Source organism: Gallinula chloropus (assembly GCF_964237585.1).
Source record: "Gallinula chloropus genome assembly, chromosome: 12".
Classification (NCBI taxonomy): Eukaryota; Metazoa; Chordata; class Aves; order Gruiformes; family Rallidae; genus Gallinula; species Gallinula chloropus.
The window spans coordinates 12,141,288-12,259,702 of NC_140097.1; the positions used below are offsets into that span (position 1 = coordinate 12,141,288).

At 55.8% G+C, this 118,415-nt stretch overlaps 4 protein-coding genes across 4 annotated transcripts; all 4 read left to right on the forward strand.

The window, feature by feature from the left end:
• Nucleotides 1–1,476: 1,476 nt before the first annotated feature.
• On the forward strand, nucleotides 1,477–49,886 carry NCKIPSD (NCK interacting protein with SH3 domain; the record flags this gene model as incomplete). The annotated part of the gene is made up of 13 exons (XM_084269679.1): nucleotides 1,477–1,763; nucleotides 21,384–21,496; nucleotides 22,248–22,449; nucleotides 26,493–26,580; nucleotides 28,642–29,270; nucleotides 36,802–36,972; nucleotides 38,154–38,240; nucleotides 39,631–39,769; nucleotides 43,860–43,940; nucleotides 45,176–45,304; nucleotides 47,326–47,418; nucleotides 48,953–49,125; nucleotides 49,683–49,886. The coding sequence occupies exons 1-13, from the start codon at nucleotides 1,521–1,523 to the stop codon at nucleotides 49,884–49,886; spliced, it is 2,352 nt and encodes a 783-aa protein (XP_084125805.1). The 5' UTR covers nucleotides 1,477–1,520.
• A 5,542-nt stretch (nucleotides 49,887–55,428) lies between these two features.
• Nucleotides 55,429–85,813, forward strand: CELSR3 (cadherin EGF LAG seven-pass G-type receptor 3; the record flags this gene model as incomplete). The annotated part of the gene is made up of 36 exons (XM_084269609.1): nucleotides 55,429–58,552; nucleotides 65,244–65,876; nucleotides 67,497–67,719; nucleotides 68,156–68,271; nucleotides 68,922–69,010; nucleotides 69,412–69,569; nucleotides 69,756–69,919; nucleotides 70,375–70,500; nucleotides 70,663–70,832; nucleotides 71,067–71,252; nucleotides 71,390–71,500; nucleotides 71,768–71,936; nucleotides 72,186–72,327; nucleotides 72,500–72,620; nucleotides 72,920–73,103; nucleotides 73,196–73,297; nucleotides 73,917–73,931; nucleotides 75,498–75,592; nucleotides 76,326–76,535; nucleotides 77,010–77,193; nucleotides 77,699–77,848; nucleotides 78,048–78,225; nucleotides 78,493–78,660; nucleotides 78,989–79,115; nucleotides 79,291–79,497; nucleotides 79,595–79,769; nucleotides 80,337–80,449; nucleotides 80,758–80,837; nucleotides 81,454–81,580; nucleotides 81,993–82,106; nucleotides 82,264–82,400; nucleotides 82,495–82,601; nucleotides 83,258–83,431; nucleotides 83,562–83,762; nucleotides 83,942–85,010; nucleotides 85,696–85,813. The coding sequence occupies 36 exons, from the start codon at nucleotides 55,429–55,431 to the stop codon at nucleotides 85,721–85,723; spliced, it is 9,477 nt and encodes a 3,158-aa protein (XP_084125735.1). The 3' UTR covers nucleotides 85,724–85,813.
• Nucleotides 85,814–90,823: 5,010 nt separating this feature from the next.
• On the forward strand, nucleotides 90,824–96,093 carry SLC26A6 (solute carrier family 26 member 6; the record flags this gene model as incomplete). Its single annotated transcript, XM_084269554.1, has 19 exons — nucleotides 90,824–90,865; nucleotides 90,933–91,090; nucleotides 91,399–91,538; nucleotides 91,637–91,747; nucleotides 92,008–92,183; nucleotides 92,273–92,437; nucleotides 92,563–92,715; nucleotides 92,906–92,988; nucleotides 93,084–93,231; nucleotides 93,340–93,453; nucleotides 93,558–93,635; nucleotides 93,781–93,876; nucleotides 93,984–94,090; nucleotides 94,180–94,249; nucleotides 94,412–94,504; nucleotides 94,596–94,700; nucleotides 95,266–95,448; nucleotides 95,575–95,629; nucleotides 95,894–96,093. 19 exons carry the CDS (start codon nucleotides 90,824–90,826, stop codon nucleotides 96,091–96,093), a joined length of 2,277 nt encoding a protein of 758 aa, XP_084125680.1.
• A 1,036-nt stretch (nucleotides 96,094–97,129) lies between these two features.
• Nucleotides 97,130–106,680, forward strand: UQCRC1 (ubiquinol-cytochrome c reductase core protein 1). The gene is made up of 13 exons (XM_084269847.1): nucleotides 97,130–97,229; nucleotides 98,496–98,636; nucleotides 99,093–99,179; nucleotides 100,109–100,238; nucleotides 100,849–101,047; nucleotides 101,644–101,723; nucleotides 101,871–101,986; nucleotides 102,306–102,449; nucleotides 103,176–103,336; nucleotides 104,341–104,426; nucleotides 104,906–104,994; nucleotides 105,527–105,602; nucleotides 106,462–106,680. Exons 1-13 carry the CDS (start codon nucleotides 97,158–97,160, stop codon nucleotides 106,524–106,526), a joined length of 1,446 nt encoding a protein of 481 aa, XP_084125973.1. The 5' UTR covers nucleotides 97,130–97,157; the 3' UTR covers nucleotides 106,527–106,680.
• Nucleotides 106,681–118,415: the final 11,735 nt, after the last annotated feature.

Consider the following 118,415-nt stretch of genomic DNA (forward strand, 5'->3'; position numbering starts at 1 on the left):
TGGAACTTACCTGGAGCAGGGACGTGGCTGTGAGCAGCCCCTGCGGCAGGGCAAACACCGTGGCCGAAACTAGGGCAGCGCCACGGGGAGAGGGCCAGGGAGTGGGCAGAATTTCCCTCCCAGGGATCTGGGTAATACCAAGAGTAGTATCCCATGAGTGGGAAGGTTTGCTGTGCCTGGCTGCCCAACTCCTCGCCCACCATCACACTGTGACCTGCCAGGCATCCGGAAAGCACTGTGACAAAGCCCAAAGCCCTAAAGGCTCTGGAAGGATTCAGCCCCAGTTGGGGCTCACGGTTCCCATTCAAAGCATCCCATCCAGCCAAACGTGCCCGGTGTCAGCTCACGGTGGCAATTCCTGGTGTGCTGCCTGCACCACCGCTCGCTCCTGCTTCACCCTCCATCCCCACCACCGTAACCAGGCTCAGCCAGAACCACCTCACCGGTGGTGCTGGGGAAAATGGGGGTCCTGCGCCCAGAGCAGGCATGGAGTGGGCTGTGGCAGCCCAGCTGTTACTGTGTCACCACCGGCCGGATTTGGTCACTGGACCACTCCATCTCTGCATCCCTTCACCTTCGCATCCAGGTTAGGATGTCAAAACAGGTGAGGAACATCCCCGTGGTGGGCTTGGCTGCGGGAACATGTGTACCAGCATCCCACTGGGATGCTGTCACCACGTTTCCCCCCCCCCCCCCCACCATTTCTCGCCACCACCAGCCCTGTGCTCGGCCCTCCTTGCCAGGTAGAAAGTTCTTCTCATCCCTGGGGATGGAATGGGGAGGGGTGATGCGCTGCAGGGCTGCTGTCTACAGGAGCAGGAAGGGGCTCAGATCCATCCCCATCAAGGGCAGCCAGGGCCTGTGGGGTGCTGCTGGTGTTTGGATGTAGGAGCGAGGGTCTTGGGCTGTTGGGGGGTCGTGACACAAAGGGTTGTTCTCCAACAACATGAAGACGCACAAAGCCTAGGGCGGGGCAGGAGGTGATGGGGGGGGGGGGGGGGTCAGTATCCTCACCGAGACCTCCTGTCCCACCGGCCACTGCACCCGCGTCCCCACGGCCACACGCCAGGTCACAGTGACCGCTGCAGGGCACAGTTTGGGACCACCGGCAGCCTGCCCGGGCTGTAGCCCCGGGTGTGAGGGGGCGGGGGGGATGGGGGCACCGGAGGCAGAACTCGGTGCCCTGGGGTGGGGTGGGGGAGAGGGGGTGTCAATCCCTCCGCCCGGGCTCACCGGGGCCGCGCGGCAGGTGGCAGCAGCGGCTCGCGAGCCGCTGCTGCCACCTGCCGCGCGGCCCCGGTGAGCCCGGGCGGCGGCGGCGGCGCGTTACCGGGACGTCCGTGACCGCGGCGCCTCCGCTCCGCTAGGGGGCGGTACGGTGCGTTGTTTGGCGGGAGGGGGCGCGGCAGCGGCGGTGACGTAGCCGAGCCGAGCGGTGCCGGGCCGCGGCGCTCGGTGGAGTTACCGGTTGTCGCTTCTTCAGCCCTACAGCTGCCGCCGCCGCGACCGGTACCGCCGCCATGTACCGGGCTTTGTACAGCTTCCGTTCGTCCGAGCCCAACTCGCTGCCCTTCGCCGCCGGGGAGACGTTTTTGCTGCTGGAGCGCAGCAACCAGCACTGGTGGCTCGTTACCCGCGCCGGCTCCGGGGAGACGGGCTACGCGCCGGCCTCGTACCTCCAGCGGCTGCAGGTGGGGCGGGCGGAGCCGAGCCGGGCTGGGCTGGGGGGCACTGGGCGGGGGGGTGGCCCCGGCAGCGTGCGGGTTGGAACGGGGGGAGGCAGCGGCTGTGCCGGCCGTGGTGTGCGCCGCCGAGGGCACCGCTTCCCTCCCTCTTACGCCCTCGCAGGCGGGCGGCGGGGCTTTAGCAGCTGGGGTTTGTCCCGGGGCTGGTGGTGGAGGAGCAGCTGGGTAGGTTGGGGCGGTCTGGGGTGCTGGCGGCCCCTTTCTCCGGGGGCTTTTGGGAGCTGCCGGCCTCGGTGGGGAGGAGGGGGGGGGGTGGGGGGCTGGTGGATACGGATACCCCCGCCGTGGGACGCGGCGTTCCCGCTGGGAGTGGGGAGCGGGGCTTTGAAAGGGGGCGGTGGGGTCTTCTGTGGGCGTCGCGATCAGAGGTCGAGGCTGAGGGTCGGGGCAGCCTCACCCGAGGGGCTGGGGGCTCGGCGATGGGGCCCTGGGTGTTGTCTTGTAGGTGAGGGGCTGAAGGGCTGGCTTGGCTCCTCAGGGGTGCGAGGGAAAACCGGGGGGGCCAGCGCCTAGGCGGTGCCCTGGGGAGGTGGTGATGGGCATCCTCCTCCCAGGAGCGCACATGGTGTTTTGGTAGCCCTGGAACCTGCCTGCTGGCAGCCCCACTCGTCCATGAGAGCTGCTCTCTGACGACATCTCCCATCTCTGTGCTGTCTCAGCCCTGGGGGATCTGCTCATGCAGCACCCCAACACCATGAGGGCAGCAAGGGGGTGACCGTCCTCTGCCTCCCACCCATGTGCCATGGCACCTGTACTGTCCCAGGGGCCTGGAGAAGCCACAGCAGCTCCCTGCAGCAACAGTAATGACAGCAGAGCTGGTGATGCTGGCAACTGCAGGCCGTCCAAGCGGGCTGCTGCAGCCCTGGCTGGGGTCAGAGGAAGGAGGGCACCTTTTGGCCGCCACAGCTGCGAGCCCTGTGCCCATGCACGTGTCACCAGAGAGGGGTAGCTTATGGCTTCTGTAGCGTGGGGGGTGCATAGTGGAGGCTTCTGAAATTAAGATAGTTATTTCACAGATGGGTAGCTCATGGGGGTGGGAGGGCTTATACTTCTGGGCCTTAGGGGATAGCTGTGGGGGCCACGTGTTGAGAGCTCTTTGCATCAGTGAGCGGGTAACCGTGTGCAGATGCACATGCGTGTCACAAACAGGCCTTGTAATGTCTGGCTGAAAATGGTGACAAACCTCTGTATTTCAGTGTGCTGCTGATGCTCCTTCAGATGACATTGAATTTCTGATGAGCAGGAGCTCAGCCTGTAAGTGTGGGGGTGTGCTCTGCAGAACCCTCCGGCAAGAGGAGCGCTACCTGGGGACTGTATGTGTGCTAGGGCAGCACCGGGTCTCTCTGCCGGCTGCGTGGTTCAGGAGCCGGCCTTCCCGGGAGGCTGGAGCTCTTCTGCAACCTGGCAGGGTGGCCAGACTAGAGGGGACATCTTGTGTATCAATAAGCCCTTAAGCTATTTACAGGAGCTATTTAGTTACAAAGCAAAGACCTTAATAAAGTACCAGATTTTAAAACTCCACGGTGGCAGAGCTCCAGGCTGCTGCTCAGGAGTTTCCTCTCTGCAGTCCCCTGCTTCATTTGCTCGTGTGGCATGACGTCTTCTTGCTGCCATGGGTGTGGGAGCCTTCTCCCAGGCTGCCTTCTGGAGCAGCCTTCCTTCTTCTTTTCCCCTTGCTCGTACTGGTTTCACAATCTTCCAGCAAAAGCCTTTCTTTGCTGACTTTGAGGTTTTCAGGTTACATTTTGTTACAGCCTTAAGATAACTCGCAGCCTGCCCAGCTGGCTCCTGACCGGCCCTTGGTGATGCACTGATACTAAAGCAGCACTGCTGGTGACTTTGTGAGTGCTCTCCTCTACTTCACATGTAACCTTCCCCAATGCCCTTAGACCTGGTAGCCAGAGGCAGTAGATCCTTCCTGCACCCGCTCATCTTGTTATCTATTTTGGCCATCAAATTTCCGGCAGCAGGACTCGCCCGCCGGCGCGCGAGGCAGCGGGATGTGATCTGCTGCTCTGCAGCTGCAGTGACACTCTGTGTCCCTGACTTTCTGCTGCTGCATCCTGCCAGCTCCGAAGAGCTGGTCTGAAGTCAGAACCTGCTTTTACTCGTGGGAGAAGGCACCCGCTCGCTGAAGGGTCGCTGGAGACTGCTGAATGTCCAAGATGAGAGCACAAACGACTTCCCACCCAGTTTCAGCTTAATAAGGGCACTGAGACTAATTAGCAACAGTGACTTAGGAGATATTAACACTGCCCCAGTCACAACAGGGGAAAAAACTGCAGGTAATGGTTAATGTGAGCGGGTTTAGCAGGGAAAGAGAGCAGCCAACAGCAGTCACCGATGTAAGAGTGAGGCCAGGGCTCCCTCAGCCCTGCGGCCGGGCACCAGGTGAGCCACAGGTTGCACCGCAAAGCTGCTGGAAGCCCCTTGCAGGATGCTCCTGGGCTGCTGTTGCTGCTGTCACCCACGATTGGGGCATTCGCTTTCTTCTGAGCAGCTCTTGATTTTCATTTGGTTGTGCTCCACTTTCATAGATACAGGAATTCATCCCTTGGCTGCTTGAAAGGAAAAAAATTAATAATTCCCATGTATTATGTAAAGCTTGTTCTTGGCTGATGCCTTTCTGCTGCAACTATGGCAGAATTTTGTACTGAAATCCTCAGTGTTGCTATTAAAAGGCGGTTAGGTGGGGCGGGGGGGGGGGGGGAGAGGAAGGGGGTGTGGGGACCCAACCAATAAATCCTTCTTGGAAACACCTAATACCTCTAAGAAACAAATTAGGGCCAGGTCAGGGCACCGGAAGGTGCAGGTGATGTGAAGTTAATTTGAGCCAATTAGAAATGCTCACCTTCAGCTGATATTCCTGCTGACTTTACTCTTTTCTAGTTCCCTTTTAGCCCCGTTGTGGGTTATTAAGAGTCATTTCAAGCCGAGTGCTGTTCCGGGGATAGAAGCCGAAGCGTTCAAGCAGTGAGAGGGAAGGATCAGGCCACGTGCTGCTGAGCAGGGGCAGCTTGTGAAGCAGAGTGAGCAGCTTGCTGAAATCCTGACCTCATGCCCGACCGACCCCCAGCTCTGCACGCTGGTGGTGGGCATCCTGAGCGGCGATGCTGGCAGGCACAACGTGGTGAGCAAAGCCGTAACAGCAAAGCCGTAACAATCTCAGGAGCTGACAGGTGCTGCTGCTTCTGAGACAAGTGAAAAGATGTACCCAGCGCTGCGCCAGTGCAGGGGATAATTGCCTCCAGCTATTGACAGAGCAAGAGACAAATGCTAATATCCAGTGCCAGGTAAATAAGAGTGCTGCGGTGGAGCTGTCGGCACGAGCGCTGTGGCTTTCTGATGGAATGGAGAGGTGCCCCATGGCACAAGGTTGGTCTTTTGTCTCCAGCTGTGTGCTGATGCTGAAGTGATGTATGAGTGGCAGGAAAATGCAGAGGTTAAACTGAAGTGCAGGGTGTCCTCTGGAGTCAGGGAGTCTCTCCAGAAGCCAAGCCTTTCAAAGCTTGATCGGAAGCTGTAAAAGATCCCATTTAGAAAGCTTCCTTAGGAGCACAAGGGTCAGTTGGTGCCAGGAAGGGACAAATGTCCAGTCTAGCAAATAATGGGTCCTTCCTTTGGGTTACATAGCCCAGATGTTGCTATTTTTATTCTGGGATGTGTAATTTCTTACCAGGAGTCTGGAGCTATTCCAGGTTCAGCTGAAGGCTTTGAGCTGCACCCCAGCAGCCCAGGAAGTACAGAGTGAGCTGCAGTCTTTGAGGATGCCAAACTACGTGTGAAGCTTGGCCTGCCAGGAAGGTTTGTTTGCTCCGGTCCCACCAGTGCAGGGCAGGGACTGGTCCCAGTGCTCTGTTGCTGGCCTGGGACCCGTGTACAGGAGCAGCAGTAGTCTGCTGCGGCTCTCACCACTGGTCTTGCCTCTTCTCTTGGCTCTGCTGACCCAGTCTGTATTCCCCAACAATGGAAGTGTTAATAGTAGACTCTGAGGAGTGGAATGGCAGCTGTAAAATGCTGTATTGATAAATGTCAGGCGTGCAAAAATAAGTGCTAAGTTGCAAGGGAACCCACTTGGTGAAGGTGGGAATGGTTGAGCGTGCTGACTGCTGCACTAAAGAGGCAAGTCAGCTGCTCGGCTTCGTTAAGCTGTTAGGAAACAGCTTTGCTGGGACTATTAATAGCCTTTTCCAAATGACTTGAAATTTATTTGGAATAACTGAAAAATTGTTTGAAATGTGGGGTTAGATTCCCTGTTCAGCTGAGGCTTCTCTGCTCTGCCACACTCTCCTGTTGGAGCTCTGGAGGAGCAAGAAGGGGGCTGTGTGGGTGGGAAGGTGCTTATGCTGATGGCCAAGAAGCTTTGGACCCTCTGGTGAGAAAGCAGACCCAACAGAGAGTATAATGAGCATTTTGAGGATGCCTCGGTTTGCTATTTGCTGTATCTTCTTCTGCAAGAGTAAACAGGGATGTGATAAAAATAAGAGACTCCTTCAGGCAGCCTAGCAACAACTTAAAAATTCTCCTGCAGCATGAGCAGATGCACAGTGCCAGGGTACAGGTAGTCCTGGCTGGGCAGCCACGGGGATGGTGTTTCACCTCCCAAGCTGCGAAGGGAAGAGGGCTACCTACAGAGGAGTGAAATTTTGAGTTCTCTTTGCAGAAGACCTCTTCATCCCAATTTGTGCTGTAGCATCAGGTTCAGGATTGGAGGTGCATTGTACAGCGTGAGGTGGTGTAGGAGCTGCTTTCCTTGCAGACCAGGGCATGCCAGGCTCAAAGCACAAGTCCAGGTTGCTCTTGGAGCCTCATCCCTGTGCCCAGCATCATGGTCCAGCCTCTCCCAGTGCTGCCTCTGCTGATTGGCCCTGCACAGTTGGGTTCATGCATGGTTCTTTGTGTCTAATCTGGTTGCTTTTCTCGCCAGTGGGTCAGAGCAGCATGTGCTGTGTGGCTGCTGCCAGGGTAGAGCTGCTGGGGAAGCAGCCAGCTGTGGCAGCTCAGGTACTGTCAAACCTTCCATGGTAGCACGGGGACGATGATGGTTGTGGAGCACCAGGTTGGTTTTATGGTGTCAATCAGATGTTAAAATTCTCTGTGAGCAAATCCCTGGTTGCTGGAGATGGAGCTTTGGCCATTGTGCTTTGCTGTAAGAGTTTCTCCATTCAGTGCTCCTGACCAAGTTCCCCTCGTTGCTCCTGAACGGAAGGTGATGATGATGATGATGGCACAGGCTGTGTTACCGACCATCCCCTGTGCTGGAGCCTGCGTCCTGATTTGTCATCTGCAGCAGATCTGATGAAGCTTACAAGGGGTGTGAGAGCTTCGCTGCAATACTCACACAGAACCTGAATAAGTGCTTCAGCTAAAAATAAAGCTTTATTTTGGAGAACAAGCAGCTGGTAGCGCTCTGCAGCTGAGGCTGCGTTTCTTGACACATGCAAAAGGAGAGAAGGAAGCGCTTTTCTCTGGGCTGTTGCAGTAAGAGCTGCTATCCTGTCAGAGCTGCTAATGCTTTGAGGTGAAGCTTTATTCTTGAGACTGAATTGGAGAGCCAGGGAATTACAAACGTTTCTAATTACTGTAGCTAAAGACCTGATGTTTTAGCCGCTTGTTCCACAATCTTTTGCAGTTCAGAGTGATTAAGGTAAAAATGATCTTCAGCCGCCTCTGTTCCTGCTTGGTTCTTCCCACTTTCACTCTGATTAAAAATAATTAGGCTTTTTGATATCAGATAAAAGTTGCCTTTGTGATCAGGGCGCCCAAGTGTGAGCGATATCTGAGGGCTGGGCTTATCGCTCCTGCAGCTGCGTAAGGGCTGAGTGTGGGTGGGGTGGCACTGGTGGGTGTTTGGGTGGGTTGGTGTTGGGCTTGGAATGTTAAGCCCCTTTTGGGCCTGAACTGATATCACAAAGGCTGTCCTGGTTAGAAGTGAGAAAGCAGTAGGGAGATGTCTGGGAGCCCATGTCTGCTCCTGAATGATGTGGCTGTGGCTTGGAGGAAGGGCAAGGTGAGGGAGCAGGCTAGCAAGAAGAAATGTGGCCTTTTCTCCTACCTTTTGGAGAGGTACTTGCCCAGAGCCAGTGGACCGTCTGGTTTTCAGCTTCCCTTTGGGGTTGCAGGGTCTGCCAGGTCATTTGCACCCCTGCTCTCTAGCCCTGGTCTTGCTGAGCATCTCATGTAGTGCCCAGGTGATACCTGCTGTTATCTTGCAGCTTTACTGATCACATTTGTGATTTTGAGGGTGGGGGGGAGTGCTTGCTGCATGGTTTTTGAATGCTTTTCATCAGGAGAAGATGGCTAACCTTCCTTCCCTGGTTTACATCTGGAAGAGGATCAACTTCTCTTTGCAAAGGGAAGAGCTGCCAGATTTGAACTAGCAGCATCTGTTCAAAATAGCTGGCAAGGTGCTGCTGCTGGAGGACAGCAATCAGGCACCCTTCTTCTCGCCCCATTTGCAGGAAAAAGTCTTTGGTGATGACTGACTTGTGTATATTTATTGTGCAAGGAGCCTCTGATAATCTGGATTCTGTTCCAATCTGCCACCAACTCGCTATGGGACTCCACACATGGCTTTCTTTGCCAGTCCTTGCTCCCTGCCTGTAAACCAGGGTATGAGCAAGAGGCCACGCACAAGAGGGTTGTAGCTCAGCTGAAGTTCTTGTTAACATTGAAATTTACTTGATGCAAATTTAAGCTTATCAACTCTGCTGTCAACCCATGGGCAAGTAAGGTGTTGATGACTGCCCAGCGCTGTGAGTATGTCTCTGAAATAACAGTGCTGACATGGAGTCAGGCTGGTGGGTGGGTGTGCCATGCAACAGGTCTGCTGAGCGGTGTCCCACCTGTCTGTGCCATGTACAGAGGCTCCGAAGGGCAGGGAGAAGGAATTCGTGCCGATTGTCCTTGGAGAGAAACGTGATGGTGGGAAAACAATGTGGTGATGCTCTCCTTGCAGAGAAGAGTCACCCCTGGGCCTGGAGCACAAAGCAGGCTGTATCACAGACCCAAGAAGATCCCTCGTAAGGTCTGGGGCCTGTTAATGCCCATGGGGAAAGGCAGATCCCGTGGTGTAAAATGGGTATTTACATCTGATGGTGGCTGAAGCGTGGAAAACAGCTGAACCTGCCTGTCGAGGCTGCTGGTAGGAGAGCTCTAGGTCTGGAGTGCAGGCAGCCTTCTCTTTTTTCCTTTCTCTCCCAAGTATAGCTCAGATGTACATAAAAACAAACAGAATTTTTAAGAGCATCCCAGCTTTGCTCCCTCATGAAGGATTTAAGCGTTGTCATTCCCAGCCAGGATTACATATTCAGCATGTGAGCTGTCAGTCTGGGCACTGGAAAAAGGGTAAAATCCAGAAGGGGTTTCCAAGCAGGAGATGTGAGCAGCCTTAGCTGTAGCTTTACGTAGTCTGCAAGAAAATTAGACTTCACAGATGCCGATATCTTACATGGTCAGTGCTCTGACCAACATTTTACAAGCCACAGGTTCTAACAGAGCTCTGTGTGCAGAGATTTTAAAATTAAAATGCATTGCATTTGCAAGAGAGAACTTTAAATGGAGGCTTTCTTCTTGGCCGTGGCAGCAACAGTCGCTTCCATTTCTTTCACTGAAGAGGTGCATTTGTATGCGGCCTTGTGAAGGCTGAAAGTGTTTGCTGTTGGGCCAGGAGATCAGCCCTGGTTCGCAGGCTCTGGCAGACCTGCCCTGTTTTTTCCAAGTCTGATCCCTTTCTCACATGCTGTGCTGCCTGGTGCCTTGTCGAGGAGGATGGGGCAGGGCTGGTGCCACTCACCGCCTGCACAGGGTGGTCTCTGGTGACTGGCAGATGTGGTGGAGGCTGTTGTGGTGCCATTGGGAAGAGATGCTGGTCCAGCCGGGCTGGTGATAACTCTGCCACTCAGACATGCTGTCGTTGCCTTTGCTGAGGCTGTGCCCTGCAGTGGCTTTGCTAACAGGTCCTGACTTCTGGTGGGGAAGGAGCTGCTGTTTCCAGAGCTGGCTTGGTGAGTGGAGATGACAAATCTGTGTCGCAAGGCCCAGGAGAAATATTTGAGCTTGATGCTGGGGCCGTTCCTGAGTGCTCCTGTGTGGGTGTGAGCAGCAGGCTGGTCCCTGTGCTGCAGCAGAGAGATATGGAAGCCAGCACTATGGGAGGACCCTAGTTGGTGTCTTCTCTATGAGTTGGCATCTGGAGCTGCAAAACGCATGTAATTAGAGGAAAAATTCTCACTGGAAATGACTGTTTACATCCACTGGAAGTTGTTTCTTTGGACCCTGAACACCCTTGTTGCCTCTGGTCTTGAGCTGCAGCAGGGATTGTGGTGTGTCCTGGTCCTGCTTCTGGGGGAGCATCACTGGCCAGTGGCTTGCAGTTTGGACCTTTATGGGAGGGACTTGTCAAGTCTCATCATCTAGCATAAATCTTGATTTTAAAAAAAAGGCATTTTGAAGTTTGTCATGTGAGGTGTGGAATAGAGAAGACACGATCCATGACGGTATCTGCCTCTGCTTCACTTCCCCATTGCTTCCTTGCCATGGGGGTACCGAGCACTAGTCTAGGCAAAGCTCCATTGATGCTAATGGAGAAACAGAGCTGTCCCAGGGATGGGGCCCGCTGCAGGAGTAGAGGAGTGTGGCTCCATTTTCCCGGCCTGCAGTGCAGAGCTCACTTGGCAGGGCTGTTGGTGTCCCTTGCAAGCAAGCAAAGTGCCAGCACTTGTCCTCCTTCAGCATACGGCTTAAGCAAGAAGGGGAAGTAACAATTTGGCTGTGTGGGCTTTTTAGAACGAGGTGGGAAGTTCATGGGTTTGTTTTTCCTGGTTATTTGTTTGCCTGTTGGAGTTGTTTAGAAGAAGTTGTCACTCCCTTCCTCCTTGGCAGCTGCTTACTTCTTGATGACTGAGTTGTGAAGCTTGTGGCCTTCCTCCTGTCCATCTGGTACAGCTCAAGGGGCAGCAAGAATAGTGACCCCCTTCCTCGGGCTCAGCATTTCAGGCTGGCAAGATGTGCTTCTGCACAGATGTCTGTCCATGCCAACCTAAGCTCATGGAGTCCCACCTACACTGCTTCATTTCCCCTGTCCTGCTCAGCTCGGATAGGGCAGAGTGCCTGAGAGACGGTGGCTTTTGTGCCTGTGATCTGGAACTGCCAGCACGGGCTGATGGTTCGGTTTGTTCAGGGGCTCAAGAGACTGAATTTAAATAAAGAAATGGAGCTGTCGAGGCTGAGCATGGTGGGTAATTCCAGGCTGTGGGTCTCCTCTTGCTAAATGGCTGGTTTGAGGTTCGGATTAGATAACTCCTCAGTAATAGCTATGAATTATTTCCTGGGGGGTTTCCTAGTAGGAGTGGGGACAGCGCTTTGTAGCGTGGAAGCCTGAGGGTAGGCCCCAACTCCAAACCCTCGGTTCCATTGAATAAAAACAACGCCGTTGGGTTATCTCCTGCTGTTCCTCTTCCAGCTCCTCAGCCTGTCCTGCCGGTGATGGTTCAGCCTCCAAGTTGTGCCCCCCTTCTCTGGAGGGTGGAAGAAAGCCTTGATGGACCACGCAGGCGACTTTCACCTGCTTGTGTGTAGTAGATGGAACTGGTGGTGGACAGGTTTTCTGGGTGGAGGGCTCTCTTGTCAGTCGAGGTCAGTGTGGTGTCTGTGTGCTGTGATGGCTGTGCAAAGAACTGAGGCAGCTCCTGTAAAAAACAGATGGCTGCCTAAAGAGATCAAGCTGAAGCTCTGCACCAAGCAGACACATGCAAGCCTCCCTGGCCTCAGTCTGATGTGGTGACAACTCCTTTTTGGGTAAACTCGCTGAATTCTGTCATTTCCCAGGCTGCTTGAAGCTGCCCTTTTTCCTCCTGCTCCTAAGGAAAGGGTGTGTGTTTGCAGGGGATGGAGCAGGCACCACAGTTTGAATGTACTGAGCTATGCCCAGGTCATAAATCACACCCAAGTGACACAGCAGAAAACAGTCCCTTTCCCTCCGTGCCTGGGCTTAGCTGTCCCTGGGGAATATGTGGGGAGAAGCTCAAGTATCAGGGAAGCCTGCATTTTTCAGCAAAAAGAATAATTGTGTGGAAAGCCAGTACCTCCAGTAAGAGTGATGATCATAGAAATTCATCACCTACTTCATGCAGAAGCTCCAGGATTCCCTGAGCCTGGCTGAATCAAAGTGTTTGTAGCTGAAGACTTTTTTTTTCCATTTGACATTAAAAACTCATCCTCCCTTGGAGTGCTGGGTTCTAAGTAATGAAGTTGTTGACTGCCCTAGAATCACCTTTATTGACTTAAGCAGAAAAATGCATCTCCTTTAATTTGTTTTTTGAGTTGACTTCATGTCAGTCTTCCTTTAGTGTGATGACAAGAGATAGAGCAGCGGTGTTGTGCAGCTCTATCAAGGGGTCTGTACAGTATAATTCTTTGTCAGGGATGGGAAGAAACCTCTCCAGTGTTCGGTTCTGGTAAGCATCACCTTGTCTGTGGTCTTGGGCTCTCTTAGAAGCCTGCTGAGAGCTACAGGCTGGCATCTGAGACTTGTATGTGTGTGAGTGCACGACTGTATTCATGAGCTCTTGGATCTCAAAGTGATGTCAAGCTCTAGTCACTTTCAAAGGCTTTAAACCCTCTTAAATAGACTATTAATGGCTGAGGGAAAATAAAGAAAAGTCTTCCAGCAAAACCACAGCTGGCAATGTTTGGTCTTGTGTGACTTCAGGTGTGGATTTTCACCCAAATCACCCATGGCTGGGCTGGGGGGGGGCGGGGCAAAAAGTGACCGGCCTTGAGCTGGAGGAGTTTTGGGGTGGGAGTGGAAGGGGCAGAGGGACAGCATGCACAGGTGCTGCAAGTCACACAGCATGAGAGCTGCTGTAGTCCTTTGCTTTCCGTCAGGGAGCTACATCACCTCCTCTGCCCCATGGTGGATTTGTTCCTCCTCCAGGCCCCCTCCATGGAAGGGCCACCACTGGGTTGGGTAGAGCTGAGCTGAGTCGAGTCCTGGCCCTCTCCTTTCCCTCAGGATGTGTCCTGCTGGAGATGGGGTGGGAAGATTTCCTGAAACACGTTTCCCTCCCACCAGTGTTGCTGGGCAAGGTGGGTACTGAGGCCGGTGGATGTGGCACATGAAAAGGTGGATGTGAGAAATCAGTCTGAGTGAGGTGCATGAGGTGGCATGAAAGTTTTGTGCACGAGAAGTAAACAGTCCAACCAATGCCATTTTTTTTGTTCTCTCCCTCAGGAAGTAAGGAAAATGGATTATGGCTGTTCTGCTGCCTGTAGCACAAGGTCCTAAGAGAGTCGTCCCCTCCTGTTCCCGTTCCCTCATGTTTCGGGGGAGTCTGTGCTGCTCTAAGCCGCTCAAGGAGATGGGATTATAACTTGCAGCTGGAGCCCTAGGCTGTTTGTCCCCTGCAGATAGTGTGGGACACTAATGAACTGCTTTTCTTCTGTGGCCCACCTCTCGCTTACTTCTGGGTGAAATGTCAGCAAATCCAGTCAAACCCTTTAATCTTTTCTTTAAGTGAAAAAGCTTGCTAAACAAACCCCTGGATTTGTTCTTGGAGCTGAATCTGGAGATGACAGGGAGTTAGCCTCCTTCCTCAGTAAGCATAGCTAAGGTTGCAGTTCTTGAAGTGCTTTTTCAGGTCGATGGAAACTCAGTGTGAAGTTTTGCCGTCCCCAAAAGCTGTGTGCTGCCTGCTCCCTGCCAGGCAAAAAGCAGCTTGGGAGGCTGCAGGTTCTTCAGCTCTCACTTTCCTGGTGGTGTTTTGCTGGTGCTCTGTCTGTAGGATCATGTGCAATGGCTGGAGTTTAAGGCACTGCCACAGATCAGAATGGTGTCTTTGTTTTTGGGGCAGAGGGTAGCGGTAGCTTTACTGTTGTCCCAGAAAGGCTCCGTTGCGTTGACTTCCTGAATTCTGCCAGTGCCTGGGTGCTGACTGCATCTGCCTCACCAGGAATGGGCGTGCTGGCAGGAGCAGCTCTCAGCTCACAAGCACATTGGCACACTTGGGTCTGTGGGGAATTAGTGGGATCTGCCCCTTGACGGCGCAGTCGGCGTGGGGGATTGCAGCCCCTCTGCCCTCCCCTCCCCTGCTGCTCTGCACCCGCACCCTTGGCAGTCCTTTTCCGTATGAGTTAAGGCCATTCCTGGTCCCACCCTGCTGACTCTGTTTTTATTTTAGGGTGTGTGGGGGCAGCTGTATCCCTTCGTGGCAGACGAGGCAGCGTTCACTCTGCATGTGGAGTCCTGGACACAGGGAAATTCTTTTCTAGCCAGGCTTTGATGACCCTGCAGCAAGGAAGTTGCCTCTGAACCTTCTCTCAGAGAACTTTCTGAGACCTCTCTTGGTGATGCCAGGCAGGTTTTTGTCTTTGCAGGAAGGGGCACCCACCAGCACTCCCCTTTCCTCTTAAATCAATAAGAGATGCTTCACGATTTGTCCATCCTTTTGGGCAGCACAGTAATCATGCTGCAGCTTGTTGCCTTCTGTCCCTTGCCAGAAGGTTGGCCACAGGAGAGGGAGGATTTTAGAAGAAAAGCTGATAAATCAGAAATTCCCTTACAAGATGAATCACGAGTTACTACTTCTCTCTCAAACCCGTAATTGTCTGCTGTTAAATCTGTGCCAGTCTGTGGTGTGCAAGAGGAAAGTCCCTTTCAGTTGACACATTCGTATCTGCTCTTCTCTTGCATCTGTCTTTGTGCATCAGTTGAACTGCCAGCTTGTGTTTTCTCCTGCTCATCTCCTGGAGGCTTTACTTGCTGGATCCTCACATACAGGAGGTCTGCCCTGGTGCACAGGTGGGAGGGAGGGTAGAGCAGTTCTCCTGAATGTGGCAGAAATCTGAGTTTCTTGGTCCTGCCTCTTGTGTGACTCTCACCTTTCCAGTGCTTTGCTACAGCCTGTGCTATGGAAGTAGACTCCAGGGGCAAAACTGAGCCTTCCTCCTTGACTGCCAGAAGAGGAGCCAGAACTTGCATGGGTTCTGGGGGTCTTTTCTTCCTTGCCCCTTGGCCCTGTAGTGCCTGGCAGACCTGATTAACCATAAGGTGTTTCTAAGGCTGGCTCTTCATCCAGGGTTTTGGTGGTTGAATCAAAGCAAAGATGAGCTGAGGCTAATACCCTGTAGTCTCCCTCACACTTTGGGAAGTTAAAAATCAGTGCTTTACAAGGAGTTACTCATGCACCTGTGCTAATTATCTGCGAGTGATGTAGGAGCTGCCCTGAATCCCACTGAGCTGAGAGAAGCATCTGTAGCAGGGTTTGGGTTTTTGGGCTCCTGAGCTGAAGACTGCAGAGACTGGCATAACCCCTTCTGTTGGGCTTTTTTGCAACTTTAAATACTAATCTGTCAAATGAGCTAGAGTAACTGCCAGCACTTCACTGCAGCCACTTTCCTTCTGCCTTTGTATATCCTGGTCCATAATCCCAAGCTTTCAACAAAACAGATTCTATCTGCAGTCTTTTATCTGGAATAGGTGGCAGCTCTAATACATGTGTGTGTGCATAATTTTGTATATATGTAAGCAGAAACATACATTTGCCCCACACAGATGTGGTGTTGATCATGTCTGATACTGACTCAGCCTGACAGTTTTGGGATGCTAACCAGGTAAACCCTACAGAGAGGGACAGCTCTGTTGTCTGCTCACCTGGATGGGCTGAGAAGGCCCCAGAAGCACTGAGGGCAGTAAGAATTCAGGCAGCAGAGAATGGCGAGATAGGTAGGTTGTTGACTGGTTTATTTTAAACCCTTCTGTCTCTGCTTTTATCCACGTAGTGTGTTTTGGCTTAAGAGACGTGTTCTGGTTACTGGAGGGCGCAGGATTGCGAGGGGAAGGAATCGGTGGCTGATTCAGATCATCGTGGCTGGTAAAACGGGGTCTGAGAGTGGCTGGAGAGACCCAGGACAAAGCGTTTCCACCTCAGGAAGTACAAGCATGCCGTGGTGGGTTGCATGTGTTTCCTTGTTCCTTGGTGTGTCTCTGCCCTCTTCTCTCTGACTCCGAAGCTGCCTGCTGCTGGGAGAGCGATCGTTTGAAGTTTGGTTGCTGTGCATCCCTCGGCTGCCTTCGGGGTTTCATTTATTCCAAGCACCGCTCCTGCTTGGGCTCCCTAGTTAGTATCCCTCTCTTGCCAGGAACTCTGGCTTTTACTGTAGCATCATTTGCACAACTTAAGCCCTTTCCCCAGCTCTCCTTTCCCTTCCTTTCTCGTTGGTGCTGGCTGTCCGCTCGAGCGGCTGCTGCCAGCACACAGCAGAAAAACACCGATCTATTAGAAACCCGCTGTAGCATATCAGCAGGAATTCCAGACCTGTTTCTGGGCTGCCTCTTTGTCAGAATAGCTCAGCCATGTCTTTGTTCACTTGCTAGCGAGTCAGAGATGCTGCAGATTTGTTTGGAGCTTTTCTCATCTTATTTACTCAATAACCAGGACAGTTGCCCATTGTTTCCCTTGGGTTTTTATCGTGCGTTTCTAAGTGCCGTGAGGCACGGTATCGTGGTGCCAACAAGACTAAGTTAACGTGTAGCTCTTAACCGACAGCCCAGGGACTGAAAATTTCTAATTGGGGCTGCAAAAAGAGGAAAAGAGCTGAATTTCCTACAGCAGTGCAAAACCCCACCTCAAACCTCAGCCCGTTTGTTTGAGCTGTGTGGTTCGGAAGGGGGGAACCCACATCTGGTACGTCGCTCTGCCACAGACAAAGGCAGGTTGGTTTTTGTGATTTGCTGCAGCTATCATTGAAATCTGGAAGGAATACAGCGTGCAGACAATCTGGTGGTGACTGGGGATGAGTGGCGTGTGACCTCAGAGGTGGCGTTTGTCTGTGGTTTGAGAGTAACAAAGAACCAGCCTGTGCCTGCGTGCGCCAGCGGGATAAATATCCCAATTTCAGCCGTGGTCCGTGTCAGTGCAGCTGTGTGAAAACCGAGCTGGGGCTGGAGACAAAACAACTTTGTCTGTCTTTTGTTGTCGTGTTGTGAGAGCTGGAGCAGTGACGCGAGGGCGCAAATCGGCAGCCCTGCCTGGGCACCCCAGAAGCAGCTGCAGGAATGGGGGTACCGGTCTCTGCACGTGACAGAGAGCAAACACCTTCAATTGCTAAAAACTGGGCAGGCAGGAGAGGGGGGGGAAAGTCCTGTTTCCTTGCGCCAGCCACCACGGAGGCAAAGCAAAGCCTGCCTTACGTTAATGGGCCACTCATGAATGTGGGAGTCTGGCGCACGCAGGGTGGCTCAGCCTGTCTGCGCTGAGGCAGCTGTCAGCCTGCTTGTCTAGAAGATGCTTTTCTGAAAGGTATGATTATTCTAGACTGTTGAGCAAGTTCTTCTGTGCGAGCGCGTTTAAACAATGCTGGTGGGACGTGTGGAAGAACCCCAAACGAAGAGGGAGGGGGTGATGCTTTTGGTAGCCTTGGGAGAGCAGGAGAGGAGGTTGTGCTGCCTGCGCAGCCGGGATGCAGGTAGCATTTCTGAAATGTTTGGGTCTCCCCTCAGCCCTTATTTTGGGGAAGCAGAGGCATGTGACGCATGCTTGTGTGCCTGTGCCATCTTTGGGGAGGCTGCCCTCGGGGCAGTGAAGATGAGTGTGATGTGAGCCACGGCTGTGTGAGTGTCTGTGCGCTGCCATGCCTCGTGCTGCCATGCTGGGGTACCCCCAGAGACATCCTGGAAGGATGCTTTTGGAAATCTGGCCTTAGGAAAGGCATCCTCACCCACCTGCATGGGGAGAGGTACAGAGCAGCCCAGGGTGGTGCTGAGGTCTGGCTCTGTCCCCCCCTCGGATGGGGAGCCCCCTCCTGCAAATGGGGGGTAGGAGGAAGCTGACAGCAGGCTCTGGGGAAACCCTTTGTTTGCTCGTGTTATTAGCAAGGAGAGAGGAAGTAATGATTTATTGATGCTTCTGTGACTCTCCTATGCTGGGCTATAAAGGAAGGAGTTCTTTTTCCTGGCTGATACCCGTGGCTGTAATTGAGCTGTACATTGTTCCTGCAGGGTGCTGGCAGTGCCCCGGTTCTCTGGTACAGCGACCCATCAGCCAGCCAAGCCCTTGACCATCAGGGCTCTGCGCTTCCCCTGCCTCTCCATAGAGCCAGGCTGGTGGTGATGGGCTGTTTATAGAGCCCAACGTCTCTCTGATGCAGCATTTACCTGACCAAACCAGGAACATCGAGGGGGTGGCAGCCACTCCTTTCTGGAGTGAGGTGCCACATGAGAGTGGATCAATACCTCACTAAAATATCTCTGTTTTCATGGTATGTTGGGCAGAAGGAAGTGTCCTATTGATGCTTCTTGGCCACAGCCTGGTAGCTGTGCCACCCTGCAGCGAGCGGGGAGACCCCTGTGCTCACCCCGTCAGGGTGGACACCCACAGCGGGGACCTTCCACCACCACCCTGCACTGTCCCTGCTGCCTTCTCAGCTTTCCTGGAGATGCTGGTGTGGCTGTGCCACTGGTGAACTGGTATCAGTGAAGGATATAGTTAACAGCCAGCGTGCTGCAGCGGCTGCTCGGGGCACTGCCAGCCCCCACCCATGCAGTTACCAGCACGGCTCGGTAAATCCGGCTGAATTCCTGGGCTTTACTTGGTATGTCTCCTCTGAGAGCACACGTACAGCCGTGCCCTTTTCATGCGCTTCCCTGCTTCCGTGTGAGCCTCAGCTGAGCCCGTGATGAGCAGGGTTTCATCTCTGCATCCCGGAGCGTGGGAGGGGGCAGCAGCCGGATCCTGGCGCAGGGCCCTGCGGGGGCGAGAGCAGACTTGCCTGAGCTCAAAGGCTCAGCTCCCTTGCCTTGGTGCTGGTTGGTGACCTCTCTTTTTGCAGGCTGTAGAGCCATGCATTGCCAGGATTGCCTGCCAGCCTGTGGGAAGGTGGGGGTGCTGCCTGGCCGTACTGCTCTGGATCTCTGCCTGCTCCATCCCAGCTGCGAGCAGCCTGAGGAGCAGGGTGCTGAGCACCCACAGAGTGACCAGTCTCTCCTAAACTTCCTGGGGAGAATGGCCAGGCACACACGTTGTCCTGGCCTGCTGTGAGCAGGCAATCCCTGGAGTCCCAGGGGGAAGGAAGAAGGTTGTGGGTGACACTGTCGAACCTGACTTACCCCACACTGAATGTGCTTTTTGCCCGTCATCCCCAAACAAAGCGGTGCCATTCCGGTAACCTCAGGAGCATGTGGGTTCCTTCTAATCGTGTCATTTATCCCGCACACTGACTTCTATTTTATTTAAGTTTATGAGAATAGTGCAGGCAACCCCCAGTGCTGGGTGCCCTACCCACCCTGAATGCCCATCCACCCTGTGCCCCAACCAGCTCAGTGGAGTGAGGGAGGAGGAGATGATTTAGGACCAGCATCAACAATGTCATAAAGTGCAAGTGGCAAGTTAATGCCGTGCTTTTATTCCAGCCCTTTTCCTGGGGCCCTGTTAATAGAGGGTTGGGGAGTGGAAACAAAGGAAAGAGCAGAGCAGCTAAAAGCCGGTTGTCACAGCGCTGCTGCATCGGTGTGGAAAGAATCACCCTCTCCGTAACAAATGGCATCACACGGCAAGTAGCAGCACCAGCCTCTGGGTTCCTGTGGGTGATGTGCCCTCTGGAAGAGGTGCTGAGCCCTTCAGTTGTATTCAGAGCTCTGTACCATCACCTTCCCTGGGAAGATCAGACTGAGAAAGGGATGAGACCCATGGGGGTGGAAGCCTGGTGGGCTGGGGAGGGAGAGAGAAGGTGGCACGCAGGGGTGCATCTTGTGGTGGCTTTGCAGGGGGTGGTGGTGAATGTGGATGGCTACAAGCAGGGGACCCCAGGGAGTGCACCAGGGTGGGTGTTTGATGGCTGTAGCTGGAGCTGTGTTGAATTTTGGGGTGGGAGCTCCATGTGGGCATGGGGCTGTGCTGGGACAGGGATCCCCGGTGCTCAGAGCAGCGCTGGCATTCCCCTGGGGAACCTGCACTGGTCCCTCCTGGAGGAAGCACACGGCTTGCTGTGATTTTTCTCTTCTCAACAAACGAGGTCCATTCTCTGAAACAGCTTGCCTTTCCTTGCAGCGCTCCTGCAAACACGTTCAGAGGCACTTTGTTCTGTTCCCTTGCTTGGATCTGTAGTTAGAGGTGAATCGCTCCCTGCGCTGTATGTGGCTGCTTGGAGGCTTCTTCCCAAAGTTAGGTTCCGAGTGTTGGTTTTGTCCTTCATCTGATACTTCAACAAATGTGGTAGGTGTGTTTTAACATACCTGGGGTTATTTCTGAAGCTTCCCTGATTGTTTTCTTACCTCTCTCTCTTTCTTAGGAAAACAAACCCAAGAAACCCTTTCCTCAATTTTTTTTTTTTTTTTTCAAAGCTGAGTAGTGCAGAGGGGGCCTCTCACCCCCACCTTGATTGGAGGTTGTTTTCTTCCCCAGTCTGTGGTAGCTGTTAATTCACATTCGGTTTAGTAATTAATCAGGATATAAATAATACATAGCATGTTATCAGAAAACCACGTGCCAGTGCTATGGATGCAGGCGCTTTCGGCCCCGGCGGGGAGGGCTTGCCTTCTGCTGCTCCACAGCCCCCTAAGGCCAATTAAGGTGCATCCTTGACGAGATTCCAGCAGCTCTTTGGCTGGATAAATGGTTGCTCTGATGTGGGGGTGGGGGGTAAAGCAAGCGAAGATGAAGGGGGTTTTAATGTTCAAACAGCTGCCGTGAGCGCTGGAGTCCAAGCTCTCCTCTCCTCCTCCTCCCTGCGTGGGTGGGCTGAGGCTGCCAGTGATGATGCTGGACGGGTGGTGCAGGTACCAGCTGATGGAAGACCTGTGGGTCTGCTGGATCCACAGCCGAGGCTCAGCAGTGTGTCCTTTGTCTTTGGCCTTAGTACTGTGAAGGTCTTTTCTTCTGAGGACACACCAACCGTTGATATACAAAGCCCTGTAGAATGTCCCAAGGGTGGGAACCTGCTTTGCCTCCTCGTGTCTGTCGCTACAGCTCTCCCGAGCTCCTCTGTAAGCCCAGGGAGTGCTGTCAGTGGTATTCCTTGTTTCAAGGCTGGTGTTTATTTCAGCTGTGGTAGCGAGTGCTAAACTGGTTGGCAGGAGGAATCAATGTTGCTATGACAGTTTGGGTGGAGATTTGGAAAAGGCACTTCGAGTTGCAAAACAAGGAGAAAAGCCATCAAGACAAAAAATGAGCAAAAGCAAGCCAATGAGCTCTGAAGGCCACCAGGTTTTAACTCTTTCAGTACCAGGCATGGCTGTGTACTTGCTCTGTATCAGGGCAGCAAGAGCAGAAATAATTGAGCTTGGGATAAGCCAGGCTTTGCAGTGGGAGCTGGAAAGCTCCCTGCAGCAGAATGAACGTTTGAGGTCCGTAAGCTCTGTCTCTGACCTTCCTCTAAGGGACTTCGGGGCTTGGAGCAGTAACTTTCTTTTCTAGCTGTACACCTCGAATGGGCAGGCTCTGTTTGAAGCACAGCTTCAAGTGTGTTTCCCCTGGAGATAAGAGGGAAAAGCGAGATGGTGATGAGATGGGGTTGTGGCTCTGGGAGCTGTTTGGCAGTTTGGCTTGTGCAGTGCCTGCTCTGTGGTCTCTCTGCCCTAAGCTCTGGTGCAAAAGAACCACAGTAGAAGCAGTGTAGTAACATGTGGGATGTTGTGTTCCTCAGGTGCTGGAGCAAGATGTGGTTCTCCAATCTATTGACCGTGCCATTGAGGCTGTGCACAACGCAGCCATGAAGAATGGGGGGAAGTACAACCTGGAGCAGAGAGATGTCCTTCAGTAAGTACAGCAGGCATCTGGGGAGGTGGGTGGATGGAGGGTGGTCAGTGTGTGATGATACTTATGTCTTTTTTTATTCTTGGTTGGATGTCATTGATTTGAGTCCCTGTGCTGCAAAGTGCTGGTGCACTCGGAGCTTCCCAGCATTTGGGATGCTCCTCCTGTCAGCCATGTCCAGCAAAGCAGGGCTTTGGGCCTGCCCCTCCATCCCTCTGCATGTAAAGAGGAGGAAACTCTCAGTTGCATTGTAGGCTTAGAGGAGAAATCCAGAACCTTTCCAGCTGCATTTTCTCCTCTCTACCAGCCAGGAATTGTAGAGGTTGTTGACACGTGGCACAAGGTCCTTAATATGTTCTCAAATAATTGCTTGGGAGGAGGACTTTGTTTTTCTGTGACACCTCGTGCTCCATGCTGAGGCAGGCTGGTTTAATCTCTGTTGAGCAGCGATTCTAAAGTGCAGGCAATTTCTGCAGCTCTCAGTGCAATATATGATTCTCCCCCGAGGAAGAGGCATTTTTCTCCAGCGAACTGATGAATAAATCATGGGCTCTTGCAAAGCCTCTTCCTTCCTCCCCCAGAAGTGCTTCCTTAGTTGTTAATGAAACTGGAGTCGCTGTTCAGAGTAATGGAACCCGTTCTGGTAGGTGTAGCCCAGATGCAATAAATCATTTAAAAATATCATTTAAACGTTGCCGCACAGTCGCTCCCTTCCTCTAGCTCTGCTGTTCCTGATGGCATGGCTCTGTTTCAGGAAGCTGATCCATCACCGGAAGGAGACTGTGTCCCGCAAAGGTCACTCTCCCACCCCGCAGGGGATGGTGATGACGCAGTCCTCCAGCGATCACCATCTGGACGTGGCCCGGCAGCCCAACGGGGTGTGCCGGACGGGGTATGAGCGACACCACAGTCTTCCAAACACTGAGTTCGAGGAGGAGGATGAAGGTCTCTATCAGGTAACAACAGCTAGATGCTTTCTAGGCTCCTCTCTTGGTGGAGTGACATGGCTTATCCTGTTTAATAAAATGCCTGTGCAGTTACTAATCAGGTGTTTGTGCTGCTTACCTGGGATTACTGCAGTGTAAACTGGTGTTGTCTCTAGCTAAGAAGTCTGGAACAGTCCCTCTGCCATTTACATTTGTGATGCTTTTAGAGGGTCCCTGGGTTTATGGAGACATGGGAGATCCGCTCTAGATTGTGTGACTCTAGGCAACTCCAAGACTTGACAGGTCCCCTAGAGAATACTTGGAAAACCAGTTTTGACGTGAGCAGCAGAACTCCCTCCAAGTTCTCAGCACTGCTTCACGTTTCCCCTTGTTAAATCTGCACGAGATCCTCTGTCCTTCAACGCTTTATCTACTGCAGTCGCCTATTTTTGCCACTGTAAGTCAGAGCATACAACACCCAAGGATCCTGCTTTGTCTGGATGTTCCTTGTCACGAGGAATTAAAGGTAAATTGCAGGAAATACAATTTAGAGCAGACTTTATCTGGGCGGCACGCAGTTCTGAGGTTACTGCACGGCGCCAGTGAGGCTTCAGAGCAGCATCCTGGGATGGATGCAGCGGTGAGGGCCAGTTACACTGCAGAGGTAGAGCTGGGTGTGAGGGCTGAAGGCACCAAGCAAGGATGAGCAGGGAGGTGGGTTGTTTCCTCCTATGGATGAACATGTACACTGTAGTTTTTCTCCATCTCCCTGGGATAAGTGTTAGGTGGCAGCATTTATATTGTACTGATACGTTGTCACTCCTAGCAGATGAGGCTTGTTTTACACTTGAGGAGTTAGGAGGCTGCAGAGATGAAAGGTTGCTTTGCCCCATTTTTCAACTTGGTATTAGTTTTATTTTCTTGGGCAGCCAAACCAGCTGTGTGCTCAAGGCTGTGCATTATTGGGGGGGAGCACCTTACAGCCCCTTTCCCTGCCTGTCTGTATCTGGTCTGTGGTTTGGTTGCTTGCCAGAAAGGAGCAAGGCAGACTCCTTGGCTGACAAAGAACAGTTTCTATCTGGGTGGCACTGAGGATGCAGTCAAGGGGCTTCCAGCCTTGCCCTCTGCTGAAAGGGCTCCTTGAGATTCTAACCACTTAGTCCGTGGATTTCCTGTGTGCTTTGAAAATACAAAGTGGAGGAAGCAGCATTGATTTCTTCCACTGGTTGTACAGCTGCCTAGGAAGGCATCCTGGGGTGTGTTAGAAGGGGGGTGGTGAGTAGGTCAAGAGAAGTCCTTCTCCCCCTCTCTCTGCCCTGGTGAGACCACACCTGGAATATTGTGTCCAGTTCTGGGCCCCTCAGTTCCAGAAGGACACAGAACCCCTTGAAAGTAGTCCAGTGCAGGGCCACCAAGATGGTTAAGGGAGTGGAACGCCTTTCTTATGGGGAAAGGCTGAGGGAGCTGGGTCTCTTTAGCTTGGAGGAGACTGAGGGGTGACCTTATTAATGTTTATAAATATGTAAAGGGCAAGAGTCATGAGGACAGAGCCAGGCTCTTCTCAGTGATGGCCAGTGACAGGACAAGGTGCAATGGGTGTGAGCTGGAGCATGGGAAGTTCCATGTGAACATAAGGAGGAACTTTTTCCCTGTGAGGGTGATGGAGCCCTAGGACAGGCTGCCCAGAGAGGCTGTGGAGTCTCCTTCTCTGGAGACATTCAAACCCACCTGGATGCATCTCTTTGATTTAGTCTGGGTGATCCTGCTCTGGCAGGGAGGTTGGACTAGGCGATCTTTCGAGGTCCCTTCCAACTCCTAACGTTCTGTGATGAGGTCCCTCCTCTTCTCCCCTCTGGACAGGAGGGATCTGAACTGCAAGGACTCCTGCACAGTCACCTTCCCCACAGCAGCTGGACAGAGGATGTTTTCTGTCCTTTCCTCCCCTTCCCTTGGGCATTTTGACATTTTAATTCCACCTCTTGGCCCCACGCAGCAGCTGGGATGTGGGGTGGAGGGAGAGGATGGCCATCAGTTGTGCCTCGTGAGTCCTGACCGTGTGGCAGCTCACAGCTTGGGCATCAGCGCTGGGGAATCCACGTAGCGCTTCCCCTCTGAGCGAGGCTGGCAGGGCGCTGAGCTAACATTAGCTGTGCATCTATTAATTTAAACACCAGTCTGTAATAGCTGTGTTAAACTTGCACGGTAAATTTGGAAGGGCTAATGAAGCCGTGGAAATATTCCAGAGTGACCCAGCCCTCGCTGTCTCCAAAGAATGTCAGGCTGCTGCTCTGAGCCTGCCCGTCGGCTGAATCCCACGGGTTCTGTAGTCATGGCTGTGCCGTGCCAGGCAGCTCTGTGTGCCGCTAGCAGCACCGTGCCACGGAGAAGGCTTTGCTTTTAGCACAGCTGAGCTGCCTGGATTTGGGACCAGCCTTCCAACCATGCGATGCAGAGACCCCTCCTGATCTGTTTGGCCTCTCTCAGCTGTGCATTCTCTTTTTGGACCGACACGGATCATTTTTGAAGCTGTATGTGAGTATCGGATAGCGCTTCACCCAGAGAACAATGTGGGATGGATTGACAAGAGCAGAAGAGCTGTGCTGGGAGCCTGCAGCAGTGTCTCATACCGATCCTCCTGCCAGAGGCACTTGTTATGTGACATAGTGAGAGGCTGGATATTAGGCCTTGGATAGAAGAAGGGGACCAAGATATCCCCCTTTAAAAGTCTTGTTTAGCTGTGCACACTGCTCTGTCCTCACTTGTGGGCATCCTCAAGTGCCTTATTTTTGGGAGTATCTTTGCTCCTATTCCAGAGGAGGTTTCTCCCTTTCCTGAATCTGGGGCGATGTGGGGGTGTGGGGTGGGAAAGTCCATTTTTATTCTCCTTGTTCTGAGCTATTTAAAACAGAGACCTTGCAGGGGCCTCTCAGTTTTTCGGTGCGGGCCTGGCACTGCTCTGTCCCCTGCACAGTGTTACAGGGCTGCTTAGTGCTCACAGGCCATGGGAAAACTTCTCTTCCAGGGGTAAACAGGCCTGAAATATTGGCGCAGTGTGGTGGCCTGAATGTCACTATAGATTTCAGCTGGCTGCAGCCTGGACTCCCTGAGGTGGCCAGGCCATCACCGCCTTTCCCTTCCTGTGCCGCCCTGGGCAGTTTTGCTGCAGGTGGTGATTACAACATCCCATGGGAACAGAGGTGCCTTTCAGAGTCCTCGGAGGCTCCTGGCCCTGAGCTGCTGGGCTGTGAGGACTAGAGCATCAATGCAACATGCTCCCACCTAGCTTGGCCGCTATGTTTGGCAGCATTAACCCTGAGGTTGCACCTCACCCGCATAATTCTGGGTGAAAGCAGCATCAGTGATCACCATGTCTGGCTCTGACAGGAAAAGATGAGTGCAGGAGGCTGGGTCTGTAGCTCATATGCTGCTGGCTCGGTATTCTGAGTGGAGGAGACCTACAGGAGTGATCCCAGGTGTTGAGAGTTAACGCAACTCCCTGGCAAAAGCTCTTCCCAGCAGGTCTTGCTATAGGTAGTAGGATTGCACAGAGGGTCTAGCCCTATTTTTCTCCCTCCCCGCGTGAGCAGAAATAGCTCTGAAAGCATGGGAAAGGCATTTACGTGTCTCCAGTCCTTGGCTTTGTCTTTCTGCAAGGGTCTGTGGAGCTGAGGTACTGGATCTCTCCAGAAGAGTGTCTAAATATGCGCTCTGTTTGCAGCCTTTGTGGAGCGACTGGGAGTAATGTGGAGTCACGGCGAGTGTGTGGGATTGCGTTTGGAATAAAGGAGGAGTAAATGCTTGACAGGTCTACACGATGTGTGTGCTGTGTGCTGCTGAACACAGCAATTAAACAAGGGCTGCTTTGCCTGTCACGGGGAGGGGATGGAGCAGGCTTGAGTCCCGCTTTGTTCTTCTAGGAAGCTGCCTATTAATATCTGTCCTCCTGAGAAAACTTCCCAGAATGATGAGAGAGGCGTAAGGACAAATCGACACACGCTCGTGGGAAAGGTTTCATAACAGCCAATGTCTTTATTGTCAACCTCCTTTGATTGCTCTGAAATCTCTCCTTGCAGATCCCGCCGCAGCCCCGGCGCGCTGCTCCTGTCACCCCCCCACCTCCAGAGAAGCGCAAGAACGCGCAGGTTGCTGCTCCTGTTAAAAGTAAGAACAAACCTCTGGCTGGATCTCAGGCACAAAGCAGGCACTGGGCTGTGGAAGTCATGGTGCCTGGATGCTTTTACTTTGTGTATAGAAGGACATCTTCTCCTACCTATCTCCTACATTCTGCTAGGTTTTGATGGTAACGATCGTGACCTTGTGGCCAGGGCTCCTTCATGTCTCCTCTGATCCAGGAGGCAGCCTGGTGCCTGTGGATGGATGCTGGGGCAGCATCCTTCTGGTCCTCCAGTGCTGGTGTGCCTGGGAAAAATGGTGGTCACCTGGGAGTAAACTCTCTGCCTGCTTGTGTGGCTGATCTGGCCAGCACACAGCCTGCATGGTGTAAGGTCCTTGGGGGTGTTTTGCTCCCACAGACACCATGGCCATATCCCAGCAAGGCAGAGGGCATTCCCTGGCAGCGCAGTGAGACAGTTCACCAGGGGGAGCTCCCTGGTAGCACTTCTAGGACAGGTTTTTTGCTCCCAGACCATCAGGTGCTTTCTTTGTACAGTGCTCGGACGAGATTGTCACAAAATGAGTGGCTGGTATCTGTAGGGAGCTGAAATGACACCAGTATCTGCCACCTGCAGGCAGGGGAGGTGCTGGTCATGAGTACTTCAGAGCAGAACTGTGGGGCTGAGGCAGGAGTTCCTCCATCTTCAGCACGGCTGGGCTGGCAGAGGCAGTGGCCATCCTGCTGCATTGCTGTTGCCTTGCCCAGGTGTTCCTCTGTCCTGCGACAGCCTCACCATTAGTGACACACAGCCCATTTCAAGCCCAGTCGTGTTCCCTGGCGAGGAGCAGGGCAGAGCCATTGACTTGCAGATAGTTAATGAAACCCGAGGCTGGCACCAGCTTTCCTTGTGGTATTGAGCCATTTTTTACTGTGGTGGAGGGACTTGGCAAAGGTCAGGTTCCTTCTACTCCTTATCTTGATTTAGTGAAGCATGGTGAGAGCTAGGATTTTGTGAATACTGCTCTGAGGAGAGGGATGCTGAACCCTTGTGGGAGGGAAGAGCCCTGTTTTACTGACTAGCTTGTGCTTGCCTTGGGATGGAGTGGTGCATGGGCCAGTGGATAGGGCAGGAGGGTTTGGAGCTGCCTGCAGAAGTGCGTGGGACATGTCTGTCCCACTGGCCTTTCCTTTGGTTTAAGGGATACTGCCTTCCCTGGGAGTGCTCCTCTTCCAGCACCAGTGCCAGCTGCTCTCATGAAGCTCTAGGTGAAGGTAGCCCAGTTCTTGCCCAAGTAACTGTTTTCACAGCCAGGGAAGGACTTGGCTGTATTTCTGCCCCCCAGAAACAAAAGGGTAAGGGGTACAAAAACATACACTGGAGTGGGTTAAAGGAGAGAAAAACCTTAATGTCTCTTCATGTGTAGTGGGTTTCTTTTTCCTTGGGAGGTGGAGCAGCTGCCAGTGCTCGAGCTGGTCAGAACTAGAGGCAGGGGGAGAAGGAGAGTGGAGCAGATAATGTGGAGGTTTGTGAAAGCAGCGGCTGCTAGCAGGGCTCGTGGAGCTCGTGCTCAAAGGGTAGAGAGTGCCAAAAGGGAAAGACTAGAGGTGTTGCCAGCCAAATGTGTTCTTCCCTGCTGGTGCTTACTCTGGGGTGCAGTTGGTGAACATTTGTGCAAGAAGGAGGTGTGGGCTGGCGTGTGGAGCCTTTGGTGTCTTGCAGTCCTTGGGCATCATCGTTCAGAAGTGAGGGCTTGGATCCCGAGCGCAGAAAAAGGCCCTCGTTAAGCCAGGGGGGAAAAGACTTTTCTGTCCCTTAGTCCTGTTCCATCCTCCCTCCCTTCCCCTGCGTAAAACACTAAGCCCTTTGAAGGGTATTCATCTCAATAGAGCAGTTTTTCCCCTTTCTAAAGAGGTGATTGTACGGGAATGCTCCAGAGAGAACTGGTACAATTTTGCTTTGAGATAAGTGAGGCAGGAAGAGGAGTTAAACTGCTCCGGTCGCATGCACAATGAGCCCCTTAATGGGCTGCACTGTAGCAATTTGTTGGGTTTTTTTTCTTTTTGCCTTTGATGCTGTTGCTAAGGCATTTTTAATTGTTCCCTTTCAGACGCTATTGAAATTATCCCTGGGTCAGCTTCTAGTGCCTCCTCTATAAGCACGACATCCCTGGATACCTTGTACACGGCTTCTTCTGTGTCAGAGACCGCTCTCCCAACAGCCACCTCCAGTCCTGCCAACACCCCACCCCCTGTGCCAAGCCGGAGCGTCCACACCACCATAACACGTAATTTGGACGCCGGCTCTGTAGCCCACTCCCGCTACGGGACTTCGCCAAAGGATGGGGCCAGCAAATCTCCCCAGTCCAAGAGGGCTGCCCCGGCACCCCCGGCTGAAGGGGGGACCCAGAGGTCCCACACTGTGGATGGGGAGAAGACTTCTCAGGGGAAGAAAGCTGCTCCAGCTGCCCCTGCCAGCCTGGATGCCTTCAACTCCCTCTGCCTGGAGGACAAGAAGGTGGCTGCGGTGGAGCCAGCCCCAGCTGAACCCGGCGGGCTGGTGGCATCCGTGCCCAAGACAATAGGTGCCGAACTGATCGAGCTGGTGCGCAGGAACACCCACCTCAGCTACGAGCTGTCCCGCGTGGCCATCGGCGTGGTCATCGGCCACATCCAGACCTCGGTCCCAGCAACCAGCAGCATCATGGAGCAGATTCTCATCTCCGTGGTGGAGAGTAAGGTAGCGTGCCTGGGGCTGGGCTCGGGGCTGCTGCGAACCCCTCTTGGTGCTGGGCAGCTGATCTTGCAAGCTAATGACCTCTCGTAAGGCTTGGGATGAGAAGTGCAGTGAGATCCCGAAGGAAAGGGGGGAGGTGCTAGATGGGGTAAATACCAGGGGTTTAAACCAGGTCTTCAGTAGTGGTAGTGGGGAATGGGTGAGTTTATTCCCCGCAGGAGCCTACAAGGCCTAACCTTGAGTTTGGAGGTGAAACCAGCCAAGGGAGCCCTCGGCGCTGGGAAGCAGTGGTAGGCTGTGGTGGAGGGGTGGGTGTCTCGGATAAGGCTGTGGTTTGGGCAGAGGCTGATGAGACCGACAGCAGCGAATTGAACCATATGAGCGCATCAGGTAAGAGGTGACAACTTCCAGGTCCAAGGGACAGTGCTGGTGACAAAGCAGTGGTGGGAACGGAGGCACGGTGAGAAAGTTCTGACACGAGCTGTTGACCACTGTTTGTAAAGGTTTGCTGAGAACCATTGTGGCAGCATAGAGTTGGAGAAATGAGTAATGACTTTTTAAAGAGGCATTTTCTGCTCTGAATGGGACAAATAGAAGCCAAGGAAAATTCAGCCTTCTCAATAAGTGCTTCTTTATGGCAGCCCCTTAGAGAATAGAGCTTTGTATAGACTGGTTTTCTTCTACGGTGCTGCACGTCCTTTGTGTAGCAGAGTCAACACGCCTATGCAAACTCTACATCTGCATGGATGCTTCTCTCTTTTGATGATGGAGCACCCAAAACTTCTATATGTCTGGCCTGGTCTTTCATTAAAGTGATAAAAACTAGATTTCCATAGATGTGAACCTCTCTGCTATTCCATAACACACACCTCAGCCCTGTTTGTTGATATTTTGTTAAGAAACATAGAAGAATAATTTTTCAGCCTTTGGAGGAAGAACATTATCTTGAGCTTGCTTTAAATTAACCAAAGTGATCATATGTTCCTCGTTCCTCTGCTGCAGACATGCAAGGAAGGAAATAAAAGGCTGCTGCTTGCAGCATCATTGGAATGGTGAAGTGCACCTGGGCAGCCCTCTGCTTCTGTGGGAGGGATAATAAATTTCAGCTCCCGTTTGCTAAATACAGCCCCGAGGAGTGTATTTCACATAAACATCTAAGATGGGAGTTCCGTCGCTAATGGCAAGATTATAATGAACTGTTCAGAGGCATTGGAATATGGAAAACTAATGGCATTCAAATTTTAGATCAAATTGTAATCTGGTTAACTGTCTGCACTGAATAGAGGGTCCTGTATGCAATCATCCCGTCTCGGTTTGTGGCCATAACCCAGCAGTTAATTGCTTCCTGCTTCACTAGCGATACCGTGGCAGCGTGCGATCTAGATTCAGCACAAAAATTTAGCTGTTTCAAGCAAATGTTCTGGCTCTGACTCACACGCCAAGTTCAGCTCTCTGTGATTTGGACCTTGGACAAGATTTGAATATTATTTTTATCTTGAATTTCTGCTCTCGGAATACAGTGGGCTGGAAGCTGCGTCGCGCCAGGTTTCTGCAGAGGGGAGCTGCAGACCTCAATTTCATGGGCATTGCTGCAGAGCAGCCTGGTAAAAGTGGGGAGGAATCCTGATCCTGGTGCGGGGACAAGTGTGGATCTACTTGTACCTGATGTGGTGTCTGCCACTGAGGACATCCGTGGGGTTTAGAAGTGCCTGCAGCTGTACAGAGGCGCAGGAATGCCTCAGTACCTTGATCTTCAGTGGCATCTTGGAATGCCTCAGTACCTTGATCTTGAGTGGCATTCAGAAGGAGAGTCCAGGGGGGCTTGCACAGTGCTCAGGTGCAGTCTGCTATCAGTAGGTATTTTTCCACAATGCCCCACACAGAGGAGGTAGCTCTGCAGGATCTTGGGAGCCTGGTCCCAAGTGAGGTGGTTCACCTGCAGCTGGAAGAGGTGGTGGGGTGGCTGTAGGGCTGTCGCTTTACTCACGTAGTTTAATGATACAAGTTGTTATCGTTGACTTTGTGTTGCTCATCGTACCAAATCACGTCACGATCTCAGGGGTGTCTGTGTGTAATCGTTGCTGAGTTGCCTGTTCTAAGTCAAGGGCTTTTTTCCCTTTCAATTAGAACTTCTGAAATCCCTCCACACCCCAACCCATGCAAATACATGGCCACTTCATCTTGTGCATATTTTACGAGGTTTTTCTTCCACCACCTAAAGCAGAGCAAGGGATCAGCTCTGATTTAAAGCTTTGCTCTGCTCATAGTAGATATCATACCTGCTTCAACCTTTTTTAAATCACGTTCTTGAGTTACATCCTTTGTATTCCTATTTCAGCCTTAATTTGAAGTCAGATCACTGGTTTACTAAATCAATTCCAGAACCTATTATCTTGCTCCTATCCCCTGTGCCTTCTGAAGGTTGAGTCATGGTGGCACTTCCCTCTTGTTTACCCTGCTGCTCCTCCAGTGTGGAGTCTGCCCAGGCAAGTGTTTTCCAGAGAACAGAAGACCCTTCTGCTGGGACATCATCATGCTCCTGCTTTTAGAGAGGGTAACATAAAGCGGCACTGTGGGAACAGCAAAGGCAAGGAGGGGGCTGAGTGCTCACACCTTAGGAAAGATGCTGCAGGGGTACTACACTGCTTGGGGAAGACCCATATGCAGGAGCAAACGTGCTGAGTTGGCTTCCCCGTGTCAGAATTTGTCCTGGCCTTGCAAATGGCCTCTCCTTGTTCTTCAGACAGTGCCTGATGAGTAGGGTGGTGACTGAGCACAATGTGCAAAAGAAAATGAAACCTCTTGGGAACTTGTTTGAAACTTGGATGTAACTGAAGAAAATACAGATGATGGCTCATTTTCAAGCATCTAGAGAATCACTTGGATTAGTACACGTTGGTGATTTGTGAATGCCTTCAGCGCTGCTGAATTGTCTCCCATCTGAGAGGGGGAGGTAGCACTGTAGACATCCTGTCTGGGGAGGTCGATTTAAGGATTTATTAAACTGAGTGCGAGGCAAGCAAAATTGCCTAATACATGAGCTAAGCTGCTTGTTGAGAGGGAGCACTTAGAAATCATTTACCTGCTTTTTATTAAATTATCATTGTTGTGTTGCACTTGTGACTCAGACACATCTCTGGCTGCCTTAAATTTTGGCTTGAAAGCTGCTGGCAAAGGCGTGTGGTGCAGTTTGGTCTTCTCATCCCAGGCTGCTGGGTGGGCTCAAACTGTTTGTTCTCGATTGCATTGGGGATGGAGGGAGAAGCAAGGAAGTTGGTGTGTGGAAGGTGATATATTTCTGGAGGGGGTTTCCCTTCTGATGCTGGGCTGTGACCTGCCCCCAGCTGCCCATCACCAATGTCTGGTGGCTGCTTGTGGTCCCCAACAAGCCCTGACAAGCCTCGTGTCTAAGGTGGCCAGGGTCCCTTTGCTTCCCCCGAAGCCGTGCGGGCTGCCTCTCGCGTGCAGCTCCCGTTCAGTCACTGACTTGGTTTTCCTTGAAGAATTGCTTTTGACAAGGTACAAATGCTGCTCTGGGGCTCAGCTTTCCCAAGCGGGAGCTTTGTCCCTCTGCTTGCCTGGGATAATGGGAAGGTCAGCAGGGTGATGCTTTCAAGGCTGGGCTGTTAGCGTGCCTACGCAGGGCTCCTCCTTACTGATAATGCTGTAGCACAAGTGAATCAGGAGGGTGGGAGGAATGCATTAGTGCTTGGGCAAAGCCTTCGCTTGCTAATTGCTAGAGGAGCCTTTATGAAGGTTTGTGCCAGAGTCTTCACGTGCAGACGTCCCTGTTCAGCTGTGGATGGGCTGCCCTCATCCAGAGGGAGCCACTGCAGAGCCAACACGCATCCGGCTGCGGGTGGCTGGGACACATGGAAAGCGAAGGCTGCAGAGCCCTTACTGAAGCACAGCTAACGTGGTTGGAAGCCAAATGCTGCCCTCTGCCCCTGACACCCTGCAGGTCTGTGTGCAGCAGCAGTGCCTCCCTGCACAGCTGACCTGCCCTGCGATGGGACCATGTCCATGGGGTCCCCAGCCAGGAGCAGACCTGCTGCTGCCAAAAAGGTGCATGTGGAATGACTGCCGTGGGGATCTGGGCTCCACTCAAGTCAGGCATCCCTCTTGCATGGTGTTTCATTGGTTTAGTGGCTGCCACAGGGCCTGGCCATCTGCCCGTGTCGGGACCTGCGGTAGCTGCCTGGTTGTTATAGGTGGTGGTGTGGTAGGAACAGTTTCCTGCCCAAAGAATGGGGGGATTCCCTCTGAAATGTGTCTGAAAACCAGCTATATGGCCTGCCCAAGGCAGGTCTGGGATGATTGGGAAGGAAGCTGCTGGTAGATGTGTGTATCCATGGCACTGGTTGCTGGTGGGGTGGGGAGGAGGGAGGCACGAGACAAGGTGAGGAAGACCTTGGCAGGATGGCAGCTGGATATCTGGCAGACATGACCATCTCTGAGCAGCGTGGGTGCACTGAGGTTCCCAAAATGGTTCTGTGCTGCTCAGGAGGAACAAAATTCCTCCAGCAGTTTGTTCTGCTGGGCTGGTGGGAGGGAACTATTCCAGGCAGCAAGGTAATGCAAAGTGGCATTGTTAGAAACACTGAAACCTCCTCCTGCTCCTGGGCTCTCCAGCAGATTCCTGGAAGCGGCCGTATGACGAGTCTGCAGATTGTAGCAGCTGTCGAGATGTTTAATAAGTCGAGACCTGACCCCGGTGGTGGGGGCTGAGGATGGTGCTGAGAGTGCACTGAGACAGCACGTGGTGTAGTTACACCGACCGGATTGAAGAGCTTGTTAATGGATTGATCTCATCCAAGTCCATTAGGAGCTTGATGCTTGCTGGAGTCGTAAGGGCTGCGGATGAAGGATTGGAGGAAGCAGATTAGCGGTAAGAGGCTGAATAGTGATCATTAAAACGAGTACTCGTTAAAATGCTCATCCAAAAAGACACTGCAGCAGTGGACTGAGGTAGGACCAGCCCTGCCATGCTCTGGCAAGGAGATGAATAAGGTACATAAACAGAGGACCCTCTCCCAAGCAGCAGGGATGTGTGAGGTGACACTACAGCGTTATAGGTCCTCCAGAAGAGAGATGACAAGACCAAGTGAGTTGTTTAACTAACAATTTGTTCTGAGGTAAATCCCCGTTCTGTGGGAGATGCTGTTGTGTTTGTGCTCCGCCCCTGAAGCTGCCATCCTCCCTCTTACCTGGCTTTCTTCTAAGCCATCCACAGCTTCCTAAAATTGCAAGAGTGTACAGAGGCTCATGTTAAACCAGCGTGCTCCTTCCTCCATTAGTGCCTGACAATTACGTAATGAGCAGCAACAACAAGAATACTTTTTTAGTATAAAATTGAAGTGCTAAATTGAAGCTCTAATTAGTTCACACCCTAAATACCCTGAAGCAAATCACTAACCATCCTGTCTCTAATAAAGTAGATGAGATGTTACGGTTAAACCTGAAGTGGTTTCCCTGGAAGGGCTGGAAGGTGCTCAGGAAGGGTGCTGGTCCTGCTCTTGGTCTCATGTGCTGGCATCATGGCTTGTCACTGCCTGTGTGTCACCACTGATGCAAAACATGGGCTTGTGTCTCTGTACCAAATCCTTCTGCTTGCAATAAGTCTGCTTAAAGGCTTGCTGCCCCTGGCTGCACAGCCAGCTGCTGGGCCAGGACAGGGTGAAGTCTTCTCTGAATCTCCAGGACAATACACCACGTGTGAGCAGGGTGTCCTGGCTGGCAGCAGTAAAGGCCTGCTTGTGCTGAACGAGCGTGGCTTGTCGCTGTGTGCTATGAGACAGCTTAATCCAAAAATCGTGAAGGGTTTGGTCTCAGTGAGTGGGTTTTCCCTGTGGTGTAAATTTCTCTGCTCAGTTCTCTTCCACCTCGCTGATCTCCTGCTGCTTGTTGTCACTGCTGACAAACCCTTGTGTATATAATTTAAGTTCTTCTGCAAATTAGTCCCAACCTCTCTTAACAGAGCCTGGGCTCATCACCTGCAGTCAGCCCAGCTCCATGTCCCTCTTCTTGCCCTGCTTTCAGGAAGCCAGGTAGCTCACATGAGGTACTCAAGTCTTTGCCTAAATTGCAGGCTGCAGCAGCTGTTGGGGCAGGTTAGCTGCTCCTGCTTTCTTAGAGGAGAAGGAAAATGTGGGAAAGACAACTGAAGAAGGAAGCCTTCATGGGAAGGATCGTGCATGAGGTAGGAGTAGTGCCCATGCAGCTGATAGCAGTTTGAGAAAGGACTACGTGCAGTAGGATTTGCCAAGTTAGTCTGTGTTGTAGCTACACACTCCAGAGCTGCGGTGAGTGGTAGCTGGGCTTTGCTGTTGGGAAGAAAGCAGAACCAAAGCAGCCCAGGACAGGCTGGTGCCATCCTTGCAGCAGAAGATGGCAGACCTACTGTCTCACAGTTGGTGTGCAGCATACCGTGCAGGTGCTTGCTCCCCAGTCAAGGATTAAAGGAATATCTGTCCTTTCAGGCTGGAGAGAGGGGCAGCGACAGGAACTTTTCCTGCCCAGGGGCAGGTGTGGAGCACGGCAGTTTGGTGTCCAGGACGCATCTTTTATTGGGGGTGAGCCTCAAGCTGTGCTCAGCTGCTGCCCGGCAGTGCTCCTGGCCTGTGCCAGCCTGGTTTGACTTTCCCCATTCACAGGATGAATTTCAGAATTTACTGTGTGTCCTTTGAAGGGCTTCTGAACACCTGCCTGATGCCCACACCTGGAAGAAAATGAGTGGGGGGACAGCAGAGTACCTTTGGGCTTGCTGAGGTTTTTCACTCCCCGCGCTTTGGGAGCACATGGGACTGCTGTCATGGGAGATGCAGCTGGGCTCTGGGAGAGGAGGGTGTGGGTGCAGCTGGCACGGAGTATAGTGCTGGCCAAGCAGTTGTTTTTTTTCTTTAAGTGCTCTGAAAGGTGCAGAGGGCTCTGGTCATCTGAGCTGGCTTCTTGTGTCCCCCTTCTGCAGCGTTTGCTCTCCCCAAGGCAGGCAGGCAGCTGGTGGTGTCCTGCCAACCCTTTGCAGCAAACCACAGGGGGAAGTGGGATGTCTGTGGTGTGGTGTGTGCTAAGAGGTACAGTTATGGGATTTAGGAGGCACTTGCATACAAATTCTAACCACTTTGGGAACATTGGTTTGCCTGGATCAACCTTAGGCTACACAGTGCAGTGAGAAAAAGGGTGTAGCTTTGTTTTGAGTGAGGTTTCTTGGGTCCTTCAACATCCTCAGCAGACAGCTAATGCTCTTGCAGGATGGTGGCAGCTTGGACTTAAAGACTTTCTGACCACATACCAGATCTGGCACCTATTTCGATTCCTTCCCTGCATCAGCTGTGCAAGGAAAAGGAGGTGGGTAGAGGCCCCAAAAGTAGAGGAGCTGAAATAACACGAGTCTTCAACTTGCTGTCTTTTTGCTGCCAGCTCTTGACTGAATGAGGTCAGCTGCCAGTCCCAAGACAAAGATGAGAGGAAACAGGCACCCAAACAACAGCTAGCTGTCAGGGCCCCACTAACTGGAGGTTTTGCTGTCGTGCAGAACCTCAGCGCGGGGCTGCCCTCGGGACAGATCTGCCACGACGAGCAGCGGCTGGAGGTGATCTTTGCAGACCTGGCCAGGCACAAGGATGATGCTCAGCAGCGCAGCTGGGCGCTCTACGAGGATGAGAATGTCATCTGCTGCTACCTGGAGGAGCTGCTTCGCATCCTGGTGAGTGCATTACTGTATACACAGAGCAGACAGTCCCAGTGAAGTTTCTTTTTGTGGTTTGTTGGGTTTTTTCCCTGACCTCCTTTGCTCCTGTGCTGCCACCAGATCTGCTGTTTTGGAGGACATTGGTTTCTTGTGCATCCCTTACTGCTGATGTGAAGCCCTGCGCTCCAGTGTGGGCTCTGCAGAGCCATTCTCAGCAGTTACTGAACTGCTCTTCATGGCAGCTGTGACACTTACCTGTCACAGGAGAACATAAACACTCACCTCCAGACCTAAAAACTTGTTCTGCAGCAAGCTGAGGAGTTTTCTGGGGGTGTTGTTGCACTCTTTGGCCCATATAAAATGTTTTCCGCATAAAGCGGAACATCCTCTATGGTGGGGAAGAATGTTCGGGGTGAGGCATATTGCATGTGAAGAAAACTCTTTGGTTGTCTTGAAAGTGAGCTTCAAAGCTGTTTTTGAGAGCAACTCTGAGCTCACAGGAGAGGTAAGTTCCTGTAGCAAGCAGCAATGGGAATGCTGTCTCAGTGCTGGCAGTAGCACGTACTATCCCATACGTGTCCAGGGAGCAGGATGGTAAGGGAGCTGCTGCTCAGCACAGCTGAGGTTGTCCTGGGTTCAGCTGCAGCACTACACCAGCTATGAGAGAGAAAATTATCCTAGCCAAACCTGGGACAGGATTGGTGGTGTGGGGATTGCTCTGGCACTCAATTCATATTCCTCTCCAGCTCTGATGTAAGCAGAGCAGACACTTTTTTGTGTAATAAATGCCAGTGTCTCTGTCACCCAGCGTATGGCCTCTGAGTAAGGCAGAGGGGGATTCTGCACAACCATTTCCTCTTAGTTCATGGATAGGAGGAGATGGACAATACTTCCCAGGGTGGGAATGGCACCACAGCTGCCATGTGCAACTGTATAATACACTCGCCAAGATGTTGCTCAGGTCATGGGTTTTTGAGATGTTTTCAGCCCAAGACATGCTGTATGGCAGAGACATTTCTCAAGGATTCACTTGGTTGTGCAATCTGCAGGGTAGCAGTCCTCGAGCTGTCTGTGTGCCCTGCCTTCAGTTTCTTTGTGAGATGGTCAGGCTGGGGCTGTGGAGATGTGAAAGCAGCTGGCCTCCCTTGAGGTCCCTGCAGCAGGCACCTTGCTGACCTGTTCATTCCTTCTTCCAGACAGATGCAGACCCAGAAGTTTGCAAGAAAATGTGCAAGAAAAATGAGTTTGAATCCATCCTGTCCCTTGTGGCGTATTATCAGATGGTAAGGCAGCATCAAATCCTCCTTTTTGAGGCTTCCATGAAGGTGTATAAGAGCAGAGTTGCTGTGATGAATATATGTAAGGTGTTCCCACTGGATAGGGCAGTTCTGTGAACTAGACAGAGTTGCAGCTCATCCCTTCTGCATGCCAGCTGTGTGGAAGAGCAGAGGATGCTGTAGAGCCGAAGCTGTAGCTAGCACTGTGAGAGGTAAAGCTTGCTGCTTTTATTAGCTCCACTGAGGGACAGAATCGGCATCGCTAATGTCTAGAGGAAGGATTTCCAAGGATGCCTTGAGAAAGCTGACAGGCTGTGACTGCTCGTCTTTTAATTGATGCACTCCTGTGCATTAGTAAATAGCTTTGCTTAGGAAAGTAGGTTGTGAGTAGAAGCCCTGGGAGTGAGGAAGGAAATCAGTATTCAGAGGAGGAAATGGAAGTTTTGCCTTCAACGCCTGCACAGTGTTGCTTTGCCCTTCTCTCTCCTGGAATTTGCTGTTGGAAGACCCTGCATGGGTTGGAAACTTGACCCCATCTTGACTGTAGTCCTTAGCTACTGCACATCATACCTTGTGGCATTTAGCTTTCACCTAGCACCTGTGTGTCTGAACCCAGAGCTGAGCCTTGGGGTGCTGTAGCACATCTGAGAGCGGTGGGATGGCTGCCTTTCTCTGCCTGCCCTTCTCTGACCAGCGTTTCCAGGAAGCCTGGCCAGGTGGACAGCAGTTGGGTCTCCCGTCTTAGCTGGTCATGCCCTGTGGCAGGGCTTGGCTTACTCCTCCCTGAACCCTGAGTTTGTTGTCCAAGGCTGGAGTATGAAGGTTACCCTGGCACCAGAGCTTCTGTGTGGGAGCTGCGGGTTGAGCATCGTTGCTGGAATCCCTGCATGTCCCAGAACATTCTGGTTATACCCTCTGCTCCCAGCACAACCCTGACAGCTTTATGGTGGAGGAGCTGCTCCCATCCTGTTCATTAACCATCACCTGCTGAAGAGGGTTCACAAATTCCATGCTGTCAGGAAACATCCTTCAGAACAGTGTCTGCAGAAACCTCAGTGTGCTTGGAGAATCCTGACTACCCAGCACACTAAATACCAGTTTGCTGGGATGGGGGTGGGTTGTTGGTTGTGTCGTTAAGTGGGACATTTCAGGTCTGAGGTGGCCACTACCTGCCACCTGACCATGTGTGCTAACAGCCTGTAGCCAGCCCAGATGAGAATGTTGGTGTGAAAGGGCCCCTACACTGTTGTTAAAAACTAGCAGAGCTTCTGGGTTCACCGTCACCCTGGGAGGGTCTGTAGCTTCCCATCAGTGGGAACTTTTAGCCATTTGTGTTTCTGCCTAAGAGCAAGCCCTCATCTGGGAGGTGTTTTGATCTAATGAACTGGTTTTGCAGGAACACAGGGTGCCGTTACGGCTGCTGCTGCTGAAGTGCTTCGGAGCCATGTGCAACCTGGATGCTGCAGTCATCTCAACGCTTGTAAACTCGGTGCTGCCAATGGAGCTGGCCCGGGACATGCAGACTCACACACAAGGTGAGCCAGAGCTGCTGCACTCGGGTCCCCAGGGACCTGGGTCTTTCCATTAGATGATTTACAGTAGCACTGGTGGCCACTGACTGCTCTGCATGCCCAGTGGTTTCAGCCCAGGGCAGGGCAAAGCACTGTCGGTGTGTTGTGAGGCTGGGGTCATGATGCCTGTGGTGGCTACACTTCCTTTGTGCTGCTGCTGATTGTCAGTTCTGTGCAGTGACCTTAGAATGCTGTTGGTGCTACCTGGCTATGCATGAGGAGCTGCTTCTAGGCTGCAGTTTTACTGCCAAAGAAGTGAGTATACTTGTTTGTGGGACTATGATGGTGCTTCTGTGGCAATGTTAATCCTGATTTTGTGTTGCCAGAAATGAACTTGATTATGAATCCATCATTAATTCATAAAGATTGTCTCCAGGTGAACATCTTCTGCACCATGTTCTAACAAGATTCAGCCGCCTGCTCTGTTCCCCAAGCTGCCCTTGTGCAGGCAGTGAGCTGGTCACCCTTGTTACTCCTGATCTGGTGGCAGCATTGCTGTCCAAGGCGTGTTTCCAGGGGCTGCATCATCCCAGACAGCACAGCTAGCTCAGCCTTGATATGATGGAACATTGAGCTGTGGTGTAGGTGACTTCCACACACTTGCTAATCCCAGTGTAGCACTTCTAGCTGAAGCAGGCCTGTCTCCTAGCAAGTGCTGCTCTGCTTTGGGGACCTAAAAAGCCATGCAGTGGAAGTGGGTGCTAAATGGTTCTGCTCTGTCCTCCAAACTGCCAACCTGCAGCTCTGCAGCATCTCTTCTTTCCCTAGCTTTGTCTCAAGGTGAGGGGTGTTCTCCCTCCTTGCACAGTCAGAGGGTGAGAAGCTGCTCTTCCTTTGCTGACAGACCACCTTTGGTTATAGGAGCCTTCCAAATCAGTGTCCCAATCCCCTGCTGCCCTCCTTGTGCTAAGGTTATGGCAGGTGTTTGCACCAATGTCATCTGTGTGGCATCCAGTCCTCTTGGCCTTCCCAGTAGGGCTGCAGGAAGTAACCATCCTTGACCCAGACATGTCTGTCCTTCAGAGGTGCTTCAGGGCATCAGTAGTTCCCTCCTGCCATGCTGGTGCTTACTGCTCCATGTCCTGCCAGCAAATGGCAAGTGGTTCCTTGTGTGAAAACATGACCTTGAATCCTAGAGTGACTTGAGCTTATTTTGGTATGAAAAACTGGGGAATAGCAGCTGATCCGTGACATACTGTGGAATAGCTGATCTCCTCTGCGGATGGCGGGGCCGGAGCAATCGGTGCCAGCTCTGAGCAACTGGGGAGCGCTGAACCGGCTGCAGCAGCTCTGTGGGTTCCCTCCTGGCTTGTTACTGAAGAGCTGCCGAGGCAGAGGCTCTGTGCGTGGATGCTGGGTGCCTTTGATGAGGAGGCACTTTACCCTGGGGCTGATGCAGGCGCGTTGGCCGCTGGCCAGTTCTTTTCCCAGATGCTTGGGTCTTATTGCTTCTGGACAGCCCCTTCTCTCTGCTGCGGCTGGCCCGCACATCTATCAGCATGAGAGGAGCTTATAATAAGGCACAGCGAGGCAGAATTAGCCAGAACAATTCCAAAGCAGACAGCCAGGGATAATCCAGTCTGTAATCTCGACTTTCTCCCTTGCTGCAGCTCGGTGTGTGTGCAAGGCAGCTGTCGGGCTCCTCTCACTTCGGTCGTAGACAGTTGTGTCTGCTCCCACCGCCCAGATCTCATGCTGCTGTGGTTCGAGGTTGGGAGCAAGGTCTTTGAAGGCCTCTGAGAAATAACCTTTCATATGTGACAGCAGCTTTCTTTCCAGTACCTCAGAAGGCTTCAGAAATGCGGGCTGGTGAGCAAATGGCTGCATCTCTCTTGCCCTTCAGAGCCACTTGAGCAATGCTTAGCAGTCAGCAGAGCCCATTTGGTTCCGCAGAGTTGTATCAGTGCCATTTACTTCCTTGCAGCCACTGGTGCTACTCTGTGAGGGGAAAAAAGATGTGCTTTGACTGGCAATTACTCAGTTCTTGAGTATGGCAAGTCTTGGATGAGTCTTGCTGCAGCTGGGACACTCCAAAAACTTGCAGAGTGTGTGCTGAGCCAGTGCACGGGGTTAATCAGGATTTTCCCCAAGATCAGCTTTCCAACTGCTTTCAGCATCCCTTGATTTGGCATCCTGAGGGCAAATACAAGACTTGTCCATTCATCTCTGTTGACAGTAGACTCCACTACTAGGTGACATCAGTTTGTGGCAGATGGGCCAAGGACGTGTAAAACTACCCTTCCCCTCCCATCTCTAGTCTCTTCCTCCATCTTTGCTACAACCACATGTTTATCACTGGCTTTTGGTTCTCAGATCATTATTTTGTTGTTCCTGATGTGATGAGAACAAATGTTTTGTTCAGGAAAGCCTCAGTAGGAACATGGGAACAGCAGGTCCCTATGTTCCTACCTACTGCAGGATCCTGCCTCTGATATCCAACTCCTGAAGCCTCGGAGGACAAAGAATGAAGAAATCATGTGGTGAGCAGTTTGTCGGGTTCTTTTTCTGCTACAGTGATCTCTGGCACCACTGAGGCCTTAGAGCTGAGAGCTGCTTATATAAGTATGAATTATTCTGAAGTCATTGAATATCCTCCCTCTCTGTTTACCAGAAGCAAAGAGCGGTTTCCAGCTTCCCAGCGCTGCCACACGGGCTGGCGTGCTCTCCTAGTCAGTGCTGTAGTATCTCTGGTTAAGCCTCACATAAGCTATTTTTAGGCAAAGTATTTGCTGTTTGAGAAGTCAGAAATCTTGTGGAGCTCTGACAAAGTCTGCACACTGTTTGTTTGTAGAGGTTTCACTCCTGGAGTTGAATCTCCAGGAGCATGAGGCTTGGAAGGATTCGCTAGCATTTCCCTCATATCCCTGCTAACAGCAAACCCCAGAGCTGCAAAGTATTGCAAGTCCTTTGGCCAAGTCCAGGAGTATTGGGTGACAGCGAAGACATCAGCTTGTACCATCAAACCCAAACTGTGGGGTGCAGACACCCAGAGATGGACCAATCTGTGCACATAGAGAAGTGACATGTCCTAAAGGGCTTTGAGGGGGCTGCTGGAGCCAGCGCGTGCCGCACAGGGAAGTGGGAATGTTGCAAGGAGCATCATACACTGAAGGGACGTTTTCTCTCCTCTAACAAAAAGTCATTGGGGTCAGTTTGTTATAAATACACCCTCTGCTCCCTTGTAACCAGTGCTCTGTGGCTCCTTCTGGCAGATGTCCTGAACTTCACGTAGTCAGTGTGTGCAATCTCCTGCCTCACAAAAACAGCACTCCTTTTCCTGCCGTCTTCAGGCTCGCTGCACTGGATGGACCCTACATTTCATGATGACACAGATCCTGTTCCATTACTTTTTCTTTTTTTCCTCCTTCTCCTCCTGCAAATATCTGTTGAGTTGTATCCATTAATTAAAATTCAGGAAAGGCACCGGCTGCGATTCCGCGGAGTATTCACGGATAGCTGCTGCCAGCAGAAATTGTGTTGGGCTAGCAGGCTGCAGGACGTGCTCAGGCAGGAGACACACGTGGCCTGGGAGGGGGCAGATGCACAGCCCCAGTCCTGAGCAGTGATCTGGCCTCCCCAGAGACCTCATAGCTCCAGGCAGAGCTGAGGTAGCTGAAGTAGGGCTGCGCGGAGATGGTAACAGGCAGCACGACTGTCCGGGGGTGGTGATGGTTGGAACAGGCGGTATTTCAAGGTGGCCAGATGGATGCTTTTTCTGGGTTCAGTAATTGCATAACTATGGGATGTGTCCTGGGACTGTGCAGGGGAGGGTTTTAATTATTCAGATGGAGTTTGCCCAGATCCTCTTAAGTGGAGGGGGGGGGTGGGTGAAATATTGAGAATTCTTGTTGTGATTATTTTTAAATTGCTTTGGAAACGCAGAGCACAGGAGGCGTGTGGTGTGTTCAAACAGGGGGAAAAACACCCTAGCTCAGTACATACAGGAAGGAGGAGCAGTCTAATCGGTGTTAAATGTCTGTTAAATGTGTGACTTCCCAGCTGCAGCAATGTTTTGCATCCTCCAAGAAATAATGTAAGGACCTTTATCTTGCAGATCATCAGAAGATGTGCTACTCTGCACTGGTACTGGCAATGATGTTCTCCATGGGGGAGCCCCTGCCGTATCATCATTATGGTAAGATCAGCTCATACTTCTGATGTGGTAACAGGACATCTAGGGTGTGCTGGCAGGCATGAGGAGGGACCTTTCCTGGTGGCCAAGGTGGGGTCAGCCCGGCATGAACAGGACAAGAGCGGGGTCAGTAGAGCCTGGCTGCAGACATGCTGGGCTGAGATGCCAGATTTCCAGAGAGAGCAGCACAGACCTGGCTTAGAGCAGTGGAGGACTGATGCCGTGCTGCACAAGAGGTGGATTTGCCCATCACTGTGACTAAGAGTTGTTTTATCTCTGCCCTGCCCAAAAACACACACTTAACTTGCCTTGGAGACGTTTTGTCTGCTGCTGAGGCTCACAGCCCAGATCACTCCATGAACGCCCACTGACGCTGTCAGCTGCATGATGTGGCCTCTGCCTGGTGTCCCTTCTAACAGGACGGTGCAGCCCTGTGTATTTCAAGCTCAGTGGGGAAGCAGAGATGATTAAGGGTGTTGCAGTCAATAAGGAAGGGCAGACACTGTGCCAGATCTGCCTGTTTTATCCCCTGCCCTTTCATTCCAGCTAGAAAGCCCTGCCTGCCTGCTTCCTCCCCAGGCCATGTTGTGCTCCCCCTGTTTGGGGAATTCTGGGCACAGTTTTCCATAGAAACACAGCAGAGATTTTTATAAGCATCTCCTTAGCAGTGTCACCCCAACACCCTGGTAAATGTATAGGAGATTTAAGCTGGTGCAGTAGAGACTGTGAAATGAGCCTCCTCACCTCCTGCTCGTCTCTCCTCGCGTAACCCTGGTAATTATTTCCTGCAGGTGGGTTTATTTGCATGAGCTCCTGAGCTTTCCTAACAGCTAAATTGAAAAATGGGTTATTACTAATGATCTGGAAGAAGACTTTATTTTTTTTTTTCTAAATAGATGGATTAAACCAGTGGTCAGGAATACAAATCTCTTCCTGTCTGCAGCCTTCGTTGGCGGCGGTGATGCTGCAACAACAGCTAGAGGAAGATCTGGTGGTTTAGTTACTCAAAAAAATTGCCAGTGAGGGACCAACTTTCAGTGTTCCCCTGTGCTGTGGTAGTTCTCTGAGCCACTTGTCTCTCTCAAAGACACTTCAGTGGTCTGTCTAGTCTGCGTGCAGGGTTTTCAGTTCCCTGGGGGATGACACTGGCACTCTGCTAATGGATTTTTAAGTGTAAAAGCACGAAGAAGTGGTTTATTTTCCCTGTGCTGTCAATGCCCCTCTTTCTCCTTGCACAGAACATCTCAACTCTCAGTTTGTGCAGTTCCTGCTGGATGTGATTGAGGACGGGCTGCCCTCGGACACCACTGACCAGCTGCCTGATTTGTTTGTCAACGTCCTTCTGGCCTTCAATCTCCACATTCCAGGTTGGTTTGGTGGGGCTCTGCCTTGGCAGGATTTCAGTCTGGCCTGAGGGTGTGAAGCAGGGGAAGGAGAATCTCACTGGATCTCCCTGGTGCTGTGATAACCTCTGCAGCTCCCCTAGCCTCTGCCAATCCATGGTGTTTAAAAATGGTACAAAACCCTAGAGGAAAAAGCAGTGTGAGAGCCCATGTCCAGCCAACAAGCCCTCTGCCTCATTCCCTGTCCTCTCTCCCCTGTTTGAGCTCCACGCAGACAGACACATCTGGTCCCTAGAGAGAGCGTTTCCCCTCTTGCTGCCTGTGAGTTTTGAAATCTGGAGACTTGTTCCAGGCCCTGCTAAGAGAGGCCACTCTCTTAGCAGATCTCTCGTAGCAGATCTCCTCTTGCTCCAAATGTCTTTAGTTAATCGCCGCCTCTTGTTCTGCTTCGTGGCTTCTCCTTGGCTTTGTGGAGAGAGGGGGAAGGCAAAGCAGCAAGGACATGTCCAGTAATTTACCTGTTATTTTGAGTTGTGCTTCATTAAAATTTACGTGAAAGTTTCTAATTTCATGTGAAAGTTGATTGCACAGAGACTGATTAAGTACAGTCTCTGCTGCTTTCATTCATTACCCCCTCTCAGGCTTACCCGTACCCTTACTGGCTGCAGTAATTAGGCAATAATGTATGACAGGCAGTGTGTTTCTGGGGGATTATTGCTCACCTGGGGTGTAGCAGAGAGCAGTGACTTGTTCTCTGATGCTAAGAACATGTTAAATGATGATGTTGAGGTTGCTTATCAGTGGACTGAATTTTTTTATTCCTCTGTCTGCCAAATCCGTCTGTCGTGCAGTCCAGCCCTGCAGCCTGAGTTCAGAACATCTCCTGCAAGCATATTATCAGAGAATCATAGAATGGTCTGGGTTGGGAGGGACCCCAAGGATCACACAGTTCCAACCCCCCTGCCACAGGCAGGGCCACCAACCTCCAGACCTGGATCTACACAAGGTTGCCCAGGGCCCCATCCAACCTGGCCTTGAACACCCCCAGGGATGGGGCATCCACCACCTCTCTGGGCAGCCTGTTTCCAGCACCTCACCACTCTTTCTGTAAAAAACTTCCCCCTAATATTTAATCTAAACTTTCTCTCCTTTAGCTTCAATCCATTCCTCCTTGTCCTACCATTGTCTACTCTTTAAAAGAGTTGATTCCCTTCCTGTTTCTCTCTACCCTTCAGGGACTGGAAGGCTGCAATGAGATCCCCCCACAGCCTTCTCTTCTCCAGGCTGAACAAGCCCAGCTGCCTCAGCCTCTCTTCATAGGGGAGGTGCTCCAGCCCTCTGATCATCTTCGTGGCCTCCTCTGAACCCTCTCCAACAGTTCCACATCTTTCTTGTATTGGGGCCCCATCTCTGGACACAGGACTCCAGCTGGGGCAGAATAGAGAGGGACAATCGCCTCTCTGTCCCTGCTGGCCACCCCTCTTCTGATGGATGCTTTTCAGTGTGAAGGATCCTAAAGCACTTCAGAGCCTGTAAAATGCCACAGGGCTGCCTGTGCAGCAGAAACAGCCGCACTGTGCTGTTTGGGTGCTGCTGATGTCACTCTCACACCAGGCTCTGCTAGGGTGAGCGTATTTTACTACGACACGACCCCCAAGCAGGCTAAGGACCACTTCCTAGAAGTCTTCAGTCCCTGCCCTTGTGCAGCCCAGTGCTGAGAGCTGGGAGGAACTTTTCCCTTCTGGTGTGCTCCTGGGACCTGGTCATTCCTCCTTAGGAGAGCTTGCAAGGCATGAAGTTCTCAGCGGGGCACTGCTGATAGGAAGTAGGAAGATCCTAGAGAGCGTCCCTTGGCTGCAGAGGTGATGTTTGATAACACAAAACCTTTGCCAGGTTTTCACAGTATTTGGCTGGCAGGACCAGTTCCCCACAGCCCCCCCTCCCCCTCCCCCAGCACTGGTGTGAAATGGGAGCACTCTGCTGTTTGTTTTATTGCCGTGGTGTTGGGGAAACAAAGGGATGTGCTGAACAGGTTTCTTCCTTAGTTCCAGAACACAGTGTGATCATGACTACAATAAGCAAGCACTCCAATGTCAAGACTTTCACAGAAAAGCTGCTGCTGCTGCTGAACAGGGGAGGTGAGTGTTTGCAGCACTATTACACGCCTGGCAGGGGGTGCAGCTAATGGTGACTGGGGGAGATGAGCCCCCGGTTGCTCATTAAGGGGGGCGATGTGTTTGGGATGCAGGTAGCTGAGGAGCTGTCGGCTCAGGCAGGACGAGCTGCTGCCTGGTGAGTTGGTGCGGGTGACAGGCTGCCTTCCTGAGGATGGAACTGCACAAAGAATAAAGGGATGCTGGTGGCATCTAGGAAGGGAGGAGAGGCCTCTGGGCTGCCATTTCCCTGTACTTGTGGGTCAGAGCAGCCCCACACTGCAGCGTGGCCAGCTGCATCATAGGCGAGTCCTGTCTGGGAGGAAAGCTGGTCCTGGGCCACTTCTGTGAGTGCTGGCACAGACCTCAGCCGTGCTGACGGGCGTCTGCCCCAGGGGACAGATCCAGAGGGAGATCTTGCCTTCCCAAGTGCTGCTTAGAGTGGAACTGCCCACTTCAGAAGCCCAGGCAGAGGATTAGCTTTGTGTCTGCTCCAGGCGTAGAGCGAAAGCCGCTGTACGGGTAGAGCTTGTGCACAGCAGATTGCTAGAAAGCCAGAGATCTCCGCAGGAAGAGCCGTGCCAGGTATTTCTGCCTGTGCTGCATGCCACTATTGTGCTCTCTAATACCTTCTGGAGCACAGGGGCTTTGCTGCCTGAGATTCATTTTGTTGATTTTGCTGGTAAATAACTCATCCTGTGATGCTTGCAGCTCATCTTACTCTGACTTTCGTTCTCTTTGGGGTTGCAAATCACTGTCTCCACACTACATCAGCTTGAGGGCAGCAAGCATCTCAGTGCTCTTCTGTCTGGCCTCCTCCCAAAGCCTTTGTTTAGCCCTTTCCCTGCCAGATTCCCTGCAGGGATCACCTTACTGCGAGGGGCTGGGCGAAGAAAGGGCGGAGGGGGGGCACAACCTAATGAAGATGCTTCTGGTTTGCCCACTTGCATGACAGCTGCTGGGGGAGGGTGTGGGCTGCAGTGTCTCAGAGCCCCTCTTGGTGTCTGCGGGGGTGTTTTGGAATAGAACAGGATACCGTGGCTCATTTGAACTTGAAAGTGTTTCTTTTCTTGCTTCTCAGACAGTACTAACCTGGTATTGGTGGTCAAAGCTCACTTCTGATACAGGCTCTGGTGGGCTTTTCAGATGGGTCATCGCACAAGACTTAAACCAGGGAGTGGCAGCTGCTGAGCAAAAAGGGGAGGCACTGAGAGGCCATTTGCTAGTGAGCTCTCACCTGGGTTAGTAGGTGAAACATAAACAATGGTTAATGCTAATGCTAATGAGTTTGGTTGTGGCTTGGTACCCTGCAGAGCTGCCATCCTGATTACTCAGCTTTGTGCAAGACACCAGGTCTGCCAGCACAAAAGCAAACCCTGGGCCAGGAGCAGCTGGTCAGGGCCAGGGCAACCTGTCTCCAAAGCCTGTAGGGTCTATTGAAGGGGTGTGCACTGGAGAAGCGTGAGGAGGGGGGTAATGGGGAGCATGTGGCTTAGCACAGTCTCTCTGCCTCCCACAGATGATCCAGTTTGTATCTTCAAGCATCAGCCTCAGCCACCACACTCAGTGCTGAAGTTTCTGCAGGACATCTTTGCCAGCAAGGATACAGCCAGCATCTTCTACCACACGGACATGATGGTCCTGATAGACATCCTGGTGCGGCAGATTGCTGACCTCTCCCCAGGAGACAAGGTGCCCGTCTTAAACTGTAGGAATTGGGGAGGGGAGCCCTATCCCAGAGCATGGCCCTGCGTGGGGTCTGTTGGTGCAGGCAAGAGTGGAGTTGTGGGGTGAGCACATTTCTGGGTGCTCAAATCAACTTCAGGGCCTGAGGAGAAAGGGAGCGTTTATCCGGCCTGGTACACAGCAGTAGGAAAGCACGTTTGAAGAAAGCTCTGAGAGGCTTCTTGTGGTCTGCACCCTTCTGCCCAGGGACCTTGGGGAATAGGAACCCTCTGTGAGTAGTAGGAGCAAGAGGGATCTCTATTTTGGTATTGCAGAAGGCAGGGGATGTGCAGAGGCTTGCAACTGGGTGAAGAGCAGCCCTGGGTTGCTGTGGGAAAAGCCAAGTTTTCCATAGCTACTAATGAGCCTTACGGAAAAGCAGGTGCCTCTGGAGTCGCTCTCTGGCTGGTGGTGCAGCAGCAGCTGTGCCTGTGCTCATGCTGTAATGGAGGCTGGCACGCTTGTTTATCTCACTTTAAATCTTTCATTGTGCTCTGTGTTTTGTCTCCCCTCCCACTTGGCAGCTGAGGATGGAGTATCTCTCTCTGATGCACGCCATCATCCGCTCCACGCCCTATCTGCAGCACCAGCACCGCCTCTCTGACCTGCAGGGCATCCTGCAGCGCATCCTGGGGGAGGAGGAGGAGAGCCAGCAGTGCCAGATGGACAAACTGATCATCCTGGAGATTTATAAGGAGTTCCCAGAAATCTCTCCCGGCACCAGCTAACTGCCCCTCAGCTTGAACTGGAGTTTGAACCACTTGGATCGACGATGTCTCTTGTTGACACTTTCTCCCCATTCCCTTCCAGTACAGCTCATACCTTATATCCCTCCGTGCGAGGCCGAAGGTCGGGACACAGTGTTCACCGGCCCTTTAGAAATGCCAGCGGCAGAAAGGGCGCGGGGTGCCCCCGGGGCCTGGTGCTCTGGGGGAGTGGGACCTGGGGTGGGCACCGGCGTGTGGTTTTGCCTGCGAGCCTCGGGTGGGAGGTATTTAGGCTGCCGGTGTTAGCAGGAAGGGTGGAGAGCTTGCGAGGGACTTTGGCAGCAGGGTAGGGGGTTGTTTGGCTGCCCTGGCATCCCGAGGTCCTGAAGAGAAAGGCCTTTGCCTTAGAGTTTCACTTCTTTTCCATGTGCATCTCTCTCCCTGCAGTGACCAAGTGGAGTCTGCTGGTGCTTGGAAGAAGCTTTTGTAACATCTGTTTTGTTTTCTGCTGCTAGTGCCAATGTGCTGCAGCCCTGCCAAGGGGAGGTAGCTCACTCGCTGTCTAACACCTCCTCTAGCGAGCCTTCCGCTCCCTTCCGGCCCTCAGCTTTGCCGCTGGGTAGCAGCCCACCTAGGCTCGTAGAGGTCTTGCCCCAGCAGCTGCTTTTTTCAATCCGCTTTCTATAGTGATGTTTAAATGGGAATTTCTTGCACACTGTGGCAGCCTAGAAGTAACGTCCACGCTGGCGACGCTGCCCTTAGGAAGCCTCCGGCCCGGACACAGCGCAGAGACGTGTCCAGCCAAGTGAAAGCTGCTGCTTGCCGCCTCTCACAGCGATGCCGAGGGGCTGCGTGTGGGCAGGCGCGCTCTGTTCGTGAAGCGTGTGGATTTCTTGCCTTGAGCTTCATAGTAGCTCTGCCTCGCTGCCCTCCCGCTCCATGTGGCAGCGCTCCGAGGCGGCGTGATCCTGCTGTCCAGTAGCTGTTTGTGACTATGCACGAGTGTGGGGAACCCCTATTTATATTTCCTCTAGGTTTCTAGCCAGCGGGATTGCCCCGTTGCCCTGTTACAGGTAGTCACACACACTAACGTGGGTCTCTTAGGTATTTGTGTGCGCAGTCTAGTCACTCCTTGTGCCCAGCTCTTCCTTTGCAGTATCCAGTGTAGGAGCTATGGGAAAGTGGAACTGGAAACACTGGGAACGGTATTTTTTTATTATTATTATTTTTTTTCTTTAATCTTGAGGCGATGACATGAGTCTGCTCTGTGGGCCTAGACTTTGGGCACTGGGGCGGCAATGCTTGGGAATGGAGAGGATTGGCCTGGCAGCCAAGGGGGGCAAGGACCCCCTGAAGTCAGGCTGGGGATGCCCAAGCTTAATAACTACCCTCGTAGAGAAAAAACCTATTTTTTCCCCTGTAAAAATGTATGAATGTCCAAAGGGATCCTGTATTTTCTTAAACACTAAGTGTAACATGCAGAGGAATAAAAATGTCTTAAACTGGACTTGTGTGACCATGGTGCTGCCTGCCCCGTCCTGTTGTGTGGGGACCGAAGCCGTGGGGGTGGCGTGGGTGCTGCGAAGGCAAAGCAGCAGGTGCTGATCTTCAAGTGGGAGCAATGTGGTAGTTGTCCCACACTGGGCTTCTTGTGTTGTGTCTTCCTGCTGTGCTGTTGGCAGACAGGGAGCAGTGAAGGGCAGCGGCCCTTGTCAGGGGCACAGCCATCACCCCCGTGGGCCTGCCCAGCACCGCTGCTCCAGGCGAAGGGTTTGGCCAGGCTGGACTCGGCAGTTCGCTTCCTGCAAGGCATGCGCAGGCTCAGCTGGCTCCCAGCAGAGCTGCCGAGGCAGCAAGCCCCACGGCGAGGGTTTAACGGTCTGTAGCGAGTGCTAATGAATCGCGCTTTGGCTGCCGATGTCTGTTCCCAAACCCCAGCCCCGTGTGTGCTGCTTTGGGCGTTGCCATGGATGGCAGGGGGTGCAGGTGGTGGGAGGGCAGCAGGAGCTGGTCTGTACATCGAGGGGCAGCTGGCTGGGCAGTGGGCTACAGCCCCAGCCAGGTGTAGGGGTGTAAATGTCAGATGCAGGCTCTGCCCCCCTCCCGTGGGGGCTGCACGTGTAGAAGTGGGGCCAGGGCTGTGTCCCAGCTCCTGCCTCTCTGGCCAGTGTCTCTTGGGGCCGAGCCTGTGGCCTGCAGTGTGTCACCCCTCTGTATGGGGCAATGTTCCTCGGGCACTTGCCCTCAGTGATACAGCCCAGGCTTTGCTGTGTTGGGCTGTGGCAAGCAGGCAGGACGTGTGGCTCTGCTAGCCGGAGCACAGCTGGGGCTGTGTGACAATATGCTGCCTGCCCCAGGGAGAGGGCAGAGCCCTGGCTGTGCTGATCCTGAGCAAGCAGAGATCCTGTCTCATTTCAGCACCCCTGAGTGGTTGCTGTCCCTGGGGCAAAGCGAGCGTCACCCCATCTACACCAGCATCATCGGGTTGTCACTGCAGCCAGAGCTGGGGGGCAGCCTGCCATGAGAGGTCCATGGGGAGAGCTGCACCCGCTGCACAGGAAAGGCCTCTGCACATCTCGGGGAATCAAACCACAGCATGTAAACTCATTATCTGCCAGCCTGCTCCGCGGTTCCTGCTCTGCGTGGGTGACAGGCACAGATAACATGGTTGTTTTGCCATTAGCTGTAATAGGCTGCTGGCTGAGTGTATCTCCCTGTATTGGTGTGGGGTTTTTCTTGTGATGCAGCAGAGAGGGGTATTGGGGGGCTGGTGTGAGGGGAGCGATGTGCTGTCTGTGACCTGCACCTCTGCTTTATTGTCTGGAATGATTCAATTACAACTACTTTGTGGCCCTAATTATTTTCTCCTCCTCCTCTGAGCTGTCAGATGGGTAATTAGAAGAAATAAACTTGAAAGCCTTTATAATTTTTTTAAAGCATTGCCTCTCTCCTGATTGGGTTTCTTGATGACAAATCCCCAGTTCCAGGAAGCACGATGTATAATCCAGCTGGTGGTGGGGGCTCATGTGAAGCCAGCGTGTTCCTGTCCCCTGTGGGTGCTGCTTTGCCCTTTATTAGGTGAGGTTTCTTGGGTGAGCCATGCACAGGGCTGGGGCTGCTCTGCAGGTTTGCGTTAGCCTGAGGGTCCCATGAGGGCTCAGGCTGGGTACATGAGGGTCTGGAGAGGGATGATGTAAATCCTTGCAGGGCATGGCCCTACCCGTGCTGGACCTCGGTGCTGGAGGTAATTCGTGGTGGCTGAGGAGTTAGTCACAGCAGCTGTTCAAGAATCCTACAAAGATTCTAAATTAACATACTAGCTTCTCTGGAGGCTTAGAAACCCACACCCTCAGCCTTGTGTAAGCACCATGGGAAGTCCTCTTTTGCATGTGCTGAGCCACACTTAAGACCCATTTGATATTTCCCATGGTGGGCCTGAGATGTGTGCTCAACCCAGGCACTGGGGCAAGGAGGAGCCCTGCCCGCTCTGCTCATCCTGACTGTCCATCTGACCTCTAACTAAAGCATCTCTTTGGGAGCTAGGTAGGGGCTGCACAAGGGGTGCTGGCAGTGCCCAGCTTGGTTGTGGTGTTGGTACAGGGGTATCCCTGCTCCCTCCCTAGCCCCTCCAGCACAGCAGTACGGGGGGCTCTTGCAGCCCCCTTGATGCTGAGATGTGCATGGATGCACATTGTGTTATGTGCAGTCCCTCCCATCTAAATCCCCACACCCCCCCCCCCCACCCCCCGTCTTCCAAATTTACTGTATTTTCCTCTCTGGGGTGGCTCTTTCTTTCCTAGCACACACCCCAGACACTGTGCCTCAGGATCTCCTCTTCTTCAACAGGACAGGGCAATGGTGCTTCTCCCGCTGTGGCATGCTGAACACTAATGAGGGCGTTCCTAAGCTTATTACAAGCTTCAGTGGATTAGGCCGCGATATTAGCTGATTTAGATCAAACCAACAGCTAAATTGTAAGGCTGATGCGCTAATGAGCCATCCCAATGCAAGGGCCCCAAACTCAATTTTCCTTGGAAAACCAGAGTTTTTCTCATGGATGCTGGAAGTAAAACCTGTAGTTTTCTCCCTCGTCTTGAAGGTGCCTTGCTTGGTGGGTGGGGGGTTGCTGTGCTCTGCATTGGGGCACAGGATAGGGCCAGCTAAATGCCTCCCGCATGCTCTGGTGCCCATGGGTGGTGGAGCTGAGTGGCAGCACTGTGAAACTGCTACAAATGCCTGGGCATCGTTTGGGAGACCTACTGCTGCCCTGTGGCACAGGGAAGCCCTTTTTTATACGTGTGGTAAAAAAGACCATCGCTGAAGACACTGAACTTGGTGCTACTTGTTGATGAACACAGAGCAGAGGGAGACGTTAGGGCTGCAAAGCCTTGGCAGTGACTCTTGTCAAACCACCAGTGCTCTTCTGCCTCCCCTTTTTGACTAATGCTGGTGGCTAAGCCCACAGTCTCTTCTTGGTGCCTCAGTGAAGCAGCCAGGTGCTGGGGATGCCAGCAGTGGCACAAGGATGCTGCTTGCCACCCGGCTGGTGCCGCAGCAGGGGTGGCAGTGGGTGTAAGTGGAAGTGTGCTCGAGGATGGATGTCCAGAGGTCACGATCCCCTGCCTGAGGTGTGGACAAGTGACCTTGCTGCCCTAGGTGGGACGAAGGACTGGCTGGAATGCAGCCCATCATTGCATACCTGCTGCCAAGCACCACCCTGAGCCGTGGTGTGCCGGGGCAAGGCCAGGCGTTACCACTGGCAGCCATAGGCAGAGCTGACACCGCTGGCTCTGAGTGCCCGAAGGGCAGTTTGGTAAGGGGGGTCATGAGCCAGCTGGAGGAGGCAGCTTGCGCCCTGCCCATCCAACGTGCCTGGCAGCACCTGTGCCTCACCCCATGGCTGGGTGTGCTTCCCATGAGGGCCAGCGCGCTGCACGATGGCCGCACGTCTGACACGAGGGTGGGCAGGCCGGCACTAGGGCAGGTGTGTCCCGCATAGCAGCAGCAAACCCACACTTTGCCTGGCGTGTCTGAGAGCAGGGGACACGTCCCTCACATGGAGACATGCCTGTCCCTCACCTGGGGACCTGCGGTACGTCCCTCACAGGAGGAGACACATCCCTTGCACAGGGACAGGAGAGCTCCCCCCACCAGGCAACGCATCCCTCACACGGGGAAGGGGACGCCCCTCACACGGTGCCAGTCACCCCTCTCACCGGGGCTGCCCCTCCGCGCTGCGCGGAGACGCCGGCCCCAGGCGCCCGAGGAGGCGGCACCGCGGAGACGGGGCGGAGGAGCGAGGCGGCCGGCGGCTGCCCGCCCTCCCTCAAGATGGCGGCGGCGGGGCGGGCGGGGGCGCGGGGCGGGGCGGGGCGGGGTGGCGGGAGCCATGTTGGGGCTGCGGGAGGAGCCGCCGCCGCAGCCACCCCCGGCCGCAACAGCAGCAGCAGCAGCGGCGGCGGGGCGCAGCGGCGCGGGGGTTCGGCCATCGCCGCCGCTAGGCGGGGACGGCGCCGAGCCCAGCCGCCGTGCGCCCGGGCCGGGCGGCGGCCGCCGAGGCACCATGGCGGCGGAGGAGCCGGTGGCCGCCTCGAGCCTCCGCCGCCGCCACCGCCGGGGGCCGCCTCCGCCGCCGCTGCTGCTGCTGCTGCCGCTGCTGCTGCTGCTCCCTTTGTTCCCCCCCGGGCTGGGGACCGCCGCGCCGCCGGGCCGGGGGCCGCCGGCCCACGGGGGCTGCGCCTCCGCCGCCTTGCCGTGCCGGGCGGTGGCGGCGGCGGCGCACCCGGGGCAGCTCTCTGTGCTGCCGCGCCGCCGGTCCCCGTCACGCTGCCTTCCCCGCGCCGTCCCGCCGCGCCCGCTCCCCTTCCCGGCTCCGTCCCCGGGGCGGCGGGAGCGGCGTGCGGCCCCCAACCGCCACCCGCTGTTCCCCCAGTACAACTACCAGGCGGAGGTGGCGGAGAACCAGCCGGCGGGGACGGCGGTGGTGGCGGTGGCGGCCCAGGACCCCGACGGGGGCGAGGCGGGGCGGCTGGTGTACTCCATGGATGCCCTGATGAACAGCCGCTCGCGGGAGCTCTTCAGCATCGACCCGCGGGCCGGGCTCATCACCACCACGCAGGCCCTCGACCGCGAGAGCATGGAGCTGCACTACTTCCGCGTGACGGCCGCCGACCATGGGGCACCCCGGCTCTCCGCCACCACCATGGTGGCCATCGCTGTGGCTGACCGCAACGACCACGACCCCGTCTTCGAGCAGGGCGAGTACCGGGAGACCATCCGAGAGAACGTGGAAGAAGGGTACCCCATCCTGCAGCTGCGGGCCACCGACGTCGACTCCCCGCCCAATGCCAACATCCGCTACCGCTTTGTCAATGAGCAGGCTGCCCACGCTGTCTTTGAGATCGACCCCCGCTCTGGCCTCATCACCACCAGTGGGCCAGTGGACAGGGAGAAGATGGAGAGGTACTCCTTGGTGGTGGAGGCCAACGACCAGGGGAGGGAGCCGGGGCCCCGCTCTGCCACGGTCAAGGTGTACATCACGGTCCTTGATGAGAATGACAACACCCCTCAGTTCAGCGAGAAGCGCTACATCGTCCAGGTGAGGGAGGACATACGGCCCCACACTGAGATCCTGCGCGTCACCGCCACGGACCTGGACAAGGACAACAATGCGCTGGTCCACTACAACATCATCAGTGGCAACAGTCGGGGACAGTTCTCCATTGACAGCATCACTGGGGAGATACAGGTGGTGGCCCCCCTGGATTTCGAGGTGGAGCGGGAGTATGCCCTGAGGATCCGGGCTCAGGATGCGGGGCGCCCTCCCCTCTCTAACAACACCGGCATGGCCAGCATCCAGGTTGTGGACATCAATGACCATGCCCCCATTTTTGTCAGCACCCCTTTCCAAATCTCGGTCCTGGAGAATGCTCCCCTTGGCCACTCTGTCATCCACATCCAGGCTGTGGATGCGGACTATGGTGAGAACTCACGCCTGGAGTACAAATTGACCGGGGTCTCGGCTGACACACCCTTCGTGGTGAACAGTGCCACGGGGTGGATCACGGTCAGCGGACCCTTGGACCGGGAGTCAGTTGAGCATTATTTCTTTGGGGTAGAGGCTCGGGACCATGGCTCTCCGTCTTTATCCGCCTCTGCCAGTGTCACCATTACTGTCATGGATGTCAATGACAATCGCCCTGAGTTCACCCAGAAAGAGTACTTCATCCGCCTGAACGAGGATGCAGCCGTGGGGACCAGTGTCCTCAGCGTCACGGCAATTGACCGGGACGTGAACAGTGCCATCACCTACCAGATCACGGGAGGCAACACGCGGAACCGCTTCTCCATCAGCACGCAAGGTGGGATGGGGCTCATCACTCTGTCTCTGCCACTGGACTACAAGCAGGAGAGGCGCTATGTCCTCACTGTGACAGCCTCTGACCGCACCCTGCGTGACAACTGCCATGTTCACATCAACATCACCGATGCCAACACACACCGGCCCGTATTCCAGAGCGCCCACTATTCCGTGAGCATCAACGAGGACCGGCCTGTGGGCAGCACTGTGGTGGTGATCAGTGCCACGGATGATGATGTGGGTGAAAACGCCCGCATCACATACTACCTAGAAGATAACGTCCCTCAGTTTCGCATCGATCCAGACTCTGGAGCCATCACTCTCCAGGCAGGACTGGACTATGAGGACCAGGTTACCTACACTTTGGCTATCACTGCCAAGGACAATGGAATCCCCCAGAAAGCGGACACCACCTACGTTGAAATCATGGTGAATGATGTTAATGACAACGCTCCTCAGTTTGTCAGCCCACATTACCAGGGCATGATCTCTGAGGACGCACCTCCTTTCACCAGTGTGCTCCAGATCTCTGCCACGGACCGGGATGCCCACACCAACGGGCGAGTGCAGTACACCTTCCAGAATGGGGAGGACGGGGATGGAGACTTCACCATCGAGCCCACCTCGGGGATCATTCGCACTGTCCGCAGGCTGGACCGTGAGAACGTCCCTGTCTACGAGCTGACTGCATATGCTGTGGACAGGGGCATTCCTCCTCAGCGAACTCCTGTCCATATCCAGGTTACCATTCAGGATGTGAATGACAATGCCCCTGTCTTTCCCGCTGAAGAGTTTGAGGTCTTGGTGAAGGAGAACAGCATCGTAGGCTCTGTCGTGGCCCAAATCACAGCTGTTGACCCGGATGAGGGACCCAATGCCCAGATCATGTACCAAATTGTGGAAGGTAACATCCCCGAAATATTCCAGATGGACATCTTTTCTGGGGAGCTCACAGCCTTGATAGACCTGGATTATGAGACAAAACCCGAATACGTGATTGTAGTGCAAGCCACATCTGCCCCTCTGGTCAGCAGAGCTACGGTCCACATCAAACTCATTGACCAGAATGACAACAGCCCTGTCCTCAAGAACTTCCAGATCCTGTTTAATAACTATGTGTCCAATAAGTCCAACACCTTCCCCTCGGGGGTCATAGGGAAGGTCCCAGCTTATGACCCGGATGTGTCTGACCGTCTCTTCTACACCTTTGAGCGGGGGAATGAACTGCACTTGTTGATTGTAAATCAGTCCAGTGGGGAGCTGAGGCTGAGCCGGAAGCTGGACAACAACCGTCCGCTCGTGGCCTCCATGCTGGTGACCGTCACAGGTAGGGTGTGAAAGTCCTTAAACCTTCCGTGCTGTACCTTTGGGGTGGTGTATGTGCTTCCCCTTGGGGAGCCCATTCTGCATCGGGAGACAGGTTGGGGACCGGTAACAAGGGTTGGATCGGGTGTCCCTTCCGGTCAGGGATTACTGGAGGGGCCGGGAAGGGTGGCAGTGGGGGCATGCCACTGGGGAGTGCTCTGTAAGGGGTCTGAGGGTGGAGGTGGTCTGCAAGAACAAAGCATCGATACTCAGCTGTGAGGATCGCTTGTAGCTGCCAGCCCCACACCTTTGGAGGTGCTGTCACCAGCGAGGCAGTGATGTGTGACATCGGGTGCTGGCTGGGCAACCGGCTGGTTCCTGGGGTGGCCAAGCTGCCAGCCCAGGGGCTGGCACGCCGCTTTGCTCCCAAGCCTGGGTGGCTCTTCTCCCTGCCGGGACCAAGTGCTTCCCCAGCTGTGCTTGAGAGGGAGGGACTGAACTCAGTGCAGAGGGAATCCTCTTCCAAAATACCTGTCTGCCGGTAGCAAATGGTTCAGTCTGGATTCCAGCTGTGGCACCTGCCAACACCAGCGCTCTCTGGTGCGGCTTCTGAAGCCTGGTACCACCTTTCTGCAGCCAACTTAGTGTTCCAAGGAACAGCTGTGACAAACCTCAGAGCGAGGGGCTTAAAACTCACATCGTGTGTGTTGCCAGAGCATCCAAATGCAGATGCTGGCATTAGCTGCTGGGGTGGCTTTGGGGAGTGTTGGGGGTCCCCTCCAGCCAAGCTGAGGACAGGGCAAAGATGGAGCCAGGGGCTTGTCCATGAGCAAGCGAGGTTTGGACCTGGTGCTCCCACCACCTGAGCTTTGCCTTCAACATCAGCCTTTCTTTGCTGGCAGATGCATGATCTGAAATGGAGGCATCCCTTCATCGCTGAACCGAGGAGCAGCTTGGGGGGGAAGGGAGGGCAAGAGCCCTGTTTGGAGGGGCCAAGCACTGAATTACCGACAGTGCCTGGGGAGCTGTACATTAAATCATGATGCTCCCCTGACCCTTGGCTACCAGCTGCCTGCCTTTTGCACCCCCTCCCTCTCTGTATCCCGCTTATTCAGCAAGGGGAGGATTTCTTTCAAAAGGAGTTTAAGAGGAGACCTGTTCAAGGCAATTCCACATGGCCAGCACCAGCCCATCAGCGGACAGGGGCTCTTGGGGGGTTAATTGTAACCGCAGGGCTGGCTGAGAGTGGGTGCAGGCGCACACATGCCCGTCGATGGAGATGGGGGCTGGTTTTGACCTTTCCAGCTTCTGCCCGGGTGTGTTGATGCAAGCCCTGCCTCCTTGCACACTTAACCCTGCACAAAGGCAGGAGACAATCACATCCCGGAGTCCTGCATCCAGCCGCCTCGCGGCGAGGGGCCCCTTGCGATTAGAGTGTCGTCATCTTCCAGCGGGAAGGGAGATGGGGAGAGGTGTGCTCGTGAAGGAGGAGAGAAGATAGAAGGGGAAGAGCTGTACCGGGGAGGGAAGAGAGAGACTGGAAAACAGGCCTTTTGTTGGCTCTGATACTGGCTGGGGAGGTCTGGTTTGGGTTTTCCATCTGTATTGTTCGGAGCCCAGCTGGCAGCCCCGTCAGCCCCGTGCTGTGGCTGTGTGCAGGGGGAGGGAGGGCGGGCGGGTGGGTGTGCAGAGCTGGCGGCCAGGACATTCAGACCTGGCTGCATTGTTTGCCTGGGCTCAGCACTGCATGGGAGCACCTTCCTACTGCAGCAGGGTGACAAAAGCACCTAGGTGGGTGCCCCGAGGGTCAGTGTCCAAGGAGAGGACAGCTTCCTTGCCTGCCTGTGAGCCTTATGGTTCCTTTGAGGGAGGCTGGATCCCCCTAAAACACAGGGCAAGGGGCCCCTCTGCCTGACGGTGAGTGATGTGTGTTCTCAGCTCAGCCCCTTGTAGGAGGCAGGGAGGACTTGGGCCATTACAAACCAGTGCCTTTCCAGGGGGCCTGAGGGCCTCAAAACTGCCCCCAGCTCCTCATGCACATGTGGGCACCTATGATTGCTAAAAACTGCTCTTGGTGGCCAAGGATGTAAGGTGGTGGGGTGGTGGGACTGTGTCTGTGGCCAGAAGCACTGTGTGAGACCAGGTCTCATTGCAGGAAACTGAATCCATGTTGACTTTAAACCATTCCAGACCAGTTTCACTGGGCCAAGCTGCTGGGCTGGTGGCAAGGGTGGAGGCTCAGCTGTGGCTGCTGCATTGCTGCTCTTCCCCTTGAGCTCTTTGTACACAGCTCCCCTTGGCTTGCAGCTCAGGAGCTTGTCCTGGTAAGAGGATCCATTTGTCCAAAATATCTCACCTAAAATTCCAGCCTGGCAGGGAGCCACCCCCCAGTGAGCATGTTTGTCCTGTCTCCTATGTCTGAACATATCAGAACTGTTTTTTCCAGGGTAGGTTAAGGGTCCCAGGGCTGTTCTGACCTTCCACAGCTTGTATATTTCTCAAGGAGCCCAATCTCAGGAGCTTACTCACCTGTTTGGTCTGTCACAGCTGCAGGTGCTGACCATTAAGTTAGGGTAGGAGACTTAAGTGCATCCATTTTTGGTTAGGGAACAGTTTTGGAGTCTTCTGGATGATTATATTTTAGCCCCTCGCTTTAGAGCTACCAGGAGAGTGGTATTTGTGTGCTGTGCTGGGTGAGGGGAGTGTGACTGATTTCTGAGATGTCTTTACCTGTCAAGTGTCATCAAACCTTGAGCAGTCTGCCAGAACCCCTCAGAAGAGGTAAGGAGTGTTCATCTTACCCATACCTGCTTCCTCCTTTCCTAGCTTCTCCATTTGGAGGTGTTTTACTGCTCTTCAGCTGCAAAGCTGAAGGATAACCTTATCCATCCCCACAGCACCCTCTCCATCTCTGGGGTGGCTGCTCAGGGTGTACAGTCAGAGCAGTGGCTTTTGCTGTCTCAGATGTTGCCTCTTCTGCTCAGAAGAGGAAAGGTGGTGATGCACTGGAACTGTTTCTGAGGTCCTGGTCCCCCCAAGGTGAGGGGCAGGGATGTGTGGAAGGTTGTTTGAGCTGAGCTGCCTTCTTCCCAATCCCTGGAACTCCCTGGGAGGCTGAAGGCTGAAATGTTTGCTAGTGAACCTCTGCTAGTGACTCCAAGGCTCTTGGGTTGGGAGTATTAGTTGGAGCCCATGCCTCGTGCCCCATGGCCAACTGGGGGGGCTACCCAGGTATCCAGAGAGCCTCTGAGCACAAGGGGACAGGAGAGATGGGATCTCACACTGGCAGACCCAGAAGACCATTGGGCAGCATTGGGCAGCCCTGCTTCTCCCGAGAGGTTTCCAGCACAGGCCTGGAGCTCTGTTCCCAGGCTGACAGCACAGCTCCCAGGAGGAGGCAGCTCCCCATCCTGCTCCCTGGCTGGAGCTCTCCTTTCTGTAGCTCTTCTGCTTTTGAAGCTGGTAATTGTCAGTCTTGGAAGTGTGGACACAGTGACCTGGTGCTGGGGGTTAGAGCCCTGCACCCCTTCTCTCTGCTCCTTTCCCTGTAGGCATGTTTCCAAGGCTCCTCATTCTGCTGCATGAATATTCACCAGGCACCAGCTCTCCAGCAGCAGGATTTAATCAGAAAGGCTGAGCATTCGTGATTAAAATGCCTCCCAGGGGGGGTCAGTGCCTCCAGCCAGCTTTGGGCTTTCTTTTGGTAGCTTTTTCCATCCCCCACCCCCCCCACCCCATTTGCAGCAGGTCATTCTCTTAACCATCTGCTTCCCCTTGCACGACAGCCCTGCATGTGATACTGAGGTGGGATAGGGTGTTACTGGGAGCTTACTGGGGAGGGCTGTGGGGCCAGGGCTAGCCCCACATTGCTGCAGTGAGCCAGGAAGGGGGCACTTGTGCTGTGGGCTGGGTAATGCCATAGGTGTTGGGCACCCTGCCGTCTTCCCTGGCCATGCCCCCTTGCTCCTCAGAGATGGTGCTGCACTCCAGATTGCCCCAGGACTCAGCATCACATCAGCCAAGGCCTAATAACACCCATAAATCAGGCAGGTGTCTGCCTGCCTATTGCTGGGCACCGAGCAGCCCTTGGGGAGAGCAAGAGCTGTCCCTCAGGCCTCTGGCTGCTTCTGGGTGAACCCTGAGCCAGGGAGAGAAGAGCAGGAGGCAGCTGGGCTCAGGCTGTGCTCATGCCTGCCTTGGCCACAGAGGCAAACTGTGAGGAGGGGGCAAAGGGAGAGGAGAGGGAGTGGGAAAACAGTGCAACTTCCCACTGAGAAGGGGGCTGGTGTAAAGTGATGGCACCCTGGGGTGCTCCTTGGGGAGGAATAGCAGGCTGCTGGTGGCTTGGGAAGCATCTTACAAAAAGCATGGCTGAGCCACACTCCGGGCTTTCTCCTGCCTCCTGAGGGCTGGGTGCTTTTGGCAGCCCAGGAGCCTCTTGCATGGAGAAGGTGCTTCAGAGAACGCAGGCGACAGCGCAGGATCCTCATACTGAGCCCAGGCAGGGCTGAATCCCTGGGTACATCCAGCCAGGTGCTGCACAGAGCTGTTTGGTAACCACTGGTCGTGCTACCCTCTGTGTCAGAGCTGGCAGGGTGTCACACAGAGGGGTGGTTTCTCCACTTGCTTCCATAAGGGGCTGGAACAGTGGGATCTCAGAGGGAAACACCCCCCTTTCCGACAGGGGATTAGCTCCCGGCTGGCTCTACTGGCAGTGCCGCTCTCCCAGCCTTATCTCCAGAGCACCATCCCCAGCACACAGGCTGGTGCTTGCACAGGAATTTGCAGGGTCGCCAGAAAGCTTTGACCTTCTGAAGAGGAGAAGAGGCAGAAGGAAAAAAGGGAGACATTTCAATCTTTAAATCCTCCTGCACTGCGAACTTCAAACAGGGCTGAGTGAAATCAAACAGCTTTGCAGCCACGGGAGGAGAGGAATAGTAAAGGCAGCTTGCTTTGCACAGGGGGCTGGGAGCTGGGGCATGGGCGGGGATGGGGGGCTGGCTTTTACACCCCTGGTCCTCGTTGGGGCTGACCAGGAAGCCTGCTGCCACTCGTGCTACCTTGTACTGGGTTACAGGAGATGAAGCAGTGCTGAGCAGGGTCTGGCTGGGTTTGCCAGGCTTGTTTCACATATGGTCTTGTCATGTGCTGGCCAAGGCTGCCTGGTGGCAGCAGCCTGGTCTGTTAGTCTGTCCTGTGTGTCCTGGTAGCAGCAGACATTTGGAGAGCAGCCCAGGTTACATCTGTATGCAGGAGATGTGCCAGGAAGTTACATCCTGCTTGGAAGGGCGGGCAGGGGAGCTGCTATGGCACAGGGCTGTGCTGCACCTTTGCACAGCTCAGGCAGGATTGCCTTGAAGAGCGTGGGCCCTGTCCCTGCTTGGGGCAGCACAGGCTGGTGTGATGCCCAGGCCAAGAGAGGGGCAGAGGTGGTGGTGTGTAGGTGAGCAGCTCTCCTGTGCTCACACCAGTCAGGCACTATGGCCCCTCCAAGGCCACTGTGGGCTAGACTGGAGCTCCTGGCAAAGCCACTGACTGGGGTCACGTGGAAAGGAGAGTTAGTGGCTGAAAAAGAACACCACTGCCCAAATTTCTCTCTGGGCAGAGAAGGGGAAGAGCAACAGCCCCAGCAAAGGGCCTGGCAGCAGGGTAAAGTGACAAGGCCAAGGAACAGGCTGTGGCAATTGTGCCCTGGAAAGGACTGGTGGAAGGCATGGGGCTGGTGCACCCCCAGCTGGGGTAGGTGCAGTTTCTGCCTCGTTGGGAGGGGTGCTCGGTGCCTGCATCCCCTTGTAGAGGGGTTTCCTGGAGGAGTTAGGAATGTGATCACTCCTATCTGTCTGTCCAGCTCCAATCCTGGCCAGTAACTTTCAGCAGGGTATGACCCTCTGAGGTAGTGGGATCCATTTGGTTTCTGGGAGCTGGGTAGGTGGGGTGAAGTAGGGCACCCCGAATAGCATAGCTGCTGCAGTGGGTGCTGCGGTGGGCGCAGCTGAACTGCTGGCACATGGAGTGTGCTTAATACGGGGTTGAGATGCTGCTGATGGCCAGGGTGCTGGGGGAGAGCAGGCGGGCATGTGGGCACGCTCCTGTGTGCGCGCCTGGGCGATGGCTGGCGTGGTGTGGGGTCCCCAGGGGAGGGAGTTTGTTTCCAAGGAAAATAAAGATTAAAGAGAATTAAACAAACTGGAGATGGGCCGGGGGAGGAAGAGATGCGGAGCAGATGGTGAGAAGGGGGGAAACAGGGAGAGGAGCACAAAAGCCTTGGAGACCCTGGAGGAGAGAGGAAGGAAACAGCAGGAGGGGAGCGCAGGGAAAGGCAGTGTAGGGGAGGCTGGCAGGGCGCAGTGGGGAAGCAAAACACCCCGGGCCCTGGCATCGGCTCCTGTGTTTGCCCAACCTCCTGCTGGGATTTCCTTCTGCCCGAATCTCTCCAGCATCTTTGTTCCTGAGAGCTCAGTTTGCTGCCAGGATGGGGAGGAAACCTGAGAGCTACCTCAGTGAGAGCCTGAGGGGAGGGAGAAGACACAGCTGCACCCTCTCCAGCCCAGGTGACACCCTGGTAGCCCCCAGGGCTGTGGCTCCAAGCTTCTTTAGCTTTAGGAGTCTTTTGGGGGCTACACTGGGGTGCAGGGCTCTGCCCTGGGGTGGGAGCAGGGAGACCCTCTAAGCAGCAGACGGAGACCTGCAGCGGTCCCTGTTCCCTCCCACAGATGGGATCCACAGTGTGACAGCCCAGTGTGTCCTGCGGGTGATCATCATCACAGAGGACATGTTGGCCAACAGCATCACGGTGCGTCTGGAGAACATGTGGCAGGAGCGCTTCCTCTCCCCACTGCTCTCCACCTTCCTGGAAGGGGTGGCCACCGTGCTGGCGACACCCAAGGAGGACATCTTCATCTTCAACATCCAGAACGACACGGACGTGGGCGGCACGGTGCTGAACGTCAGCTTCTCGGCCCTGGCGCCGCGGGGCGGGCGCTACCTCAGCTCGGAGGAGCTGCAGGAGCAGCTGTACATGAAGCGCATGGCGCTGACGGGCGCCTCCATGCTGGAGGTGCTGCCCTTCGACGACAACGTCTGCCTGCGGGAGCCCTGCCAGAACTACATGAAGTGCATCTCCGTCCTCAAGTTCGACAGCTCCGCTCCCTTCATCGCCTCCCCCTCCACCCTCTTCCGGCCCATCCACCCCATCACCGGGCTGCGGTGCCGCTGCCCGCAGGGCTTCACCGGGGACTACTGTGAAACAGAGATCAACCTCTGCTACTCCAACCCTTGTCTGAATGGAGGGATCTGCACCCGCAAGGAGGGGGGATACACGTGCGTTTGCCGCCAGCACTTCAGTGGTGAGTGCCCGGGTCTGGGGTCTGCAGGAGGGTGGGTGAGTCCCTTACTGTCACCGTGCCGGGGTGCTCTTCCCAGCTGGGTGGTGAGTGTTGGAACCCCTCTTTGCCTGCAGAGGTCTGGCTCTGCTCCCAGCTCTCTGTGTTTCCATGGCGCTGGATGTGCAGGGCTGAGGTTGCCATAGAAATCTGTCTTGTAGGGAGGTGGTATGGAGGGCTCTTGGGGACCTTGGCCACCACCTACCAGCCTTTTTTCACAGAGCAGGAGGACCAGGCAGGACCGTGCCAGACTGGGACACAGGAGACTCCCTGGCCCTGCCTGATGCCAGTGATGGGTTTGGGGACCACTGGAGGTGCTGGTTTCAGCCCATGCCAGTGTTCAGCTGGTCTGGCTGAGGTGCAGAGCCCACACTGACCCCACATGCAGTGGGTGAGCTGCTGCCCACCCAAAATAGAAGTTGAGGTTGGGCCTAGTGGCCCAATTTACAAGGTTGGGATCTGATCTAGGCAGATCTGGTGCTAGCCATGGGGCGAACCGCTGGGCCAGCCAGTGTCTTGTTGCCACAAGTCCCTAGCAGGCTGTAGAGATCCATGCCTGGCCACTGGCAACCTGGGCGTGAGTGAAAGTGGGCTGTGATTACTGGGGAGAGAGCCCCTGCCTTGTCCTCCCTTCCGGAAGGGAGCGCAGCAGCAGATGGCTGCCTTGGAGCTGGTCTCCTTTTGGTGGCTCCTGGTGAGATAAGCAGAGTCAGTGGTAATTAACCCCCAGCATTTGAAGCATGAACAGCCATTAGCAGAAGGGTTAATGAGCTCATTTCTCTGTCACTTCATGCTGTCTCCTCATCCTCCTTGCATGCCACAGAGCAAGTAATGGGAGCAGGACCGGGGGCATAGGATTACAGCCGAGCAATTCCCTGCAAGCTGAGGGGACAGTGTGGGAAGAGGGGCTGGCCAGACCCTGACTGCACTGCTGACCTGGCTTGGGGCATCCTTGTTACCAATGCCAGCAAAGGGCAAGGGTTTTTTGTGTCCTTTGTCTGGCTGTTTTCCAGTTGGCTTTTGCTTTTGCTCCTACATCAGAGCCTGCACGCAGGGCTAGGGGGTTCCTGGTGCTGTGGGTGGGACTTCTATACCTATTGGTACGGAGCTCAGTGTCACTGGCCTGTGCCCACATCCCAGAGCCGGGACTGCAATCCCTGTTCCAGGACTGTGCAGTGGCAATGCCCAAGGAAGCAATCTCAGCATCACCAGGTTTTCCTTGGCTTGTCCTTACCTCTCCATCCTTAGGCCTCTGCAGCCCATCTGTGGCCAGTCCCCTCCTCTCCCATTTCCATGCCATCCTGGGTCCAAACTTGCCCCTCCAGCTGGAGCTGGCATCCCATCCAAGCCTAGGGGCTTGGGCTGTGGGACTGGAGAGGGTGGGTAGCTTGTTGGCTACCATGGGGTGACACCTGGCTGGTCACATCATTTGCCTGCCATACCACAAACTCCTGGCCCTTGGCTGCCTTGCCCCAAATCCAGGCTGAGGGTCTGTACTCCTGGAGCAAGGAGTGGATGGGTGGCCGCTGTGTGCATGCCCCTGGCCCAGGCTGTGTCCCAAGCCCCCACGTCTCCCTTCCCCAGGCGAGAACTGTGAAGTGGACAGTCGCTCCGGGCGCTGCGTGCCCGGCGTGTGCCGCAACGGCGGCACCTGCACCAATGGCGCCGATGGAGGCTTCCGCTGCCAGTGCCCGGCTGGCGGCTTCGAGACGCCCTTCTGTGAGGTGTCCACCCGCTCCTTCCCACCGCGATCCTTCGTCATGTTCCGGGGCCTCCGCCAGCGCTTCCACCTCACCCTCGCGCTCTCGTGAGTCCTCTCCTTCCTCTGCTGGACGCTGTCACCTGCTGGCTTGCCTGGTCCCCCTCGGGGGGCTCTTGTGCACCCTGGGCCTGTCTGAGGACTTGCTGGTGCTCCCTAGACCCCTGCATTGTGGGCTTTGCCTCACCATAGGGTGGCCTTGGCACTTTCAGCCAAAGGGCTCTGCCTCTGCATTGGCACATCTCCCCGGGCATCAGCTCGTCCCTTCCTTCAGTGCCCCTTCCTTTCCCTGCTGCCAGCTCTCTGCTTTCATGCCAGGCCCGCCCCTGTTCCCAAGCACCTCCTGGATCAAGCTCCCAGCCCCTTCCCCAGCTGGGCTTGCACCCCAGGGCCAGGCTGGGATACTGGTGCCGTGCCATGGGAGAGCAAGGATCTGTGTGCTCCTTGTGTGCACCCTGCCCTCCCACTTCCTCCTTTTACCCAGGTTCAGCACTGTGGAGCCCAATGGCCTTCTGCTCTACAATGGGCGGCTGAATGAGCGGCATGACTTCCTGGCAGTGGAGATCATCCAGGGGCAGGTCCAGCTGAAATACTCCACAGGTAGGCCCAGCCCTGCCTGCTGTGGGATTTGTGCCGTGGGAGCTGTGAGAAGGCTCGTGCTGAGCAGGGAGGGAGGGTGCTGCTGGATGGAGCCCATGCTAAGGGAAACAGGGTTGAGAGAGGTGGTGGTGAGCATTGGTGGATGGCACAGAGAAAGGGGGGGGGTGTCTCAGGACCCTCCCCAGGTTTAGGAGTTTAAGTGAAGTGGGAAAGGGAATGGGCACAGAGCAGGACAAACCCTTCTGAGGTCTCCCCTGCCGTTCTGCCCCATTATGCCATTGAATACTGCATCTCCTGCCTTGCTGTGGGACAGTTTGGAGAGGATTAGCCTCTTGAGAGGGTGTTTGCTATCCTGTCAGACTCCTCCATGCTGCCCCATCATGCTGTTGCTGTGCCCAGGCTGCCTGCCTTGAGGGGTGTTAGGACCAGTTGCCAGGAGCACTGGGCCTCGGTGTTCACAGCTGGGACCTCCCTCCCCTGTGAGGCCGCAGCAGGCAGGGCCTGGCATGCCAAGCATCTCTCTCTGAAGCCCTTCTCCATCCCTGTGTGAGGCCATTGGCAGCGTGGAGGGTTTGGTGCCTGCAGGAGGGGCAGGTGAGTCCAGGGGCTGCCCGGCCTTCCTCAGTGTGCCGTCATCCCTGTCTTCACAGGGGAGTCCAGCACGGTGGTGAGCCCCTACCTGCCGGGAGGTGTGAGTGATGGGCAGTGGCACACGCTGCAGCTCCGCTACTACAACAAGGTACGTGTGCCCCAGCTGTCCCCAGTTCGGGCAGGTTGTGCTCCCTGTAGGCTCTGGCTTCCTTGTTCTCCATCCCCACCCCATAGGGGAGGCTGTGGAGACAAGGTAGAGGGGGGTGTCTGCCCTTGGGGATGGGTGCAGTGGAGCAGATAGCTGGTGCAGGGGGAGAATGGCCCTCAGGAGCACACCTAGAGATGGCAGGAACACACTCCATACAGCATCCTCTCTGGTATCCATCTCTGGTGCTGCTTGCTGGGCTCGGCTGGAGATGTTCCTCCTGCTTCCCTCACACTCCAGCAGTGTCTGGGCCACGCTCAGGCCCTTTCCTTGCTGTCGTCTGAGCCCTTGGGTGCCTGGGTCTGGGGCCATATGTCCTGTTAACATCCTGCATTTGGTTTCAGCCCAAGGTCAGTGCCCTGGGGGTGGTGCAGGGCCCCTCCAAGGACAAGGTGGCCATCTTGACAGTGGACAAATGTGATGCCTCAGTGGCCCTGCAGTTTGGCAGTGAAATCGGGAACTACTCCTGCGCCGCAGAGGGTGTGCAGACCAGCTCAAAGAAGTGAGTTCCTCAGGGTCTGTGTGGGTAGAGGAGCAAAGTCATCCTTCACATCTGGGACAGCTGTAGTTCCAGGGGCCTCCGCTGTGTGTGCCTGTCCCCTGGGATGTCTGCTTCCCAGCTCTGGGGAGCCAGCTGGGTAGCCTGAGGTTGCTGTGGCTTTTAAAGCCCTGGGCTTCTGTCTCATAGGTCCCTGGACCTCACAGGTCCCTTGCTCCTTGGAGGTGTCCCCAACCTGCCAGAAAACTTCCCTGTCACTCACCGAGACTTTGTGGGGTGCATGAGAGACCTATACATTGACAGCAAACGCATCGACCTGGCCTCCTACATCGCCAACAACGGAACTGCTGCAGGTACCAGTGGCTCTGCTCCTGCAAGCCCCTGCCCTGGGAATTGCCTCTCATGCTCACACAGCAGCACTGCCAAGCTGTTAACAGCATCACAGCTGGAGCTGAGCAGCTTCCCATCAGAGAACAGGGCCTCCAGATCCCCCTAAATGAGCCACTCCCCACCCCAGCTAATGTTCTGGGAATGAATCTGATCACAAGTGCAGAGCCTGCAGAGCTGCCCTGCCTGGGAGGTGCCAGGTAGTTGGTCCAGCTCCACAGGGTCTTTCTTCTGAATTAAGGAGCAGTGACAGCCTTGACCCTCATTCCTGAGCAGGCAAGGCCTGTGCTGCAAGGCTGAGCAGTTGGGCTGCCATCTGGCAGCCAAGGAAAGGGCTGGGGGGCAATGGCATCTCCCCATGTGGGCTGGAGTGAGGTGGTGAGCAGGTCAATGATGATGTGGGTGACTTTGATACCTCCAGGCTGCCACGCCAAGCACACGTTCTGTGACTCCAGCCCCTGCAAGAACGGCGGCACCTGCTCTGTCAGCTGGGGAACTTACTCCTGCCTCTGTCCAGTTGGCTTCGGGGGCAAAGACTGCCGCCACCGTGAGTGCTGGGCCTGGGCAGGGTGGGTATGGGCAAGACTCTGCTGGGTTTACTGTGGAGGCAGGGTAAGGGCTCTGTGTGAGATGAACTAGCTCTGGTGTCCCTCTATTTAGGGCTCCTTGTGTAGCACCCGTCCTTTCTCACCCCTGCTTTCCTTTCCAGCCATGCACCATGCCCACTATTTCCAGGGCAACAGTGTCCTGACCTGGGACTTCAAGACAGACGTGAAGATCTCGGTGCCGTGGTACCTGGGGCTGGCGTTTCGCACGCGCCAGCCCGATGGGGTGCTTCTGCAGGCCCATGCCGGCCAGTACACCACCCTGCTCTGCCAGGTAGGGCCACAGCCTCAGCACTGTGTCCAGCCTCTACTGCCATCCACCCCAGGGGAACAGGAGGGCCCTGGCCTCCACGGTGACTCGAGCCCAGGTGGAGGGTGGCTGTGGGGAAGTGTTTAGCAGGGCTTGGTTTCCCTCCCCGTGCTCCGAGCTCGGAGGGAGGGTGGGCTGGAGGCAGACAGTTGGTGAGGCCTTTGCTCACTGCTGCCATTGTTGGTTTCCTCTCTGCAGCTGGCTGGGGGCCTGCTCTCCTTCATGGTGAGCAGGGGATCTGGGCGCAGCACCAGCCTCCTCCTGGACCAGCTGCAGCTCAGCGATGGGAAGTGGCATGACCTCCAGCTGGAGCTGCGGGACGTCCGCAGTGGGCGAGACTCGCGCTACATCATCACCCTCACTGTGGACTTTGGGCTCTACCAGGTAGATTCTCCTTGAGACCCCAGCACAGGACAGGAGCTGTGGGTGATGCTTGGCATACACTGGCCTCTGCACCCTCAGAGGGGGTGAGGGCAGGGGCAGGGCTGGTGCCGGTCGCCCCATGTTACTTCCCTTTGCAGGACACTGTGGTTGTTGGAAATGAACTGCATGGCCTGAAGGTGAAACACCTGCACGTGGGGGGAGTCCTGGGCTCTGGCGAGGTGCAGAACGGGCTGAGGGGCTGCATACAGGTGAGTCCATTGCTCAGAGCCTTCCCTGTCCAGCAGGCCTGTTACATGGATGGGTGGAAACACTGGCAACTGCTCCTGGTGTCCATCCTGCTGGTGACGCTCCCTCTGAGCATTCAAGGCTCTGAGATGCTGTGGGGCAGCTGTAAATCACCCTGTCAGGAATGGGGGGCAGGGTGGCTGCCTGTGTCGTGGGTTGTGGGGTGCAGGAGGACTGGAGCCTCATGTGTCTGTCCTGGCTTCACCGTGAGTTTGTCACCTGTGTTGCAGGGTGTGCGCCTGGGTGACAGCGTCACTGGGACTGCGCTGCCCAAGCCCAGCCATGCTCTGCGGGTGGAGGCTGGTTGCAGCGTGCCGAGCCCCTGCAACTCCAGCCCCTGCCCAGCCAACAGCATCTGCAAGGATGAGTGGCAGAGCTACTCCTGCGTCTGCCAGCCAGGTAGGTCCTGCAGAGCCCTGCAACTTTTTTGTTCTCCCTGCCTGTCTTCTCCTCTCCCCCTGGGCTCCCTCCTGGCCTGTGGCTGCTCTCCTGCCCATCCCTTGGGTGTGTCCAGGGTCCCACCAGATACTCTTTAGATTTCTGAGGAACAAAATCTCTCCTGAGCCCCATGAATCCACTCCTCGGCACTCTGTCCCCTCTCAGGTAGAAAGTGCTTGTTTTACATGGTGGTCTCTGTCCACACCTCAGGGTACTACGGAGGGGACTGCGTGGATGTGTGTCACCTCAACCCCTGCAAGAACAAGTCTGTGTGTCGCCGCAAGCCAGGCTCACCCCTGGGCTATGTGTGTGAGTGCGGAGGGAACTTTTTCGGGCAGTACTGTGAGCACAGGTGAGATGTGGGGCACAGGGCAGGGCCATGGCCTCTGTACCTGGCTCTGTGCTGCCCTCTCTTCCCAGTTATGTGACCTGGGACTTCTCAGTGCCACCCAGCTCCTTGGAGCTCCAGCTGGGCTGGTGGTAGGATGTGGTTGTTGTAACAGCAGAGATATTTCTCTCCCCAGGATGGACCAGCAGTGTCCGAAGGGCTGGTGGGGGAACCCGACCTGTGGGCCCTGTAACTGTGATGTGAACAAGGGATTTGACCCCGACTGCAATAAAACCAACGGCCAGTGCCACTGCAAGGTGAGGGGCAGCTGTGCCCATGGGGACGTGGCCCATGACTTGCCTGGAGCCCTGCTTGTCCTGCTGCCAGGCCTTTGGAGAGGACAGGCCCTGCTTTGTGTGCCCACATCTGCGCTGGATCCCTGCTCAGCTCTTCTGTGCAGCCCTCCTGCCCCAGCATGATGATGACAGGGGCAGTGGAGGTGCTTGCAAATTGGGAGAGCCTGGCCTTTCCCTGCCTAGCTCCATCGGTTCCCCAGGCAGCAGCCTCAGCTGCTGTCCCGATGTGCTGTCTGATGGCTGTCCTTGTCTGCCCCTAGGACTTCCACTACCGCCCCAAAAGCAGCGACACCTGCCTGCCTTGTGACTGCTACCCCGTGGGCTCTACCTCACGCTCCTGCGACAAGGAGACGGGCCGGTGCCACTGCCGGCCCGGGGTCATCGGACGCCAGTGCAACAGCTGCGATAGCCCTTTCGCCGAGGTGACGCCCAGCGGCTGTGAGGGTGAGTGTGGGCGCTGCGGGGAGCTCCTGCCACGGGGCTTGGGGTTAGTGACTTCCCCCTGTGACTGGCCCTTGGGGTCCGTGTCTCCGCAGTGCTCTATGATGGTTGCCCCAAAAGCCTGAAGGCGGGGGTGTGGTGGCCCCAGACCAAGTTTGGCTTCTCGGCTGCAGTGCTGTGTCCAAAAGGCTCCTTGGGTGAGTGGGGAATGCGGTGGGGAGGGGAGGGAGCAGCCTGGCTGTCCTGCCGAGGGCTGTAGCAGCCCCAGCAATATCACTCTGTTCACATGCTGTCCCAGTCCTGTTTAACTGGGCTTGAGGAGGAGAACTTGTCACAGCCTGGGGGAGAGCAAAAGGTGCTGGCCACGGGACTGGGGCTTGGAACAGGATGTAGCATCTAGGCCCACCACACAGGCTTGGGGCTGTGGTGTTCCTTCAGCCTCAGTCCCCACCTTCTCCCTGCTGCTTATTGGTTTTGGTGGGCTTGAGGCTGGGGTCAGGGCTGGCAGTGCAGCATGGCACCCGTGGCACCTCGCTGTGGCTCTGCCAGCCCCGTTCTCAGTGTGCACTGCGAGGGGAGCAGGCCACAGCGAGCTGTTAGGTGAGTGCCTTGGGTAGGAGTTACGTCCTGAGCTGGAGGAGGCCGTCCTTGGTGACAGCAAAGGTGTGAGCAGGGGATCTGGGACTGTAGGGCAGCGCGAGCCCCAGGGGACAATACAAACCCTGTCCTTCTCCAGCCGTTCGCCCCAGGAGGAGGCAGATTCGGCTCCTAACTGTTGTCGCTTCTCTCCCCGGTTCTCTCGCCCTCCGTGCTCAGGCTTGAGGGGTGCAGGTAAGGTTGTTCCCATCTCCTTCCCCCTGTATTGTAAGGGCCTGCACCACGTGGCTTTCCCTCCCTTGTCCCTGCCTGGCAACCTGCACACCCCTGCGCTTTCCCCGCCGCTTCTGGAGCTGCCGAGTGTCCTCCCAATGCTTTGCCTGGCCTCGCTGCTCCTACACGCTCTTCCCCTCTCCCAGCACACCAACCAGCACAACCCTGGCTGCAGCCGCATGCAGCCCCTGCCACCCGCTCTCCTGAGCCTGCAGCACTGGTGCTGGGCGGCTCCACGCTCTGCTCCCCGGCTGCTATGGATGCTGGCTCGCCCAGGCTGCTACCTGCTTGCCCAGGCTGGGAGGGGAAGGAGCTGGTGATGAACAGGAATGGGTGTGGGGTGGAGGAAAGGGGAGCTGTTTGGGGCGGGTGCGGTAGGACGGGAGCGGGAATTGATGGACATGCCCAGCACAAGGTCCTGTTCCTTCTCCTTGACTGGCTGGGGGAGGCAGAGGGACCCAGGGGCTGGATCCTGCTCAGATTTGCAGCTGAGCTGATCTCTGCTGGGGAAAGGCCAGCAGGGCGGAGGCTTCTGTGTTCTCCCTGCTCCCAGCTGCAATGGCACTGGTTCCTGTGCTTCTGCAGCTGGGGGGAAGGTGGTTGAAAAGGACAGCTGGGAGCTGGAGGAGGTGGGAAGGGGCATTCTAGTCACTGGAGCTTTTCTGAGCAACTGGAGTCTGCTCCAGGCTCCTTCTCCCCACCCTGGCCATGCTGCTTCCCTCTCCCAGCCATGGGCACCTGGGTGGGCTGCTGTACTCTGGTGCTGACCCCAAGAGGGCCTGGTCCACAGTTCTCTGGGTGCACTGGGCTTTCCTGAGTTACTCTTGCTCAGAATGTGTGGTGACACTCCTGGCCCAGGACACTGCTCTCTGTGCCAGCTTTAGAAATACTTTTAGTGGTGGTTATCAGTTGATCCCATTCACTGCTGGTGCGGTGCTCAAGGCCCAGCCAGGGATTGGGGTCTTGCACGGGGTGCTGCACCCACAGTCCTTCCTGCTTGGCTGCAGGGGCTTGTCTCTGGAGTGGGTCTGCCAGCCCCACAGCAAGGGTGTTGTCCTCCTGGAGAGACTTTGCCTTGTAGAGAGGGGCAGGGCCTTAGCAGGCATTGTGGGCTCTCACCTGAGGGATGCTTAGAGCTGCAGGGCTTCAGTAGTTTGGGGTCGGATGTGCTCAGAGGACACGGGTACCAGAGGCTTCTCCAGCCTGAGGTCTGCCAAATGACTTCCTCTTCTTCGCAGTTCTGTGTGATGGCACCTGGTACAGTGCAGCCCTGAGGCACATGTAGGGAGCCAGCTTCTAGAGGGAGGGGATGGCAGCAGCTTGCTGAGGGTACACAGACCAAGGGTGGAATGGGTTGCCTGATGTAAAGCACAAGGACCACCCTGTGGTGCTACAGGCCCTCCTCATCACTTGCTGATGCTGCTCTTTGGGGTTAGGTGGTGCAGAGGATTCCTGCTGTGGGGCTGCAGTGGGGAAGGTGTGTATCCTGTGCTGAATTTCAGACATGCCCTTCTTCACGGTTTTTAGGTGCAGCCATCAGACACTGTGATGAGGACAAGGGCTGGCTGGAGCCAGATCTCTTCAACTGCACTTCACCTGCCTTCAAGGAACTCTCCGTGCTGGTAATCCCCTCTCAGCTCTGCAGCCCTGACAGGGCAGGAGCTGTACAAGCAAGGGCTCACAGCCAGGTTTCAAACTGCTCAGCTCTCCTTGGGCATCTAGAGCAGGAGCAGACCTTGTCATGGTGCTCAGTACCTTTCTCTTCCCATCTCCTGCCTCCAAACCCATCCTGTGAGAACAGTGGTCTGAGCTGAAATTTGCTTTGGTTTCATCTCCTCTCATCTCTTGAGTAACCCCATCAGAAGTGACCTGTGTCCCACCCCAGTGTTTAAGAAAACAAATAACCCTGAGCAGGGCTGAATTGTTGGAAACTTGTGGGATGTCTGTCCCATGGGACAGCTGTGGTCACTAGACCCTTCAGTGACAAATCGCTTTGAAGTATCCAGGCAAGTTTATTACACACTTGCATCCCACCAAGGCTGAGCTGTAACTGAAGCCAGGAGATTTTCCTGGGAAGTATCACTAGATGCTTGTTTGCTTGTTCTGTCCTTTCTTCTTCTTCGCCTCTGTTGTGCATGGTACTGGGTTAGCTGGGCCTGGCCCAGTGCAACCCCTGATGTGTTGCTGGAGGCTGCTCTGTCTGCCAGAGTTGCTTCCTGTTCTAGTGACCACCACTGTGAGTAGCCCTGGCTTGTTTCAAAAATCATCTCTGGGCCAAGCAGGGCCTGCAGCATCCGAGCTTCACAGGGAGGAATCGCTTAATTGTGTAATCCCCTCCTTTCTCCCCACTGGCAGCTGGAAGGCTTGGAGAAGAATGAGACTGAGCTCAACACAATTGAAGCCAAGAAGCTGGCCCACCGGCTCCGGGCCGTGACAGACCACATGGACCACTACTTCGGCAACGACGTGCACATCACCTTCCGCCTGCTCTCCCGCCTCATGGCCTTCGAGAGCCGGCAGCACGGCTTCGGCCTGACAGCCACACAGGATGCCCACTTCAATGAGGTGAGCCCTTCCCCAGGGTCTGTGTGGCTTCTGATGCTCCTTCTCTTTATCTGTCTATCAGCCACCCTGGGCCCTGAGGGGATGGAGAATGTTGTGAGGCTGCACTAGGAGCACTGGGCTCCCCAGTGCCACACAGACATTGACCCACAGGAGTGAAGCTCTTGGAGATCACCTGTCTAGTCAGGGCTGGAGCTCAGGGTGGATGGGGGGAGGCAGAGAGCTGGGTCTGCTTACCCAGGGGGAGGGCAAAGGGAGGTCTTACTGCTTCCTGCAAGTTCCTCATGGCAGGGGTGCAGGGAAGAGGTCTCTGCAGGACAGTGGCTGATGAGCATTGAGGTGGGGGCTTGTCACAGGAGAAAGTACCCCTCTTCTGCAACTGGGCAGAGAGCACAGTGCTGCATCCTGGGGGTGGTCAGGACTGGGCCCAAAGGCAGTCCTGCCCACATCTCCCACCCTCTTGTCTCTCCTGTGCAGAACCTGCTGCGTGCAGGCAGTTCCGTGCTGGCACCGGAGAACCGGGAGCACTGGGCCATGCTGCCGCATGGTGAGCATGGCAGCGCCAGCCTCATGGAGCAGCTGCGGGACTACTCGGGCACGCTGGCCAGCAACATGAAACTCACCTACCTCAACCCCGTCGGTGTTGTCACCCCCAACATCAGTGAGTAGGATCCAGCTGGGGCTGCAGCCGGGCGGGGGCAGTGCAGAGGCACTCCTCCATCACACCCTGTCCCTTTTATCTCACGGCACTCCAGCAAGGGCACTAACAGGCTCTTGATGACTCACTCAAACATGGGGAGATGTTTGTGAGAGACATCCTGGTTTCACCCTGCCTGGAGCAGCACACACACCACTAAGAGCCAGCAGAACCACGTGTGCTGCCCACTCCCTGTCACCCCCAATCCAATCTGAGTCTCTAGTAAAAAAAACACTGGCTCCAGTGGAAGAAGTAGCCTGCCCTATGGCAGAGCAAGGATCTGAGCCGGGAAGGAGTGCTGTAGGTGCAGGGATCTCATGTCATGCCCAGCCATAGGACACATCTACAACCCAGGCTGTGGCTCACATAGTCCCTTTGCTGGTAACTTCAAAGTTAGGGTGCTCTACAGCATGGGTACTCTCCAGGTGGCCATCTTGGAGCTGGCTTTCACTCTCTTGCTTCTCCATAGTGCTGAGCATTGATCGCATGGAGAACCATTCCCATATCCGCCGGCGCTACCCTCGCTACCACAGCAGCCTCTTCCGAGGCCAGCCTGCCTGGGACCCCCACACCCACGTTGTGCTGCCACTGTCATTGCTGAGCCCCCTGAAAGCTGAAGGTGAGCATGTGAACATTCCGTGGTGGGCACGGAAGGGAAGATGTGCCCCTGCTGAGACCTGGCTCTGTCAGAGGTCCGTAAGAGAGCCTTGAGAGCTCAGAGGTTCTCACTCTACCACATCCTGATGGCTCCTGGTGGGCTCACAAGCTGCTTGCAGAGCAGCATGTGTATGTTCTCACCATCCCCTTGTGTGTCTCAGCTGCTGCCATGGCAGTGCCCACCCCAGCTGGGGGCGAAGGGAACTACACTGTGGAGAACTCCCCGAGGCAGGCGCTGCCGGAGCCCGAGCCCGCTCTCACTGTCATCATCCTCATCATGTACCGCACCCTGGGGGGGCTGCTGCCTGCGCGCTACCAGGTGGATCGCCGCAGCGTCAGGTACGTCCTCCTCCCCTTTGGTTCTCCACAGTAGAGAGAGGCTGGCTGGACTCTGCTCTGCCCCCTCCTGCAGTTGGTGAGTCTGTCTGCAATGGTTTGGGTTTGGTTCCCAGACAGACAGACCCTGTAGCACCGTGTTTCCCGACCCTTTGTTGTGGGGTGGGCAGAGCTGGTCCTTCTGAGATGTCAGTGCAGGACATCTGGAAGGTCCCCAGCAGGCTGCAGCTGCCAGGCATGCTGAAAGCAGAGCTCCATTGCTCTTTGCAGGCTCCCCAAGAATCCTGTGATGAACTCCCCCATCGTGAGCGTGTCTTTGTTCAGCAATCACACCTTCCTGCGGGGACCCCTGGACACCCCTCTTGTGCTGGAATTTCACCTGCTGGAGACAGCCAACAGGAGCAAACCTCTCTGTGTCCAGTGGAACCACTCCAACCCGTGAGTTGAGCTCAGAGGACCACTCTCTTTGCGCTGCTTTCCCCAGTCACCTCCTCGTTCCCTGAGTTTCCCTGACCACGACAGGCTGTGTGCCTGGGCAGTACTGGGACATGGGGGTTTCTGCTCTCTCCCAGGGATTCATTCCTGCTGGGAGGGCACAGCAGGGTCCCTGCAGGGCTCTGGCTCCAGTACTTCAGCTGTAGGAGTGCAGTTGTATCTGCTGGTAGAAAAGCCTTGCCAACCACCCCTCTTCTCTGTGGTTCCTTCCCCACACACCACACTCATCTGTCTTCTCTCCTAAGTGCACTCTGCTTTTTCGTGGCTGCAGGACCAACCCCTCCGGCTTCTGGACAGCCAGGGACTGTGAGCTTGTGTACCGAAACACCACACACGTCCACTGCCAGTGCTCCCAGTTTGGCACCTTCGGGGTTCTGATGGACAGCTCGCACCGAGAGGTAACCTTGGCCTGCAGGGCTGTGGGAGGTGGTGGGGGCTGTTAGCCCCAGGGTCCCAGAATAAGCAGGCACAGGCAGAAAATTCCCTGTGGGACACAAAGTGTTTGAGAGCTCAGCAGGCTTCTCCTGTCTCCCCCTAACACCACCATTTGCCTTTGGTCCTCTGCTGCTGCAGCAACTGGAAGGTGACCTGGAGACATTAGCAATTGTCACCTATTCCTTGGTGTCTCTCTCCTTGGTGGCTCTGCTGCTGACCTTCTCCTTCCTGAACTGCCTCAAAGGCCTCAAGTCCAACACACGTGGCATCCACTCCAACATATCAGTCACCCTCTTCTTCTCTGAGCTGCTCTTTCTCCTGGGCATCAACCGCACCGAGAACCAGGTCTGTGGGTTTGAACAAGCACACCCATGGGGTGGGGGCGAGGTGCAGGTAGCATTGGCACAGTGGGACCATCTCTGAGTGGCTTCTGTCTCCCCAGTTTCTTTGCACTGTGATTGCCATCCTCCTCCACTGCTTCTTCCTCTCCACCTTCGCCTGGCTCTTTGTCCAGGGCCTCCACATTTACCGCATGCAGACTGAAGCGCGCAATGTCAACTTCGGGGCCATGCGTTTCTACTACGCCATCGGCTGGGGAGTGCCTGCCATCATCACTGGTAAGAGCTGTGCTTGCCCTACAACCGTGCCACAAGTACCAGTTCTCAGCAGCCTCCTGACCCCCTGGTGTTGCCCAGCTCACTTTTACCCTATGGGGACATCAGAGGGTGGGCTTGCTGCAGCCAGCAGTGCTGCGGTGGTCAGCTGAGGACCACATATTGAGGGCTATCATTGTGCCTCCTGGGGAGAAGTAATTCCTCAGCACGTCTGCCCAAGGCTTGTTTGGTGGGCACAGGGCTTCTGCTGTCCCAGGGCTTGTGGTTAAGGTCTCCTTGTTTTCCATTGCTGCATGCTTGGGTGACCTGTGGCTAACATTGACTGCCTGCTGGGCTGGGCTGTGTCAGGGACACCCAGAGAAAAGGAACTAAAGGAATAAAGCCCTGATGCTGGAGCTCGCAGGCCTGGCTTTTTTTTCTTATTTCCCACCCTGTGTCAGGGAAGACTGCACAGGGCAAGGAGCAGGGAGAAAGCCCCTTCACAGCCCTCAGTGCTGGGATGGGATCGACATGCTTTGGACAAGTTCAGGACCTCTGGGTTTGGACCTGACCTCTTCTCTCCTCCCGTAGGGCTAGCTGTTGGCCTGGATCCTGAGGGCTATGGGAACCCTGACTTCTGCTGGATTTCCATTCATGATAAGCTGGTCTGGAGCTTTGCAGGCCCCATTACTGTCGTCATTGTGGTAAAACCCTGTCCTGTTTCACCCACAGTCCTCTCCTGTTTCCCTTCTCCACACCATGGGCACCTGCCCCTTCCTTGGCTGCCCACTGCCTGCCCCCTTCTCTGTACTCTCCCTCCTCAGTTAGAGGCCCTTTCTTTCCCTCCTCACTCCAGCCAAACCTGGGGGAGGCCACGGCTTGGGCATGAAGGGGAAAGGAGGGGACGCTCGCATGGACCTGGTGGGCCTGGAGTCTGCCCATGCTTTGTGCTGGGGATGTCAGGTCAGAGCCAGCCCTTGGCACAGCTTCTAATTGGTGCCAATGCTTTCAGATGAATGGGGTCATGTTCCTGCTTGTGGCCAAGATGTCCTGTTCCCCAGGCCAAAAGGAGACCAAGAAGAAATCGGTTCTGTGAGTATTAGGGGCCAAACTCCCAGCAGAGCTCCTGAGGCTCATGGATTTTAGCATTTCCAGTGACCATCCTCCTTTTCCCACCATCGCAGAGTGCCCGCTCTGTGCATCAGTGTCAGCCTCGCAGCCGCTCTCCTCTCCCACACCTTGCTGGCCACATTAACCCTTCCTAAACTTTGTCCTTTCTTCTGCACCGCCACACCATCCTGCAAGCCTGGCCCCCATCACCACCTGCCTTCACAGCCACCCTTCACATCTGCCTGTGTTCAGTGCTCTGCCTTTCTTCTCCTACATGCTCCTTCTGAGACCTTTGGCCACTCCCTCCTGGGCAGCCCAGGAGCTCGGCTCAGCTCTCTGTGGCTCCAGATGACCTGTGTTGTTTGGGCCTTGTGTTTGCCACGTGTGATCCAGAAGGGACGGCCCAGGGGCCAGGGGGAGCTGCAGTGCTGTGCAGGGATGTGCCTGCAGTGCTGGGCACCGTGGGGAGGGCTGGCCAGGAGCGTGCTTTCCCCTCTGGATCTGTCTGGGAGCACTAAGCTGTAGATTAACAATACACACTAACCTCTCGGTGTGTGTCTGTGTGCCTGTCTGTCTGTCTCTCTCTCTCTCTCTCCAGCATGACGTTACGGAGCTCCTTTGTTCTGCTTCTAGTTATTAGCACTACCTGGCTTTTTGGCCTCTTGGCTGTCAACAACAGTGTCCTGGCTTTCCACTACCTCTACACTGTCCTCTGCAGCCTCCAGGTAACTGCCCGGCCTCTGCCAGGGGAGGGCATGGGTCAGCCCAGGAGAGCATCACTCAGTCCCCACAGCCATCTGTGGAGAGCAGCCTGCAATGGAGGTGTCAGACACCCCAAATATGACCCACAGCAGCACCCCACAGACCTCCTGCCACCACCATAGCTGGTGTTGCTGCAGGGGACCTTGCCAGCTGCTTTGTGCCACTGCCAGCAAGGAGGACACCCCAACCTGTCCTCCTTCACCCATGGCCACCATGGGGGTTAGCACCACTCAGTGTTGGGGAGCATTTTGGTGCACCCCAATCTTGGTGGCCATCAGGGCCAACATGCTGGGCTCTGGGGGAGCCAGGGACTGTCCTAGTGCTGCAGGATGGCCAGCAGTGAGGGGCTGTCTCTCACAGTGTCTGTCCCCACAGGGGCTGGCTGTGCTGGTCCTGTTCTGCATGCTGAACGAGGAGGTGCGGGAGGCCTGGAAGCTGGCCTGCCTCGGCAAGAAGGGGCAGAGCGAGGAGGCCACGAGGAACACACAGGTGGGTGACAGCAGGAGCAGCTCAGGGGGCTGGGGACAGGCTGGGACAGGAGCGGACAGGAACGTCCCTGCTTCCCCAGGGAGCTGGCAGGTGTGGGTGGGACGGCTGTCCCAGCACCTCCTTACAGGGCATGTGCTCTCTCTCCCCGCATCACCAGGGCCCCAATGCCTACAACAACACAGCGCTGTTTGAGGAGAGCGGGCTCATCCGCATCACCCTGGGGGCCTCCACCATCTCGTCGGTGAGCAGCGTGCGCTCTGCACGCACCCACTCCAGTCAGAGGGCTTACCTCAGGTAGGGAGCACCCTGGGGCTCTGGGGTGCCAGGAGTGCCTGGGCAGAGCTGGGGACAACTGCAGCTGTGACCATCTGGGCCTCCTGTCTTGCAGAGACAACATGACAGCACGTCAGGGCTCGGCTCTAGATCACAGCCTGCTGGCTCACGCCGGCCCCACGGACATCGATGTGGCCATGTTCCACCGTGATGCTGGGGGAGGTAAGGCTCAGCCTGGTATCCAAGTTTGGGGCTGACCCCATGTAGCCCAAATTAACTCCTAGCATGAAGAAATCCTTTCCTGTGCAGGCTCTGGCTGACTATTACATCATTCACACCCCATTTGGCTGTGACTCCCATACACTCCATGGATATGAGGGAGAGGCAGCAGCCGTGTGCCTTAGCTCAGCCTCATCTCAGACAGCCAAGAGTGTAGCCAGTCTCCAGGGAGCTAGAAATGGAGGAGGCAAGAGAAGGGGCATAGGGTGTCACGGGGTCCCTGGGGACACTGGGCTCCCCCGTACAGTACAAGGCACTGAGACACTGGAATGAGACTGGTGGGCACCACCCTTAGAGAGCGTGGGACAGGTGAGCAGGGGCTGCGGGAAGTGGGTTTGCTCAGCAAAAGGGATCTTACAGCTGTTTACGGGGAGGTGCAGCAAGATGGAGCCAGGCTCCTCTCACAGGCACCTATGAAAGGGCAGGGGGGCAGGCACAGGCTACTGCTGAGGGAAGAAGTGAGGGGTAAGGCAGGCATGGTCAGCCCTGGGCTGGTTCTGCCTTCCTGGAGGCAGGCAGAGCCCGTCTGGTCCTGCCACACAGACCCTCTCACACCTTCAAGCCAGATCTCTCCCCCAACATACCCTCTGTCCCCACAGACCAGGACTCAGACTCAGACAGCGACCTGTCTCTGGACGAAGAGCGCAGCCTCTCCATCCCATCCTCGGAGAGCGAGGAGAACGTGCGCCTGCGGGGCCGCTTCCAGCGCCAGTTCAAGCGGGCGGCGCACAGCGAGCGCCTCCTCACCAACCCCACCACCACCACTCCCAAAGGCAAGTCCCAGGGGCTCTGGCAGGGAAGAGGCTGAGCTCAGGTCCCCGGGGACCGGGTCACATCTTGCGACAGTTTGGCTTGTGTTCTCTCCCTCTTCCCCCGGGCCCATTTTGCTGTGTCCTTTGCCAGATGTGGATGGCAATGACCTCATGTCTTACTGGCCAGCTCTGGGCGAGTGCGAGGTTCACCCCTGCTCCCTGCAGAAGTGGGGCTCTGAGCGGAAACTGGGCTTTGACATCAACAAGGATGCAGCCAACAATAATCAGCCAGACCTGGCCTTGACCAGCGGGGATGAGAACTCCCTCACCCAGACCCAACGGCAGAGAAAAGGTAATGGCCCGGAGCGAGCAGGTGGGTGTAGCCTTGTCTGTCTCAGGCTGACATGGCCCTGAAGGCTCAGCAACAGATCCATCTTCTGTCCTTGGGGAGGTATGGCTTATCTCCCCCGGCTTCTGTGCCCTTCTCAGTGTTACACGGATTTGACTTCTCTCTCTCTCTCTCTGGTGCAGGGATTTTGAAGAACCGCCTCCAGTACCCTCCAACTCTCCAAGGCCTGCCATCTGTTGGCAAGATGACAAATGAGCTCACATGGTACAAGACCTCCACACTGGGTCACAGGGCTGTCCCTGCTGCCTCCTACGGCAGGATCTACTCCGGGGCGGGCAGTCTGTCGCAGCCAGCCAGCCGGTACTCGTCACGGGAGCAGCTTGACATGCTGATGAGGAGACAGATGTCCCGGGAGCAGCTGAGCAGACACAACTCAGGAGAGTGCTTGGAAGCTGTGCCCAGTCGGCATGGATCCAGGGAGGAGCTGGACACTATCCCCAGCAGGCATGGGTCTACTGAACACTTGGAAAGTATCCCGGGCAGACATGGGTCTAGGGAAAACTTGGATCCACTCACTGCTAAGCCCAATCGGAGAGATCATGGGAACACGCTGCCGCGGAGGCAGGGCTCCAGAGACCACCTTGAGACTTTACCCTGCAGATTTGGGTCAAGAGAGCAGCTAGACTGTGGGTCAGTAAGAGAGGTCTCCAGAGAGTGGTTAAACACATTGCCAAGTAGGCAAGTGTCCAGAGACCGGATAGACACGTTGCCGAGTCGAGATACTTCTCGAGAACAATTGGATTTGCTTTCTAGAAGACAGCCCTCAAGGGACCAGCTAGCATCAGCTAGACAAACTTCAAGGGAGCAGCTGGACTTTCTCTCCAGAAGATGTAATTCCAGAGAGCCTCTGGACACAGTGCCTAGCAGGCATCCCTCGCAGGACAACCTGGGGAGCCTCTCTAGGAGGCAGCTGTCTAGGGAAAGCCTAGAGCCACTGTCAAGGAGACAGCCTTCTAGAGAGAACTTGGAGGCCGTTCCCAGCCGACATCCTTCCACTGAACAGTTAGATATCCTTTCTTCCATCCTTGCTTCTTTTAACTCCTCCGTCCTGTCCTCAGTGCAATCTTCCAGCACACCTTCAGGTCCCCAGACCACGACCAACCCCTCTGCCATGCAGACCTCTGCGATGTGCCCCTCGACGCCTCGCTCCACCACCTCCCACAGCATTTCAGAGCTGTCGCCAGACTCAGAGTAAGTGTGTCCCTTCCTTCCCCAAGCCCTTGTTCAGCTGGTCTTGTGCATCAGCCAGCTGCCTGGCTTCTTCCTGAAGAGGGTTTGGTATGGGGGCAGGAGGTCTGTCTAAGGGTGAGCTGCTGGGGTGTCTGGCAGGTGTCCCCTGGTCCTGAATACTGACCAGGCAGGGAGGACACTTGGGTGTGACAGCTCCAGGGCCTTGCAGCGTGGCACAAGCAGAAACATCAGTGTATCTGAGTCTGCCCACTGTGCCAGAAATGAGGGCCCTATCTTACAGCCTGTGGGGCTCGGGAAGATGTTTCATGTAGCTGGGATGACCTCGTGATGGGTCCCTTTGCTCAGTGGCAGCTTCAAGTCCCAGTGAGTGGATGTGTGCAAGGGACAGGCTGGCTGAAGGGGAGGAGGGGACCCACATCCCACAGGAGCCCTGCCTGCCCCAGTCATGTTTCACCCAGAGATCCTGTCCCAGTCTGTCATTTCTTCCCCTTCAGCTCTGCTCACTGCTGGTGCTGCTCCCATCCAATCTTTCCTCTTCTCCAAACTCAGGGATTTGGAGACAGTTGTTCCTGCACTGACACAGGAGTGGGTTTCCTCCCTGTCCCCATCTGGCATAGCTGGGGGAGGCAGCTAGAGCCCAGGGGAGGTGCCATGGCTTAACACTGTTTTTCTTTCCTCCAACAAGAATAACAAGAAACGAGGGCCATTCCTGAGGGGCTGAAGCTGTCCACAAGAGAGACAGAAGAAGCAGGACCCTTCACCTAGCCAGGCGCTGCCAGCTGAGGTTTGGTGTCCCCAGGGGGCAGGGCCAGAGCTGATAGTAGTCAGAGGCCCAAAACTGACCCTGCCTTCCCCTGCCCTCCGGGCTGAGGGGCCGGCAGCCCGCACCACCCGCTGCCCAGAGCCTCTGGGCTCTTGGCTGCTGCCTGCCCGGTGTGTGACAGGTATGGCAGGAGCCTGCTTGGCTGCGGGTGGTGTCTCTGACCCCCTGGGGCCAAACTCTTCCTCTGCAACCCGTTTGTACGCAGGGTGTGCGTGTGTGCGTGTGCGTGGAGGGTGGGCAGGGGCAGGGGGACAGAAATGGAGCCCAGATGTGGGGGCGGGGGAGGGTTTTCTACCTTTTTGTATCTTTGTAATCAGAGAGAAGAGAAATTTCTATGGTTATTTTTACGGATGGTCTGTTCCCAGCACCTGGAGCATTTGTTTCACCAACAGCCCTTTGCCAGCTGCGGGGTACCAGGGACTGGACAGAGTCAGGCAGCCCTTACAGCTTTGCCAGGACCACTTTGTCCCATCCCCACGCAGACAGCTGGCCCCCTGCCCCTCTCGCCCTCTCACCATGCAGCTCCATGTGTGTCTCGGTGCCATCCTGCCTGGCATCCCTCTGCCCACTGCGGCTACGCCTGCCCCGCAGCTGGGCCGCACTCTGCCCTCCTGTGGGATCCCCTTGGGGCTGCCCCCATCTCTGTATCAGGGCTGTGTACCAGCCAGAGAACAAGCGAGTGGAGCAGCAAATTTGGCACTAGGGACCCACTGGGGGAGGAATGGAGTTTTGCTGTTCAGTCCTGCCCTGTACTGGGACGGTCCTACTCCTGTACATGCTGGTTTCCCCCTCTCAGCACAGGGGTACTGTCTGTACTTGCTCTGTGCTGTGCTCTTTAACCTCTGCTCAGAGCAAACCTGTTGGTGTGCAGGTCCAGGCCAGGTGCTGGTACCCTCACCCTGCTCCCAGGCTGCTCCCAGAGCCGGTGCTTGCCCTGCAGAGGATCAGCATCCGCAGGAACACCATGTGTCTCCAGTCTTGGGGTCCAGCATCGCCCACGGTTGTATCTAGCTGCTTCCCTGTGGGCTCTGCATCTATACGCACACATCCCTGCCCTCTGACTGGCAGAGGACCCCAGCTCAGAGTGGCTTGGATTTTGGGAGATAGAGGTAAACTCTCTCTGGAGACCCAGGCCACCCTGTTGGTTTCTCTGCTCAGCCAGCAGCCAGGTGACACTCCGCTGTGCCTACCCCAGCCTTGGGCCAGGGGTAGCTGGTCTGGGCGGGCTGGCACGCTCCCTTTCACCTGCTGAGTCCAGTGCCTCTGCTCAGCTGCCCCCATGGTGCTTTGAGAGCTGCGTGACAGCACACTCCTTACTGCCTTACTGCCACACTGCCGTACCTTCTCTCCACAGCCTGGCCTGAGGTGTTTACAGGAGAGGACTCAGGCCGCTGTCCTCTGGGCCCCTGGGGAGGCTGAGGCCTTTTGGCTGCTTCCCTGAGTCAGCAGGGAGAGCATGGAGGGAACAGAAGGGCTGGGTGCTGGGGGTGCCATGGGCCTGGTGAGGGCCGCCTGCCCCCAGCACAGCCCCAACAAGGCAGGCTCGCTGCTGCCCTTCTCCCAGGGCTGGGGAGGGAAGGGCCTGCTGACATGTTTACATGCTGCCTGGGGCCAGCACGCAGAGGCAAAGCCTGCTGGCCCCACTCGCCAGGAACAGCTGGGCCCTCCCGTGCTGCCCATCTTTGCCTTTGGGAACGAGCTCGTTTACATGTTTCTCTCCGGCAGCGCGGCACCGGCACCGGAGTCCTGGGGCCCTGTCCCTGCTGCACCACAGGGCCCGTGTTTCTGCCAAGTTGGGCATGGGGGTTCTTTGTGCTGGTGCCAAATGGAGAGCAAGTGACAAGTGCCAAAAAAGAGAGCGGCGGAGCCGGTGGTGGTCCCTGCAGAGCTGGTGGCTGTCCTCACAGAGCTGGGCTGCCCAAGAAGCAGCAGTCAGTCTGCAGCCTGGGCCCTGATTGTAGTGCTGTGGCCTGGGCTCTGGGGAGCACCCTCCTTGGTTTTAGGTTTGTTTCTTTGGGGGGTTTGGTTGGTTGTTTTTTCTTTCCTCTCTCCCGCTTCTGTGGGCAGGGAGCAGGGAGATGCCCATGCTCCTTCCCCACCCCACCCTGGCTGTGTAAAAGTGTATCATGGAAGCGCCAGATTTGGAAGTAAAAGTCTATAAAATGGTTCTGGCTTCTCTGCTGTCTCCCTGCGCCTGGGGCTTGGGGTCTGTGGCTGGGGCTGTGGGTGCAGTGCCTGGGCTTGGGGTGATGCTGGGAGGGGGCTTGGGTAGGGGTGATGCTGGGAGGGGGCTTGGGTAGGAGCTCGCAGCAGCTCCTGGGATGAAGGGGAGTTTCTGTGACCAGGGGCCAAGTGACTTCTGGTGCCGGGGACTTCAGGGCATGCTGGTTGCTTGAACTTGTCTGTTTCCAGGCCAGTTCACCCAGAGATGGAGTTGGCTGCAGTGGTACCCCATGGCCCTGGCTGACAGGTCTGCAGTGGCACGGCAGCTGGAGTTAGCTATGGGGCCTGTGCCTGGCACCCATGGCTAGCAGTGTGGTCAAGGCTACAGGGAGAAAATCCACCATCAGAAGGCAGCGTGGCCTCAGCCAGGCTGATCTGGGCTGCAGGGAACGACAGGCAAACGCAAGGAGGAGAGGCCAAGTGTGATCTGGGTTCCTTCTGTCCCTTTCTTGTTCAAGGGGAAAGAGCAGGTAAGCAAAGGGCAGTATTGATCCACGGCACCCTGCACAAGGGTTGCCATCATTGTCCCTCAGTCCCTCATCGGCTTCCTCTGTGGTGCTGACAGTGGTGTGACCCAGCCCAGGGTGGCCCCTGAGCACTGGGGTGCCAGGCTCACAGCACCCCCCAGGGACCCCCATGTTGGGGTGCTGGGAGCTGCAGTCCTGCCAAGCAGCCTTTCCCGAGGCCAGCCTGGGGGTGAGGGGCCAAGGAGAGCTGGCAGGGGGCTGGGGGAGCCAAGGGGGAGCCATGGGCAGAGCAGCTGGCCAGGGGCGTGTGGGGGGTGGGGGTAGGGACTGGGGTGCAGGAACCAGCGGCGTGGGATGGGGACCGGGAGTGGTGATAGGGAGGCAGTAAATGGCATCTGGTGTTATCAGTTGCTACTACTCAGAAGCCCTGTGACAGCCTCTGCTTTGGTCCCAGGTGAGCAGATAAATGGGCAGGAGGCAGTGGCTGCATGCATCGGCCTGCTGCTGCTGGGGGGATGATGGGCACATGGTGGGGCAGCAGGGGCTTTGGGGGAGGGGGATGAGGGGAGCAGGCTCAGCCTCACTGCTGGAAGGCAGCTGAGGGGTCCACATATGGCTGCTGCGGGATCCAGGTTGTGCTTGACCGCCAGGAGAGCCAGGGTGGCTGCGAGTTGTCCCCCACCCAGGCCCTGGGGATGGAAACAAGTCACTCTGACCCCAGAGAGTGCAGTTCTGGGTGTCACCACTGGTACCACTCACCAGCCCTATCCTGGCACCCAGTGCCTGCCCTGCTCTGCCTGCTAAGTTCACCCCACACCCTGAGTGCCATGGGGACGCTGCCATGTCCCTGAGGGCCCAAGGAGCAGAAATGCTCCCAAACCAATGGCAGTATCAGGTGGTGGTGGAGCCCAGGAACGTGAGATGGGTTTTGTGGGACTCTGGTGCCTGCTGGGGACCTTTGGAACAAGATAACAGCTGGATCTGTGCATGCTGTGGAACAGTGGGGCAGTCCACAGGGCACAGCACACCTGATTCCAGCAGGTAAGCACGAGCCTGTGGAAAATACCCTGGATGCTATTGTAGGGGGCTGTTGGGGGTCTCCTTGCCCCAGGCACAGCTCCTGCTTCAGGATGTGGGGTGGGGGAAACACCCATGGGAGCTCTGGGTGTACATGAGGGTGATGGAAGGACCCTGAGCAGTGCCACGGGAAGGTTTGTTCCCTGCAGTTCTTGGCACCAGGATGTGTCCAGCAGCAAGAAGACCCCTGCCCTGCACCTGGCATGGGTGCAGGCCAGCAGCTGAGACTGGTCAGGACAGTCCCCAGGATGGGATGTCCCTGGGGGCTGGTAACTGCCCTGGGGCTGCCGCAGCCAGGGCACCCAGCACAACAGGGCACCAGGGGAGTGCCGCGGGTGCTGCGCAGCAGCGGGGCTGGGAAGCGGGCAGCTCCTTGGCAGGGCAGGAGGGAGGGCAGGAGTCAAGGAGCGGTGTCTCAAAGATCACGAGCAGGTATTCATAAACAGGAGGGAGCAGAGCGTGCACCTGGCTGCCGACACCTGACCAACTCGGGCACAAAAGGTACGTGGGCTGGGGGCAACGTGAGGACTCGGGCTGGCACAGTCCCAGGCACCCCGTGAATGGCTTGCAAGTCTGGTAGCACGTGGGTGAGCATCTTGGGACCAGCCAGGACCACCAGCCGTGAGCCCAGCAGAATGGTGGCAGCTCTCAGCTTGAGCCTGGAGCTGTGAATATGTAGGGAGATGCCTTGTCCCCACCGTAGCCCTGTGGAAAGACCTCAGCCCAGCCCTGCTTCCCTGTGGGTTCAGCCCCGCTCTGCGGTACAGGGAGCTTGGGAAGGATGCTGGCAGAGGGACTCTGAGTCCGTGACGCTTGCCGGGGGTTGACATTCCTGCTCCCCTCATGTGTAAAGGGACAAAGTGCAGACGGGGTTGTGAGGTGGCCGAGGCTTTGCTCAGCAGCTGCGCTGGCCCCCTGCCCTGGTTGTGCTGCGGTACATGGAGGAGAAGGGTGGTTGGCACTGGGGGGGGGGGGGGGGGGGGGCGAGGATCCTGCATGGGCAGGCAGAGGGGGAGCCTCCCCCGGAGCAGCTCTGTCAGCAGCCCCCACCTATGCACCCCCGTGGGGCGGATGGGGCTGGTACAGGGCACAAGTGGGCAGCGCTGATTGCAGAGGCCTCGGCTCCCTCCCTGCCTGCCGCTCTCCATTGAGAGCTGCTGCCGCTGCTTCAGGACTCCCAAAACTGTCACCCCTGGGCTCAGGGCGCACCCGACCTGGATGGGATGGCTCCATGGGGCGAGCGGAGCTGCAGGAGGGGCTGTGGGGTAGGTGGGGTGCTGGGTTCCCCCCGGCCATGAGGATCTGACTGAGCTGTCCCTTGTCTCCACACAGTGGGCTGGCATGCAGGAGGGCCAGGTGGCCATGGCAGCAGACATGGTGCTGAGCCACCGGGCACCCCACAGGGTGCTGAGCGAGGCCGAACTGGAGGAGGTGGCACAGCGGAAACCTCCCACCAAGCCCTCGCTGCGCAGCTGTCTCCGCAAGACCAGGTAGGACCGCCCCAGCCAGAGTGACGTGCCTGGACCCTACCAGGCACTGTGCACCCCACTGTGCATCCCACTGCCATGGGGGAGCATGGCTCTGCCTGTTCCAGTCCCCTTGGCAGACACAGCGCAGACACGGGGGCTGGTTCCCCAAGCCCAAATACCTGTGTCCTCACTCCGTCCTCATGCCTGAAGGGAGACCTGGTTCCAACGGAGGGAGCTGGGGGTCCACAGGACCAACTGCTTCCCACAGGGCCCCATCCCCAAGCTCCTGCGCTTGGGCTCAGCCCTGGCTCCTTCTCCTTTCACACCAGATGCTCGGCCTCCACTGCCAAGTCCCTGCTCTTCCGGTTCCTGCCCTTCCTGCGCTGGCTGCCCCGCTACCCTGTCAAGGACTGGCTCCTGGGGGACATCATGTCAGGCTTCAGCGTGGGCATCATGCACCTGCCCCAGGGTGAGTGATGCCACGCCCAGGCTGCCGGGGACTCCCCACATGTAGGGGAGCCAGGGCTCAGCCACCCGTGACGTGTCTCCCTGTTCTGCCATGTCCAGGGCTCGCCTACGCGCTGCTGGCTGGGCTGCCGCCGGTCACAGGTCTATACTCCTCCTTTTACCCCGTCTTTCTCTACTTCTTCTTCGGAACATCCAGGCACAACTCTGTGGGTGAGCTCCTGTGGGGACAGTGGGAAGGGAGTGAGGATGAGAGGAGTAAGCCTCCATCCACAGCACAGCATTGCCATATCCATGGTTGGGGAGGGGGGGAGACCTTTCTTGCTTTTGTCCCACCAAGGTGGTTGGCCAACCCAGAGCCTAAGCAGAGTGGGTGTGCTCTGAGCACGGCGCAAGGGGACCAGTGCCTGTGGGCCTCAGAAAGGTCCTGGTGCTGACCTTGGGCTCCCTGTCCACACCCTGCCTGCTCCCAGGCCCCTTCGCTGTCATCTCCGTGATGATTGGGAGCCTGACAGAGTCCCTGCTGCCCAGTGAGAACTTCCTGGAGTCCGTCAATGGCACCAACATCACGATGGTCAATGAGGAACGGCGCGACGCTGCCAGGGTAGAGTTGGTGGCTACCATCACTGTTCTGACAGGCATCTTCCAGGTAAGGGGGTCCCAGCCCATCCTGGGAGGGAATGGGGGGGCTGTGATGCCCCAAGGCAGCAAGCTGCAGGGCACTCCTTCTCTTTCCAGGTGGCCCTGGGCCTCCTGCAGTTTGGCTTCGTGGTGACCTACCTCTCAGACCCACTGGTGCGTGGCTACACCACTGCTGCCTCTGTGCACGTGCTTATCTCCCAGCTCAAGAACGTCTTTGGGGTCTCCCTAAGCGAACACTCAGGGCCACTCTCCCTGTTCATGGTGAGTGGAGATTTGCTTCTGACCCAGGACCCTTCAGGTGCTCATCTGTGGGGCACAGAGAAGACCCCAAAACCTGCCAGGGAGGTATCAGCTTTCCTCAGCCTGTTCCCTCCTATGTTCTCTAGACCTTCATTGAGATCTGCCAGAAGCTGCCAGAGACCAACGTGGGCACCCTAGTGACAGCCATCATCGCTATGTTGGCCATCTTCATTGTGAAAGAGCTCAACCACAAGTTTGCTGCCAAGCTGCCCATGCCCATCCCCATCGAGCTTATCACGGTACCTGGAGCTGCCCCAGGTCCCTATGGGGACACAGCCATAGGCAGCCCTGTCCCCTACAGGGCGGGCAGGGGCGGGATGGGGTGCCTTGGCAAGTGCAGCTGCAGGGCATGCATCCCCTCCCCCTCCTCCTCTTCCGCCATGGTCCCTGTGCAGGAAGGCCCTGCTCACTCCAGCCATCCTTCCCTAGATCATCGTCTCCACTGGCATCTCCTATGGCGTCAACTTGAATGCCAAGTTTGGCGTCTCTGTGGTGGGCAACATCCCCAGTGGGTGAGCACGGCCGGGAGGCGAGGGTGGCTGTGCTGGGACACCGTGCCACTCACAGGACCCCCCTTCTGAGGCCTGTCTCCCTGTCTTGGCTGTAGGTTGAAGCCACCCGTGGTCCCTAACGTCAGCTACTTTGGGCAGGTGGTGGGCAATGCCTTTGCCATTGCTGTGGTGGGCTATGCCATCTGCATCTCCCTGGGCAAGATCTTTGCCCTGAAGCATGGCTACAAAGTGGACAGCAACCAGGTGATGCTCTGATGTGCAGGGCCCCTTCCCTGGGTGAAAAACCAAGCTTGTATTCCTTGCAGCTTAGGGAAGGCATGGTGCTCCTCCACTGCTGCTCTGTCCTTGCAGGAGCTGATCGCATTGGGCTTCTGCAACTTCCTGGGGGGCTTCTTCCAGTGTTTTGCCATCAGCTGCTCCATGTCACGGAGCCTGGTGCAGGAGAGCACGGGGGGCAACAGCCAGGTGGGTCTGGTCAGCACTGCCTCCGTCCATGGGGTGTGACTAGGGGCAAGGGGCACAGGGAGCGCTCAGGGGCTCACGTCTCACCTCCTGCTCTCACCTCCCAGGTAGCTGGTGTCATCTCATCTTTGGTCATTCTGGTGACCATCCTGAAGATTGGAGAGCTGTTCCGGGATCTGCCCAAGGTACACCTGGCCCCTCAGCCTCCGTGACACATCCAACTCATGTGCCCATTCCACAGCAAGGCAGTATGGCAGGGCAACAGCCAAGGGCTCCCCTTGCCCAGACCTGTCCTCGGCATCTTCATGGCTGCAGCGACTTCTCTCCTAGGCCATCCTGTCTGCCATCATCATCATCAACCTCAAGGGCATGTTCAAGCAGTTCAGTGACTTCCGTGTGCTCTGGAAGTCCAACCGGGTGGACCTGGTAAGGCACCGACCGGCCCCGGCGCTTTGCTCGTCCCTGGAGAGGGTTGCCCTACCCTCCCTGGGGCTTGCAGGGGCCAGCTGTGTCTGACCATGCACCCCCTCCAGATGGTCTGGATTGTGACATTTGTGGCCACCCTCCTGCTGAACTTGGACATCGGCCTGGGGGCCTCTGTGGCCTTTGGGCTGCTCACCGTCATCTTCCGCACCCAGCTGTGAGTACCCTGGAGCTGGGGGACAGCACGGCACCCTGAGGGCAGGGGAAGCCCGTGGTGACCTCAGGCTCTTGCTCTGCTCCTCACAGCCCTCACTATTCCATCCTGGGACGCATCTCCGACACTGATGTCTACAGGGATGTGGCTGAATACCAGATGGTAACAGCACCAAGGAGCCACTTGCAATGTTGGGGGGTTGGGTTGGTGGCTGCTTGAAGCACCCCCAGTCTGGGGGAAGGAATAGAAGGCATTTGAGGGGAGGGAGGGAAGAGGACCAGGGGGTTCCATCCCTGGGGTAGCACTCTTCCCATCTGCTCCCAGGCACAGGAGGTCCCTGGTGTGAAGATCTTCCGCTCCTCCTCCACCCTCTATTTCGCCAACGTGGAGCTGTATGCCGAGGCCCTGAAGAAGAAGGTAGGAGAGCCGCCAACCCCCTGGTGCTCCCCGTGTCTGTCCCTTGCCAGCAGTGGGGTGCTGGGGGACACAGAGCTGCACTGTTTTGCAGAGTGGTGTCAATGTTGACCGCCTGGTCGAAAAGAAGAAGAAGGCCCTCAAGAAGCTGAAGAAACAGCAGAAGAAAGCAGAGAAGGAGAAGGCAAAGAGGAAAAAGGTGCTTCCCTGCTGCAGGGGACCCCTCTGGTGCCACCATGAGCCATCTCCCTGCCTGGCCCGGCTCTCCTGCCCACACGTGTGCCGGGCTCGGTGGCCTGTGGGGCTCTGGTCCAGTCTGGGGCCATGGGGTGAGAGAAGGAAACTGGGACGGAGTTGGGGCATAGCATCACACCCAAGGTCAGCAGGGAAAGCCACACCGTTAATGATTAGGCAGTGGAGCTGGTGAGTCATTAGTTACTTGGTAAGTTAATAAGAATTAAGAGTGAGAGCAAAGGCTGACCTCGTGCCAGTTATCCCAGCTCAGGAGAGGGTGACTGGGGGCAGGGGTGGGTCTTGATGCATCCGGAAATGTCCCCAAAAGTGGGTGAAGGTGCAAGTGAGGTGCCTACTCCCTGGGGCCGCCCACTGCCCGTGCCTGAATGCAGCCAAGGAGCCTTGCTGGGCCCCACTGTGCTATAGGGCAGAGCAAGCCTCGCCTCAGGGCAGGTACGTTGCCTGGCCAGCAGGGCTGGGGGTGCTGCCAGCCGCCATGCAGCGAGGCTGGGTCTCCTTCCCTCCCCCAGGACGCAGAGGATGGGATGAACGGACCAGGCGTGTCTGTGATTGAGCTGAGCGGGGAGGACAGCACACCCCCCAAGCCCACCCTGCGCACCCTGGGGCTGCCCCAGCCCAACTTCCACGCCATCATCTTGGACTTCAGCTCCGTCAGCTTCATGGACACGGTTTCCATCAAGATCCTGAAGAACGTAGGTGGCCAGGGGAGCAGGCGGGCCAGCAGCCTCGCTGGGGGCATACCAGGGCCCCGCAGGGTGCCCCAAAGGCTGCCGCCCATCCCTCCCCCCGGGGCACAGCCTGTTTTCTGACATTTGCAGATCTTCAGGGATTTCCATGAGATAGAAGTGGACGTCTTCATTGCTAACTGCCCAGGTGAGCAGGTTCTGGAGAACCATCATCCCCTCCTGGGCATGCCCAGCCCTCCAGGATGCAGCCACAGGCCTGGGGCTCCTCTGCCCACCTCCGTGTCCCCATCCCCAGTATTTCCCCAGGGCAGAGGTGCTGTGGCCTGCCCCACAGCCCCACCCCGAGCCCAGCAGCCCCTGGAGAGGCAGCTGGATGGCTGGGGCTCGGCGGCGTGTCCGCCCCGCAGCACCATCAGCCACCGCGGCTTCTCCCGCTTCTCTCCCCGCACAGTTCCCGTCCTCTCCCAGCTGGAGCGGGGCGACTTCTTCAGCCCCACCATCACCAAGCACTGCTTCTTCCCCTCGCTGCACGACGCCGTGCTGCACGCCGGCGGGGAGTCGCGACGGGCTTCGGTCAGCAGCGGAGGCGGGGCCGCCGTGCCCAGCCCTCCCCGCACGCCCCCCCAGCCGGACCGCAGCACCAAGATGTAGCCCCGCAGCAGGACGGCGGCTCCCCGAGGAGCCAGGCACGCTGACGGGGGCGGGGTGGGGGTGGGATTGCCGCCCCACGAAGCTTCGTACCCCGCCAGCCTGCCGGCAGCCGCTGCCGGCGGGGCCCAGCGCCCGCTCCGGCACCGGGACGCGGCGTCGAAGCGCTCGCCGGGAGCCCCGCTCAGCGCCGGGCGCCGGCTCGGGGAGCGCTGGCGGCGGAGGGGGCTTCCCCCCGGTGCCGGGCGGCGTCGCGGATGAAGCCGTGTCGCGCCTCCCGGGCTTTGTCTGCTGGCGCGTCACTCAATAAAGGCGACCTCAGGCGGAGCCGCCCGGCTGCTGCGGGCCCGGCCCGACACAGCGCTTCCTCCGGTCCTTTTCCGCCGCTTCCCTGCACCGACCCGCTACCGGCCCCCGGGATGCGGCGCAGGGAGTGGTCCTGGCGCGGCAGCCCCAGCCCCGGGCAGCCCCACATCGGACCCAGCCCCAGCCCCGGTGGGACCCACATCGGATTCAGCCCCGGGCAGCCCCACATCGGACCCAGCCCCAGCCCCGGGCGGTCCCACATCGGACCCAGCCCCAGCCCCGGGCAGCCCCACATCGGACCCAGCCCCAGTCCCGGTGGGACCCACATCGGATTCAGCCCCGGGCAGCCCCACATCGGACCCAGCCCCAGCCCCGGGCGGCCCCACATCGGACCCAGCCCCGGGGGGACCCACATCGGACCCAGCCCCAGCCCCGGGCGGCCCCACATCGGCCCCAGCCCCGGTGGGACCCACATCGGACCCAGCCCCGGTGGGACCCACATCGGACTCAGCCCCGGGCAGCCCCACATCGGACCCAGCCCCAGCCCCGGTGGGACCCACATCGGACCCAGCCCCGCAACACCGGCCACCCCAGCCGTGCCCCAGCACCACCAGAGGGCGGCGCCGCGGCACCCCTACACCCGCTTGCGCATGCGTCGCGCTCCCCTGGTGCCCATGTCCATTGCGCTCATAAGCCCCGCCCAGTCCCCCTTCCCGCGCAGGCGCGCTGTGGCCCGGTCGGTCGGCGGTGGCAGGGACAAGATGGCGGCTTCCTCTGTGTGCCGGGCGGGGTGCGCAGCCGGCCGGGCGTTGCTGCGGGGTCCCCGCTCCTCCGTGAGTCACCGTAGCTGGCGGTGGGGCAGCTGCGGGTGGGCCACGGGGAGCCCGGCGAGGGGAGCGGCAGCCCGACGCTGCGCTGGGGCCCCGGACTCAGCCCGTCTGGCCGCCGGGAAGGTCACAGGGACGCGGCGGGCGGCGCGGGGCAGGCAGCGGCGCCTCCGCAGTGGGGACGGCGGCGGCCTCCGGCCCTTGCGGGGCTTGCCGGGGGGCCGCTGTCAGTGCCCCGTCTCCGCCCGGTTCCGGGATCTGGCCGGTTCGCGGGACGCTCCCCCGGGGTGTGCGGCCTGCTTGAAGCCTCGGGTGCTGCGGAGTGTTTCCAGCCCGCCGGTTACCGGGCGCTTAAACGCGAGCGGGGGGGTAAGGCTGTGCGGCGGGAGCTCCCTTATGGAAACCCGAAGGAGCCTGTCGGTCCTCCCTCGGGTCAGCTGTGAGCCCGGCAGTCCGCCGGGAGGCCTGTCCTGCGGGGCAGGGGAGACACTGGCTGCTGGTGATCAGAGAATGGGCTGGGTTGGGAGCCCAAGGATCACAGAGTTCCAACCCCCTGCCACAGGCAACAACCAGCCTCCAGGCCTGGAGCTACACAAGGTTGCCCATCCAACCTGGCCTTGAACACCTCCAGGGACGGGGCATCCACCACCTCTCTGGGCAGCCCCTTCCAGCCCCTCACCACTCTCTCTGTGAAGACCTTCCCCCTAATATCTAATCTAAACCTTCCCTACTTTACCTTCATTCCATTCCCCTTTGTCCTACCATTGTCTACCCTTTTAAAGCGTTGATTCCCTTCCTGTTTGTACACTCCCTTCAGGTACTAGAAGGCTGTAATGAGGTCCTCCTGCAGCCTTCTCTTCTCCAGGCTGAACAGGCCCAGCTCCCTCAGCCTCTCTTCATAGGGGAGCTGCTCCAGCCCTCTGATTATCTTTGTGGCCTCCTCTGAACCCTCTCCAACAGTTCTACATCTTTCTTGAATTGGGGCCCCAGACCTGGACACAGGACTTCAGCTGGGGCCTCATGAGGGCAGAGTAGAGGGGGACAATCCCTTCTCTGTCCCTGCTGCCACCCCTCTTCTGATGGAGCCCAGGATACCATTGGCCTTCTGAGCTGCAAGAGCCACTGCTGGCTCACGTTAAGTTTCTCATCCACCGCGACACCCAGGCCCTTCTCAGCAGGGCTGCTCTCCAGGAGCTCTTCTTCCAGTCTGTATGGATGTCTGGGATTCCTCTGGCTCAAGTGATGGTAGCTTTTTGTCTGTCTGTCTTTTAGGCAACTTTATTGACTTTGACAAGGAACCGAGGTGCTGCCACCTATGCCCAGACACTCCAAAATATCCCTGAGACCCAGGTCACCACTCTGGAGAATGGTTTGCGTGTAGCTTCAGAGGAATCCAACCAGCCAACGTGTACGGTAAGGTTAAGATAGATCAGGGCTTCCTGGAGACAGTCTTGCCTAGTCTGTAACTGGTCATCCAAGAGTGACAGGCACCTATTTGAGCTGAAGTTTTTGACAGAGACCCTACCAGTTCTCTCTGTTAATTGGTGGAATTAATGTAGCCAAGCTTTGTGTAAGTCTGTAGTAAAGCTTTCATGCTCTGTGAGTTTTCTCAGCCTTACAGATTTTGTGTAAGCACTAAGTGACCTGTAGTAGTTATATTTCTGGTGAGAACTAGCAAAGGCCCTTGTGAAGCTGCTAGATGAAGAGCCAAGATGCGTATGGGAATCAGTTGCTGGTGCTCATTTGTATTTTGGTGCTCCTAGTGCAACATCCCTGGAGCAAATTCCTTGTCCCTGGTTTTATAGCTGCAGCATGTGGCTTGAGCCTGCTGTTTGTTTTCCTCTCTAATACCTGATGCTTTGCTGTTAGGTGGGCGTGTGGATCGGGGTGGGGAGCCGCTATGAAAATGAGAAGAACAACGGGGCTGGATTCTTCCTGGAGCATCTGGCCTTTAAGGTAAGGAAGTGTGCAGGTTCTGTCACAAGATTGTTCCAAGTCCTCACTTACATATTGTGTTCTTGCTTCAGAGTCTGTAGCTGTTGAGAGAGAATAAATCAGGTCACCTGAGTCCCAGACGCTTCTCACCCAGTATAAAAATAAACCTGCAAAGGCACCTAATGTATATGGTGCTCTTTGTTTGAATATGTGGCAGTTTGCAAGTGTGTGTAAATTAAAGCAAGTCTTACTGAGCAGTTGGTATGTCCCCTCTTAAAGGAAGAAAGTTGTAACAAGTGAGGCTGTGCTTCCAATCCCTGGCAGTGCAGTGCATGTGTAGGACTGTGTTACGAAGCACGTTTCTTCAGGTTGACAGGCAGACCTCAAAACAGCATTTCCTGTAGCCATTTATTTTGCTTTGGTTTTCTTAGTGGAGCAGCAAAGTTTAGAGGCCACAGCTCTTACTTTTCTAACAACGTGTCTGCTGAGCCACCCCAGGGGGGGCAGAAGGCATCTAAGCCTGAGACTTGTTGACTCGAGTCCAGCCTGTGCCATCATAGGCACATAGTCTTGGGTTGTCCTTAAGAGATGATCTCTGTATTACAAGTAGGTTCCTGGTCCTATTCTGGCTGTTTCTGAGTATTGCTGCTTGGATAGCTAGAAACCTGCTTATTTTTGCTTTGATTCCACTGATGTGATCTTCAGCCACTGTTGTCTCTTCAGGTAGATTTTCCCCTTTCACACTGGGTTTTTACTGGTCTTCAAAAATACATTTCAGTCATCCTTTGCCTAGAGCAAACAAGCCAAGTTTTCAATCTTTTGTCTTTCTGGGCTTTTATGAATCATGTGACAGGTTTTATTGGTTCAGACTTTTCTCATTCTCTTCCTTGTTTACGTTCTGCATAAGAGGGAAATACCTTAATTTCATATTTGTGTTTGTTTCCTTTTAGGGAACAAAGAAGCGTCCCGGTGCTGCCTTTGAGAAGGAGGTGGAGAGTATGGGCGCTCACCTGAACGCCTACACCTCGCGTGAGCAGACTGCCTACTACATAAAAGCCTTGTCCAAGGACATGCCCAAAGGTAGGATGGCCAGTGGGCAAAGTCTGATTTGGAGGTTAAGGATGAAGCAAGCACGTGTGCTTGTGTGTTTCACCAGCACATCCTTCCCAACGACAGACCAGGGAACGAAGTGGCTGAGCAGTGAATTGGAGATTCTAGCTGGTAGTTGAAGAGAGCACTGTCATGACATGGTGCTTCAAGGCTGCAAGCTCACATGTTTCTCTAAAACCAGTTTTGCAGAGCTTTCATGTTAGACTGCACAGGAGGGAGAGGGGGCAGTTCAGTGGTCTGTGGTTATTTTATGGTGCTGAGAAGCTGAGCTCAGCAGCAGCTCGGTGTAGCTCTTGCAGGCCTGCTCTGTACTGCCCTGTGCAGGCTCCTCTTTGGGTCGGGTCTGTCCAGAGGTGATGATTTCAGTCAGGGCTGTGGGCCCTGCTGTGGATGTGAGCTATGCTTTGTGCTAAAACTGTTGTGTGTCCCCCTCTGATGCTGTGGGAATGGATAGTACTCACCTCTGTTACATTTTGTCACCTTCCCAGCGTGGTTCAGTGCTCACTCCTCCTGCAGTGCCTGTGTGCAGCGCTGGGTAGCAGTCAGGCAGTGGGAGTACTGACAGGGGAATGTGTTACAGTTGTAGAACTCCTGGCTGACATTGTGCAGAACTGTGCGCTGGAGGAGTCCCAGATCGAGAAGGAGCGTGGGGTCATCCTTCAGGAGCTGAAAGAAATGGACAACAACCTGACAAATGTCACCTTCGATTACCTTCATGCCACTGCTTTCCAGGGGACTGCGCTGGCCCACACTGTTGAGGGGACCACAGCAAACATCAAGTGAGCAACAGGCTGGATGTGGTACAGAGCCCCTGGGTCTGGTCCTTGGGGTGCATGGCTGCTGCTTCTCAGTAGTGGTGGCTGCACAAGGAAACTGGTCTGTACACAGGGGTGATATGTGCCTGTGGGCTTCTCGTGTCTTTGCTCTGTTTGGTGCTGGAGAAGGTGTAACACAGCATGCATTCTTCTCTAGAACATGTGAGGTTGGAAGGGCTGGGTTGAACCTTCTCCTGTACTTGTCAGTTTGATACCTCTGGAGAAATTAAGAGCTGGGGGCTCATTAAGCAGTGACCTTGAGTGTACCCACCCATTATGGTACTGGTAGCTCAGTGGGCAGGGAGAGTGTGTTCTGGTCTGTGTTGAAGTCTGTCCATAACTCTCTTCTGCCTTGGTCACTGGTTTTCATTTTCTGTGTTTTGGAATTAAAGCACAGGGAAAGTTCAAATTGTGTGGTCCTGCTTCCAAAAAGTATTGTTACCCTGCAACTCAGAGTATCAACAGTTTCACTGCTGTCTGCACTGTGGACTTGCTTCTCCTAAGCCTTTTGTCTCTCCAGCTCAGAGATGCTGATATACTGGGTCTCTGTTTCTTCCTAGGCACCTGACTCGTGCAGATCTAGCTTCATATGTTGAGCATCACTTCAAGGCACCTCGTATGGTCCTGGCTGCTGCTGGAGGTAAGATCTGATCGTTGTGATTCTGGGAAGCCTGGGTATTTTCAAGCTGGTGATCAAACCCCTGTCACACATCAGATGAGTAAAATCAGATGGTTTTGTTGAATTAAGCTGTTAAAGACTGCAAATTTCTTTCTTTCCCATTGCCAGGTATTTCCCACAAAGAGCTGGTGGATGTAGCTAAGCAGCACTTCAGTGGAGTGCCTTTTACATACAAGGAGGATGCAGTACCTACCCTCCCGCGCTGTCGTTTCACAGGGAGTGAGGTAAAGTTGTTCTGGTCCCAAACAAAATGAGCAGCTGTTGCCAAACTGTTGAATGGATGTGAAACCAATTCTAGCTGCTTCTGCAAGGAAAAGCCTGTTTGCATATCTCAGACAAGCTGATGGAGCAGCGTCTTGGTAGTGCCCCCACGTTCTGTTCTTGGGGCCTATTGCCACAATGTGTTGGGTTTTAGATAGGACCCAAATCTGTTAGGGATGTGAGGCTATGGCTTACCTCATCTGCTGGAAAACTCACATTGGAGCAGCTGGTTGTGCTCTCTAGTGCCTGAGACTGTTTCTCCCCTGCTCTTTGATTTCCTAGATCCGTGCCAGAGATGATGCTCTGCCTGTTGCCCATGTTGCCCTCGCCGTGGAGGGGCCGGGGTGGGCTGACCCAGACAACGTTGTCCTCAATGTGGCTAATGCTATCTTTGGGCGCTACGACCGCACGTTTGGAGGTGGTAAGGTAAGAGACTTGTGACAGGGAGAGTCTGGAGCCTTTTACTGTGAAATACTGTGGAGATACTGGCCAAATATGCTGTATGGGTGGCTGTTGTGGTTAGTTTCCAACTGGGAAGTGGTCAGAGTCTGGGAAGTACAATAGAATTGTAATCAAGGCTAATCCAGGACTGTTCTTGAGAGGTGATGTTGAGTGATAAACTGAGTCTTCTCTGCTAAGTTTGGAAGAGGTTTAGCTGATGAATTCTCAGCAGCTTATTGCTTCCCTCGCAGACTAACCACAGCGATAGGACAGCGATGGAAGCAGGGCAGAGTAGTCTAGTCTCATGATGCAAGCTTGCTTTACAACTGCAAAGCAAGTGGAACTTGTTTAAAACCCCAGTATTGCATCCATTCCCATCTGGAATCTATCTGGCCTGCATAACTATGCTACTAGGAGACCTTGCACTTCCCATTTTCTCCCACTCCTACGGTGGTATGCATACCAGCCCCTCTTCTGTGGCTGGGAAAGGAAATGGCTTTGCAGGATGGACTCTTAGGCAATTGTCTGTGGCTTTTCCACCAGTGAATCTCATCTGTTGACCACATGAAGGGTCTAAGTTAAGCTCTCCTTCAGCAAAAGGTTCCGCTCTGTCTTGTCTGTGGTCTTTGTGAAAACAGCTAAGTTGGAAAGAATTTAAGCTGTGAGGCAGCTGTAAGGCTGAAATGGCTGATGGTATCTCCTTGTTTACAGAATCAGTCCAGCAGGCTCGCTGCGCTTGCCGTGGAGCATAATCTCTGCCACAGCTTCCAGACATTCAACACCTCTTACTCTGATACTGGGCTCTTCGGTTTCCATTTTGTTTCTGATCCTCTCTCCATAGATGATATGCTGTACTGTGCTCAGGGGGAGTGGTAAGTACAAAAGTGTGGCAGAAGTTCCCATGTAAGACCTGACCTACCTGTAGAGGACTGGGGAGCAGCACGTTGGATCTTCAGAGGGCTCTGTCTCTGTGGACTTCTTGCTAACTCGCATTCTGGTTAAGTGATCCTCTGAGTGGCTTCTGTAAATGTCTGATGTGGCTTTTGAGGAATTGTTTGAAGCCCTTAGGGCTCTTCAGGTCTTTTGTTTGTGCTTCCAAGTATTAGCACTGGGGCTTTGGGTTTTTATACACGTGAGATCGTTCCATAGAGACAAGGCTTTCCCAGGTGGCCACAAGATGTATCTCCAGTGTCTTGTTAAGCTGGAGCAAAGTGAGCAGAGTTCCTGCCTTTTGGGCAGTTGTGCTGTGACTGATAAATAAGCTGCAGCTGTAGTCAGGCCATTGTTTGGGGACTGTCTGTCTGTCTTACTGTACGTGTGAGTCCTATTAATGGTTCAAGGCTCCGTGTGAGAGTCGGGGCCGAGCTGTGCTGTGTATGGAGCAGATGGAGCCAGCCCTTGTCCCAGAGATGTTGCGGTTGGCAGGGGAGAGAGGGATTTCGCAGCTGGAGTCCAAGCAGACTCTGTAGAGCTGTCTTGTTCTTTCAGCATCAGTTTCCATAGCAGCTTGCCATGCGTGGGAATAGCTGACACGCCTTCCTTCTCTGGTGATATTGTATGCAGACAGTTTGCTGCTGTGCCTGATGGGCAAGCAGGAGCTGACATGAAGGCTACCTAGACCTTTGTGAGTGGAAGTCGGTATGTAACCCGCAGGCTGATATCCCCTGCCTGTGAGCTTGAGCTTTTTCTCTTGCCTCCTGCTGTTCAGTGCTCCCCAGTTCTTAGCTGCTCTGCAGCAACTGAGAATCTCAAGCCTGCAAGACAAGTCATGCTGATAATGGCTTCTTTCTGCAGAGGCTTGGGAATGAGAGAGACTTTATGTCTGAGCAGACAAATGCCTTTAAGAGCTTTAGTGGTCTTTCCATCTCCTCTCCAGGATGCGCCTGTGCACTAGTACCACAGAGTCAGAGGTGAAGAGAGCCAAGAACTATCTCCGAAATGCCATGGTGGCTCAACTGGATGGTATGTTCTGGTGGATGGATTGGCCACAGTGAAGCTTTCAGAGGGTTACTGATTATGTGTCTCCTGGGAGCAGGAGCACTGCTAGCCATCGCAGTGCTGCTGGTGGGCAGTGGGCAAAGCTTCCTCTTCCCTGCTCTGGGTTCCTCCTGCCCCCCCCCCCCCCCCGCCTGCTGTGCTCCAGGCTAGCTGTGATTTTATAAACTTCTGGTTGTTCTGTTGCTGAGAGCAAGTAACGTGTGTGAAGTTAGGATTGAGACCCTCAAATCCTGTATTGGCTGTAACACTCTGGAGATGAGTGAAGCAACTTTTGTTTTGATGCACTCCTGCCAGTGCTGTTCAGAGTGGTATGCCTGGCTGGTACTTCATTGGAAGCTGTTGAACCGTTAAGAGTTGCTGCTGTCTGCTTTGGCTGATGACCAGGCTGTGCAATTCTGGAAGGTTTTCTGCTGTGCTGACCCTGTGATACTTTAAACATCTAGGTACTACTCCAGTATGTGAGAATATTGGAAGCCATCTCCTAAACTACGGACGCCGTATCCCTCTGGAGGAGTGGGATGCCAGGATTGCTGTAGGTATCTGTTTTGGTTGGGGTATCTGAGCATGAGTGCTATCAGCAACTTCTGGCCTTAGTTTGCTGCAGTAATGTGGGGTTTGTTTATCACTTAGTTAAGGTGCCTGCAGCACAGGCAGTCGGCTTGCTGCTACTGGTGGAAACAGCAGAATCTGGCGTAGGCTCATTGTGTCCCCATGGCTGGGTTCAGTCCATCCTGGAAAGAGGGTGTACACCTGTGCTAGCAGCACAACTTGAAATTCCTTTGGGAGTTTCCCTAGAGGTGACCAGCATCTAGTTTGTGTAATTCTGCAGCAACTGTATCCCTTGGAAGGCTTCAGATTTTGGAGTGCCGTGACCTCTGTACCCTCAGAGGCACCTGCTGTGTAGACCATCAGCCATCCTCGCAGGCAGGATCTGTGCAGGTGGTCCCCGGGGGCTCTGACACTCTCTGTAATGAGCTTGATATGTAATGGCAAGAGTAACCTCCAACTTTGGGGAATACAGGTCTTCTGGAAGGGCCATTAATTGTTTGTTTGATGCTTCTCAGGCTGTTGATGCAAGAATGGTGAGAGAGGTCTGCAGTAAATACATCTATGACAAATGCCCGGCAATTGCAGCAGTTGGTAAGTACTACGTGGCAATAGGTATGTGGTAGCTCAAAAAACCAGGAAGGGGTCAAGTGCTGAGTGAAAGTGAGCTGCAGGCACTTCTCTGTTCTGGCCTCCTGACTGCCCTGGTTCTTCTCTTATCCTCCTACCTCTGCACATGGGATGTGCCAAGGCACGTTTGCCAGGACATCAAACCTGTGGGTGAAGGAGATGCAGTGGCAGCCCGCTGCTGTATGTCTTCTCACCTCTCTACTTGGTGTGGAGCTGTGACTAAGGCTGGGAGTCCCATAGCTGGGTGTGGGCCCAGGGGTGTCTGCCAGGCGTCCTTATGCTGGGGTCATGGTGGTTTACGTAAGGGAAGTGAAGGGCCCTGATTCTCTTGTGCTGCTCTGGCATGTCTGTCTGGCCAAGGACAGATTCCTCTCACAAAACCTGCCCAAGCAGCTCAGCTCCGCTCTGCCGCCTGCTTCCTGTATGGTGTGGATTCCCCTCCTCCATGCAGCTGTTTCCTCTGCCCTTCAAAGTGGAGTAGCTTGGAAAACGGAGAGGTTTCCAGCAGGAAGTTGAAATGAATGAGCCAAAGTCTCTGTGACTTGGTGGCTCTCTGTGTTTCTACCTGTGTGTGAGTATGTACCGAGCGTTGGGGAGCAGCGTGAGCAAACAGCTTATTCTGAGGAAACAAGCAGTGGTTTCTTCTTGAGGAGATTTTACCTGCTGGTTTTCCTGATGCAGGTTTGCTGCTGTAGTCACCTGGTTTTGTGTGTAGCTGCTCTGGATTGTGAGCACAGTCTGCCACCATCTGCTTTAAGACCGTGGGAAGCTGCGCAAGGACTTTAACTGTCTCTAGTGACTGACTCTTGCTCTGTTCACACAGGTCCCATTGAACAGCTCTTGGATTACAACCGTATCCGCAGTGCCATGTACTGGATCCGTTTCTAGGACGTGTCCCTGCAGCGTGGAAGCAGCGCAGCTGTGGTCTGTGGCAGGTTCCCTTGGGCTCTGAATGCCTCGTGCACCGGGGGCACGCCGAGTCCCATCAGCGTGGCTGTCGTCGTGGTGTTAAACTTACAAAAATAAATACACCCTCTGTGGAGCTGGGTCTGCTGGGTGTCAACTGTGTCTTGCTGTGTCTGTGTCTTGCTGTGTGTGTAGACACTGTTGATCTTGCCAAGGTGATGAGGTATTGGACCAGCCAGTCTCGATTTGTCAGAACTCGTGCTAGAAGCTTGTCTGTGTGCTTGTCTGCAGCCCTGCTTCCTCTGTCCTGAGCTGGCAGTGTCCTGGCTTGGTGGCCTTGTCTTTAGGCTGGTTGAAGGAACTGTTTCCACTGGTATGAGGCTGATGGGGTAGCTCTGGCTATTTCCACTGTGCCTTTCTGTGCTGGGCAGCAGCATCATGGTCAAACCTGGGCTGCAGCATCACTGTCTTTGCAGACCTAAGAATGAAGGGCCCTCTGAGGGGACCTCTGTGCTGTCCTGCTGGTCAAGGAGATCAAAATGTACCCATGGAAAGGTGGTCTTCCTCTTGTCCCCAGGGTGTGGTAGTAGTGTTTCTGTTCTGGCTGTTTGGGATCCTCTTGGAGTGACCGCCTCTGTGGGAGGACAAGTCTGTGCAGATCCCTTGCTCCCTGATGAATTACAGACCAAACTGGTTGAGTTCTCACCATCCCTTCAGTCTGGTGAAGGTGTTCAGCCTGGCTTTGCTTGGTGCTGCCTCAGTGCAATTGAGGCAGTTGTCTCTAGCAGAATTAAGATGATGTGAGGACCTGCAGCTGTTGCTAGACAAACCTTTCCAGAGCCTGTATGGGGACATGGTACCTCTCATCTTGAGCTTCCTGGTTAGTTGTAAACCAGCTCAGAAACGAGCAGAGCTTGTGGAGTATGTTGGTCTTACACATTCTTCTTGCAGATGAGCCTCCATCTATCCATTGCCTGTGCAATAGCTGAGAGGCTGCTGATGCATTGGATGGCCTGGCCTGTACCTGGAAAATAATCCTTAAGTCTGAAAAATTGAACGAGCTACCCAGCCCTTTTCTGCCTCGGTGATCTGGTGGGTGCTCCCTTGTTTGCTCCTGAGAAGCTGGAGCATGGGACAAAGGATGACGCTGAGCAGGGGGAATGGAGAGCAGCTTCCCACCAGGTGGCACTAGCCTGTCACAGCTACTCTCGGAAGCTGCGAGGTACTCTGCTTTAATTTTTGTTTTAAAAACTAATCTCTCTGGGGTTCTCATTTAATTTCCAGGTGCTGCCCCGACAAGTGGGATTTAAAAATAGTGTAAAAGTTTCTAGGAGTTAGTCATTACACTTCAGACTAATGCCGTGTGCTGAATCTGGATTCTTGATGAGAGAGTCAGTGTGTCTGAACTCACTGCATGTACCAGGCAAGTTTGAAACTGTTAAATGTGCTTGATGCAATTGGGGTTTAACTATCACCACAAGCTCTGGCTCGTTGCAAGTGCACTGGCAGCTGGAAAAGTAACCAAGCTCACTTATGCCTTAAGCCTTGTGGAACTGGGAAACGATTCTGTCTTGGTTTAGTGATTGTAATCCTCCTTTGTTTTCCATTGCTGTATATTCCCTGCCCCTCTTCCTCCTGGGTGAGCTTCCAGGGTGTTTCACAGTTGGTGAGAAGTACAAGGAAAGGGAGATGTACAGATGTACATCCTTGCTTTAGCATTTCCTACAAGGTTTTCTTCTCTGGAGGCATCTGCTTGGGAATAGTTGTTTTCCTGGAGTAATTCCCCAGCCCCTCCTGTGTGCCTCTGTACGAGGAACAGGTTAAAACCCCACTGCAACTGTTGCTTTCCAGAGGGTACAGCCTGGCTGTGCTGATCAGTGTGCTCCCAGCCCTTGAGAGAGGACTAACACCCCTTGCGTTCTCCCACCCAAGAGGCTGCAGCTCTGCAGGGGTGGCTGGTTCACGTGGTGTCAGGAGGTATTTTGTAGGTACTTTTACCCATGTAGAAATCCAAGTATCTGGGCTGATCTAGACTAGGAACCGTGCCCTGGTGAGTGGCACTGGGTGCTGAGTGTGGTGGGGTGCCCACTAGCAGCTGGGAGTCTGAGCTGTGCCCAGGATGTTGGGATCTGGCTGCAGTTCCAGTGGCACTGTGTCTTGCAGTGCCTGGTGTGTTTGGGTGCTGTGACAGTCCATGCCCACCAGCTCGGAGGACTGAAAGGATTGTAGTAACATTTTTGCTTGGCAAGCCCCTTTCTGGGCAGCCAGACCAGGTATCCAAAAGGTGAGGAGGGAAAACCTGTTCAGGAGTTCAAAACGTTCCCGCTTGCCAAAGACACCCGTGCACTGAGCTGAAGTGAGGGCCTTGGGAAGCCAGCACTGGAGCTGGTGCAGGCTCATCAAGCTTTTGGCAGCTGAATGCCTTGGTGCTGGAGGAACCAAAGCTCTAATCTCATGGGCAGGTCTCTTGCTGTTTGAGCCATAGGGAGATGTTTCTTTTCCTCCAATGGAGCAGCCTCAGTTCAAGGGAATCCAAACTGGGGAATGTCTGGCATAACGGAAGTGTCCTACCTCTGTTTTCCTGAACCTTGACAGTGAGATCTTCCTCTGGAGCCCTCCCCTTCCTGCGGCTTCTGCTGCCTGGTGAAGGACAGTGGCAGTGCCAGAGGAGTTGGAACCATCCCTAGAACAGGGCAATTTCACCGAAACTGGAGATGGCCTGGGTGACCTAATAAATCTGTTTCCTGGCTGCCTGGACAATGCAGGATTGTTCAGCGGGGTTCTTTGACCAGTCTAGTTTTCAATGGCTTAAGTGTTTTATTTTGCTACTTCACTTGGAAGGTTACTTGGGATCCCATTAGGCTGCTGATAAATGTAGTCTGGTGTATGAACTGGCCTTTGCTCCCTCCCCTTCTGCACTGTGCTGCCTTACCCTTTCCCAGTAAAGTTTCTTCTTTGAAGCTCACGTCCTCCAACTACCTTCAAGCAATTGCTTTCCCTCCCTGACCACCTTGGCACTCTGCTTCTTGGCTGGAAGAGAGGAAGATTTGGAAAGGAGGGTATGGTGGAGCATTGTGTGCACCCCGTGCATGGCTCTGCAACGCCACCTGCACAGCATTTGGTGACTTGTTTCCACCACAGAGAGCTATTGTGGGTACATGGAGTCCAGCAGTGAGAACAGGGAGCACTTGCTAGCAGCTGGGGCTTGAGTGCTCCAGGATTCCCTGGTCTCTACCAGGAAAAGCTGTGGGTACCCCCAGCGTGGGGCTGCAGAGCTGGAGCGGATGTACAGGGTGGATCTGCTTGTGGAGCAGGCAGCCCCTTTGATATGTGAGCTGCTTGTTTGGGATTCAGGCGCTTGCCAAGAGGGGCAACAGCAGCCAACTGTCAGTAGTTGCCTCACCTGAACTAATTACCCCCCCTGGAAAGTACAGTTGATACTAATCATAGGTGCTGAGCCAAGCCTGTCCTCAGGGAAGCGGGGAGCTGCAGAGAGGCTTTCACAGAAATGAGAGGCTTGGAGCCGTGCCGTACCTTGGTGCCAAAGAGCTTTTGGGAGGAGAGCCTGCAGCTCTCTGGGCCTGCTTCTCTACCCACCCTCCTGCTGAGGCCGGTGGCAAATGGCAGCTGGAGTGATTAGGTGAGCAGGGTTTAGGAGACAGGGCATTAGAGGCACAGCTCTGCTGGTGTCTCATCCTGGCAGGTCCGTGTGTACTGCTTGCACCCCTTGGCACAGAGATCACCATGGCTCCAGGGCTCTTTTCCACCAGCCAGCCACTGTTTGGTGTGGCCTGCTCAGAGCAGGGCTGAGTTCTCCCTGTGCTGAAGCACCACCCAGCAGGGTCGCAGGCTGCTGGGCTGAGGCTGGTGCCCAGCGCTTGGCAGACTTGCAGGCTGGTGTTGCCCAGGCTGCTGTGCTCTGTGGGGGCTCCATATGCTGGGAGAGAGGAACAGCGAGCAGTGTTATCCAGACATGTGTCCAGAAATGCCATTTCCTAGTTGGAAAAGGCCGTGGCTCATCTATGGCTCATCTAAAGCTTTGGCATATTCATTGTGTGGAAAAGCAACGGACAAAGGGCCCATCCAGGCCTGACTGCCAGCTACAGCTGTCCCGGGCTGCACGAAGCATGAGGCTGAGCAGGGCATGGTGCAGGACTTGTCTCCATTGTCTGAGCTCTTTCTTCAATGGCACGTCTGGAAGGGGGAGTCTGAGCCCTCAGCACCCTCATTAAAAGCTGCTTTACCCCACACGCCATCCAAAGAGGATCAGTGGTTCTCACTTTTCCATACAAGTCTCTTCTTTTCCAGCTCTTTCTCCTTACACATTTTTCTTCCTCAGGCTTTTAGAGGGGCTGCTGAGCTGAAGCTTGGCTTTCCTGCCCCTTGAACCCATTGCTGGGGGTGCTCAGAAAAGCTACTAGAAGCATGGAGGAGGATCTACTGGGTTCCTCATGTGCCCAGGAATGGAAAACAGAGCTGCCGGCCCAGCACTGGGCTGCTGGGGGGCAGCCTGGGGAGGTCCCAGCCTGGATCTGAGAGAGTAGGAGGGATTTTGCTTACAAAGAGACAGGGGTAGTAGTACCTGTGCTGGGTCACTTGCCAGGCGCCCTAGAGACAGTGCTCCTGCTCGGTGTGGCACCACCCATCACTGAGCCTCCACTGCACACAGGGATTATTTAGGGCCCTGTATGCTGCCTTAGTGTGAGAACTGGGTAGCACAGGCAGCAAAGGGAGGTCGATCGAGTGCCATATGACCTGATTTGCGTGAGGCTAATTATGTAATTAAGATACTCAGGCTCCCCTTTCAGCATCTTGAGTGCTCTTCCTTATTGCCTTAGTTTCACCAAGAGCCTGGGGAGTGACGTTGGGTGTTTACGCAGAGCGAAGCGGCTCTGCGTGCACTGCCCCCAGCATGTGCTCACTCAGGTGGGCAAAGCCTTTTGGGAAACAGCCCTGTGTACCAGCACTGCACCCCATTTGCCATGTTGTGTGTAACTTCTGTTCAGAGCAGGCACTTGGATGGTGCTATAAAGGGAACGTGCTGCTTATCTTCTATTTGTTATGTTTAGGGAAGAGTGAGCTGACTCTTCCGGGGGGGGATTTTTTCTTCCCTATTTGAATGTTTAATCTAGGGAATTAAAGTTGTGTTGCTTCAAGATTTAGCAGCTGATATGTTTCAGCTTCAGGAAACTGTGTCCTGAGTTTCTCAGGATACAGTTTAGCGTAGTATGGATCCATGTATACTGACCCTATGGCCTCTCCACCTGGACCCCATTGCTCCTGAGCAGTGCTCAAGAGACAAGCTTAGTGTTACTGGTGAAATTTGGAGTGGTGTTTTCCAGGTAGGGATCTGTGAAGTGATAATTGCCCACAGATACAGCGAGTGGTCCTGGGACCTCTCATGGGAGCCTTGGTGAGCAGTGGTGTGGTCCTAGGAACCGGAGCAGCAGGCAGTGTGTGTAGCCCAAGTTCCTGCCTCGGCTTACCTGGCATGGAGGATGCCTTGGCATGCCAAGGGGCTGTGGGTGAGTGTGCTTGAGCCTGGGTGTTTGGGCTCCACGTGGCAGGTCTGTGTTTCCACCCCTTCCCCCTGCCTGGCCGCTGTGAAGCTGGAGGTCCCCACTGTCGCCGGCAGCTCTCTGCTGTGGTTCTCTGGCTTCCCTGGCTTTGTTTATAGATGTTCCAGATGTGCAGCGCTTGGCAAGAGCCCCTATGACATGGGAACACAAGTATCTCCCGTTCCTGCCTCGCACGCGCAGTGGTGACTCACAGGTGACCTTGCCCCAGCTTTGCTGAGGAGGAGGCAGAGGGCTGAGGTCCAGCAGTCCCAGGCTGGTGAGTCCCAAAGTTGGGGGGTGGGCAGACCTGGGATCCTGTGCTTCTCTCTCCCCCGATGAAGGTGAGGAGGGATGCAGAGGTGGAGATGGAGACATGTTTTCTTGCAAGGAGATGGAGCTTGGAGCTCCTAGTCATTGTTCCTCTGGGGATGCTCTGTGTGGGTGCAGACTGTACCCCTGTCCTCTGCAGGACCCTCACCGGTACTGCTTAGCCTCCACCCTGGAGCTCTGCAGTGTCCTGCCCCATGTCCCCAGCTGCAGAGGTCCTTGCACACGCTGTGCGTGGCTGGCTGCCCCGTGCCATTCGGGTGATGCAGTCCTCCCCCTCGATGGAGATATGAAGTCATCCTGGGGGGTGTCTGGGGAGGGGGGGGGGTTCCCATGGTGACAGACAGCGATTCCCCCGGCGGGGCAGGGCGGGTGCTTCGTCCTTTTTATTCTTTTCTTCTGGAGTTGGGCACCCAGCCAAGGAGCCGAAGGAGCAATGGCACAGCCTCGCGGGGAGAGCTGCGAGGGCAAGCCTGATCTCGTGAGCTGCTCCAATCCCTCTGCAGCGCTGGCCCCCCTGCACCCCAGCTGCTGCCCCTCAGGTAGGGCTGTGCCCAGCCCCTCCTGCAACCTCAGTCCCCCGTGGTGCTGCCTTCCTTGCCCGTTCCCCTCAGCAGAATGATGGGCAAACTTTATCATCCTTCCCACGGACTGGACTGTGTCTGTGTCTCCTGCATGAAACAGGGTGGCACCAACAGCTGCTGGGTGACACAGCCCTGCTGCAGGCCAGCGCCATGGCCTCCTGCTGGCACAGGACCTTGTGCCATCCACATACTTCCACCAGCACCAAAGACCAGCACAATCCCCTCCCCGGGAGCCCGCAGCATGCCCCGGCTCTCTAGCAGCCCGTACCCCCTGCGTGTCCCAGGCAGGGCCCCCCGCCGCGCCCCGGTGCAGGCTGTGCTGAGCCCTCGCTGGCGGAGCACGTGCCTGCGGTGCCGCCCTGCACGTCTCCCGCCAGCTGCCGGGATGCTCCCCGCGACTCCATGGGGAGCGGCCGAGCCCCGCCAGCAGCAGGACGGGTGCTCTTTCATGAGCCCTGCCAGAAATCTACACGGGGCCGCAGGTAGTTTTGGGAGGGTGTTGGTGCCGATTGTGAAACACTTGAAGAGAGGCAGGGAGGAAGCACTGAGCAACCGCCCTGTCTGCCAGCCCCCAGAGCCGTATCCCAGATGCAAAAGTGGGGCGAGAGCAGGATCCAGCCAAAAAGAGGAGCGAGCAGGGACCACGGGTTGTGGGAGAGCTGGGCTTGGAGATCTGAGGGGGGCAAACTCCCTCTTGTGCAACTTCAGAGCACGTCCCTCTTGCCAGTCGCTTCCGAGCGCGGGCCGGTGTGTTGCTCTGCCAGGGCTGGCCATGCTTCTGTCTGTGGCTGAGCAGCAGGAGGGCTTGTGCACAAGCCATGAGCGGCTGGTTGTTTCCATCCTTTGGGAAGAAGGGATGAAGACTCTCTGCCCCGAGCCCTGCTGCAGCAGCAGGGGCCCAGGACAGTGGTCCAGCGTGTCCTTGCTCCTATCTTTCAGGGCTGGAATCTGGGCCCCTGAGGGCTGGCTCCTTCAGCTCCCAGCTGTTCCTCTTGGCAACGCTCCTCCCCTGGGAATTTTGCTGCCCTGAGCTGCTACAGCCAGCAAGGTATCTGCTCTTGCAACCAGGGGGAGGGAGGAACAAATGCTTTGGCCCCATCAAGCTGTGGGAACCCCCACCCCCTCAGAGGAGCAGCTTCTTGCATTCATCCTGGGAATGGCTCCAGCTTCCCAGGCCAGCGTGCTGCCTGCCTGCTTCCTCCCTTCTCTGCTCCAGCCAACAGCCCACAGTGGGGACTGCCGTGTCTGGGTTTGCCCACAGTTGGCCTTAAGGTGCTGGGTGCCATGCTTGGAGCCTGGAAGCTGCTGTTTCCCAGGCCTGGGAGGGAAAAAAGCTTGGCATTGGGTAGCAGAGAGGGGTCCGTATATGAGAAAAGTGTCAGGGCCTTTCCCATCTCCCCCTGCACCACTTGGTCCCAGCTCTGGGGCAGGAGGGATGGGGCAGCCATGGCTTTGCAGTGCTTGTCCCCCTCTGATGGGGTGCAGATGTGCTACAGGGTTTGGGAACTGGCAGGCAGCTCTCCTCTGTGTGTGGCAAGCAGACAGCAGTGGTACCATCCTGCTCACAGCACTGCTGAGCGTTACTGCGAGGTTCCTGGGAGCAACGCTGGGCTCCTGTGTGCTCCTCCAGGCTGCTGAAGCCCTGGTGTCCCTCCTGCCCTGCCCCTGGAGCTGGGCGTGGTGCAGTGGCAGGCACTGTGCAAGGCTAAGAGCAGCCTGTCCTGGTGATAGTCCCTGCAGCAACCCCATGAGGGCTGATCTGCCCCATCTGCCCGCACACCTTCCCGGAGGGATGCTGGAGAGGACTGGGAGCAGCCAGAGATGAGGTACCTGGGTGTTTGCAGGTAAGATGATCCCCTCGCCTCCCCCAGTGCTGCAGGGAAGCACCAGTGACCTGACCTCGCCCGGAACCGCTCTCCCAGGGGATGGCTGCAGGAATGCCACCTTTCACCTCGCCTGGCCCACGGCACTGCGCTGCTGCTGGTCCCTGGGGAGCCCCACGGCTGTGCGGGGCTGGGGGCGGCACTGATGGGTGCAGGCACTCGGGGCAGGAGGGCACAGGCTGGCGCAGCCATCCGGCAGCGCGAGTCACACTCCGCGCACCGCAGCCCCAGCCCACACATGCCCCGAGCACGCGCGCTGCGGGCTGGCAGCTCTCCCTCAGTTTCCCTTCATCTTCTCCTGCCTGCAGGCATCGGAGGGGAAACTGCTCCCTCTGCTCTGCCAGCCCCTGCTCTGGCAGCAGGAGGAGTCCCTGGGTCCCCCTTCACGCACCCCAAGCTCAGCCGTGCCCCGGGCGCTGCCTGCTGCTGCCTGCTGCTGCCTGCATACCCCGCAGCCAGGGCTGGGCCAGGAGCACCCTAATCCGCCGTGCCCTTGAGACAGGCAATTTGTCTGCCCCTGCTAAAAGGCAGGAGTTTCCCTTCCATGGTGCCATGGGGCATCTCTAGGGCACGTGCACCCCACAGGGCTTCCCCCCAGCATGGGGGAAAGTAGCACTGGTCCCACACAGCGGTGCTGGGGGAGCTTTGCTGCATCTGGTCCCTGCATTTTCACCCTCTCCTGCATCCCCATCCTCAGGGCAAACCAGGCTCGTTTTAGGGAGCCCAGTCCCTGCTGCAGGTGAGGGGTGAAGGGCAGCAGCTTGTGCTCAAATCAGTTGAGAAGCTGAATCTCTATGCAATGAGCCAGGCTCTGTGGGTGGTCATGTACAGCACTGGGGCACGTCACAGCCCCTGCCTGCACCCCCTGGGCCCCCAACACCCAACCCCAGCCACTGTGCAGCCTCTTGGGCATCCCGAGCATCACCCAAAGCTCAGTCCAGGATGCAGCTGATGAAGGTAGCATGTTAACTAGGGACTCTAGAGCCCCATGCGGTGCTGCTGGCTCCTCATCCTGCTGCCATCGCCCCCGCCCTCACCCACTGCTGGCCCTTGGCTGAGTACTGGTGGTACCTGGCTTTCCCTTCCCTCGCTGTCCCTGAGAGCCAGCCTGGCCTTCGCAGTCGAGCTGAGCAGGGCTGCCTCCTCCTGCCTGACTCAGCCAAGGGCAGGGGGTCATATCCCTGCGGTGTCACATCACTGTTCCCTCTGAGCCCTGTCTGCACGGACAGCAGGGTCTGGCTGCAATCCAGCGCAGCTTCGTGAGATGCTGGTGCATAGCCACGCTGGCAGCAGCCTCTAGACACAACAGTTTATGGGCAGAAAAAACTTCCCATCCCTCCACAGCAGCTGTGGGGGGAGCTGGGGCATGCTTCCACCCCATGGGGAGCCCTGGTGTGGGGGCACAGTGGGACCACAAGCCTGGCTGCTGCAGGACTACCTGCCTCGCTCTGTCTTCCTCCATGCACCACAGCCTCCCTGCTGCTGCCCCTGCACCCACTGTGGGGCATCCCCCTTGCTTTGGGCATCCCCAGAGCCACCGGAGAGAGGGGGCAGCTCAGTGGTCATGACTTTACCCTGATGTCACACTTTGCTTCTTTTCCCTGCAGGGATGCAGCTTTGGGCAGCAGCAGGATGGAGAGTGTTGTGTGAGGTGTCCTGCCCAGCACAGAGGAGCTGGGGGTCTGCTGTCTGTTCCCCTTGTGAAATGCAGCCAGGAGGGCCACCCCTCACCCCAGCCGTCCCAGGGCAGGTCAGCAGGAGGTAAGGGGTGACCAGTTCCAAACCCTGGGCTGTTCTGTGACTTGCTGTGGGGCCCCATGGGGACACAGGAGGATCCCCGCAGCCACACTGTGAGCATGATGCTGGCCCTCCACTGCTCTCCCTAAGCTGGCTGGTGATGGCAGACGGGGTCCCCGGGCCCCTTCCGGTGAGAGGCGGGAGGCTGGGTGCTGCAGCAGGGAGCTGGTGGTGCCTGGTGCTGGGAGACATTCCTGGAGCATGTCCCAACCGGCCCCTGCGGCAGCCAACGTTCCCCCTCCGGCCAGCTCCTCCTCCCCTCTCCTGCCTCGGCACCAGTCCCCCACCCCCCTGCTCCCCTCCATCTGAAAGTCCCCAAATTTAAGAGGACCTCAAGATGGGGCAGCTCCTTTCCAGCAGCCCTGGAGCTGCCCTCTGCCTCCCTGCCAGCCGGGGATGCCAGCACCGTGCTGGAGCTGGGAGCACTGCCGGACCACCACAGGGCCTGTAAAGGGTGGGCGCACTCCCAGCCCCACGGGATCAGTCCCAAAAGCAGCAGGGTGTGGAGAGGGTGGGCAGAGGACGGGGTGTGGGACCCACGGCAGCGTGGCCACAGCTGGCTCTGCAGCCCAGCATGTGTCTCACCGCGCTGTGTCTCACCGTGCCGCGTGACTCACCTTTCCTGCTGCCCGACACGGAGCTGAAACCTCACCTGGGGATGAAGGAAAGAGGTTTTGCTTTTGTTCCCCACCAAGGCAGTGGTGAGATCACCAGCTTGGCAAGCACTGGGCAGGGAACAGCTCAGCCCTGGTGCTTCCTGCGTGTTCACTCTCTAACTGGGTTTCCTGGGGTGCTGTGACCCCCTGAGGGGCAGTGCCTGTGGGCACCAGGGCCTGTGGGACCCGGGGAGATGCTTTGGGACTTCTGGCTATCTGAGATGTACGTGGCAGCAGAGGCTGTGTCACAGGGGCATGTGGCCAGCAGGCAAGTGGTATTTGGGGCCAGCGTGGCACGCGCAGGGCAGGCCGCAGCGAACGGCTGCAGTTAGGGCCAGCCCACCAAGCTCACAGTGGGGAGGAGCCCATGTACTTTGGGGCCAAGCCCCCCGGGGAGATGGGGACCCCCAAGCCTGGGCTGTGGGAATAAGGACTGGTGGCCTGGCTGCCAGGCCTGGGAATGGGCAGACAGCTTTTCAGGATGTTCCCGGAGGGACTGGTGCAGGGCAGCCGTGTGAGTCACTCGCACCTGGTGCTCTCCCTCTGCCGAGGCAGCACCTTCCCGTGCCCCCGGGGCCACAAATTCCTTCCCTGGCCCTGGTATGCGTGATGGGAACTGGGAAACGCCATGAAGAGGGAGGCACTCTGATTTTGGGGACCCAGCACCACTACATGCCCCTCTCCAGTGTCAATGTGAGGGGGATGCTGCTGGTAAGTCAGTCAAGGTGCTGCTGGGTTGCCTGTGGGGGGGCAGGATTTGGGGACCACCCCGCACTGCTGCCTGCCATGTTCCTGGGGGCTGAGGCAGGGGAGGCAGAGCCCCTGGCATGGCTGGAAAGTCTCTCTGCCCTGGTGGTTCTGGCTGCAGTGCCCGGTGGGCGATGCTCCCTCCAGCACTGCCCACTCAGCTGGAGTGACCCCTGGCCACCCGTGACCTGCTGCCGGCACCGTGCTGTGGGGCTGCTCCGTCAGCTCCGGGCCCAGGGCCAGACGCAAAGCCCTTGGCAGACCCCTCCACTCCTTGTTTAACGAAGCCCCTTGTCTAATTGGGACAGGCCGCCCTGCC

Coding starts and splice junctions, on each gene's coding strand:
- UQCRC1 (XM_084269847.1), top strand. CDS start 97,158: ATGGCGGCTTCCTCTGTGTGCCGGGCGGGGTGCGCAGCCGGCCGGGCG. Junction 99,180..100,108: donor TGGAGCATCTGGCCTTTAAG/GTAAGGAAGTGT, acceptor GTTTCCTTTTAG/GGAACAAAGAAGCGTCCCGG. Junction 104,427..104,905: donor CATGGTGGCTCAACTGGATG/GTATGTTCTGGT, acceptor TTAAACATCTAG/GTACTACTCCAGTATGTGAG.